This window comes from Dendrobates tinctorius, unplaced genomic scaffold, assembly GCF_039654945.1.
Source record: "Dendrobates tinctorius isolate UK_male_01 unplaced genomic scaffold, ASM3965494v1 ptg000020l, whole genome shotgun sequence".
NCBI classification, from domain to species: domain Eukaryota; kingdom Metazoa; phylum Chordata; class Amphibia; order Anura; family Dendrobatidae; genus Dendrobates; species Dendrobates tinctorius.
In genome coordinates, this window is record NW_027361688.1 from 26,791,322 (window position 1) to 26,935,500 (window position 144,179).

Consider the following 144,179-nt stretch of genomic DNA (forward strand, 5'->3'; position numbering starts at 1 on the left):
TGTTATAAAGGGAAAGATTCTTCTTCTTCAGTCTACAGTAGAAATCATGCAATCAATGCCCCATATAGATGAGTTCCCATCTTTGCCTGTTTCAAGCAAAAAGGGAATTTTGCTTTAAAATGTTAAAACATTTGAAGACATACATATAGGAATGTTTTATCTTCATGTAAAACCTCTAATATATGGGATCATCCATGTCATCTAAAGGAAAATTATGGTTTTCGAAAATCCTTTCATTTTCAATATTATAAATGAGTTCTGTAATAGGGTTTTAATAAATGATATTAGCCAATTTCTATAATGTTTTACTGCATTTATATTGGTTTTAAAGGAAAAATAATTTACACAAATTACAGCTACTTCATTCTTCATGAAGCATTTCATGGGTGCAGAGTGAGCTAAGCTTTTGTAAAATGACCTATAATTATGTCCAAGGTGGACATCAAAGTGAACTCCATTAACGGTAACGAGGGGAGATAAGAGAAATGCATTGTATTAGTAATATTTCACCCATTTGTAAACTTCACAGTATTTTATTAATTCTTCCTCCATAAATATTGCCGTTGACGATGGCGTCAGGTTAATGGTCAGCTTAGAAGCTGGAAGAAAAAGGAATATATTACTGTTTTTCGCCATTGAATGACTAGATGGAATAGCTGTAATTCGGTAAAAATTTCTCTCCAATCAGACATCCGCTTTCAAGAATGCTATTTATCCAAGGATAAGCCATGCCTGAAGTGGCACTAATCCACATATCAGGCTTGCAAACAATGATAGTGATTGAATAAAAGGTGACGGTATTAAATGGATTGTCCAGGTTTGGGGCCCAGGTCTTGACAGACTGTAGACTCGTGAATCCTCGCATCGCGCACTGTGCGCACTTTCAGGATTCTCCGGTGCCAGGGCTGTCTTGTGATTACAAGCATGCGATTTGTAAACTTCTGACTAGATGTGTCCGACCTTGCTCAATTCACTTGTACAAAGCAAGGCTGGTCATGTCTAGTTGGCACGTGACCACATAAATGCAAATCGCTTTCTTGCAGTCATGTGCCTACCTGCCCCCTGACACCGGAGAATCCTGACAGTGCGCACTCACGTAGAGTGACTGCAGACTTGAGCTCCAAGCCTGGACAACCCTTTTAACAAGGACTTAAGGAACTTCAGTTCAATGAAAACCTAGGCAGACAACTCTCTGAAGCATTTTTAATTATGAAGCATTTTATAATTGGTAACTGCCCCACAGATAGCACCTGACCTGGTGCTCTCTTCTAATCCATTCCCCTAGGAATGCTTCCTCCATCTGTAAGGTGCCCAGGACGGCAGCCGTGGATGAGCTGCTGCTTTTCCACACACTGTCACCCCACAAATAAACATTGTCCCTGTCCATCAATGCTGTGCTTTATTCGAAGCAGTATACTCACTTTTAGGCCAGAGACCTATGCTGCATCCACGTTTTTTGGTCTCAGATCAGCCACACACACATCAGGGGACACTCGGTTCATTATAAAAAATTCAACTTTGCTGGACAGTTCAGATACAACAACCTTTAACAAGCACTGTTCATCAATACAGCACATTTAAAGCTTCTGCTTACATTCAGCTTGGACAATCCCTACGCTTGATCCTCCTGTCCATCACAGGGATTTCCTGTAAGACCCCACAGCACTCCTAAGATCTACTACACTTCCCTGTTTTGCTTCCTTTGTATGGAATGCAATAAGGCATATTTCCCAGTGCCTTATTCGTGCCATAGGCCCCGAATGTTACAGGAATGTCCACAGGAAATTCGGTATGACCTTATGCTGCAAGAACGATATGTGATCCAAGACCTGCAGCCCTCTGCAACCTGAACTCGAACTAGAAAAATCATGAGCTTAACTTTATGACAAAGCATCCTTGCTCTACAGTTAGTGTTGATTATCCGGTGTCTTCTCCGGTACTTTGGAGACTTGCCAATTGTTCCAAAAATATGGAAGGTTTCTCCTTTTTCACATTTTCTTGGAAAGATGGCAAGTACAATGTTAGTCAACTCTAATCAGTGATGTCATATCAGTTACAAAACTGTACTTCAATTACTCAGACTGTTAGAGACAGGAATCTCTCCTCACTCAGGTAGATAAGACCGGCCTAGATATCCAAGCTCATAGAAGCACTAAGCAGTTAGACATACACACCAGGGTTGTCTTTCTGGAAGTCTCCTTTATTATGGGATATGTTTATCTTTTCTAGGGTACTTCAATTTTTGCCATGTTTAATGGCTAAAAAAAAAAAAAAAAAACAACAAAAACCATGATGGAAAAATTGCATCAAATGCCTTAAATAATAATATAATACTGGAGCCAGGAATTGTGTGTCAGTAATTAAAGTAATGTCAAAGGTCATTTTTATAAAATGTTTGCTACTAAAAAATGACAGGAAAGACAATAGAACCAGAACATAGTAAATGGTAAAAAGGTCCAAGCTTCTTAAAATCTCTTCGGAGTCATTAATCTATAGTTGCACAAACAATCGTGCACACACTACGTAGCATTACTGTTCCATTCTCAACTTGTGGTGTCATTCTATAATGGATGCATGCTGAGCTTCCCACACACCCGCGTACAGCTATTTTACCTTTCAAGCCATCTCAATACGTTCACTATACAATGCCATTTCCTTAGCTCTGTACAGAGTATACAATTTATTCTTAACCTTCTATATGCTCCATGTGAAGCAGCAGATGCAGACAAACAATAACAACAGCAAAGAGAACAAAAGTGCCCATAGATTTTTAATATAGTAAATAAAAAAAATTAAAAGAATTGTGTGTATTGTAGGTGACTAATGGAAAAACTAAGGAAATCTAGAGCTGAGTGAATCTGCTTCCGCAAAAATGCTAAAATTTGCCCAGGAAATTCGATTTCGCATTGAATGGATTCAATAAGTGCCTTCCCATGCTCTGATATAGCTCCAGATCCTCCGAGCTTATTAAATATACATTCATAAAAGATGAAAAAATGTTTACTCACCTCTCCCTGGCCTTCACCTGGTCCTTTGAGCAGTTCTCTGCCCAGTCCTCTTCTAAGTTCCTCCAGTCCTCTTCCATCTTTACAGTTGTCTTTTGACTAGACCTCGCAACATTGTGATGTCATATGACGCCTAGTCAGTGAGGGACATGTGAAGGATGGGGAGAAGTGCAAACAATATTTTTTTTTTTTTTTCAACCCCCTTCCCTAGTGCCTAAAATCTTACATTTTGCTGGATTTACCTGAATTTTATTGCAAAAGTATTAGATTTGACAGAATCCATTTTTTTTAATTTGATGCAAATGTCATAGAATCATAGAATCATAGAATATCCCAGTCAGATGTCTGTCCAGCCTCTGTTTGAATACTTCCATTGAAGGAGAACTCACCACTTCTTGTGGCAGCTTGTTCCACTCATTGATCACTCTAACTGTCAAAAAGTTTTTTTTAATATCTAATCTGTGTCTCCTCCCATTCAGTTTCATCCCATTGCTTCTAGTCTTTCCTTGTGCAAATGAGAATAAAGTTGATCCTTCTACAATGTGACAGCCCTTTAGATATTTGTAGACAGCTATTAAGTCTCCTCTCAGTCTTCTCTTTTGCAAACTAAACAATCCCAAATCCTGCAACCTTTCCTCATAAGACAGGGTTTGCAGACCGGTCACCATTCTGGTTGCTCTTTTCTGAACTTGCTCCAGTTTGTTGATGTCTTTTTTAAAATGTGGTGCCCAAAACTGGACACAATATTCCAGATGAGGTCTGACCAAAGAGGAGTAGAGGGAAATAATGACTTCACGTGATCTAGACTGTATGCTTCTGTTAATACATCCTAGAATTGCATTTGCCTTTTTTGCTGCTGCATCACACTGTTGACTCATATTCAGTCTGTGATCTATTAGTATACCCAAGTCTTTTTCACATGTGCTGTTGCTTAGGCCTATTCCTCCCATTTTGTAAATGCTTTTTTTCAATTTTATTGCCCAGATGTAGTACTTTGCATTTTTCCCTGTTAATAATGTCATTTGTTTCTAGGATGGTTGTTCGCCCATCATTGGCCTGTGATAAATATGGCATCGATCAGGTAGACTATGTACAGTTGTGTGAAAAGATATTTGTCCCGTTCCTAATTTCCTGTTCTTTTGCATGTTTGTCACACTTTAATGTTTCAGATCACCGAACACATTTAAATATTAGACAAAGATAACACAAGTAAACACAAAATGCATTTTTTTAAAGGACAAAGAAATCCAAACCTACAGGGCTCTGTGTGAAAAATGGATTGCCCCCCTTAAAACAAAAAAATAACTGTGGTTTACCACATATTTGGGAAGATGAGTTCAAGTTCCTTAGGCACATGCAGGCCTGATTACTTCCACACCTGTTCTCAATCAAGAAATAACTTAAATGCCTGACAAAGGGAAGTAGACCAAAAGATCCTCAAAAGCTAAACATCATGCCGCGATCCAAAGAAATTCTGGAAACAATGAGAAACAAAGTAATTGAGATCTATCAGTCTGGAAAAGGCTATACATCCATTTCTAAAGCTTTGGGACTCCATCAAACCACAGTGAGAGCCATTATCCACAAATGGCGAAAACAGGGAGCAGTGGTGAACCTTCCAAGGAGTGGCCGACCGACCAAAGTTACCCCAAGAGTGCAGCAACAACTCATCCAAGAAGTCACAAAAAAGCAACAAAATAACATCCAAAGAACTGCAGGCATCACTTGCCACAGTTAAGATCAGTTTTCATGACTCCACGACTTGGCAAAAATGGCCTGCATGGCCGAGTTCCAATATGAAAACCGCTGCTGAGAAGTAAGAACATAAAGGGTCGTCTCAGTTTTGCCAGAAAACATCTTGATGATCCCCAAGACTTTTGAAAGAATAATCTGTGGACTGATGAGACAAAAGTTGAACTTTTTGCAAGGTATATGTCCCATTACATCTGGCATAGAAATAACACAGCATTTCAGAAAAGGAACATCATACCAACAGTAAAATGTGGTGGTAGTATGATGGTCTGGGACTCTTTTGCTGCTTCAGGACCTGGAAATCTTGCTGTGGTAAATAGAACCATGAATTCGGCTGAAGTTGAATGTCTGGCCATCTATTTGTGACCTCAAGCTGAAGCACACTTGGGTTATGCAGCAGGGCAATAATCCAAAACACCAGCAAGTCCACCGCTGAATGGTTTAAGAAAAACAAAATTAAGACTTTGGAGTGGCCTAGTCAAAGTCCTGACATTAATCCGATAGAGATGCTGTGGCATGACCTTAAAAAGGCGGTTCATGTTCGGAAACCCTCCAGGGAGGATTATAATTTCTGCCTATGCACAGTAAAGTGGGTGGGGTTATACAGCACTCAGCAATCAGAGAACTGGTAAATCTCTAGTAGATAAAACTGTGCTTATTTCAAATCGATAGCTAGCAGCTCAGTAGGTGACACATTGCTGGAATTAGAGTCTCTGCCCCTACATTATGCTTCTCTCAGATGGGGAAGCAAAAACCTGCTGTCAGTTTTCATTTAAATGAGCACCAAACGATTTGATATGTCATTGATCGGTGCTCAATTGCCCATGATTACAATGGTCTATCAGTCTTAAGCAGTGTCAGACTGGGGTGCCAATGGCCCACCAGAAACATCAACTCCAGGACCCCATTTGTCAGCTACATGCAAATATGATTTTATCCACAGTCACAAAATTCTATAGCAATAAATTGGGTTGATTGATAAAATTAATAAGATGTCTGTTTGTCTGTATATGATGAATTAGTGCATATTACTGTGGCCCACCGGAGGATTCTCCTGTTCTCCCGTGGGCCAGTCCAAGCCTGGTCTTGAGTATTGGATAACCCCTGTAAGAAGAAATATCTCTTTTACTACCATGAATAATCCATAGCCTTACTTGTTACATGAAATATTGTAGTAGTCATATTGCTGATAAGCTTGGACATGACACAAATTCTTTCAGAGATTTCATATGCACCGCTGCTCCTCTCAACAAATGCACAAGCCTGCTCATACCGTTCCCCTGCTGCTCACCTCCATGCCTCCCTATTTCACGCTCATCTCTTGCCCTCGGGCTCTGCAGCTGGCTCAAGGTTATTGCACTTGGGAATAACTGGCAGTAGTATCTCTGTAATGAAAACAGCAAGCGCGTCCGACTTAAACACAGCAACCCCGTGTCTTGTTTTATCCCTTATGGCGACAACTAATTAAAGCGCCAGTTTTCGAGACTCCCAAGAAGAGTGCACCTTGTGCTGTTGTGTTAGTGACATACAGCTTCTTCCTTGTACATAGAAGGATGTCCCCCCTTTGGGATCTTAAGGATTTCTCACTGCACTGGCAGCATGAACAAAAAGGAATCTACTTATTCGTTATTATCTGTAGATTAAGCCATCAATGAAGAGTTAATTTTTCAGGTTTTTTTTGTTTTCGTTTTTTTACATCCCTTATTCCAAGAGCCACGTTTATTTTTATTTTTCTGTCCACATGACCATATGACGGGTTGTTATTGTGGAATGAGTGGAACTTTAGAATGACACCATTCATTTTATCATGTGATGCACTAGAAAGAGGGAATAAAAATTCCAAGTGTGGCAAAATAGCAAAAAAAAGCGCAATTCCGCCTTTGGGGTTTTTAGTTACTGCTTTCATTTTACGGTGGCAATATGATTTTATAGGTCAGTAGGACTACGGAGATACCAAGCATGCATAGTATCTGTTTCATTCAAGTGGTAAAGAAAAGAGCTGTAACATTTTAAAGCTATGTGCGCACGTTTTTGCTTGCAGAAATTTCTGCAAGGTTTCTACATCTCTTGGTAGGAAAAACACTGCAGCAAAACCTCACGTTTTTGCCACATTTTTGCATGCATTTTGCTGCATTTTATGTGTTTTTGTATGCATTTTTACCTGCATTTTTGTACAGCAATGAAGGCTTTTTTTGAGCTAAATAAGCTAAATAAAGATGTTTTAAAAAAGTTTTTAGTTGTAATTTATTGGTTCAACACCACCTTTTTCATGCTGATGCAATAGCATCAGAATAATGGGATTAGGGCTTGGTGTCAGCAGCTGTCATTGACACCTAGCTCTAGGCTTAGTAATGAAAAGGTGTCAGCCTGACACCCTCATTACTAAGCTGATAAGTAAACACAAACACACAAACACATACACACATTGTCACCAGCCTATGTAGGAGCGTTAACAGAGCGAACATACATAGGCTGTAACCAGACAGCAACTGTTAATTTTAAAGAAAACAAATAAAAAAAATTGACTAGCCTCTCACCTTATTTTAATAACCAGCAGAGAGAAAGCCGATGGCTGAGGGTAGATGTTTATAGCCTGTGAAGGGGGTAATGCCCATGGAGCTTCCCAGGCTGTTAATATCAGCTCACAGCTGTATACTTAGCCTTTACTGGCTATTAAAATGAGGGACCCCCCAAAAAAATGATGTGGGGTACCCCTATAATTAATAACCAGCAAAGGCAAGGTAGACAGCTGTGGGCTTATATTAATAGCCTAGGAAGGGGCCATTGATATTGGCACCTCCCAGACTAAAAGCACCAGCTCTCAGCCACCCTAGAATGTGTGCGTCTCTAAGATGCACCAAATATGGTGTTTAGCTTCACTTTTCCCACTTGCCCTGTGGCAAGTAGGGTGATAGTTGGGGGGGTGATGTCACCATTGTACTGTCAGGTGACATCAAGCCCTGAAGTTAGTAATGGAGAGACTTCAATAAGACACCCCCATTACTAACCTCATAGTCACATTGTATAAAAACACAGACACCAAGAAAAAAAGTCCTGTAATTGAAAGAAACATACAACCTCCATTAATAATTTTAATTAAACCATACTTATGACCTCACCCATTCCCCTGATGCCCTCATCATATGCAAAAGAGACAAAAAATCAAACAATATCCCTGACCTTTCTGAGATGCTTTTAATCCATTTGTCCCATGCCGAGTCTAGCTCTGCTACGTCTAGATGACAGGCTGCCTGTCATCCAGCAGATACACTCCCCTGCATTTAGTCTTATTTCTAATAAAGGACTTTATTCTGGCTGTGTTTTTATTTATCATACAACCATAGGATTTGCAATGGATAGGTGTCTCATAGATGCGACTCCAGAACTAATCCATGGGCTTGATGACACCAGACAGTACAAAGGTGACATCAACCCCACAAACATAAACCCCACTTACCACTGCTACAAGGCAAGTGGGAAGACTCGGGCAAAGCACCAGAATTGGCACATATAATAGATGCTCCTTTTCTGGGCAGCTGCGGGCTGCTTTTTTTAGGCTGGGGGACCAATATCCATGGCCCCTTACCAGCCTGAGATTACCAGCCCCCAGTTGTCTGATTTAGCAAGGCTAGTTGTCAAAAATGGGGGGGACCTCGTGCTGGTTTTTTAAATTATTTATTTAAATAATTAAAAAATATGGCATGGGGACCCCTCTATTCTTGATAACCAGCCTTGCTGAAGCTGACAGGTGAGGGTTGCAGCTTCCAGCTGTGAGTTTTGCCTGGCTGGTTATCAAAAAAGCAGGGGAACCCATGCAGGTTTTTTTAATTATTTATTTACAGCGCAGGAGTGGCTGATGAATACTACCATCCGCCGTTTCTGCTCTCACTGTTATTAGCGGCAGCAGGTGTCAGCTGATGGGAGCTGTAGTCCGATCAGCTGACACCAGTGACCAGGGGTAACCTCAATGGTGGCACCGCTAGTCACTGATGCTGCGCTCGCAACAGCTCATTCAGCAATGGTTCTCAGCCTGTGTGAAATTACGTTTTGTTTTTTTTTAAAAAAACACTTGGCCTGCTACAGGAGACCACATTTTTATTAAACAAATCTAGTTTCAATTAATCAAGGAAACTTGGTTTCCAGAGACCTTGCAATTAGAAAATGCATAAGGCCTGCTTCACACCTCTGTTTTTCATATCAGTTGTAATCCGCGAAAATGGTGGAAAACGGATCCGTCGGCGGATTGACAGAAACGTGTGGCACTGGACCGTTGTTTTGACGGATCTGGCGAAGGTTGAATTTTAAAGGAACCCGTGCCCAGAAAAACGTAAGAGAGAATTTTACAATCCCTGAACGGCACTACTGGGTTAAAAATGATCCCGGAGCAAAGCTTCCGGGTATGCGCACATGAAAATAGCGGACCGTCAAGAAAAAAAAACGTTGCAGTGTCCGTCTCATCCACCTGGGAGCCAGAAAAATGTTGGCGGATCCGTCAAAAACCGGGGGTGATGGACGACTGTCAGTCAAGATCCGCCAATAATGTAAGTCTATGGGGGAAAAAAACGGATCCGCCTTTTTTTTAGGTGGATCCGTTTTTTTCAAAAATTGTCGGATTATGACTGACGGGAAAAAACTGAAGTGTGAAAGAGGCCTAAGCCGTGCAGTAAGGGACAGGGACGTGGAAGTGCTGATGATGGTGCACGCAGGTGGTGAGGAAGTCGGGTAGGTGCGACTGCGCCTGTTGCTGTAACACAAGCAACATGCCCATCCATGACATAAAGATTCCTGTCCCACTTTGCAAGGAGGCACGGGACACCACTTCTGAAGCCACACCATTGTTAACAGGTGGTTGGCTGGATAGCAGAAAATGCTTCCAGCATGCTTGCCAACACCACCCAGTCATCCACACAGTCCAATCTCACCAGCCAAGAGTCTCAATTACTTAATTCTCACCCTGATCCTCCTTCCTCCCATCATGTTGATTTTCAGGAAACAAGTGATCTCACACTAGGACACTCTGAGGAGCTATTCACATCATCATTTCTTGATTGTGGCCTCTCAGCCTGCATGTTCCTACTGTAGAGGGACAGGAGGACATGCTGTTAGTCATGCTCAAAATTTAGAACAGCCACAGTCAACAAGAACATGATGGTGGTGAACTGAATATTTTGTCTAAGGAAGTGAATGATGATTAGACACAATTAACAATAAGTCAAGTTGTTGTTAAGTCACCAAGTCAGGAGGACCAGGGTGCGACGGTGGAGGATGATGAGGCCCTCCAGTTCTTGCCTTCAAGGATTTATGGATGACCCTCCTTATATTTTTTCTGGCTTTTCACTGTGTGCAGAGCCTTTGCGAGTGCTGAATTACCACAACTACACTTTCTTAATATTTGAAAGAGGCACTCCAGGTGGTGCCTCAAGGCTGTATGGATGACCCTGCTTGTAATTTTTGGCAGCTTTTGCACTTAGTGCATAGCCTTTATAAGTCTAGGGGTACCACTACATGACAATTTGAACATAATGTGTATGATGCCCTCCTTTTCGTCTAATACAAGGTGTATCTGAGTCCCTCTTCCATCTAAATTTTGGCAGTTCTTGCTTCCTTCTTAAATTACACTGAACTTTCCATTTTATTTATAAGAATTTCAATTTTGGTTTGCTTAAATTAATACTAATTCTTTTTAAATGTTGCATTATATACAAGTTATTGTACAGGAAAGAAAGTTTCTTAGCATTGTTTTCCAGTAAACTTAACTTTTTATTAGATTTATACTGTTTTTATTGTCAGCCCTTAAAAGTGGAGTAAAAGTGTGACACCATTGTTCTCAGCAGTACTCAGCGTGCTGCGATTTCACTCCGGAATTGGTAAAGTGTGAGAAAAAAAATCACATGCCATACGAACCGTCAGTGTTCATCACGATTTTTACGGACACATTACAAAGCTGTAGCACAGGAAACTGTTAATGGTTCTGTAAATGATGAATAGCTGCTGAGAAGAAAAAAACGATTGTACAGGGACAGCACACGGGTGGCAAGTGAGAAAAAAATTGAACCACTTTTCTAGATAGGAATGGGATGGTAGGGTTCGCTCAGACTGGCGCGCAAAAAAATCGGTCCCAATCTCATTCAGAAAAGTAGGACGATTTCTTCTCACTTGTCAGGCATTTGATTCAAATATGCAATCATTTTTTTTTTTTACTCAGCAGTTATTAATCTTTTACAGGACCATTTACAGCTTCCTTTGTCACAGAATTGTGAAGTATCGGTAAATATTGGATGCCGCTCTCACGGTCAGCATGCCATGAATTTTTTTTCTCACACCCATCCGATTACAGCTGAGAAAAATCTGCAGATCTGCACTGCCTCATTGAATAACATTGGTTCAAGTACAATACTTTTTTTTTTTTCCACCGCACTCGTCCTTTTTTTTTACGCCAGTGTATTTGAGCCCTTAGGCAATATTCAGCGAACTACTGACAAATGTAAGAATATTATTATGTGAGTGATACAAGTGGCTCTGTGAGCATAATAAAATTGTCAATTTCTAAAATTATAAGATAATTTTACATCGTCTTGGCCAATGCTATTGCAAATATTCCATCTCGCTCAGTGAGAACATAATTACATTTGATGTCCGTTCGGGGAGCCAAAGCAATGAGAGTGGTTGCTGTTGTGGAAAACTGGATGGTTCTCCCCGGATCATTTGCTTAAAACTTCTCTTACCTGAATTGATGATTAACTTTACTTTCTTTGAACACACAAAGTGGCCAATTTATAAAGATCGGACTTTTCATGCTAGTCTTAACGAGAGGGTTGGGTGGAGACAAAGTGCAAGGCACCCGATGCATTAAGTGGCATGTGCCTCTGAGTGTGCGCTGCCACAAATCTTATTGCAGTCAGGGACTTGAATTTCAAGAATTTGACAAGCGGACGGCGCTATGTCCTGTCCCGTCACAGTTGAAAATTGCACGAATAGCTAACAATCACACTGCGCAAAAAAATTGCAACTTCTCAAAGCTTTATGTGCCAGTTATCTGGGGCCAAAGTGACTTTACTGTGACTTTATAAAGAAAACTTGGCCATTTTTGACAGCAAAAAGGACAATGTATTAATTTAATGGGGTCTTTTCCTTTCTATGTATTGTTATTTGATTTTTCAAATACTGATATATTTTTATTACAATAGCTTAAAGGGATTGTCTCATCTTAATAAATTGGTAAATTAGCAACATTTTTGGAAAAATAAGCAACTCTACAATTTACTTCTTATTAAAAATCTTCTCTAGTCTCAAGAATGGAGGGCTTTTTAATTGTACAGATTACAGCTCATTGCCAAGGTTGCTGGCCACCTCTGACCTTGACTGTTTCTCTGGGCAAGGGGCATGCGTCTCCAAGCTATTTGCTATACAGCTTGGAAGCACCACTCTGAAGTGTGAAGCTAACCGGTTTGATGAATCCAGCCTGCTTCAGTACTCTTGATGTCCTCGGAAGCTGAAGTGGCAAAGATGCCTTTGCTAAGCAGCATGGTTTCGGCCAATCTCTCTGCCCGCAGATGACAGCATGTGAACCAGAATCTGTGAATGGCAATAAAAGGTTACCGCCTGGCACAGACATCGGCTGATGAGGGAATTCATCACCCAGCACCTGTGCAAGAAAAAAATAAATAAAGAAATTATGTAGGTTCTCCTCTATTTTTTATAACCAGCAAAGGCAAAGCTGACAGTTGTGGGCTGCAACCGCCCAGCTGTCAGTTTTAGATTGGCTGTTTATCAAAATACAGTATTTTTTAATTGGTTAAATAAATTTTTTAAAAAAATGGCATGTCATATTTTTGACAATCAGCCAAGCTAAAACAGACAGCTAGTATTCTCAGACTGGGAAGGGCTAGGGATATTGGTCCTCCCAAAACTAAAAATTGCAGCTTGCTGTCGTCTCAAAATAAGACGCATCTATTAGATGCACCAATTCTGGCTCTTTGCCTGGTTCTACTCACTTGCCCTGGTGCAATGGCAAGTGGGGTAATAGCTTTGGGGTTAATGTCAGATGTTTTATGGCCTATAACATCAAGTCCAGGGGTTAGTAATAGAGATGCGTCTATAAAACACCCCCATTACTAACTCTATAGTCAGATGGTAAAAAAAAACATCCAGAAGTCATTTATTTGAAATAAAAACTTTCCACCCTCCTTTACCCATTTATTCACAAAAAATAAAAGAGAAAAGTTATATTTACCTTTCCGCCGATAATCCATTGATGCCCATGTCCCACTGTAAAAGCCAAAAAATAATAAAACACTATATTCCTCACCTGTCTAACAATAATCCATTAATATTAATTAATATTTATACTAATTGTATCACCTAATAATAAAAGCTTGGATTTGCTTTTTTTTCATAAGTTTCATACAAGGTTAATACCAAGAAATTAATTCTACTGTGGTACCTAGTTTCCCTTTTATAAGAGTTGAGCACACGTTTAATCATTAATAATGTTAGATCACTAGTATGAGAGGCATACAACAAAAGAAGCCTGGGCAAAGAGAGAAGGTTTGAATAATGTAAATGTAGACCTCAGGGATATGTAAATGTTTAGATTGAAGGGGCTGAAACATCTTCTTTCTATGTCTACATCATAATAATCAGTAATGTGAGGAAGTACTGCAGGTTGTCAGAATTTATGAATAAGGTATGGATATTTTGGCTTAGGTTTCTTTTACACTTGCCGTGTTTTTGCAGGCCATTTTTGCGGCCCCCAATACATTTCTATGGGGCCGCAAAAATTAGTCGGAGCGCCGTATACCGTATGGCCGTGAGTGCTGATATTTTTCACGGCTTATGGACACAGTCCCCAGTGAAATCATTGGTGCCGCAAAAACAACGGACGCTTATTTTTGCGGTACACCGTGAAGACGTATTTGAGGAACGCCGTTTTTTTCACCCATCTTTTCAAAACCTAATCCCAAAAAGAAAAGCGGCAATCCGAAAAAGGCCCGTAAAAACGGGCGGCAAAAAACATGGGAAGTGTAAAAGAAGCCTTATAGTATTTAAACGCAAAGTATAAGGGTTCTAAAATCAAAGATCTATTTTCACAAAATGCTGCAATGGCCCCATCAAAAATTGGGACTCACCATAAAAGAAACGTTATCTAAATGAATACCCTATTGAGATGTTCCTTCTCCTCTGTCTTGGAGGGGGAGATAAATCCTGAATTAATTATTTCTGTTCTTCAGAGAAAAAAATTGACGTCGATTTCTGGATCTGAGGCCACCCATCATGCCTTTGAAAATATAATGTCTTATATGCTTATATATCATTTCTATGTGTGAACTCTAAGCTGGTGTTCAATGATTAACCTGTGCTTAAAATGGGGTTTTTAGGAAAACTAAAGGTTAAAAATAAGCGGATCTTTTGACTTTAATGGATTTTCTCCAAAAAATTTACTTGCCATGATTAAATTTGAGCTAATCTCAATATTGGAAAGCTTGCAATTTCTTGGAAAATACATGTGGGGGAGGGGAAAGGAGAAAGAGGGCCTCGCTGAGCATAAGAGCTTACACTCTACAGGAGAGAGAGAGAGAAGACCCCGCTGACCATAAGAGCTTACACTCAACAGGAGAGAGAGAGAGGACCCCACTGACCATAAGAGCTTACACTCTACAGGAGAGAGAAGACCCCACTGACCATAAGAGCTTACACTCTGCAGGAGAGAGAGAGGATCTCGTTGACCATAGGAGCTCACACTCTACAGGAGAGAGAGAGGACCCCACTGACCATAAGAGCTTACACTCTACAGGAGAGAGAAGACCCCACTGACCATAAGAGCTTACACTCTACAGGAGAGAGAGAGGATCTCGTTGACCATAGGAGCTCACACTCTACAGGAGAGAGAGAGGACCCCACTGACCATAAGAGCTTACACTCTAGAGAAGAAAGAGGACCACACTGACCGTAAGAGTTTACACTCTACAGGAGTGATGACCCTACTGACCATAAGAGCTTACACTCTACAGGAGAGAGAGGACCTCACTGACCATAAGAGTTTACACTCTACAGGAGAGAAAGAGGGCCCTGCTGACCATAAGAGCTTACACTCTACAGAAGAGAGAGAGTGTCATGATCCAGTGTTGGATCTGGCGGTATTAAATGCATTAAGTGAACTTTTTTTCCTTTGGTTCCAAAGTGTGTCGTGATAGCCCCCGGTGGCCATTAGAATTATCACACGTGGTGTCGTTCATTCTAAGATGCCCGGTGGTGGGGAATGGTATCGCACCTTAGGTTTAGGTTAATGTTCACTTAATTATGGATCAGGTGTGACACCCTATAAAGGTGTGCTCAGGGTGTTCACTCACGGCCTGTGATATTGTGAGAGTGTGTTCACTCTGAGTTTGAGAGCCTGGTGGAAGGATGGAGCTTAAGAGGAGTCCTGCGCAGCTCAGCCAGGGGGGAAGAGTGTCAGCGATGGTGTCTGGACGAAGGGCTGGCATGGCGTGGTGGGGTCGCAGTGATGGAGTCAGCGGGAAGTGTCTGCATGGTCTGGTGGAGTGGCTACTATGGAGAGTGGCACTCACCATGTGGGACTTGGCCGCTGAGCTGGACTCAAGCATGCTTGACTTCGTGACAGAAGCTGAACTCATCCTTGGGACTCTGTTGCTGAGCAGCTGCGACTGGTGGTGGTCTCTGCTCCAAGGCTGCACTAAGGTGAAGGATCCTGTTATGGTGATGGATCCGGGTGGAGGAGAAGACGCACGCAGGTGGTGGGCTCTGTTGCTAGGAGCGCACGCAACAGAGCAAAGCTAAGTGGTGTTCCCCCTGTATTGTCTCTTTCCTCATGTGTGTTATTAGTGCAGTGGTGGGATTAGTCTCCGCACCGACCCATTCCCTAGTGAGGGTTTAGGGTCAGGGTGAGCAAGGGCGTTAAGGTACGCGTGCGGCGACAGGTGCGGAGCCTGTTTAGGGAATGTAAGGAGTGCAGGGACACTGGCTCAGGGGAGCTTAGGAGGTCTCCATGTCCCCATTCCCTATCGCAGGGCCCACCATTGTTAAAGTTTCCCAGGTTCCCCCTTTATCATTTGATTTATTGTATAACGTGTAATACCTAAATTCGCCAGGTGGAGGCGGCGTATCCACCTGCACGTTTTATTATTTAAATGCGCCCCACTGGAGGCGGTGTATCCAGGGTCACGTGTGTTATGGGTCCGCCTTGCGGTATCATCTGCGTCCTGACACACGTGATCATGACAGAGAGGACCCCGCTAACAGTAAGAGCTTACACTGTATAAGAGAGAGAAAGAGAGAAGACCTCACTGACCATAAGAACTTACACTCTACAGAAGAGAGAGGACTACACTGACCGTAAGAGCTTACACTCTACAGGAGAGAAAGAGGACCCCGCTGACCATAAGAGCTTACACTCTACAGGAGAGAGGGGACCCCACTAACAGTAAGAGCTTACACTCTACAGGAGAGAGAAGACCCCACTAACAGTAAGAGCTTACACTGTATAAGAGAGAGAAAGAGAGAAGACCTCGCTGACCATAAGAGCTTACACTCTACAGGAGAGAGAGTACCCCACTGACCATAAGAGCTTATACTATACAGGAGAGAGACTTACCTAGTGACTCTAGAGATGGAAAACAACTTTGCCATACAAACTGTGCTCCACTGTGATGCGCTGATCTGTGATGTCCTAGGTACTGACCACCACTGTACAAGGAATGATATTCTGATAGATGCCATAGCTGCAGGGCATTATGGGTAAGCCAGTGCTGCAATTAAAAATGCATTATCCCACTCTCTGATACTTCTGCAGTGTGGGAAATGGCAACGGTTTTTTTCTCATTTCAAAGTGTTGCAATTTCAGGAAATTCGGCTCCAACTCAATCCCCAGCAGATTAAGCTTCTCTTCTCAACTAAACATCGTTAAAAAGGATTTTGTCAGCTGATTTTTTTCTACCTAATCTGAGAGTGCCATGATGTAGGGGCTGAGACTCTGATTCCAGCTATGTATCATTTACTGGGCTGCCTGTTATTGTTTCAAGAAAATCAGTGCTTTATCACCAAGAGATTATCACTGGAGGACTAGTCATCTCGTGACATGTAGTCCTACTGCTCGGTGTAACCAGGCCCCCACCACTGATTATCACCTTTCTGCCTATGCACAGTGTACACAGAAACCGACCAGTCAGGGGTGGGGGTGGAGTCATACAGAGCTCATCATTCAGAGAACTTGTAGATTTACGGCAGAGAAAGCAGTGATTTAATAAAAGTTTCACAAAGCAGCCCAGTAAGTGATACATCATTGGAATCAGGGTGTCTGTCTCTATATCAGTCCCCTCTCAAATTCCATAGCAAATATCTAGTGATATATTTCCTGTAAATAGTTTAAGCAGAAGGTGTTTTTCTTGTAGATATGTCTTGCCCCTATACTTGCGCAGTGGGTCAGATGTGTTCCCTGGCTGCTCCACGTCCACTCTCACATCATGTTATGCACTATGGCAGAAATACTGTTCTAGGAATCCTTCCAAGTAGAAAACTACCAAGTCTACCAACCTCTTAGTCATACCCCTTCCTTCAAAACATGCAGTCTCACAACACACGGAAAAAGTGATGCTGAAGCTGAATGTCCTTCATTCCTGTCTGATATGTATTTTTTATATTAGGTGAATTTGTTGGAAATTTAAGGGATTTCTCCATTTTGCTGCTTCTCCTCCTCCTCCTGCTGGGCCTCCAGTGGGAATGTAAGAAGCAGAAGCCTACAACTATGGAAGAAGGTGGTCTAGTCTGATGATTCACATGTTTTTTACATCATGTGGACGTCTACATGTTTGTGTCACTGTTAAAAGGTACATGGATGCAACGGCGAAGACATTGAGGAGACAACTATTTATTCGAATAGCACAATTAAAGAAGAGCAAACAAGTTATGTCACGAGAAGTATACAGTAATGCAGAAGAGCAGGATGTTGACATACCACTACACAACTATTATCGTCAGTAAGGTTTTAGTCTTAGCACATTAGCTAAAAGGGTGTCACTATCACTACCAGGCCAGTCACCGTTGCCACTTTCTAGGCAGCGCAGAACATCACACAGGTCCTGGGGGGGTTGTTCATAGTTCCCGCTAGACCGCAAGTCTCAGGCTGGTGGGATACTCAGTACACTCAGCACGCTTGTCACCTTCGTGCACTAAAGCGCAGCCCCGGTTCCCACTTTGTACTGTACGTCAAGACTTGAAGTGATGACTCACACGAACATCCCTCCACTGTGGCTTAGTCGTCTATCTCTATCGGCCCTGACTCTGCTCACTTAGCTCAGCTCTCCCAGCTCTGGTCTCTCTCAGGACTTCACTCTGGTCTTGTCTCTCTTGGATCTCCAATAGGGTCTGGTTTCTCTCAGAACTTCCCTCGTGTTGGGTTTATTGGTTCCTTCACTAGGGATTGGTCTCTCTCAGGTCTTCACTAAAGTCTGGTCTCTCTCAGGTCTCCACTAATGTCTGGTTTCTCTCGAAACTTTACTCAGGTCAGGTTTTTTGGTTCCTTTACTCAGCTCAGCTTTCCCAGCTCTGGTCTCTCTCAGGTCTTCACTCGGGTCTGGTCTCTTTTGGGTCTGCACTAGGGTCTGGTTTCTCTCAGAACTTCACTCGGGTCGGGTTTCTTGGTTCTTTCACTAAGGTCTAGTCTCTCTTGGGTCTTTACTCGAGTCTGGTCTCTCAACTCCTTTACTTGGGTTTGTTCTCTCTCGAGTTTCCACTTGAGCCTGGTTTCTCTCGGAACTTCACTTAGGTCTGGTTTCTTGGTTCTCACACTAGGGTCTGATCTTTCTCGGTTCTTCACTTCAATCTGGTCTCTCGATTCCTTTACCTGGGTTGGGTCTCTCTCAGGCCTTCACTGCAGTCTGGTTTCTGAATTCCTTTACTGGGGTCTGGACTCTTTAAAAAAAAAAAAAGTACAATTCCGCAATAATTTTTTTATTTTTTTATTTAACTCGTCGATTTTAAAGGAAAACTCACCTGACAATATGATTCTCCAGGTCAATATGATTATGCAGATACCAAGCATAAATAATTTTTGTTTTTATTTACAGTAAGTGGTGAAGAAAATCAGAAATTTGTAAAAAAAATAAATGCTTGTGTTGCAAAATTCCAAGAGCCATAATGTTTTCAATCTTCAGGATATGGGGCTGTATGTAGGCTTATTTTTTGTGCCATAAGGTGATGTTTTTGTTTATATTATTTTGGGGTGTTTACAATGTTTTCATTACCTGTTTTTAGGTTTTTTTCCGTTGTCATAGTAGCCAAAAAACCCCTGCAATTCTAGTATTTAGATTTTTTTCCTTATTACACCATTTATCAATCAGATAATTTATTTTATATTTTGTTAAATTGGACTGTTACGAACGCAGCGATACCAAATATATGATTTGAACTTTTAAAGATTTTTTTCATTTTTTTTTTTAAACATTATTTTTTTAACTTTTCACTTTATTTGCTAGTTCCCTTAGGGGACTTGATCCTGTGATCAACATTGCTATATATAGCAGTGACCACAATCTCCTATGAACACCTGGCACAGGCTACCTTTCACTAGAGTACAGTGATGATGGACACAGGGGTCTTCAGCAGACCACTGGCTGTCATGGCAACACATCAGCATTCCGTGATTCCGTTATAGAAAGGTACGTAGCCTCATCCACATGCATTAAATGCCGCTGTCACAGATTGACAATGACATTTAAGAGGTTAATAGTTGCGGCCGAGCTCTGCTCAACCCACAGCTGTTAGAAGCAGATGATAGCTGAATATCACAACCATCATTTGCTGGGAAACATGCAGGCCCAGCATGCAACCTCGCATTAAAGGCAAGGAGCCAGCTTATTATGGACATAACCCATCATAAATCATTAAGGGGTAAGGTATTCCTTAAATACAGTAACCTCTTGCAATCAATCAATCTGCTTCTTCTGTCTCGGTGCAAGATGTCACAGGACACCTTCATAGGTTTTGTGGAGTTCATGCGTGATGGTTTTAAACTGTTTAAGGTGGCACAAGAGGGGCCCAATATTCGGCTGGTGGTTATAATGGTATGCCGTGTGTTTGCGTCAATTAGGAAAAAGAAAGCCAGCATCAGGTGTAGGGAAGGTGACCTGATGGACGGACGGACGTGTCAGAATAGAGAAAGATAGGTTTGCACAGTTTAGACAGGTGTCAGTTACTACAGTGGGGAAACAGCTAGGAAAGTGTAGTGGACGTGCAGTACCTTGGGCTGACCATTAGATGGCAGGGAGGAGTGTGAGTAAAGGACTTGACATCAGCTTAGGGCTTTAGAAACCGTTGGTCAAATTACAAATTGGGACGCTGTGGCGGATCTGCGTTGCTGCAGAGGATCCAAGGCAGCAGCTGATTCTGCCCAAGATGGCGGTATTACTCCAATGCAGGAGAGAGGTCCGGGTGTTTGCCATGGTTCTGGATGGACTGGGGCCCCCTCCAACGTACTCCTGGGAGAAACGATATGTGCCAGGAGGCCTCGGGTGTCTGGAGTGGCGATGGCGTCGGGAGATCGAGTCCCGCTGGGAGTCATGGACAGTCTTTCAGATCTCAGGTGGAGAAGAGTGGTTGTGGACCCTACAGGAGCGACCGCCAAAGACATCACCGGGAAGCCTCCCCGCGAACCCCCTGAGCCTGGAGGCCAGCCTCGCCGGATGGCGGGGTGAAGAACAGAGACTGCGGGAGAAGCCGCGGGAAGATGTGACGGAGGCCGCAACGTCAGGAAAGGTGAGAGTTTCCCCGGCTCTGCCAGCGGCTCTGCAAGAAGTCCCCGCTACTCAGCCGCAGAACGCGGCCCCCTGTGTATCCGAAAGTCTGGCCGAGGAGGCCCTTACTGTTTACGCTGAGCTGAGCAGGGCCTCCGTTACCGTTCCTGATTCATCATGCCCAGTGGCGCCACGTCTGGTGTCGCCGGTGCAGAGACTGTCTACAAAAGGCGCTGCTGCGTGTCCCCTGCCAGTAGCGACCTCATTCCCGGAATCGGCAGCTACTCCAGCTCCGTCTGGAACTCCAGGTGCGGCCTATCCCGCAGCCGCGGCTATGCTGGCGTTGGAGCCGGCTGCGGCCTATGTGTCAGGCCCTGTGGCCCAATCTGCGAAAAATCCGGCTGTCCCTGCCCGCCACCCGGCCCCAGCGGCTGCTGGGCCGCTGAAATGATCAGCCGCCTCTGCCCCGCCGTCATCCTCGGTTAAGTCCCGCCCACCGGACTCCAGGGCTCGTACTGGACCCTCTGTTTGGGTCGCAGGAGTTATAAAGAAGAAGAGGGCCAGGGAGCAGGAAGTCTGGAACCTGCTCCATGAGAGGGGAGAGGCTGGCATGGCGGCTGCACGATTCCCGGGACGGCTCGTTTATACTAACTTGCAGAAAGGGACACTTCTTGCATCCTGGGAGCTCCACGGTTGTGGGGTCCCTTGCTACCAGCCACCAGGAGATGGCTTGAACTGTTGGGAATTCGCTATTTGCATAACGGTGTAATTGGGACAGTTTGCGTCCAGGTTAAAAGAAAAATGTTTTCCTTGTTATAAGTGTTGAAATTGGTTTGACTGACATAGCGGGGATGCAAAAGAAAAGTGCCAATGTTAAAGGAAGGGGGAGAAAGCCTGTTATATATTTTTTTTTGTTTGTTTTGCTGGTTAAAAAGAAAAAATTGTAAATGAAAAAAAAATAGAAAAAGGGGTACTATTGCTATTATAAAGTTTGTTTTGTTGTATAATATGCAAAAGTAAATGCAACAGGTCCGGGTAAGGGAAGGTCTGAGGGACCAACGGGAAGTGTGAGATCCGAAGAGGGGTCTATGTGTGAAGAGGGTCTGGGAGACCGAGACGCCGACCATGACATGTAACTGAAAGAAGGGTAAAAGAGTTGGAAGACGTGAGAGAGACAGCCGTCCTAGGTCAGGTCCCCAACACCACGGACACCCCTGAAGGAGGAAGGCGGGCGCTGGTAATGATCTGGTAGGTGTGATACCTCAATCATGGCGTACCGAATAGTGGAAGGTGACAGTAGGGGAGAGTAGGGGAAGGTACACGCCATAGAGAGAATATGGGTGTACCTAGCCCAATTTGAAAGACGTTGTCATGTGGCGTGCGCGCTGGTGAGTAGCAGTTGGCTGCTCAGAGCATAGTGCTCCCAGTATGGTTCGGCCCCCGCAGGTAGTGGGTTTGGCCCAACAGCTAGTCCGACAACAGAGTGTAGGTGAAGCTTCAGAACGACGAAGGCAGGAATGACGATTGTTGAGGACGATGATGGACAAAGGAAGGGGGAGTGTAGGGAAGGTGACCTGACGGACGGACGTGTCTGAATAGAGAAAGAAAGGTTTGCACAGTTTAGACAGGTGTCAGTTACTATAGTGGGGAAACAGCTAGGAAAGTGTAGTGGATGTGCAGTACCTTGGGTTGACCATTAGATGGCAGGGAGGAGTGTGAGTAAAGGACTTGACATCAGCTTAGGGCTTTAGAAACCGTTGGTCATGGGGCGGAGTTACAGTGACAGGGGACCGGTGTGCTATAAATACTGAGGGAGGGTTCCAGAAAGTTCCAGTCCCCAGGGGGAGCTCCAGTGACAGGAGGACTGTGACAGTCTGTGCGCTGTGAAGAGAATCCAAACCAGGGGGACTGAGGAGAGAGAACGTCAGGGGGGTGGTCCTGACAGGAATACCGCAAAATAGACGAGACACAGAGGTTATATCGACGAGGCACAGAGGTTACGGATACCGTGTTAAGAAAGACGTTGTGACCAGTGAAATTACTGTTGGTTGACGGGCCTAAGGCGGCCACAGTGACGGACCTGTCAAAAGCGTCAACAAGAGTAAAGGGACGGTACGTATATATACGTCCCTGGCGAAAGTGCGGTGTTCTGTGGTGTATTGTAACCGGAGAGCCTTGAGGAAAATTGCGGAGTGCTGTGAGGCTGTCAGGTGGACAGCAAGTGAATAAAGCTTGGACCTGTTGCACCCAGAATCTGTCTCCATCTTGTCTCTGTTTCGTCTCTGCGCGGTAAGAAGAGGGACCACCCCCCAGCTCGGCTACTGACCCCTACACAGGATTCACTGAGCGAAGGAGGCACGCTGTAGGAGATAGGTTGATGTTGGAGGAAATAGTATTAAGCTCTAGGCGATGATCTACTGAAGAACAACGTTCTGACTAGAGTTGAGCGACTTTTGGTTTTTTAGGGTCGCGTTTCGTTTCGTGAAACCCGACTTTTCCAAAAGTCGGGTCGAGCAAGATCGTCCGATTATAGGGAAAAGTCGGGGTCGTCCCGAAACACGAAACCCAATGTAAGTCAATGGGGAATAAAAGTCGGCAGTGAGAGGAGGACAGGAAACACACCAACAGTGCCCATTTGAATGCCAAAAGCATCAATTCTTCTTACTTAAGCTTGTCAACCTTAATTAACTTCATAATACAAGTTACGCACTGAAAAATGGGGGTTATTTGGTTACAGTTGTGGGGGGGAGGGCTGGCTCCAGGTTTTCATGTGCCCTGGGTGAAAGAGCGCCCCTTTAACACATACCACAACTCATCATGCTCCGATACGGCAGAGAAATAGCGGTATAGTACAATGAAAAATACTTCACTTTTTACATCTCATGACGAGGCCCATCTATTTCTCCATACAGAATCATTGGTCCCATATAATGTTTGAAACAGTATATGATGAGCTCCACATAATGCTACAGTATATGTTGGTCCCCATGGATGAAGCTCCACTGTCTTATGGGCCCAAATAATGCTCCAAACATAATGGGCCCCATTTCTAATGCTCTAGTGTATAATGGGCCCTGTAAATGCTGCTCCAGTGTCTGATGTCCACCTTTGGAATGTTCCAGTGTATGGTGGGCCCCATCTATCATTCTCCAGAGTATAGTGCTCCCCAAAAATTGCTGTCCCAACATTGAAAACAATCAAATAAGTCTCCTCGCTAGGGAATCCCTGTACTTGTCTGGACTCCTCGTCGTCCCCATCTTCCATCTCACTGCACAGTATTTCAACTTTGCAAGTGCTGTGATCCTGAGCAAGCAGGGGGGGCCCACTCGTTGGCGACGGCACTGGCACAGGGCCCCTGATAGTACGGTGTGTCTGATGGCGGGTGGGCCGAACCTGCACTTTCATCTGCAGCTTCCACTTTGTCACCGTGTAAGATGGAACTGTATATGGGAAGGGTAACCTGAGTTTCATCAGGGTCAGATTCAGGCCGTGTAGCGTGCGAGGGGAATGTAGTGGTCTGGGTCAATGTACCAGCAGATTCATCGAGCAGTGGCTGGGCATCAGTGCACTTGTGTCGCCCCCAGGAGTACAGTCGCCACAGTGGCATTACCTTCTTCCTAGGGAGTGAGATGTCATGCTTGGGAGCAACGAACGATCTCTCTAGCAGGTTAACTGATTGGGCGGCGTTATTCCCACGAGTCATGACCCTCCAAACAGCGTTCATGAAGGCAAAGTGTTTGTTTTACGTGGGCAGTATGGTTGCAAAGCTGAACCTTAAAGGAATGTCCAGAAGGGCACCACCAGGAGTGGAGCCTACAGTTAAATTCGACTCCACCTGGGAAACCTCAACCATGCCAGCTACAGAACAGATGCACACATTGCAAGCTTAATTCCGTTAACGAACGAGACTCCGTCATGCCCCGCGGTCCGAGTCCGGCTTACTAGAGGGACACGTGAGGCTCTGGCACATGAGATTGGCCAATAACTGGTGTGTCATCCCCTTACATGTCCGTGGCTGCATGTGCGCTACACTGAAAAGGCCAGCGTTTGTCGCTTACAGGTGCAGATAACCCGCTCAACAACGTTAGTGATGGGGATCACTGATTACAATTATTACCCGCGAACAATGATTTCCCAGTAAGTGCAGGTCAACCGCAGTTCCGGAATTAGGCCTAACCGTCATTCCTGAAAAAATGAAAAACTTACGTGTGCAAACCACAGGTGCTGTAGCTTGCTTAACAGCTCGCCAGCCGTTCTCACGCCCAGTATGGATTACACATGATTGCACAAAGGTGAGAAAGGGTACCGTATCCCCAGATAACATGTATGGATAGCGTACACATTCAAAATATATGTCTATACATCAGGAGGCAGGCTCAGATGGTGTTAGGCCCAGTATGGATTGCATGTGATTGCACAAAGGTTAGAAAGGGTACCGTATCCCCAGATAACATGTATTGATAGAGTACACATTCAAAATATATATTTCTATACATCAGGAGGCAGGCTCAGACGGTGTTAGGCCCAGTATGGATTGCCCGTGATTGCACAAAGGTTAGAAAGGGTACCGTATCCCCAGATAACATGTATGGATAGCGTACACATTCAAAATATATGTCTATACATCAGAAGGCAGGCTCAGACGGTGTTAGGCCCAGTATGGATTGCACGTGATTGCACAAAGGTTAGAAAGGGTACCGTATCCCCAGATAACATGTATGGATAGCGTACACATTCAAAATATATGTCTATACATCAGGAGGCAGGCTCAGACGGTGTTAGGCCCAGTATGGATTGCACGTGATTGCACAAAGGTTAGAAAGGGTACTGTATCCCCAGATAACATGTATGGATAGCGTACACATTCAAAATATATGTCTATACATCAGGAGGCAGGCTCAGACAGTGTTAGGCCCAGTATGGATTGCACGTGATTGCACAAAGGTTAGAAAGGGTACCGTATCCCCAGATAACATGTATGGATAGCGTACACATTCAAAATATATGTCTATACATCAGGAGGCAGGCTCAGACGGTGTTAGGCCCAGTATGGATTGCACGTGATTGCACAAAGGTTAGAAAGGGTACCGTATCCCCAGATAACATGTATGGATAGCGTACACATTCAAAATATATGTCTATACATCAGGAGGCAGGCTCAGACGGTGTTAGGCCCAGTATGGATTGCACGTGATTGCACAAACGTGAGAAAGGGTACCGTATCCCCAGATAACATGTATGGATAGTGTACACATTCAAAATATATGTCTATACATCAGGAGGCAGGCTCAGACGGTGTTAGGCCCAGTATGGATTGCACGTGATTGCACAAAGGTGAGAAAGGGTACCGTATCCCCAGATAACATGTATGGATAGCGTACACATTCAAAATATATGTCTATACATCAGGAGGCAGGCTCAAACGGTGTCAGGCACAGTATGGATTTGACGGCCCAGACTACACAGCGGAGGAGCAGGGAGAGGTAAAGATTGCAAATGCTGGGGCCCTGCCCAAGCAAGGAGGGCCCACTCGTGGGCGTCAGTACTGGCACTGGGCCCCTCATAGTACGGCGGTGTGTCTGACGGCGGGTGTGCACCACCACCGTCAGAGACACTTGATTGCACTATGAGGGACCCTGTGCCAGTGCCCGTGCCCAAGAGTCGGCCTACCCACCTGTCCAGGGCAACGGCACTCGCACGGTGTCGTGCGCTAGGTGGTGACCCCGGCCATGGGGGGGAGGCAGCACAGTTAGGGAGTTTTAGAAAGTGGCATATGTTGATGTTGGACATTCAGCTGATGCAAAAGGTGAAATAGGTCAAGTCCCAGGAAGAGGTGGACCAAAGCAAGCCATTTTTCTGTCACCCTATGTGTCATCAGGGGAAGGTGGGACAAAATCCTTGGAAACCCATGCGTGGTTCATTTTAATGAAGGTTAGATCATCCACATTTTGGGTTGACAGACGGGTCCTTTTTTCTGTCAGGATTGATCCAGCTGCACTGAAGACTCTTTCCGATAGCACACTTGCAGCTGGGCAAGCGAGCTCCTGTAAGGCATATTGTGCCAATTCAGGCCAGGTGTCCAGTTTAGCGGCCCAATAGTCAAAGGGGAATGACCTGTGTGGGAGAACATCGATATGGGAGGAAAAGTAGTTTGTAACCATAGTTGACAACTGCTGTCTCCTGTCACTTTCCATCGATGCAGTATTTCCAGTTGTGTGAGCGGTACTTGAAAAATCAGTCCACAACATTGTCATGAAACCCCTGTCTCCAACGCCACTTCTGCTGTGTGCACCACGAACACCTCTGCCAAGCTGACCCCGGCCCGTACGGCTCGTGTGAGAACCATCACCGCTGCTGTGTGCTGGGAATGCCTCAAGCAACCGATTTACCAGAGTTGCTTGTTTATTAGCCAATATTAGGTCAAGGTTCTCCTGTGGCATGATGTTTTGTAATTTGCCTTTATAGCGTGGATCCAGGATGCTGGCCAACCAGTAGTCGTCATCGTTCATCATTTTGGCAATGCGGGGGTCCCTTTTTAGGATCTGCAAGGCATAATCTGACATGTGGGCCAATGTTCCCGGTGTCAATGATGCACTGCGAGTGCTGGCTGGAGGAGAACTTTCTGGCAAATCCACATCCCTCCAGTCACGCACAAACCCTGTACCAGACCTTGCCACGCCAACATTTTCACTTGCCCCACGAGATGCATCCTCCTCCCCTAAGTAATCATCCCCATCATCCTCCTCCTCCTCCTCTTCTTCCTCCACCTCGTCCAGGAGAGGTCCCTGAGCAGACAATGGCTGAATGTCATCAAGGATTCCCTCCTCCTCTTCCTCCTCATCAACATTGGCTGCAGAAGCCTGCTCCTTAAGGTGCGTCAAAGTTTGCATGAGCAGACGCATAAGTGGGATGCTCATGCTTAGGATGGCATCGTCTGCGCTTACCAGCCGTGTGCATTCCTCAAAACACTGAAGGACTTTACAGAGGTCTTTCAGCTTCGACCACTGCACACCTGTCAACTCCATGTCTGCTCTCAAAGTGCCTGGCCGTGTATCCTCCCACAAATGCATTATGGCCTGTCTCTGTTCGCACAGCCGCTCAACCATGTGCAGGGTGGAGTTCCACCTTGTTGCAACGTCGATAATGAGGCGGTGGTTGGGAAGGTGGAGCAATCACTGCAGCTTCTGCATACGACAGTCTTCGCACCTTCTGGAGCAGGGTTGTTAACTCCGGATAATTTTTGAGGAAGCACTGCACCACCAGGTTCAAGGTGTGAGCCAAGCAAGGTATGTGGCTGAGTTTTGAAAGGGCTATGGCTGCCACAAAATTACGGCCGTTATCACTAACTACCTTGCCTGCCTCAAGATGTACACTGCCCAGCCATGACTCAGTTTGTCGCTTCAAGTACTCGGCCAGCACCTCGGCGGTGTGTCTGTTGCCCAAACACATCATCTGCAACACAGCCTGCTGACGCTTTCCACTAGCTGCTCGATAGGGGGACACCTCGTGTGCAACAGTGGCAGCTGCAGATGGAGTGCTCGTACGACTGCGCTCTGTGGACGAGCTTTCGCTTCTGGAGGAGGAGGAGGAGGAGGGTCGAACGCCTACAGCCAACTGTTTCCTATACCGTGGGCTAGGCAGCACTGTCCCACCACCGCTGTCCCCTGTGGACCCTGCATCCACCACATTAACCCAGAGCGCAGTGATGGACACGTAACGGCCCTGGCCATGCCGACTGGACCATGCATCAGTTGTGAGGTGCACCTTTCCGCTCACTGACTTCTTGAGTGCATGGACAATGCGGTCTTTCACATGATAGATAATACAGATGGTTAGCACTCGGCCAGAGGGTTCGAGTTCGCGGTGCCAGTGAGAAGGAACGGATAGTCCCAGAATCGCATAAACAATGTATAGTCACTGCACACGCTGATTGTACTTAATGTGAAGTAAATTTATTGCTTGACAGTGAGGAAGCGACATCAAACGACGTTTCGGCCACATCGGCCTTTATCACAAAGTCGCTGTAATAAAATACATACATAAAAATATCAAAAAATTGTAAACTTTATACAAAATATATACACATAGTATCCAGAGAGCATGGAATATAAGCACTAGAATTATTTAGAAAGATTTGGAGACATCAAACACGTGCAACTGAGAGATAACGCGGTAGATAAGAAACATGAAGGAGCGTGGTCATACCCTTTTCAATTGAATGTAGGGTCTGTTTTCACCAAATCGATAGTGTCACTGCTAGGCATAAATGAGTTGATAGCATATTCTGTAAGTAGGGATAGATGAACATATCGTTAGGGTGACATAAATAAAGAAAAAAAGACAAAAATAAAAATAAAAAAATCTTAAGGACAAGCTTGTCCGGGCTGACCTGGGTACCTCCAGTCACATCAATACACATACTCTAACAGGACAAAAGAGAACTGGTACATTCCCTTGCCTAAACTGCATGAGCTGTTCCAATATCATCAAAGGCAGTGAGATAGTCCACCCACGTTCTGGCAAATCCTATCCAATTAGGGATTACTTCACTTGTGAAACTAACTTCGTCGTTTACATCATCAAATGTCCATGTGGTTTATTGTACGTGGGTGAAACCACCCAGGCAATCAGGGACAGAATATCCAGTCACAAGTCTACGATTAGATGCGGGAAAACATGGCTCCCACTTCCTGCCCATTTCAAGGAAGCCCGACACAACGTATCACAACTACGGTTCCAAATTATTGAAAAAGTCCCTAGACCCAAAAGAGGTGGGAACCATGTTCGCCTTTTAAAGCAACGGGAGACATTCTGGATCTACACACTAGACACCTTACATCCGAGGGGTCTCAATCGAGAAATCGATTGGCTAATCTAATAATTTTTATAAAAATTCCTTTTTTTCTCTTCCTCTTTCCCTAGACCCATTGATTGGTTGCCTTCTTGATTCTCCCCTTTTTACATCTAACCCAAGCGGTAAGATAATGAAACATAATGTGTTTTTGTTTTTTCTTTTTTCTTTTTTGTTTTTGTTTGTTTTTTCTTTTTCTTTTTCAAGTTTGCAAAAAAGTTTTCCACAACCCCCCCCCTTTTTTTGTCCCTTCCTCTGTTTGAAGGCATTTTGCCGTACAATTTATTTTCACCTTTTCTTTACAAATTTGGTCTTTTTATTTACTTTTCAAAAAAAAATTTTTTCCCCTTATATTTTGTTCCTTGCAGGCTTTTTTTTCCCCCCCTTTTTTTTCCTTTTTTTCTTCTTTTCTTTTTTTCTTTTTTTCTTTTTTTTCCCCCCTTGTTCCTTTTTCTCTTTATTTTTTATTTTTTTATTTTTTATTTTTTACTTTTTATTTTTTGTTTATTTTTATTTTTTATTTTCTACTATTCTCATTTTATATCTTTATTTTTCCCTTTATTATTTCTCCTTCTTTATTTTTCCTTTTTTCTAATCTTCATAATTCATTTGATTTGAGTTCATAACCTTCTCCATTCTCTCCCCTAGGTCTGACATCACTCTTTTCATTTCTTCTATTTTTTATGTTTGTTTAAGTTTGGACTCCTACGCAATTCAAATGCTGTATATTTACATGTATGATTTGCAATAATACTGTTCGTTTATATTTGTTTCCATATGTTAATTGCCCAGTCTCTTTATATATAGCACACTGCACCTCCCCCCCCGATGCGTGTGTCCCACTCAGAGCTACAGCAGTCTCTGCATGGCCTCATTAGGTTTTCTTTGATTGCACTCTACTGCGCATGTGTGAACAGCCAGCGCCATCTTTTTGGTGGGGATCAATGTGAGACACTACGGCCGTGCTCCAATGCACACGCCCCGGCGTCTGATGTCACTTCCGGTCACATGACCGGACCAGACAGGATAAAAAGCACAGCCTGTGATCCAGCGCTCACTCACTGCTCTGGCACCATTGTGCAGACTTCACACTCCACTGAGCCACCAATAATAGTAAGTACTGTCCCATTGGGACCACTGCTGTACCACCAACCTTACCATGGTCCCTACCCAGGACCACCGCTGCATCACCAACTTTTGTATGGTCCCAATCCAGGACCACCAATCCTGCCACATCTCTAATGTACCCCCTTTTTCTTTGTTTAGCAGTGGCATATTTACCAGTCCACCACCTCTTCAAGGAACAGGATTTAGCAGCAACTTTGGTATATTTCTTTGTTTTCCCTAAATAGAATACAGCTTTTGTCTGGACAGCTAGATACCTGGGCATATTTTTACAGTCCCTCACTGTCTTTTTTGTATACAACTAGCTATGCCACTTATGCTGGTTAATCTGTTTTATCCATCTGTCCTCCAGACACCCAGTTCAGTACTTGATCTATCTTTATTTTTTATTTTTAATTTTTTATTTTTTTTATTTTCATTCTTATTCCTATTTTTTATTTTTCATTTTTTATTTTTGTCTTTTTTTCTTTATTTATGTCACCCTAACGATATGTTCATCTATCCCTACTTACAGAATATGCTATCAACTCATTTATGCCTAGCAGTGACACTATCGATTTGGTGAAAACAGACCCTACATTCAATTGAAAAGGGTATGACCACGCTCCTTCATGTTTCTTATCTACCGCGTTATCTCTCAGTTGCACGTGTTTGATGTCTCCACATCTTTCTAAATAATTCTAGTGCTTATATTCCATGCTCTCTGGATACTATGTGTATATATTTTGTATAAAGTTTACAATTTTTTGATATTTTTATGTATGTATTTTATTACAGCGACTTTGTGATAAAGGCCGATGTGGCCGAAACGTCGTTTGATGTCGCTTCCTCACTGTCAAGCAATAAATTTACTTCACATTAAGTACAATCAGCGTGTGCAGTGACTATACATTGTTTATGTCTTTCACATGATGGTGGAGGGCTGGGATGGCTTTGCGAGAGAAGTGGCGACTGGGTAGGTCATAGCATGGTACTGCATAGGCCATGAGTTCGCGGAAAGCTGCGCTTTCCACCAACCGAAAGGGCATCATCTCAAACGAGATTAGTTTGGCAATGTGGGCGTTCAAACCCAGTGTACGCGGATGAGAGACTGAGTACTTTCTTGACCTACTCATAGTGTCTGGGAGGGTGAGCTGGACTTGAGAACTGCATGTGGTGGAAGTTGCGGTGGACAGGGCGGACTGAGAGAGGGTTGATGATGGTGATGGAGTTGGTGTTCTTTCTGATGGCCTAGAATCAGTCTTTCGTTGATATAACAGTGGGATTCCCTGACTGCTGTGGCCTTGCAACGACACCTCAACATTTGCTGCTGTGCTAACCGGTGGGCTTACAGTGGGGGAAACAATGTAGCGTTGCTGACTACCTTCGTTGTGATCAGTTGCACATGTGGCACTTGAGGTTTGGTGTTGTGTCCATGCTTGCAAGTGCATGGTGTTTAAATGTCTAAGCATGCAACTGGTATTCAAATTTTTCAGATTTTTCCCTCGGCTAAAGGTCTTTGCGCACTTCTTACAGATATCCTTGGCCTGATCATGAGGATTTTGTTCAAAAAAGTGCCACACTGCACTCTTCCTACTTTGGCAGACATTTTGCGGCCTAGCACGCTGTGATCTTTTGACCCTCTGGACAAGCTGTCCAGCAACTCTTTTGATGTTTGGAACCTGTCTTTGGAGTGCTCCGGGCCTGCCAGATAACAGCTGTTGCGATGTCGATGTCTGCTGTGGATGCTCCTCATCTGAGCTATTGGAAGCAGCACCCTCTTCCCCCAATGGATGCCAATCTGGGTCAACAACTGGGTCATCCATCACCTCCTCTTCAATGTCATGTGCACCTTCCTCTGTGTCAGCGTGTAAGGTGGTATAGTGTGCGGGAAGGGGCACCTGAGTCTCATCAGGGTCAGAATCTGGCTCTGTACACTGCGAGGACAATGTAGTGCTCTGAGTGAATGTACCAGCAGAATCATCCATCAGCGGCTGTGCATCAGTGCACTCCATGTCAGATTCATCTTGGCCTGGGTAATTCACCATTTCACTTGATAATCCAGGCATGGTATGTGAAAACAGCTCCATGGAGTAATCAGTAGTATGGCCTGCGTCATCCTTCAATCTTGGTTGGGGTGAAGGACACAAGGAAAGGTGTGGTTCATGAACATGAGCCTCCAATGACGACTCAGTGCTTTTACTTTTTACAACTGAAGAAGAGGAGGCGATAGAGCTGGAGGCTGAGTCAGCAATGTAAGACAAAACTTTTTCCTGATGCTCTGGCTTTAAAAGCGGTTTGCCAACTCCTAGAAAACTAAGCCTTCGAAGCCTTATGGAGCCAGACGATGACGCAGGCTCAACACCTCCTGCATTCGGTCCTATTTTGCTCTTGCCACTACCATCAGATCCAACACCATCATTACCAGCTGCCAACCCCCACCCAATTCCACGGCCTCTTTCACCAGCCTTCCTCATTTTTGGTAGAAATGTAGACAAAATCCAACAAACTATATAGCAATGTAATACAAGGTGTCTATAGGACAGGGGAGATTTTGAATTTCTGCTCACACTAGTGGACACTGGACACTTTTGGATTGTGTGAGGCCCACTGAATATCTGAGCGCTATGTCACAGGCTCGATGACACAGCTGTGACCAAAGTGACTAGAGGATAAGTGAGATTTTGAATTTCTGCACACACTAGTGGACACTGGACACTTTTGGATTGTGTGAGGCCCACTGAATATCACAGCGCTATGTCACAGGCAGAAATTGGCTAGTGTATCACAAACAACAAGGTGTATGTAGAATTGGGCAGAGTAGGAATCTCCCTAGAGTGCAGGTCTGTAAGAACGGAACATGTCCTCGACTTATTCTCACAGAGTGACACAGATAGCTTCACTGTGGCTGTGATAACAGTCGTTACACGGTACTGTGTGAGGAGCGTACACCGCTGTATGGTGTGAAAAAATGCATGCTCAGCAGGAAAAAAAAAAAAAATTTGGGATTGCTTTTAAAAAAGCAGTTTGCAGCTCAGTACCTCAGCAGGACAAAAAAAAAAATTGGGATTGCTTTTAAAAAAGCAGTTTGCAGAGCAGTGGGTAAACAGCAATGCAACTGTCAGGAAGCCTTAGAAGGCAGCCCAACAACCAACACCACTGATACACCACAATATAGCCTCCCCTTGCACTGCACACACAGTGACTGGTGTGTTGTACAAGTAATAGAAAAACTGACGGCACATCTAGAACTAGTCTGAATAGGTGCATACCAAAAGGTAACTTGCATATTAAATAGAAAATGGTAGCACACCAAATATGAAATATGTGAAATACGAATAGCAAAATGGCTTTAGTAATACATTTCATAATGGCTTTTGTAAGGCATATCAAATATGAAATAAGTGAAACATGAATAGCATAATGGCTTTTGTAATCTAGAAAAACATATGAGATACTTAGCACAAAATTTGGCCAAAAGATGTGAGCCCATTCACCAACGACAAGGTGATCTCAGATTGAATGGGTCCCTATACTGACTGCCTAGTGTGAACTGACCTCTGGCTAGTAACATGATAAAGCCTGTATATATAGGACGATAGGAACCAAAACATGTGATTGAATGCGATTAAAATCACCACTTGATGAAGGGCGGAGTGCTCAGTCAGAAAAACAGTATACAAGTAATAGAAAAACTGACGGCACATCTAGAACTAGTCTGAATAGGTGCATACCAAAAGGTAACTTACATATTAAATAGAAAATGGTAGCACACCAAATATGAAATATGTGAAATACGAATAGCAAAATGGTGTGTTGTACAGGCACAATCGCTAGCAGCAGAAGCAGTTTTTTTTTTTTTCTTCTTCCCTGCCTAACGCTCTCCCTACAGAATCAGCAGCAACCTCTCCCTATGCTAAGATCGGCAGAAGTAAGATGGCGGTCGGCGTGCACGCCCTTTTATACCCCCTGTGATGCCCACCAAAGCAAGCCAATCACTTGCATGCCCTTCTGAAAGATGGTGGTGACCCGTGCCTATGTCATCACGTTGCCCACAGTGTCCGTGGATCCTGATTGGCTGAAAAAGAGTGCAAAACAAACTTTTGAAACGCGACTTTGGCGCGTAAGTCGCCGACCTCGTGGCCGACCTCATCCTAGGGTCGGGTTTCGTTTCATGAAACCCGACTTTGCCAAAAGTCGGCGACTTTTGAAATTTTTCGACCCGTTTCGCTCAACTCTAGTTCTGACACTTAAGTGGATAGTATAAGTGCCACCTACATATTTTTTTGTAGATCAAGTACCCACTTATGGTATTCTTTGACTAAAGTGGCCTCTTTAAATAGATTGACACTGGCACACTTCAAAAAAATTTTCAAGAGTTGTCCAAGGAACGTGATAAAGATGTTGATTCTTCCTCCAGATTCCAAAGGTCTCAATCTAATTGATCATTTGTGTGATGAGCTGGAAAATCAAGTCCAATCCTTCCTTAAAAGATACAGTTCTTTTATTATTGATCTTCTGCTGCCATCAAATTGGCAAATACCCCATCTTTGGTGGCCTGAAACTGTTTTCTTGGTGGAAAGTGACAGAGAGCAGAAGCCGTGAACGAGCTGCTGCTCCAAAATGCCCTAGCACTGTACAGGAAAATTGTGTCCCAGTCCCAATGTGCTACATGGTGTGGAATGCTTATACGTTCTTGTAGGCACTGGCTGCTTCGGGACCAGGGGACAAGATTCAGGCAATGACCATTCCGGAACAGGGAGCAAGGTTCAGGCATTGATCTCTCTTGGACAAGGTTCAGGGACTGGCCGCTCCAGAACCAGAGGACAAGTTTTAGGTCCTGGCTGCTAAGGGACCAGGGGATGAGGTTCAGACACTGGCTGCTCCTGGACCAGGGCATGAGGTTCAGGAACTAACCGCTCCAAGACCAGGGGATAAAGTTCAGGTACTGGTAGCTCTAGGACCAGAGGACAAGTTTCAGGCCCTGACTGCTCATGGACCAGGAGACAAGGTTCAGGCACTGGCCGCTCCAAGACCAGGGGATGAAGATACAGGACTGTACACATCGGGACCAAGGGATAAGATTCAAGCTCTGACCTCACCGGGACAGCTCATGAATGGTATATCTTACTAACTAATGATTCACTATGTTGCTTGGTGACTCCCTTGTGTAGAGGGAGACTCTTACACAAGATTCCTCCCAGCTATCGGCAGGGAGGCATCTTGCAGGTGTATTGTTTATGCTAAATGCCTCTCAGCAATAGTCAGAGAGTGTTAAGCATAATGCATGTGCTGCCCCTTTAAGAATGGGAAAGTGCCAGACTGTGGCGCTCACACATTGATAGCAGGAAATACAAGGAAGCAGGAAGACACCGGTAAACACACTGCGGGGCTGGGGTGATGCGTAAGCCTGCGTCCCTGCATGAAAGTGGAAGGAGGCACCATGCAGGTGAGCCGGCTGGAGCATTACAACCTCCCTATCTGATCTGCTATCAGGAAGCAGTCCCTTTTTACAGAGGCTTGCTTCTCCCTCTATGGGCTAATCCCGAACCGTTAACTATGTCTGTCCCTATGTCTTTATCTGACATATATACCTTTACAAATACTGTGCATTGCATATGCATACATTAAATATATTACATTTATACTGCTTCCCAAATCTATCTTATCTTATGGTCACTTATATTTTGAAACCTATCCTATGCATGGTATCACTTATTTTATACTTTACACTTTGTGTATTCCTACTGCACCCCATGTCTATTATACTAACAATACTTGATCCCTTGATCCCAATATATTAAGCAGGTTACACCTATAAAGCTTATCACACTCTATACATTACAACATATATCTAAAGTAGCATGACTCTATTCACATTATAATATACAGCACAGTGCGATCTTCAGGGGTAGGAACACAATAATACAGTCTTACAGTGGCAAGAGGTATGTGGTCTCAATGGTGCAGATGATCGTGTGCACGTTCTTGGTATGACCCGTAGAAGCGCTACTGCAGTGCGAAACAGCCCTCGTTTTCTCCACTCCTGCTCCCATCCTTCCGACACCGATGTTTTAAAATACTGGAATAAAGAGTGACTTTTACCGGTGAGTGCCATCCGTTTTCTTCTTTATTGGCATCACATTATTGAATACAACCTTTCTTATATCTGGAATTCTAGTAAATTATGGATTCAAATGGAAATATAATAATGAAAACACAATAATGGAGCAATTACTATAGAAATCTATTTAAAAGTTGACACAAACAAATAAAAGGTGGGGTACAACTTGCTTGAAAAGTCAAGATCATCTATGAAATTAAAAAATTCTGTGTTTTTGCAATTAGCTACCATTTTGTAAGAACCACTCATATTTCAAACGATAGCAAAGTGTTTAGATAAACTGGTCATAAAGAAGAATTCGTTTTCGTTGTCAATTTCTCGTCCCATAGTTAGCTGCTGTCATTATGGAAAGAGAAGCTGGGAACAACTGCAGTAATGATGATCTGCATTCTTCATGTGCTGAGCCAAACAACTCATCGCAACACTTTTGGCATAGAAATGGGCTACATCTAATTTTATCTCTCTCAGTTAAGCTAAATATATTTCCCTTTTTCCCTAAGCTGTTAACTTGCGAATGCCTGGAGCATTCACTGTTGGTTAAAGGGATGGAAAATGATTAACGCTGATTTGTCATGTTGTACCGGATTATTGAAAAACTTTGGAGAACTACAATAAACCCTTAATGTCCAATGACGTAATTGGTGGAAGGTGACTCCCGTAAGATACCGTACATGTATGTCATACAAAGAGTAGAGATCACCACCAAAAGGATATCTGATTGACAGCCTCGTTGCCCTAGAATAGCCAAGATTAGTGAATACACTGGCCACAATTCAACAGTGTTTTTGCCATAAACACTTTGATAAGGCACAAAAGTTTTGTAGAGCTCAACATTTTTGCCATTTTCACTCCAATATTGCCCAACTGTGCCAAAATGGACTGGGATGGGGTAGAACGAGAGCTTGATGTCACAGCTTGTCTAATTTATGATGAACTGTGGCATACCTTATGGAGAAATCTTACTCCAGTCCCTGATGGGGCACTAAGAGCAACACCCCACTTGTATGTGGTATTATTCAGTCACTATGTGGTGGTAATATGTGGTCCGGCCATGGTGTGACACTATTTGTCAATTAAATGGTGTATTATTTGGTCACTATGTGGTGGTAATATGTGGTCCAGCCATGGTGTGACAATATTTGTCAATTAAATGGTGTATTATTTGGTCACTATGTGGTGCTATGGTGTGACGGTATTTGTCAATTGTATGGTGTATTATTCGGTCACTATGTGGTGGTAATGTGTGGTCGGGCCATGGTGTGACGGTTTTTGCCCATTGTTTGTGGTGTTATTGGTCATTTTAAAAAATGCATGTGACACATTTCCTTAAAGAAATATATGCCTAAAAAGAGTATTGGATAATTTCAGAAATGTTTAGCTAATAGGATAGAGTAGAGTAGGGCCCGGCCAAAAGAGTCAACCTTGTCGCCGTGGCGGCTTAAAAAAAAAAAAAGCTGATGGCTATGCACTGTATGTAATATGATGTTCGATGGGAACTGTTAATGTGTGGTTGGTGAGGTCTGGTTGCAGAAGTGGAGTTTTTCCACGGGTGGGTGGTGCGACTGTGGAAGGTTCGAGGGGTGGAGCTGGAGTGAAGCCTGGGCAGAGTCTCAAGGGGGCCCAAAAATGTTGCCAGTATGGGGCCCTGAAATACCTAGTTACAGCCATGCCCTCACTATCCAAATTCACCACAACACCAAATAAATGGCTGCTACATTCTCTACCTTTGCTTTTATACAGGCTATTATATAGTACCTCCTGATTGTGCTCTACCATGTGACGTGATAGCTGGAAGGCATCATAGGGAAGCCTCCCTAGCTGTAAACTAAGTCACGTAAGCCTTCCCTCACTGATTAAGTCTTTTGCACTAAATAAAATGAAGGTGACGATTTTAGGCAGTCAAATTGCAAATTGTTTCAATTCACCAAGTTTGATGGATTCTTTCAAATTCAACACAATTTGCCACATTCGCTTAGGTCTTAAGGGCCCTCCCTGTGCAGTCTAATACGTGAATATGGACAGATGTTGAATTACTTTAAAGGACAATGCTCTTCACCGAGGAGCATTGCGGCTTTAAGTCTCCTCATCTCGGCATGCTTAGCATGTCATTCTCCGCAAGAAGAAACAATACTTCTTGGATATTCACCGAGTAAGAAAATAACTTCACTTCATTCACATAGAACATAAGAAAAATAGACTAGAGTCATTGACAGAGTACACAGAAAAAGGGTATTCTATATGCAGTTGGAAGGCCGAAAATGTGACAAGAATTGACAGATATTTCTAAAAAAAGATATATTTGCTCCTTATCACAAGTCTGGTGTCCTCAGTGTTGTAATTATCTAACTATATCCTCTACTTGTGGGAGAAATAAATCCCACACTCATGTTCATGGCTTGCTTTTTTTCACATTTATATTGCATATTTCCTAATCTCCTTTTCTACATTTTGAATTTTAAATTCACTAATCTTCCGGTATAGAATGATGGTAAAATTCACATAATCCAACTGTATAAAAATGTGCATTTTAATTTCCTTAAGATATTAAAGAAAAAAACTTCCAAAACTTTTTTAACGATTAAAGTCTTGTCTGATATTTCAGTAGCTCCCTGAAATATATTTTTCTGCTCCCACAATCTATCACTAATATTATGAACCGGGCTACCAACTCCTAGTCAGTGTATAGCACTGTGCGTCACTTAAAATAGTTCATAAAATAACCATTTTTTTAGAGATCACATCACATTTGAAGTGACTTTAAGGGGCATATATGACAGAAGATGCCAAAAAAGTGACACCATTCTAAGAACTGCACCCCTCAAAATCCTCAAAACCATATTTCAGGGCGCTTAATATGAATTAATGTAATGTGGAAGGGGAAAAAAAAGGAATATTTTACTTTTAATCACAAAAATTTTATTTTAGACCCCAACTTTTTTTATTTTTACAAGGTTAACCGGCTGAAAAAGACCATTAACTTTTTGAGCAATTTCTCATGAGTATGCCGATACTCCCATATGTGGGGGAAAAACTACTGTTTGGGTGCACGGCAGAGCTTGGAAGGGAAGGAGCACTGTTTGACTTTTTTTTAAAGCAAAATTGGTTGGAATTGAGAGCGGACGCCATGTTGCATTTAGAGAGTCCCTGATGTGCCTAAACAGTGGAAATCACCACAAGTGACCCCATTTTAGAAACTATACCCTTCAAGGAATTTATTTAGCTGTGTGGTGAGCACCTTGAACCCCAAGGTGCTTCACAGAAATTTATAACATTGAGCCATGAAAATGAAAAATCAAATTTTCTCCACAAAAATGTTCTTTTAGCCTTATTTTTTTTTATTTTCACAAGAGTAACAGGAGAAAATGGACAAAACAATTGTGAAATTTCTCCTGAGTACGACAATACTCAATATATGTGAAACAAAAGATATCATACCTGCCAAAGATCATTAATCATAGCAACACCAAAATTAATGAGCAACTCTCCGTGAAATTGAACCTGTAGAGAATATTAGAGTCATAATACCCCAAAGGGAGACTAAATTGTGCAAGAAAGTGTCACTTGTTTGATCATATAAAAACTATTATTTTATTGAAAATTTACACAAATATGCAATACAAGACACAACATGTCAGAATGAGTGTATCTCCAAGGTGGAAACACATGGGGAGAGCTATAGCAGGGCCAGATTTATGCATGAATAGCACACACAAATATAAAGCAGTCTTTATGCAGTTATTTGGATATATGCAAAAAATATAAAAAGTATCAGGTTGGGGTGGTTTTTCGGCAAAATTTCCTCAATTAGGGAAAACATTCCTCATGCCCAAATAAAGTGCCGTTTATAGTGTCATAAAGTGCATGAGGATGTGCATGTGGTGACCAAAAAGCCCCCCCGAGGAAGCCCTGCTGGGCGAAACGTGTCCGGAAAAGGAGAGGTGTACCGGGACCACACATGGGTGAGGTTATGCACGTTATGGCACTATAAACGGCGCTTTATTTGGTTTTGGATGGCAGAGATCTAGCACTTGCGTATGGAAACCTGGGTATATCCTATTCATATTGAATTTTCTTCTCCTCTTTGGCCATTGCGGGATTTCTCTGGATGTTCACTTACAGACAGTCTCTAATTTAGCATTATTGCATGGCTTATCCTATGTAATCTCTAGCATGGGCATGAGGAGTGGCTTCCCTAATTGAGGAAATTTTCCCCCCAAAACCACCCCAACCTGATACTTTTTATATTTTTTGCATATATCCAAATAACTGCGTAAAGACTGCTTTATATTTGTGGGTGCTATTCATGCATAAATCTGGCCCTGCTATAGCTCTCCCCATGTGTTTCCACCTTGGAGATACACTCATTCTGACATGTTGCGTCTTGTATTGTATATTTGAGCAAATTTTCAATAAAATAATAGTTTTTATATGATCAAACAAGTGAGACTTTCTTGTTCAATTTAGTCTCCCTTTGGGGCATTATGACTCTAATATTCGCTATAGGTTCAATGCTCAATATATGCAGGAAGTCCTAACGAAGGACTCAGTTCCAAAACGCGCGTTGGGGAGTGTGCTGTACTTGGATCGGCAGATCAAATAGATATGAGCCATTCTTATCTGTCTTTAGCTGCTGTTACTGCTCCATTGCACCTTGCACTTTACAATCTTATATTGCTGCTTACCAACCCATATTGCTACTAGCTTTGTGCTCCGTGCATCCACTTGTATGCATTGTGTCTTCTACTGCTTTTTTCTATGTACTGCTACAGGGCAATCTCTTGCATAACTCTGTCCTCTTAATTCCCCATATACACATATTGATTTTTTTCATGAACTTCATTTTTTAGTGTAGATATGTACATATATATATATATAGAGAGAGTATATTTATATCCTGTGCTATCACTTAGATTCTTCCCCTCTCTTTGCACAGACAGTAGGGATCATTTATTTTCTCTCTTGGCATATGAATTTATCTGGCTCTTCCATTATTTCTGATTCCCTTATTAGTATTTTTTGTGCTTATTCCTACATGACTATAGTTTCTATACATTTATTAGCATTATGATCTTTGGTCCGTTGTTTTCTTTTGATTATGTATGTTTTTATCTTTCTATTTATTATTAACTTTATATTCCAAGTACAGGCACATTTTTGTTGTAGTGCTACCATTTACCAATTTTTTTTGTTCAATAAAGATATATTTTTTATATGAAATATCAATTGATCCATATGATTCCCTATAAGACCATAAGCTCGAGGTTCTCTTTGTTCGGTTACATTGATGGAATGGTCTGCATGTACCATGTCGCGTTTGGAGAGCCCCTGATTTGCCTACACAGTTGAAATCCCCAAGTGACCCCATTTTGGAAACTACACCCCTCAAGGAATTTATCTAGAGGCATAATTTTGGTAATAAGTAGAGTTGAGCGAAACGGGTCGGTCAATTTCATAAGTTGCCGACTTTCGCTGAAGTCGGGTTTCATTAAACGAAACCCAACCATAGCGTGACGTCGGCCATGAGGTCGGCGACCAGAGCGCCAAATTATGCTTCCAGCGCCCTTTTTCAGCCAATGATGGAGGACGCACACTGTGGGCAATGCGATGACATGGGCAGCGGTCACCACCATCTTTGAGAAGGGCATGCAAGTGATTGGCTTGCTTTGTGTGGCGTCACAGGAGCTATAAAAGGGCGTGCACGCCGACCGCCATCTTACTTCTGCCGATATTAGCATTAGGGAGAGGTTGCAGCTGCTGATTCTGAATAAGGGAAAGCATTAGGCAGGGAAGAAGAACAAAAAAAACTGCTTCTGCTGTTAGCGATTTCTACTGTACAACTGTCATGGTCCAGGTTGGATCTGACAGATTAAATGCACAAAGTAACCTTTTTTTCCCTTGGCTGTGTGCCAAAGGTGGTTTTGCCCCCGGTGGCCATTAGGGTCATTGCACTGTGGTGATTTCAGGTAGTTTTCCCCCCAGTGGTCATTAGGGTCATTGCACTCTGGTTACCTTAGTTTGTGCACGTGATTATGTAACAGGTGTGATTGCTGTATAAAAGAGTATCAGGTGTGTTAATCACTGTTGGTGATAGTTCCTCATTTGCAAGCAAGCCTGGGTGAAGAAGGGAGCTGAAGGAGAGTCACGGACAGCTCAGTGAGAGTCCTGGAGTGGCAGCTATGGTGTCTGTAAGGAGGGCTGGCATGGCTCGGTGGAGTTGTAGCTATGGTGTCGGCAAGGAGTTCTTGCATGGCTTGGTGGAGTGGCAGCTATGGTGTCAGTGAAGAATTCTTGCAAAGCTTGGTGGAGTGGCAGCTATGGTGTAGAGCTGCACTCAGTTGCTGGACTCTTTTGCTGAAGCTGCACTCTGGTGCGGGACCCCGTTGCTGGATAGCTGCACTCAGGTGCTGGACTCCATTGCTGGACAGTGCACCCAGATGTTGGACACGGTGGAGGAAAAGATGCACGCAGGTGGTGGGCTCTGCTGCTGGGAGCTTAAGCAACAGAGCAAAGCTAAGTGTTCCCTTGTTTTGTCACTTTTCCTTATGTGTGTTTAGTGCAGTGGTGGGATTAGTTTCCTCACCGACCAAATTCCCTAGTGAGGATTTAGGTGCAGGGCGAGTCAGGGTTTTTAGGTTCCTCATCGACGCCCGGTGCGGAACCGGCCAAGGGAACTTTAGGAGTGTAGAGACACTGACTCAGGGGAGTGGAGGACGTCTCCACTTCCCCGTTCCCTATCGCAGGGCCACCATTGTTATTGTTACCCAGGCTTTCCCTATTCACTTGTCTTATTGTATTAGTTACCGGCCTGCGGGCCGCGTCACATAGGACAATTACATGTGCCGCGTCCTGTTGTATCAGTTACCGGCCTTCTACCCATGTCACTCAGGACGGGGCACGTGACAACAACACAACAGTTTGTGTGCAGTGACAGGGGAGGGTATATTTTTTGTGCATCAGCTCTGTTGGTTATTAGGCTGCCTTATAAGGCTCCCTGATAGCTGCATTGCTGTTTGCACACTGCTGTGCAAACTGCTTTTTTAAAAGCAAAAATACTTTTCTTCCTCTTTTCTGCACAGTTACCAAACGTTCATTTTTCCACACTTTTGTGTGCAGCAGTCCTGCTTAGGCTACTTTCACACATCAGGTTTTCGGCGTCAGGCGCGATCCGGCGTCGTGCCGGAACGCCGGATCCGGCAAATGTTTCGTAAAACCGGATGTGACGGATCCGGTTTTCTGCCGGATCCGTCTTTTTCTTGACAGACAAAACCGGATCCGTCTCATCCGGTTCATCCGTTTTTCTATCCGTTTTTCGACGGATTATGCCGGATCCGGTTTTTAAAATTGACCCTTGTGGCCTTCCGAACGGGATTGGCTACTGGAAAACTATATATAGCATGTTCCTACAGCCCTTCTTTGACAGGTTGTAGAGGAGAAAGTGCAGGTTGGAGAGAAGAGCAAGTTACTGGCGAAGATGGATGTTGTCATTGGAAATATTTTGAAGAATTTGGCGGATTTTACAGCGGAGGCGAATCGTTTGAGGGTGATTGTTCTGGAGAAGGAGAGAGCGAGACAGCAGCGCATCAGGCATCGTAGACGACGTTTGTGGATCCACCCCATCACAGCCAAGAGAATGACGCATGGGGTCTATTCTACACTATGCATGGACCTTCGACGAAACCCGGATAAATTTTTTGGATATGTTAGGATGAAAATGGAGAATTTTGATTACTTGGTGGAGCGCATTGCACACCTCATAAGAAAAGCGGACACCTATTGCCGCTTCTCTGTTTCACCCGCAGAGCGTCTGATGGTGACTTTAAGGTAAGCCACATTTATTGGATATGATCGCATCAGAGCACACTTTCACTGCAATCTTGTTGGTGGTAGTTTGTATCTCCAAGTGTTATAGGTCAGTTTTGGTAATGCTGTGATTTAAAACTAATTTATTGTTTTTTAATTCCCCACAGATTTCTTGCAACTGGAGAATCCCTTTCGTCACTGCATTTCCAGTACAGACTCGGGATTTCCACCATATCTGGAATTGTGAAGTACACATGCTGTGCACTGTGGGACTCCTTAGCTGAAGAGTTTTTACCAGAGCCCACAACAGAGAGGTGGATTGAAATTGCTGACAAGTTTCAACAGATATGTCAGTTTCCAAACTGCTTGGGCGCTGTGGACGGGAAACATATCCGCATTGTAAAGCCAGCTGGATCGGGATCGGAATATTTCAATTACAAGAAATATTTTTCAATTGTCCTCATGGCCATCGCTGACGCGGAATACAAATTTATTGCGGTTGATATTGGGGCCTATGGCCGCTCCAATGACTCTCAAGTTTTCAAACTGTCTGCCATGGGGCGTAAACTGTATGGAAACACCTTCCAGTTCCCACCACCTAGACCGCTGCCGCAAACATCTGGTCCACCTATGCCATTTGTCTGTGTAGGGGATGAAGCCTTCCAGCTGTCAGAACACCTTTTGAAACCGTACTCTAGCAGAGGATTGACAAGACCAAAACGCATTTTTAATTACCGCCTCACAAGAGCAAGAAGAATGGTTGAATGTACCTTTGGTATTCTGACAGCCAAATGGCGGGTCCTATTGACTGCGATCAACCTCAAGACAGAAACTGTGGACGAGGTGATCAAAGCGTGCGTGGTACTCCACAATTTTGTTATCTGCAAGGAACCCATTTCCATTGAGGACACCTCTGAAGAAACCACCTTGCAAGATTACCATGACATTACCACTAGAAGTTCTGTGACGGTTTCAGTAATGAAGGACAATTTTGCACTATACTTTATGTCACCTCAAGGCAGAGTACACTGGCAGGATGACAGAGTGTGAAAGATTTGTGCCCAACCAAACTTGTGTACCTTCTGTACCAACAGTATATACCTTTGCCAACCAAAGTTGGCTATCTTGTCATGGTCTCTATTTTTAGCTTTAGGCCACAGGTGTGTACCTGGTTGTGTTTTATGCAAAGTATTTCACCTTTTAACAAAAGTTGTGTACATTGTTAGGAAATCACCAACAATAAACACAACTTTTTATTTGAAATACTTTGCTTCAAACACAACCAGGAACACAACTGTGGCAAAAAGCTAAAATTTACCCACAGTTATATACCTAGTTTTGAATACCATTTCACCTTTTAAATACCCTGTATTTAACCTTTTTCGCCGCAGAAAGAAATGACAGACAACCAGTGTAAAATAATTTAACTTTTATTGAAAAATGTTTTTTTTAGTAAACTTTTTTAAAATTTTAATAAACTTGTTTAATAAAACTTTGAAACTATAAAACTGAAACCATAAAACTGGTCATTTTTATTTAAATACACACATTATAAATCTGTGTAGTGTGTGGTGGAAATACTGCTGTAGGGGCTGCGGGACACTTCGACACTGGGAGTGTGGAGAGAGGACTGGGATCGTGGTGGGGAAGGAACAGTTAGAGGTGAAGGTGTGGAAAAAACTACAGAATGGGTGGACATGTGGGAAGCAGAAGAGGTGGTGGGTGGTGGAGTGGAGGGTTGGGCAGGGACTGTAGGAGCAGATGATGTTGATGGCAAGTTGTATGGGGAAGGAGTTTGGTACGGGGCAGGTTGCTGGAAGTGGGGAGATGTCTGGTACGGGGCAGGTTGCTGGAAGTGGGGAGTTTGCAGGTACTGTGGAGTTTGCAGGTACTGTGGAGTTTGCAGGTACTGTGGAGGTTGCTGGTACTGTGGAGGTTGCTGGTACTGTGGAGGTTGCTGGTACTGTGGAGGTTGCTGGTACTGTGGAGGTTGCTGGTGCTGGGGAGGTTGCTGGTGCTGGGGAGGTGGATGGTGCTGGGGAGGTGGATGGTGCTGGGGAGGTGGATGGTGCTGGGGAGGTGGATGGTATGTAATAGGAGGGGGAGGATGGAAAGTGGCTGGAGGGGGTGTAGATGTAATAGGAGGGGGAGGATGGAAAGTGGCTGGAGGGGGTGTAGATGTAATAGGAGGGGGAGGATGGAAAGTGGCTGGAGGGGGTGCAGGTGGAGGAACTACTGTGGTGGGAGGAGGATGTTGGGAGGTAACTTGCTGGAGAGCAGCGTGGCATGAATGCATTACATGCATCTGCTGGGCAGGAGAGAGCGTTTCCATGCGCTCCACAACAAACCTGAAAAAGGTGTGGTTTGGCGAAGATCTTGCTTCTGAATGCATGGTTTGCAGAAGTGTCTTCACCTCCAGAATGCTGGAGTTGATCTGCTGATAGCCTGCAGAGATTTGCTCTGACAAGACTTTTAGACAGTTCTGGAAAGATGCATTCAGATGCAAGAACTCTGGCGCATAAGTCTTTTCCTGACCCCTCTGCCGCTGCCGCCCAGTACCCGCAGGTGTACTAGAGGTGGCAGGGGCAGAAGGGTGGGGTAAAGGGAAAGCGATCTCCTCACCAGCAGCTTCATGTAATGTAGACGGCCACGATGCTCCTGTGCTGGTGGATGGGACAGATGGGTCGAATGTGTGGGAAGGCTGGGAAGGTGCAGATGTACCGGGGCGGTCGAAGTGTCCCTCGGTGCCGGTCTCCTCAGGGATCGCCTCAAAAGGGTCCAATCGTGCAGGCTCCCGAGTGCTGCTCACCGTGCTGTGGAATAAAGAGAAAAAAAAACAATTAAAATACTGACATGGTATGGCCCTGGCTGAAAAAAAAATTTACATCTAACATTTTTTTTCACATGTGGTGTGTAATATTTACCTTCTGGTGACCATTGTTTCCCGGAGGAACGACAGGGCTTCTGCGTACTTGTACTTGCTCCTGCGTCCTCCAGATCCACTCGGGGCCCGCATCTCTTTATTGAACTCCTTCTTGAAACGATCCCTCACAGACCGCCACCGATTCACAATTCTGTTCCCTGAAACGAGAAAGGAGTGGTTAGTATACAACATCAGTGTTTCCCAAACTCCAGTCCTCATGGTCCCCAGGGGTCATGTTTTCAGGATTTCCATAGTAAATAGAAATCCTGAAAACATGATCCGTGGGGACCACGAGGACTGGAGTTCGGGAAACACTGGTTTACATCAAGCAACCGGTACTGTATATACTTACGCTCTGTAATCTGGGCCCGAACATCGAGGTCCTCCCAGCGGCCCACAAGGAGCGAACAGATTTCCTCCCAGAGTCGTCGGGTAACGATAAGGTCAGCGTGGCGGCGGTCAGCCATATTCCAGAGCGGCTCCCTTTCTCTGACGAGATCGATGAGGTGGTCCACATCGAGTCCTCCATCCTCACCGTCAGAGTCGGGAGCACGCTGTGAAGGCTGTTAAAGAAAAAGACAAAAATAACATAATTAGCCTCCACATAAGAAATGAAATAAAAAGTGCAAAAAAACAAAGCAAAAATATTTATACTTACACGCTGGTGACCGCCGCGTTGCTGTCGCCGACGACCCTGGGAGGCACTGCGAGGACCTCTTGGCCGAGCACCAGATTGGGAAGACTAGAGAAGAAAACAAAAAATGTTATGTCTTTGGATGTAGGCATTTGTTTGCTGTGTGTGGTCTGCAGAACATTGTTTTCTATGTGTTGTGTGTAGTGTGATGTTGTGTTTCTGCGTTTGATGCAAAAAACTTACCAATTGTGAGCCCACTCCAGGTGTCTGTCCACCCCTTCCTTCTTCTTCTGGGAGCTCCTCTTCATCTTGTGATTCCTGTTTTGAAATAAAAGACAATGAATAGACATATATTACAGAGAAGATGGATTTTGGAAATAAAAACTTACCGTCAAACGCTGACGATGCGAGGGAGGGCTCCCAGAAGATGATGTGCTGTCTTCCTGGTGGCCACACTCCATGCCTGTGGGTGGTGTTCCAGCTGCTGCCATTGCTGCTGCTGCATCTATTGGGCGGCTGTTGAATAAAGAGAAACAAAGGGCCAATGAATATCTTGATATTCAATAGCCCTAGTTTGGAGGAATGGGGGATTTGATAATTACCGTCTCTCATCTGCTGCTGGCCTCCCCTCCTCAGCATGTTCTATTTGCTGCTCCATTTGGGGTGGTGGTGGTGCTGATGGTGCTGCAGTGGTCTCCTGCCTTCTCCTGCTTCGCTTGGTTGCTTTCTTGGGTGGCATGTTGGGTGTGGCTGTGGGTCCCACTGTCTTGCTTTTATATATGTCTTGTGGGCAGAGCTACTGAGCATGCTCAGACCAAAAAACCGGATCCGGCCGCCGGATCCGGCGCATTGCGGCGCTCATAGGCTTTCATTGTGTGAAAAAGCCGGACGCGCCGGATCCGGCGTGTCCGGCTTTTTCGCCGGAGACAAAAAAACGTTACAGTAGCCGTTTTTTCCAGACGCCGGATCGCGACACATTGCCGTATCCGGCGAAAACCGGATGAAACGCATGGCCATCCGGCGCGATCTGGCGCAAATGCAAGTCAATGGGGGGGAAACCGGATCCGGCATTGCATTTCGCCGGATCCGGTTTCTGTCAAAAGCGCCGGATCGCGCCTGACGCCGAAAACCCGATGTGTGAAAGAGGCCTTATTAGGCTGCCTGCTGCCATACTTGGACTGAGAGCATCATTGTCAGCCTCCTAAAATCTCTAGGGAGCTACCAATTCTCCCCAATACTATATACACCTTGTACCTTGTCATACACCAGCCAATTTCAGCCTGTTAAATTGAGGTGTAATCTATAGTGGGCCTGAGATAATAGTTCAGCCTGCTAAAATCTCTAGGTAGCTTCCAATTCTCCCAAATACTATATACACACCTTGTACTTTGTCATACACCAGCCAATTTCAGCCTGTCAAATTGAGGTGTAATCTATAGTGGGCCTGAGATAATCGTTCAGCCTCCTAAAATCTCTAGGGAGATTCAAATTCTCCCCAATACTATATACACAGCTTGTGCATGTTGTCGCCCTCCCAGGGCTGTGGGGTACTCGGTTCCGGGCCGGTCTCTCAGAGGGGATTGTCACAGCAGCGGTGACCCGGTCCATGGCCCTAGGTGCCCATGTAAAGGGGTTGGGTTGGGAATAAAGTTTATAAGTGATTCGTGACGCCACCTGTGGTGTTCGGCAAGGAAGGTGTTAAGCCGACGCTGCAGACAGATCCTCTTGGACAGATGGTGTAGTGCAGCAATGATGTTGTAGCCCTCCACAGGTAGGGCTGTTGGTCCCAGGGCAGTGTATCAGAATGTTTAGGAAGAGGGTGCAGTGTTTGGCACAGAGATGTAGCAGTGCTGAGGATGTTGCAGGAAGGAGGCAAGGACACAACAGGGTGCAGTTTCTTTACCTTTACTTGGCAAATGCAGTCCAGGGTCCTGGTTACAGATGGCACAGGAGCAGGCTAGCCTGGAAGCAACTCAGGGATCTCTCTATCAGATGGGTTGTGTAGTCTCCTTCCTAGCGCTGGCTTGAGGTACATCCAGTACTGTGTTACACTGAAGTTCCTCCTTCTTATCTTCTCTTAGAACTACCTCGTATGGCAGACAGCTGTAGCCCACTATTTCTCTTGGCTCACCCGTCGCTGTTGTGCCTCCGAGTCTTAGGTGGGAATAGAGCATTTACAGCTTCCTATTCCTCTGATTTCTGTTGCAGGACCTTCAGTATCCATACAACCGTGGAAACCAGGCTCCAGATCATGCTGTTATGAATGAGTCACCGAAGGAGGAAAAAACAAAAATACATGCTAAGTCCAGAAAACCGGAGAGGTTGGTAGCTATCGGATTGCAGACCCCTGATCCTATCCACAACAAATAACAGTAACCGTGGCGGGTTCTTATGATGCCCTAGACCCCTCGATCACAGCCAGAGAACTAAATAGGCCTAAAGAAAGAAAGGGGAAATCTAAACTGCCCCAGAGCAGACCCCAAAGCAATAGGCAGCCCCCAACATATAATGACGGTGAAGCAAGATGAAAACACTAACACAGATAGAAAGATAGGTTGAGCAAACGATGGGGCCCAAGCTAACTAAAAAGGACAGGATAGAAAAGCTGCTGTCTGCAATCCGTAAAAAACCCTACCAAAAAATGGCCCAACCGTCTGATAGGAAAAACAGGCCCTGAAGTCGCTAGGACTTCAAAATGACTATATCAGCACAGGTAAATTCTGAAGACAGAGCAAAGAGACAAACTGATCAGAGACAAAAATGGAACTCAGCACACCCCCGACCGGGGATGGCTGAACTCCATAAAACAAGGTAAACAAAACAAAACTAATAAGTTCAATAGCAGAGCAAAAACTTATCTTTGGGAAGCAGGAATCAGACTGGTCTCCAAGAATCCAGCAGAGAAATCACCAGCGACTCAGAAGGGCGTCGGCTGCCTTATATCCAGTCAGAAGTTCCTGTTACCCAGTCATCATCTACAAGATCAGGTGATTAGTAATCAGCCTCACTACCTTCCTTCACCAGAAGAGGGAGTTCATCAGACATCGACGGTGAAGGGGAAAATGAACTCACAACATCATGCGCTATCACAGGGAGGGAGCTCTCTATCCTCAGCTTAACCTCCAGCTTCTCTCCACACGTCTACACTCTTTGCCCTCCTCACACTAACTCCTCATTTCCCTTCCTGGCCCTCACAGACTCCTCCCCCAATCCTGGTTCAGAGCTCCCTCTGCTGGCCTGGACTGGGAACTGTGTTGCATGACATGGTTAACTGTTAGAGAGACCCTTCATTGCCTCCAAGCCTGACATCACCCTCCCTGGAGGAAGGCAATGCCACTGTGGCGACCATACTCCTGGGGGGCGCCACACATGGTCATACACCTGCCTATTTCAGCCTTTTAAATTGAGGTGTAATCTATAGTGGGCCTGAGATAATAGTTCAGCCTCCTAAAATCTCTAGGGAGATTCAAATTCTCCACAATACTATATACACCTTGTACCTTGTTTTACAGTACCATATAGCTGGTGGTATTTTGGGTACATTTTTGCAAAAATGAGGAAGTATGGTGGAAGAGGCCGTGGAAGTGGACGGGGGTTGCCAGTTGTTACTGATGGTGGTGGTGGTGCATCTGCTGGTAGCGGCAAAAGCACAATAGCACCTAAGGCAGGACGTGTTGAGCCTGTGTCATCGTCTGGCTCCACAAGGCCTCGAAGGCTCCCTTTTCTGGGAGTAGGTAAACCGCTTTTAAAGCCGGAGCTTCAGGAACAAGTTTTGGCTTACATTGCTGACACAGCCTCTAGCTCTATCGCCTCCTCTTCTGAAATTTCAAAAAATAAAAGCACTGAGTCGTCAGTGGAGGCTCCTGGTCAGGAACAACACCTTTCCTTGTGTCCTTCACCCCTACCAAAAGTGAAGGATGCGGCAGGCCACACTACAGCTCACCCTACCAGAGACTCTCAGTAGGACAAGAAAGTACTCATCCTCTCATCCGCGTACACAGTGTTTGAACGCCCACATTGCCAAACTAATCTCGTTAGAGATGATGTCCTACTGGTTGGTTGAAAGTGATGCATTCCGCACTATGACCTACCCAGTCGGCACTTCTTTTCTCGAAAAGCCATCCCAGCCCTCAACCTGCATGTGAAAGACCACATTGTCCATGCACTCAAGCAATCAGTGAGTGGAAAGGTGCACCTCACAACAGATGCATGGCCAGGACCATTACGTGTCCATCACTGCACACTGGGTTAATGTGGTGGATGCAGGGTCCATAGGGGACCGCGGCGGTGGGACAGTGCTGCCTAGTCCACGGTATAGGAAACAGTTGGCTGTAGGCATTCGACCCTCCTCCTCCTCCAGAAGCGAAAGCTCGTCCACAGAGCGCAGTCGCATGAGCACTCCATCCGCAGCTGCCAGTGTTGCACACAAGGTGTCCCACTATCGAACAGCTAGTGGAAAGCGTCAGCAGGCTGTGTTGAAGGTGATGTGTTTGGGCGACAACAGACACACCGTGGAGGTACTGGCCGACTACTTGCAGCGACAAACTGAGTCATGGCTGGGCAGTCTACATCTTGAGGCAGGCAAGGTAGTTAGTGATAATGCCCGGACTTTTGCAACAGTCATAGCCCTTTCAAAACTCAGACACATACCTTGCCTGGCTCACACCTTGAACCTGGTGGTGCAGTGCTTCCTCAATAATTATCCAGAGTTAACAGGCCTGCTCCATAAGGTGCGAAGACTGTGCTCGCACATCCGCCGGTCGCCTGTACACTCCAGTCGTTTGCAGAAGCTGCAGCGATTGCTCCACCTTCCCAAGCACCGCCTAATTATCGATGCTGCAACAAGGTGGAACTCCACCCTGCACATGGTTCAGAGGCTGTGCGAACAGAGGCAGGCTGTAATGCATTTGTGGGAGGATACACGGGCAGGCAGTTTGAGGGCAGACATGGAGTTGTCGTGTGTGCAGTGGTCGAAGCTGAGAGACCTCTGTAAAGTCCTTCAGTGTTTTGAGGAATGTACACGGCTGGTAAGCGCAGACGACGCCATCATAAGCATGAGCATCCCACTTATGTGTCTGCTCATGCAAACTTTGACGCACATTAAGGAGCAGGCGTCTGCAGCCGAGGGGGAAAAGGAGGAGGGAAGCCATGATGTCAGTCAGCCATTGTCTGCTCAGGGAACTCTCCTGGACGATGTGGAGGAAGAAGAGGAAGAGGAGGAGGAGGAGGAGGATGATGGGGATGATTATTTAGGGGAGGAGGATGCTTCTCAAGAGGCAAGAGAAAATGTTGGAGTGGCAAGGTCAGGTACAGGGTTTGTGCGTGACTGGAGGGATGTTGATTTGCCAGAAAGTGCTCCTCCACCCAGCACTCGCAGTGCATCATTGACACCTGGAACATTGGCCCACATGTGTGATTATGCCTTGCAGATCCTAAAAAGGGACCCCCGCATTGCCAAAATGATGAATGATGATGACTAGAGATGAGCGACTTTTGGTTTTTTAAGGTCGAGTTTCGTTTTGTGAAACCCGACTTTTCCAAAAGTCGGATCGAGCAAGATCGTCCGATTATAGGGAAAAGTCGGGGTCGTCCCGAAACACGAAACCCAATGTAAGTCAATGGGGAATAAAAGTCGGCAGTGAGAGGAGGACAGGAAACACACCTACAGTGCCCATTTGAATGCCAAAAGCATCAATTCTTCTTACTTAAGCTTGTCAACCTTAATTAACTTCATAATACAAGTTACGCACTGAAAAATGGGGGTTATTTGGCTAAAGTTGTGGGGGGGAGGGTTGGCTGCAGGTTTTCATATGCCCTGGGCGAAAGAGCGCCCCTTTAACACATACCACAACTCATCATGCTCCGATACGGCAGAGAAATAGCAGTATAGTACAATGAAAAATACTTCACTTTTTACATCTCATGACGAGGCCCATCTATTTCTCCATACAGAATCATTGGTCCCATATAATGTTTGAAACAGTATATGATGAGCTCCACATAATGCTACAGTATATGTTGGTCCCCATGGATGAAGCTCCACTGTCTTATGGGCCCAAATAATGCTCCAAACATAATGGGCCCCATTTCTAATGCTCTAGTGTATAATGGGCCCTGTAAATGCTGCTCCAGTGTCTGATGTCCACCTTTGGAATGTTCCAGTGTATGGTGGGCCCCATCTATCATTCTCCAGAGTATAGTGCTCCCCAAAAATTGCTGTCCCAACATTGAAAACAATCAAGTAAGTCTCCTCGCTAGGGAATCCCTGTACTTGTCTGGACTCCTCGTCGTCCCCATCTTCCATCTCACTGCACAGTATTTCAACTTTGCAAGTGCTGTGATCCTGAGCAAGCAGGGGGGGCCCACTCGTTGGCGACGGCACTGGCACAGGGCCCCTGATAGTACGGTGGTGTGTCTGATGGCGGGTGGGCCGAACCTGCACTTTCATCTGCAGCTTCCTCTTTGTCACCGTGTAAGATGGAACTGTATATGGGAAGGGTAACCTGAGTTTCATCAGGGTCAGATTCAGGTCATGTAGCGTGCGAGGGGAATGTAGTGGTCTGGGTCAATGTACCAGCAGATTCATCGAGCAGTGGCTGGGCATCAGTGCACTTGTGTCGCCCCCAGGAGTACGGTCGCCACAGTGGCATTACCTTCTTCCTAGGGAGTGTGATGTCATGCTTGGGAGCAACGAACGATCTCTCTAGCAGGTTAACTGATTGGGCGGCGTTATTCCCACGAGTCATGACCCTCCAAACAGCGTTCATGAAGGCAAAGTGTTTGTTTTACGTGGGCAGTATGGTTGCAAAGCTGAACCTTAAAGGAATGTCCAGAAGGGCACCACCAGGAGTGGAGCCTACGGTTAAATTCGACTCCACCTGGGAAACCTCAACCATGCCAGCTACAGAACAGATGCACACATTGCAAGCTTAATTCCGTTAACGAACGAGACTCCGTCATGCCCCGCGGTCCGAGTCCGGCTTACTAGAGGGACTTACTAGAGGGACGGCTTACTGGCACATGAGATTGGCCAATAACTGGTGTGTCATGCCCTTACATGTCCGTGGCTGCATGTGCGCTACACTGAAAAGGCCAAACGTTTGTCGCTTACAGGTGCAGATAACCCGCTGAACAACGTTAGTGATGGGGATCACTGATTACAATTATTACCCGCGAACAATGATTTCCCAGTAAGTGCAGGTCAACCGCAGTTCCGGAATTAGGCCTAACCGTCATTCCTGAAAAAATGAAAAACTTACGTGTGCAAACCACAGGTGCTGTAGCTTGCTTAACAGCTCGCCAGCCGTTCTCACGCCCAGTATGGATTACACGTGATTGCACAAAGGTGAGAAAGGGTACCGTATCCCCAGATAACATGTATGGATAGCGTACACATTCAAAATACATGTCTATACATCAGGAGGCAGGCTCAGACGGTGTTAGGCCCAGTATGGATTGCACGTGATTGCACAAAGGTTAGAAAGGGTACCGTATCCCCAGATAACATGTATGGATAGCGTACACATTCAAAATATATGTCTATACATCAGGAGGCAGGCTCAGACGGTGTCAGGCCCAGTATGGCTTGCACGTGATTGCACAAAGGTTAGAAAGGGTACCGTATCCCCAGATAACATGTATGGATAGCGTACACATTCAAAATATATGTCTATGCATCAGGAGGCAGGCTCAGACGGTGTTAGGCCCAGTATGGATTGCACGTGATTGCACAAAGGTTAGAAAGGGTACCGTATCCCCAGATAACATGTATGGATAGCGTACACATTCAAAATATATGTCTATACATCAGGAGGCAGGCTCAGACGGTGTTAGGCCCAGTATGGATTGCACGTGATTGCACAAAGGTTAGAAAGGGTACCGTATCCCCAGATAACATGTATGGATAGCGTACACATTCAAAATATATGTCTATACATCAGGAGGCAGGCTCAGACGGTGTCAGGCACAGTATGGATTTGACGGCCCAGACTACACAGCGGAGGAGCAGGGAGAGGTAAAGATTGCAAATGCTGGGGCCCTGCCCAAGCAAGGGGGGCCCACTCGTGGGCGTCGGTACTGGCACTGGGCCCCTCATAGTACGGCGGTGTGTCTGACGGCGGGTGTGCACCACCACCGTCAGAGACACTTGATTGCACTATGAGGGACCCTGTGCCAGTGCCCGCGCCCAAGAGTCGGCCTACCCACCTGTCCAGGGCAACGGCACTCGCACGGTGTCGTGCGCTAGGTGGTGACCCCGGCCATGGGGGGGGCAGGCAGCACAGTTAGGGAGTTTTAGAAAGTGGCATATGTTGATGTTGGACATTCAGCTGATGCAAAAGGTGAAATAGGTCAAGTCCCAGGAAGAGGTGGACCAAAGCAAGCCATTTTTCTGTCACCCTATGTGTCATCAGGGGAAGGTGGGACAAAATCCTTGGAAACCCATGCGTGGTTCATTTTAATGAAGGTTAGATCATCCACATTTTGGGTTGACAGACGGGTCCTTTTTTCTGTCAGGATTGATCCAGCTGCACTGAAGACTCTTTCCAATAGCACACTTGCAGCTGGGCAAGCGAGCTCCTGTAAGACATATTGTGCCAATTCAGGCCAGGTGTCCAGTTTAGCGGCCCAATAGTCAAAGGGGAATGACCTGTGTGGGAGAACATCGATATGGGAGGAAAAGTAGTTTGTAACCATAGTTGACAACTGCTGTCTCCTGTCACTTTCCATCGATGCAGTATTTCCAGTTGTGTGAGCGGTACTTGAAAAATCAGTCCACAACATTGTCATGAAACCCCTGTCTCCAACGCCACTTCTGCTGTGTGCCCCACGAACACCTCTGCCAAGCTGCCCCCGGCCCGTACGGCTCGTGTGAGAACCATCACCGCTGCTGTGTGCTGGGAATGCCTCAAGCAACCGATTTACCAGAGTTGCTTGTTTATTAGCCAATATTAGGTCAAAGTTCTCCTGTGGCATGATGTTTTGTAATTTGCCTTTATAGCGTGGATCCAGGATGCTGGCCAACCAGTAGTCGTCATCGTTCATCATTTTGGCAATGCGGGGGTCCCTTTTTAGGATCTGCAAGGCATAATCTGACATGTGGGCCAATGTTCCCGGTGTCAATGATACACTGCGAGTGCTGGTTGGAGGAGCACTTTCTGGCAAATCCACATCCCTCCAGTCACGCACAAACCCTGTACCAGACCTTGCCACGCCAACATTTTTACTTGCCCCACGAGATGCATCCTCCTCCCCTAAGTAATCATCCCCATCATCCTCCTCCTCCTCCTCCTCTTCTTCCTCCACCTCGTCCAGGAGAGGTCCATGAGCAGACAATGGCTGAATGTCATCAAGGATTCCCTCCTCCTCTTCCTCCTCATCAACATTGGCTGCAGAAGCCTGCTCCTTAAGGTGCGTCAAAGTTTGCATGAGCAGACGCATAAGTGGGATGCTCATGCTTAGGATGGCGTCGTCTGCACTTACCAGCCGTGTGCATTCCTCAAAACACTGAAGGACTTTACAGAGGTCTTTCAGCTTCGACCACTGCACACCGGTCAACTCCATGTCTGCTCTCAAAGTGCCTGGCCGTGTATCCTCCCACAAATGCATTATGGCCTGCCTCTGCTCGCACAGCTGCTCCACCATGTGCAGGGTGGAGTTCCACCTTGTTGCAATGTCGATAATGAGGCGGTGGTTGGGAAGGTGGAGCAATCGCTGCAGCTTCTGCATACGAACGGAGTGTACAGGCGACCGGCGGATGTGCGCGCACAGTCTTCGCACCTTCTGGAGCAGGGCTGTTAACTCCGGATAATTTTTGAGGAAGCACTGCACCACCAGGTTCAAGGTGTGAGCCAAGCAAGGTATGTGGCTGAGTTTTGAAAGGGCTATGGCTGCCACAAAATTACGCCCGTTATCACTAACTACCTTGCCTGCCTCAAGATGTACACTGCCCAGCCATGACTCAGTTTGTCGCTGAAAGTACTCGGCCAGCACCTCGGCGGTGTGTCTGTCGCCCAAACACATCATCTGCAACACTGCCTGCTGACGCTTTCCACTAGCTGCTCGATAGGGGGACACCTCGTGTGCAACAGTGGCAGCTGCAGATGGAGTGCTCGTACGACTGCGCTCTGTGGACGAGCTTTCGCTTCTGGAGGAGGAGGAGGAGGAGGAGGGTCGAACGCCTACAGTCAACTGTTTCCTATACCGTGGGCTAGGCAGCACTGTCCCACCACCGCTGTCCCCTGTGGACCCTGCATCCACCACATTAACCCAGTGCACAGTGATGGACACGTAACGGCCCTGGCCATGCCGACTGGACCATGCATCAGTTGTGAGGTGCACCTTTCCGCTCACTGACTGCTTGAGTGCATGGACAATGCGGTCTTTCACATGATGGTGGAGGGCTGGGATGGCTTTGCGAGAGAAGAAGTGGCGACTGGGTAGGTCATAGCGTGGTACTGCATAGGCCATGAGTTCGCGGAAAGCTGCGCTTTCCACCAACCGAAAGGGCATCATCTCAAACGAGATTAGTTTGGCAATGTGGGCGTTCAAACCCAGTGTACGCGGATGAGAGACTGAGTACTTTCTTGACCTACTCATAGTGTCTGGGAGGGTGAGCTGGGCTTGAGAGCTGCATATGGTGGAAGTAGCGGTGGACAGGGCGGACTGAGAGAGGGTTGATGATGGTGATGGAGTTGGTGTTCTTTCTGATGGCCTAGAATCAGTCTTTCGTTGATATAACAGTGGGATTCCCTGACTGCTGTGGCCTTGCAACGACACCTCAACATTTGCTGCTGTGCTAACCGGTGGGCTTACAGTGGAGGAAACAATGTAGCGTTGCTGACTACCTTCGTTGTGATCAGTTGCACATGTGGCACTTGAGGTTTGGTGTTGTGTCCACGCTTGCAAGTGCATGCTGGTTAAATGTCTAAGCATGCAACTGGTATTCAAATTTTTCAGATTTTTCCCTCGGCTAAAGGTCTTTGCGCACTTCTTACAGGTAACCTTGGCCTGATCATGAGGATTTTGTTCAAAAAAGTGCCACACTGCACTCTTCCTACTTTGGCAGACATTTTGCGGCCTAGCACACTGTGATCTTTTGACCCTCTGGACAAGCTGTCCAGCAACTCTTTTGATGTTTGGAACCTGTCTTTGGAGTGCTCCGGGCCTGCCAGATAACAGTTGTTGCGATGTCGATGTCTGCTGTGGATGCTCCTCATCTGAGCTATTGGAAGCAGCACCCTCTTCCCCCAATGGATGCCAATCTGGGTCAACAACTGGGTCATCCATCACCTCCTCTTCTATGTCATGTGCACCTTCCTCTGTGTCACCGTGTATGGTGGTATAGTGTGCGGGAAGGGGCACCTGAGTCTCATCAGGGTCAGAATCTGGCTCTGTACACTGTGAGGACAATGTAGTGCTCTGAGTGAATGTACCAGCAGAATCATCCATCAGCGGCTGTGCATCAGTGCACTCCATGTCAGATTCATCTTGGCCTGGGTAATTCACCATTTCACTTGATAATCCAGGCATGGTATGTGAAAACAGCTCCATGGAGTAATCAGTAGTATGGCCTGCGTCATCCTTCAATCTTGGTTGGGGTGAAGGACACAAGGAAAGGTGTGGTTCATGAACATGAGCCTCCAATGACGACTCAGTGCTTTTACTTTTTACAACTGAAGAAGAGGAGGCGATAGAGCTGGAGGCTGAGTCAGCAATGTAAGACAAAACTTTTTTCTGATGCTCTGGCTTTAAAAGCGGTTTGCCAACTCCTAGAAAACTAAGCGTTCGAGGCCTTATGTAGCCAGACGATGACGCAGGCTCAACACCTCCTGCATTCGGTCCTATTTTGCTCTTGCCACTACCATCAGATCCACCACCAACACCATCATTACCAGCTGCCAACCCCCGCCCAATTCCACGGCCTCTTCCACCAGCCTTCCTTATTTTTGGTAGAAATGTAGACAAAATCCAACAAACTATATAGTAATGTAAAACAAGGTACAAGGTGTCTATAGGACAGGGGAGATTTTGAATTTCTGCAGACATTTGTGGACACTGGACACTTTTGGATTGTGTGAGGCCCACTGATATCTCAGCGCTATGTGACCGGCTCGATGGCACAGCTGTGACTAAAGTGACTAGAGGATAAGGGAGATTTTGAATTTCTGCACACACTTGTGGACACTGGACACTTTTGGATTGTGTGAGGCCCAATGAATATCTGAGCGCTATGTGACAGGCTCAATGTCACAGCTGTGACCAAAGTGACTAGAGGATAAGTGAGATTTTGAATTTCTGCACACACTTGTGGACACTGGACACTTTTGGATTGTGTGAGGCCCAATGAATATCTGAGCGCTATGTGACAGGCTCGATGGAACAGCTGTGACTAGAGGATAAGGGAGATTTTGAATTTCTGCACACACTTGTGGACACTGGACACTTTTGGATTGTGTGAGGCCCACTGAAATCTGAGCGCTATGTGACAGGCTCGATGGCACAGCTGTGACCAAAGTGACTAGAGGATAAGTGAGATTTTGAATTTCTGCAGACACTTGTGGACACTGGACACTTTTGGATTGTGTGAGGCCCAATGAATATCTGAGCGCTATGTGACAGGCTCGATGGCACAGCTGTGACCAAAGTGACTAGAGGATAAGGGAGATTTTGAATTTCTGCACACACTTGTGGACACTGGACACTTTTGGATTGTGTGAGGCCCACTGATATCTGAGCGCCATGTGACAGGCTCGATGGCACAGCTGTGACCAAAGTGACTAGAGGATAAGTGAGATTTTGAATTTCTGCACACACTTGTGGACACTGGACACTTTTGGATTGTGTGAGGCCCAATGAATATCTGAGCGCTATGTGACAGGCTCGATGGCACAGCTGTGACCAAAGTGACTAGAGGATAAGTGAGATTTTGAATTTCTGCACACACTTGTGGACACTGGACACTTTTGGATTGTGTGAGGCCCAATGAATATCTGAGCGCTATGTGACAGGCTCGATGGCACAGCTGTGACCAAAGTGACTAGAGGATAAGGGAGATTTTGATTTTCTGCACAAACTTGTGGACACTGGACACTTTTGGATTGTGTGAGGCCCAATGAATATCTGAGCGCTATGTGACAGGCTCGATGGCACAGCTGTGACCAAAGTGACTAGAGGATAAGTGAGATTTTGAATTTCAGCAGACACTTGTGGACACTGGACACTTTTGGATTGTGTGAGGCCCAATGAATATCTGAGCGCTATGTGACAGGCTCGATGGCACAGCTGTGACAAAAGTGACGAGAGGATAAGGGAGATTTTGAATTTCTGCAGACACTTGTGGACACTGGACACTTTTGGATTGTGTGAGGCCCAATGAATATCACAGCGCTATGTCACAGGCAGAAATTGGCTAGTGTATCACAAACTACAAGGTGTATGTAGAATTGGGCAGAATAGGAATCTCCCTAGAGTGCAGGTCTGTAAGAACGGAACATGTCCTCGTTTTATTCTCACAGAGTGACACACTGATAGCTTCACTGTGGCTGTGATAACAGCCGTTACACGGTACTGTGTGAGGAGCGTACACCGCTGTATGGTGTGAAAAAATGCACGCTCAGTACCTCAGCAGGACAAAAAAATTGGGATTGCTTTTAAAAAAGCAGATTGCGGAGCAGTGGGTAAACAGCAATGCAGGAATGTCAGGAAGCCTTAGAAGGCAGCCCAACAACCAACACCACTGATACACCACTATATAGCCTCCCCTTGCACTGCACACACAGTGACTGGTGTGTTGTACAGGCAAAATCGCTAGCAGCAGAAGCAGTTTTTTTTTCTTCTCAGCAGGACAAAAAAAAAATTGGGATTGCTTTTAAAAAAGCAGTTTGCGGAGCAGTGGGTAAACAGCAATGCAGGAATGTCAGGAAGCCTTAGAAGGCAGCCCAACAACCAACACCACTGATACACCACTATATAGCCTCCCCTTGCACTGCACACACAGTGACTGGTGTGTTGTACAGGCAAAATCGCTAGCAGCAGAAGCAGTTTTTATTTCTTCTCAGCAGGACAAAAAAAAAAATTGGGATTGCTTTTAAAAAAGCAGTTTGCGGAGCAGTGGGTAAACAGCAATGCAGGAATGTCAGGAAGCCTTAGAAGGCAGCCCAACAACCAACACCACTGATACACCACTATATAGCCTCCCCTTGCACTGCACACACAGTGACTGATGTGTTGTACAGGCAAAATCGCTAGCAGCAGAAGCAGTTTTTGGTGTCTTCTTCCCTGCCTAACGCTCTCCCTACAAAATCAGCAGCAGCTCTCCCTATTCTGAGATCAGCATGAGTAACATGGCGGTCGGCGTGCACGCCCTTTTATACCCCCTGTGACGCCCCCCAAAGCAAGCCAATCACTTGCATGCCCTTCTGAAAGATGGTGGTGACCCGTGCCTATGTCATCACGTTGCCCTCAGTGTCCGTGGATCCTGATTGGCTGAAAAAGAGCGCAAAACAAACTTTTGAAACGCGACTTTGTCGCGTAAGTCGCCGACCTCGTGGCCGACCTCATCCTAGGGTCGGGTTTCGTTTCATGAAACCCGACTTTGCCAAAAGTCGGCGACTTTTGAAATTTTTCGACCCGTTTCGCTCAACTCTAATGATGACTACTGGTTAGCCAGCATCCTGGATCCACGCTATAAAGGCAAATTCCAAAACATCATGCCACAGGAGAACCTAGAGCTAATATTGGTAACAAACAAGCAACTCTGGTAAACCGTTTGTTTGAGGCATTCCCAGCACACAGTGGCAGTGATGGTTCTCCCACGAGCCGTAGGGGGCAACATGGAAAAGGTGTTCGTGGTGCACACAGCCGAAGTGGCGTTGGACACAGGGGTTTCATGACCATGTTGTGGACTGATTTTTCAAGTATCGCTCACACGTCTGGTAATACTGCATCGATTGAATGTGACAGGAGATAGCAGTTGTCAACTATGGTTACAAACTACTTCTCCTCCCATATCGATGTTCTCCCTCACAGGTCATTCCCCTTTGACTATTGGACCTGTAAACTGGACACCTGGCCTGAATTGGCACAATATGCCTTACAGGAGCTCGCTTGCCCTGCTGCTAGTGTGCTATCCGATAGAGTGTTCAGTGCAGCTGGTTCATTCCTGACAGAAAAAAGGACCCGTCTGTCGACCCAAAATGTTGATGATCTAACCTTCTTTAAAATGAACTATGCATGGGTTTCAAAGGATTTTGTCCCACCTTCCCCTGCTGACACGTAGGTTGCCAGAAAAATGGCTTGCTTTGGTCCTCCTCTTCCGGTATATGATCACGTTCGATTTCAGAATTTTTTTTTTTTTGGTTTGTATTTTACATTTTTATTCCAGTCTTTCTTGACTTCATAAGGGCATGACAAGCCTATATCTGTGTCTCCTGCACCTCCTCCTTTTACTCCTCCACCTCTTTTCTAAATGTAGCTGCCCTTTTCCATATGTTATTTTTGTCTTCTGAGCATTTTGTCTGCTTTGGGACACCTTTAAAGGTGTTTTGTAATTGTTTTCTATGTGTTTGTATGTGTTTGTGTTTGCCTGCCATTGTTTTCAATGGGGTTCGACGGTGTTCTTCGAACGTTCGACGAACATTCGACGAACTTGCCTCCTGTGCGACGAACCAAAACACTAGCGGGGTGGCTCAACACTACTCCTGATATATAGAAGTACATTGTTAATGTTTAAACTATGCTATATATACCTGGTATCTGGTGATACTGTACCCTTTCTGCCAGGAAGTCCTCCTCCAACCAACACTCTAAGTGTATCATTGACACCTGGAACATTGTTCCACATGTGTGATTATTTCTTGAGGATCTTCTTGTTATATTGTGGTGTGATCCATCCTGAGCGTCTGAGTGTCTATGGGTTACTCCTGCAATTTAGATGTACATTTAAAAATTACCCCAACACTGTATACAGCTCTACACTTGTGATACATTACCCATTTACTACTTGTTATATTCTGGTCTAATCCAAACTGACCAAGTGAGTTATTTTCTGACTGTGGAAATAAATACTGAAATTGACAACAATGACACCTACACTGTGTACAGCTGTACTCTTGAGATCCATTACCATTTTACAGCTTTTTAGATTGTGTTGTAATCCAATACTGAGCCTGAGAGTGTCGGTGTCTGCCTCCTCAAATATCTACGGAGATTTAGAATGTTTAAACTATACTATATATACCGGCTATCTGATGATACTGTACACTTTGTCTAAATTTTAGATTCTTGTCTAATCCATACTGAGCCTGTGAGCATCTCTGTGTGACTGATGGAATATATAGGGAGATTGACAATTATCCTTTGACTGAATAGAGCTGTATGCTTCTGATACAGCGCCATATATCTGACATTATTTTGGGTCTATTTTCTGCAAAATTTTGAAGTTTGGTGGAAGAGGTCGCGGACGTGGTCATGGGGGGGCCAGCTGGTGCTGATGGTGGTGGTGCATCTGCTGGTAGAAGCACAATAGCAGCTAAGGCAGGAAGTGTTGAGCCTGCGTCATGGTCTGGCTCCAGAACGCCTGGAAGGCTACCTTTTCTGGGAGTAGGTTAACCGCTTTTAAAGGCGGAGCATGAGGAACTGGTTTTGGCTTACATTGCCGAAACAGACTCCAGCAAATATGCCCTCTTCTGAAGTTTCAAAAAATGCAAGCACTGAGTCGTCAAGTGCTGGCTCCTGGTCAGGAAGAACCCCTTTCCTTGTGTCCTTCACCCCCACCAAAAGTGAATGATGCAGCAGGCCACACTTCACATTAGTCCATGTAGCTCTTTCTATCATACCATGCCTTGGTTATCAAGTCAAATCGTGAATTCCCAAGTCCAAGATGAATCAGACATGGAGTGTGGGTGGCCAGCCAGGGCAGTGGGGTTAATCGGTACTGGGCCGGTGTCTCACAGGGATGTGTCACGTTGGTGGTGACATGTTCCGTGGCCCTGGGCGTCCATGCAAAGGGATGAATTACGTTTATAGGTGAATGATACGTGAGGCCACCTGTGGTTTCTGATTAGATTGACCAGCGCTGCAGTGTCGCTTCTCTGGGACAGATGTTGTGGTGCAGCTAAGATGTAGAAGCCCTGCACAGGTAGGGCCGTAGTCGCAGGGCAGATGAAAGAGTTGGTAGATGGTGTGCAGTGCAGGATGTAGCAGAGCCGTGCGCCAGGCGCAGGAAAAAATTGACAGACACAGTTGTGCAGTTCCTTTACCTGTACTTGGTAAGTGCAATCCAGGACCCAGAGTACAGATGGAGAATGAGTTGGTCAGCCTGGAAGCCAATTTCGAATTCTCTCTCTGCAGATAGGTAGTGTGGCCTCCGTTCTAGCGCTTATCTGAGGTACTCGCAGTGCTGAGTTCAATGAAGTTCCTCCTGTTGACTCTCTTTTGGAACTTTCACGTATGGCAGGCAGCCGTAGCCTTTTCCTTCTGGCTCCCACACATCAATGCTGGGGCCTCCGAGCCTTAGTTGGGTACAGAGCATTTACAGCAGCTACTTCCTCCGGTTTCTGCTGCAGGAACGTCAGTGTCCCTACAAACTCGGAGACCAGAATCCGGACCATGCGCTCCAGCTAGGAGTGAGCCTTAACTCTGCTCATCCTCAAGCTCCCCTTGCCACGTCCACACACTTCCCTTTCCCTGCACAGAGTGCCCTAACTTACCTCCTCCCTACCAAAGAGAGCAGCTCCTCAGCAGTCAGGTTCAGAGGTCTCCCTGCTGGCCTGGAGTGGAAAATGTGTTGTGTGTTGGTTGAACTGCTAGAGAGATCCTTCGTTGCTCCCAAGCATGACATGACACTCCCTAGGAGGAAGGTAATGCAACTGTGGCGACAGTAGTCCTGGGGACGCCACAAGTGCACTGATGCCCAGCTGCTGCTAGATGATTCTGCTGGTACATTGACCCAGACCACTACATTCCCCTCACACTCTACACAACCAGAATCTGACCCTGAGGAAACTCAGGTTCCCCTTCCCGCATACTATACCACCTTGCAAGGTGACAAAGTGGAAGGTGCAGATGAAAGTGCAGGTTCCTTGAGCAGGTGGGGGGCATACTCATGGGTGACGGCACTGGCACAGGGCCCCTCATAGTATGCAAAAGTGTCTCTGCTGGAGGAAGGGCCCACTCGCCATCAGACACACCGCCACTCACCGCCATACTACGAGGGGCCCTGTGCCAGTGCCGTCGCCAACGAGTGGGCCCCCCCGCTTAATCCAGATCACAGCACTTGCAAAGTTGAAATACTTACCTCTCCCTGCTCCACCGCCATGACGTCTTCCGCTTGTCCTGACAGTGATATTCTGATCAGAGAGCGCATTGACATCACGTCTGTACGCCCTCTGCCTAAAGAGCCAAGTGCAGAGAGATGGAAGATGGGGACGACGAAGAGTCCAGACTAGTACAGGGATTCCCTATCGAGGAGACATATTTAATTGTTTTCAATGTTGGGACAGCAATTTTTGGGGAGCACTATACTCTGGAGAATGATATATGGGGCCCACCATACACTGGAGCATTCCAAAGGTGGACATCAGACACTGGAGCAGCATTTACAGGGCCCATTATACATTGGAGCATAAGAAATGGGGCCCATAATATATGGAGCATTATTTGGGCCCATAAGACAGTGGAGCTTCATCCATGGGGACCAACATATACTGTAGCATTATGTGGAGCTCATCATATACTGTATGGAACATTATATGGAACCAATGATTCTGTATGGAGAAATATATGGGCCTCATTACTCTGTATGGCACACTATGCGATGGCCATAATACTGTATGGAGTAATATACTGTCCGTTTTTGGAGCTATTGGAGAATTTAAAATGGATATCAGTCATGTGATGTAAGAAGTGAAGTATTTTTCATTGTACTATACCGCTATTTCTCTGCCGTATCAGAGGATCATGAATTGTGGCATGTGTTAAAGGAGCCCATTGACACTCTTTGGCCCTGGGCCCACGAAAATCTGGAGCCAGCCCTACCCCCCCTCACAACTTTAGCCAAATAACCCCCAGTTTTCAATGCCTAACATGTTTCAGTCGGCCTTCGACTTTTCACGATAATCGGACGATTTCGTTCGACCCAACTTTTGCGAAAGTCGGGTTTCATGAAACCCGACTCGACCCGAAAAAAGGCAAAGTCGCTCATCTCTAGTAATAAGTATAATGCTTTTGGTTTTGCTTTTGTATGAATTTATAATGTGGTGGTTAGTGTTGAGCTTTCCGATACCGCAAGTATCGGGTATTGGCCGATATTTGCCGTATCGGAATTCCGATACCGAGTACCGATACTTTTTTCGTATCGGATACCGGAATCGGAAGTCCAAAATGCAATGAGCCACTTTTGTGGCTCTGATTGGCGCCGTCAGTTCGGGCCTTCGGGGGGGCTGTGCCGACTGTCCGGGGGTCTGTACCGGCCTGCCGGTGGTCTGTGCAGGCTCCGGGGGTCTGTGCCGGCCTGCCGGGGGGCTGTGCCGGCCTGCCGGGGGGATGTGCCGGCCTGCCGGTGGTCTGTGCCGGCCTGCCGGTGGTCTGTGCAGGCTCCGGTGGTCTGTGCCGGCCTGCCGGTGGTCTGTGCAGGCTCCGGTGGTCTGTGCCGGCCTGCCGGGGGGCTGTGCCGGCCTTCCGGTGGTCTGTGCAGGCTCCGGGGGTCTGTGCCGGCCTGCCGGTGGTCTGTGCAGGCTCCGGTGGTCTGTGCCGGCCTGCCGGGGGGCTGTGCCGGCCTGCCGGAGGGCTGTGCAGGCTCCGGGGGTCTGTGCAGGCATCGTCCGATGGGACTACAAGTCTCATCGGGCGATGCCTGCTACCATGACAGTGATTGACACATTAGCCAATGATGGGACAGTAGTAGTCCCATCATCCGGCTAATGTGTTGAATGTAAAAAAAAAAAAAAAAAAAATTTACATGCTACATACATACAACATGCATACTACATATATACTACATGCAACATGCATACTACATACATGCTACATACTACATGCATGCTACATACATGCTACATACTACATGCATGCAACATACATACTACATATATACTACATGTAACATACATACTACATATATACTACATGTAACATACATACTACATACATGCTACATACTACATGCATGCTACATACTACATACATGCTACATACATACTACATACATAATACATATATACTACATGCATGCAACATGCATACTACATATATACTATATATACTACATGTAACATACATACTACATATATACTACATGTAACATGCATACTACATACATGCTACATACATACTACATACATAATACATATATATACTACATGCATGCAACATACATACAACATATATACTACATGCATGCAATATGCATACTACATATATACTACATGTAACATACATACTACATATATACTACATGCTACATACATACAACATACACACTACATGCTACATACATGCAACATACATACTACATACATGCTACATACATGCAACATACATACTACATACACACTACATACATGCTACATACATGCAACATACATGCAACATACATGCAACATACATGCAACATACATGCAACATACATGCAACATACATACTACATACATGCTACATACATGCTACATACATGCTACATACATACCACATGCATGCAAAATGCATACTACATATATACTGCATATATACTACATGCATGCAACATACATATATACTACATACAATACATACATATAGACATACAGTACATATAACATAGAGTACATACTCACCGTCACTTGTCACTTTGATCCCCGAAGCCATTGTCACCTGAGGGATAAATATCAAAATAAAAAAACACCAATATACTTACCCCGATCCGCAGAAGTCCACGAGGGTCCCACGTCCATCTTGCGTGGAGAACAGCAGCATCAGCTGATGCTACCATTCTCTACCAGCTCCAGGAATACAATGACGGAAGGTAGGTATCCTTCCGCACTGTATTCCTCCACCACTGTAAAAAAAAAGTCCCTAGTCTCACTTTATGCCATTTATGCCATTGCTGCGTGGGACTTGTAGTCCCATCGGACGATGCCTGCACAGACCCCCGGAGCCTGCACAGACCACCGACAAGCCGGCACAGACCACCGGCAGGCCGGCACAGCCCCCCGGCAGGCCGGCACAGACCACCGGAGCCTGCACAGCCCCCCGGCAGGCCGGCACAGCCCCCCGGCAGGCCGGCACAGACCACCGGCAGGCCGGCACAGCCCCCCGGCAGGCCGGCACAGACCACCGGAGCCTGCACAGACCCCCCGGCAGGCCGGCACAGCCCCCCGAAAGGCCCGTACAGACCCCAGAGAGGCTGTACAAGGCAAAAATAGGGTTTTTCTTATTCCGATACCGGAAGTCCCATAGACTTGAATGGGACTTCCGGTATCGGAATCGGCGATACCCGATATTTTTTTTAGATCGGCCGATACCATCCGATACGATACTTTTAAGTATCGGACGGTATCGCTCAACACTAGTGGTGGTATGTGTAAGTTGTGCGAAGTACATCTGATTATAAAAGTGTGGTGTGCCAGCAAGGTAAAACTAAATGTTTTTATTATTAATTTATGGACGTGGGGTATGCTTTGAAGCAATCCTTGATGCAAAGGCCAGGTTTCTCAGGCAGGTTTCACAATGGTATATTCTGTCAATTTGTATTCCCCTCTTGAGGCATACGCTGCACCTTTTTTGTGATCTTCCCTTGTTAGCTGTTTGGGGAACCTCTCAGGAAAAATTTTACCCTAGTACAATACAGACAACATCAGTTTCAGAATTCCTGGGACCTTCGCCTTCCTTAGGGTCTTGATGACTTCCTCTTGAAACTGAAGGAAGGTCCCCGTATTGCCTACAGATCAAAACAGCACAAAAGCATTGTACAGTGCCATATGCTCAATGTGCACGGACATTTTTTCATACCATACCTTAGCTTTCACATTGGCACTGTATGGTTTGAGGGCCTGAGCTGAGAGAACTACACCCCCAGGAACTTATTATAACATAGGATACAATCTGATTTTGGGACTTCTGTTGTGGTACCTCGGACAATGACAAAGGACTGGGAGTTTCTGTCACGGTGTATGGTGGTCAAGATGAGGATATCCCTTGTTAGGGCTAGCGGAACGCACCAAATAATAAAATCATAGTAAGGTGCGTTCGCAGCACGGGGTCCACCGTGCAGGGGTGGAAAACTGCTGCTTAGAAATGGCGGAAGTATAAAGTGATGTACAAAAGGTCCCACATAGGATAACGTCACCCAGTGTGAACAGAGGTGAACTCTGTTAACTCACAGAGCCGCGCTACCGCAGAACATAAATGCAGGTGCCTGCTTAGCTCACACAGCCCGGCCATGTAGCGTACAGAAAGCGATCACAGAACTCTGCCCCAAGGACACGGGGTCAGAGTCCCTCTACACCTTCTGAGTGCGCGGCGTCGCACCTGCAGACGCCACTGTAGACGCTGACTATGGAGTGTCGAGCACGTGCACCGTGGACACTGATGCCTGTCTCAGACTCTGTCCTACCTACACCCAAGCCTGGGCGCTTAACAGGCTAGGCTGCACAACACATGCGTACCAAGGGTAGGGGTATCTTAATGAGTCATTCACCAGAGACATTCATATATGCATACGACACTCATTCCTCATAGTCTGATAATGCAGTCTATACTAGCGCATGGCCGAGCGGCCATGCAAACCTTTTATAGGCGCGTCCTTCCGGGACCTTCCTGACCTTTCTGATGGTCAAATCCGAGCTGGAGAAGGACCTGAGCATGTGATCTCCGATATCCAATGAGAGATCATCCCACGTGCATGCTCAGTGGACCGAAAGGAGGACTTATTCCCTGGAGTAGCTTGCTGTTGACACGCATGCGTTGCTATAGCTGGTGCAGCATGTTGTCGCTGCATTGGGCTCTGCTGTTGCTCTTTCTCAGCTGTTGCCAAATTATCAACTTAGGGAGGCCTCTCTGATTTTTTCACAAGGTGCCGCATGCAACATTACCTCTGCGAGAGAGGGTCTTGATGATCAGCTGCTGATGGTAAAGTCGTCTATGTAGAGGTGGTAACTAGTGATGCGCAAACCCATGTATGTCCAGGTTCGTCAAGTTTGGCCGAACTAGAGTTAAAAGCTCAATTTGGGTATGAACTTGATTCCAAACCGAAACCCAATAAAAGCCAATGGGGACCTGAACTTTGGTGCTTTACAATGGCCATAAAATGGTCATAGTAAGGGTTAGGGGGCTGCAAAAGGAAGGTAAATAGGGCTAAGAGCAGGGCAGTTCCCCTGCAAGAAAATGTGGATAGGGAAATTACTTAAATTAACAGAGAACAAAAAAAAAGAAAAAATTATAATCAAGAATCAGGAGGTGGAGGTCCAATTGGAGCAGGAGGTGGAGGTGGCAGAGTAGGTGGAAGAGGCGAATGAAGAAGAGATAGGCAACACTATTTGTGTGTTTTTTCGAGGACAACAATGGATAAAGGAAAGGAGAGTGTAGGGAAGGTGGACTGATGTACGGACCTGTCTGCAGTAGGACGGCAAAGGTGTAGTGTATTGTAGGTGGGCTGTTATAGTGAAAGATGGGAAACAGCTGGAGATAAAGAGAAAGAGTGTAATATTGGAGTTTAACCACAAGAGGGCAGTGGAGAGTTGTGAGGATAGGACCTAAACAGCAGCCATTGGCTAAAGAAACTGTCTAGCCATGGGGGGTGGGGTTACCAGAACAAGAAGGATATAAAAGAGGGAGAGAAGGTTCTGGAAGGGTCAGTCAGCAAGAGGAGCACAGGAGACAGGAAGATCTGCTGAGGAGAAAAGACAGGAGAAAAGCTCCAGAGGGGACTGACAGCTGAGACGGTCACGGGGATGGCCCAAACGACAGAAGCCGCAGACGGAGACAGCCTGGGGGTACCACAAGGTGGATGGACTCAGACTGGCGAAGCGCTGCAGTAGATGGGCCTAGGGTGGCTGCAGTGAAAGATCCGCGGGGGTCGTCACACGGAAGTCAGAAAGAAGTGAAGGTACCCGGGTCTGTTTGCGGAGAGTGTGAACTGCTGTCGGGTATTGCTGTGGTCGTCGCGACGATGGCTAATAAAGAAGACCTGTTGAACACGACCCTGTCTCTGTCTCGAGTCTGTCTGCCGCAAGAAGTGGGCCACCCCCCCTGTCAGTTACCCTACCTTCATTGCTCCAGGTGCACAGACAAAGAAACAGCAGGGTGTAAAAGAGCAGATGCCTGTCCCTAGCTGTTAAGTTGGCTGCTACAGTGCACCACGGCCGCCCCCTGTCCATGTTGCCTTCTCCTCCTACTCCTCTTCCTCCACCATCTCCTCAACTGGTCAGAGAGTGCGGGCCATCTGTGCGTGCTTTTGGCATTCTTACCCAGCTGCTGCTTGCCTGTTTGTGGTGCAGCATCATTTCTGATTTCCTTGTCCCCACCTCATGTGCAAAGTTGTATGGGGTTACAAGGACTGTTGTGTTCCCCAAATGCGTCCCGATTAAGTATTAGTGCTGTACATATTAGTGTACATATTCTCGTGATTTGTATATATTCTTGTCTTTATGTTTAAGGTTGCTTTGTAATGCTGCTATGCATACAGTCTTCTAAATTGTGTGCTGATATGTGAATGTTTTTGTAATATAATGCTGTATTTCCGTAGTTGTCTAGGGACAGTGTAGTTCCTTAATTTGGCCACTTGATGGGGCACATGACACCTTTGTACAGTATAATGAGTAGTGTATATAGTTAACTGTAGGAAGGGTTACTGTGGGTAAGGCAGGGACAGTTTCCTGGTTAGAGATAGTTAGGGCGGGGGCCCCCAAAGAGCTCGGGTGGGCTTAAGACCCGGCTAGCACAGCAACCCCCTCAACGTTTGGAAGCAAAGTGCCCAGCCATTCAGAGTCCGCAGAGAAGGACAGAGGTACAGCTGAAGTGGCAGTGTGACTGCAGTGTGGAGTTGAGGACATAGGAAAGTACAAAGGACAAAGGTCGCTCATAATATGGCAGGTCATTGTGTGGGCCAATGCCCTTAGATCCGGGGTGAAATGGACAGGGGAACCCCCAATCATAGAGACTCTGGACAGAGAGGATGCTGTGTTACTACAGGAGGCGGTAAGACCCAATAATGTACTAACGGACGTAGAGCAGAAGGCAGAGGGAGGAAGCAATGTGAACTGTGTGGAAACTAACGCTGATGGTGTCACTGATCAGGATGTGTTGCAAAACGCAACACGTAAAGTTCTACGTTGTAAGTTTGAATCGGACTCTGTCTCTTACTGTGCAACAACGTTAGCTGCAGAACTTCAGCAAGCCCGATGGTACTCCGACGGTACAGAAGGTGTAGCAGAAGGTATGCTGATGATAGGACAGTATTTTCATGTGACAGGAGACCAGGGCACGATGAAACACATAGTCTCAGCCACGGCTACGGCCCTGGCCCTCTCTCACAAAGTACTCACATGGTGGAATTCCACCTTGCATATGCTGGAGAGACTGTGCGAGCAGCTAGACAAAATAGTAGAGTTTCAGTTGCAGCATGCATGAGTGAGGCAATCTCTGGAATAATACCACTTTAAGACCAACGAGTGGGCCTCCATGCGTGACATGGGTGCCATGTTACGCTGCTTCAAGTACTACATGTACACAGGCAGCTCTGATGAAGCCATCATCAGCATTACTATCCCACTTCTATGCTTTCTAGTAAAACAAAGCTTCAATGATGGATGAGGTGGTGGCCCAACAGAGAGAGGAGGAAAAGTGTCCATTCACATCATTATCAGGCACCATTAAACGCTGCACTGCAGCCTTTCAACAATCTTAATTAGGCTAGTGAACCCGAATAGGAAACCGGACATACAGTATTAAAATTGTATTCCAGGTTCGATACCGGACACTCGGTGTCCTATACGGATCCCAAGCTTTCCCGTTCAGTTTCGCTCATCCCTATTGATGTTCCTTGTCCAACAGCAGGTGCAACAATTCCCATACAATTTTCTCACTCAACTTCAGGACAGGGAGACATTCAGGGGGATCATTCTGGGTGTCCTTCCCTTCGTAGACCCTAATTCTGTGGGTGTACCCTGAGGTACTCTCGCACAGCTTGCACAGTTTAGTTCTGCACCTTGCCCTCTTACTGAGCAGTTATTGTTGGAATGTTAGTCTCTCTTTGAAATGAATCAGACATTCATCTCTACAGAGGTTCCTTTGGGTGTTGTACATCTCAGCAAATTTACTTTTGAAGTGTTTAACTACTTGCTATTTTATAAAGACGCTCAAAGTTAGAATCATCTAGCTAAAAATTTACTCGGTGCTAACAATTCTTTTTTTTTTGCAAAAGAAAAGTGCTACCTCCCTACCTATAAAGCTACTCCGTACTAACTACTATTATTTTTTTTTCTAAAAGAAGATTGGATGTCACTTATACTGTGACTTGCACTACTCTAAATACATCTAAAAAACGAAAAAGTCTCTTGGTGCAGACGCTGATCAATAGCGATACTGATCAAAGCACTGTGGTCATGGGAAGAGCATGAATGCTCAGCAATGGACGCTGCGCATATGGAAAAGGAGCAAAAAAGTGCCCCAAAAGTACAAGTGAGAGTGGGGGGATTGCAGGTGGGGTGATGATGGGGGTAACTGGAACAGGGATTTAAGAACTGCAGCCGCTGCTGTGATCACAGATCGGTCACACAGCAGCCAGCACATAGCGCAGCACTGGATCGCAGAAAGGTCGCACTGGTTACTAACGATTATTTTCTCTCTCTCAGGTAACACAAAGGGGTATGCAACCACTCTGCACGCCAACTCTGAGGAAAAGATGGCGTGCAGAGTTGTTATCGCTATTTTATCTTAACCCTTTTGGTGCTGATTAGGGAGTAACTATTGTTCTGGGTTAATCAGTCGAGGTGACATCACAGTCACCCAATCTATTGTGACTGCTGTCATTGATGCTGAATTGATCAGCCAGTCACAGCAATCAATGAAGTTGGCGTGGTACAGCGATGTGCATGGATGGCCTGCTGTTAGAGACAGTGTGAGCAGGTTGCCGGATGTAGTAATGGACAGGAGGCAGAGCAAGGGTTAACTTTAGTTTTACTTGAACAGGTGGGTACTCCACGCAGGGAGGAGAAGGGAGAAACAGTGGTGTAGCAGATGATATTAGCACAAAGGGTGTGCAGGGTGAGGTAACAATTGTAGTAAGTAAAGCAACTGTTCATTAAGGGTTAACTTATCAGTCCAATGGCTTCCTGACTGCATAGTCCTAGATTCAAACGGTAGTGCCAATGCAGTTAGTGCGTGATGAGTCCGGTGCCGTCCTGAAGGCGTCGATGATCCTGTTCCCGACGGTGACGGTGAGTCCTTGACGTCTTGTACAGGGTCCTGGGTCCAGGATTCATCGTGTGGAGTGAAGAACAGTCTCCAATACTACCGGAGCTTAACGTAGATTGACAGATGTTTGCGGGTGAGAAAGGGCACAATTCATGATGAGTCACCCGGTCCTTCTTAAATGGCACGTGCTGTATTTACAGGCCCGGAGCGTTTGGCACCTTCAATTACGGGGGGGAAATGGGCATACGGCACGTCTCTGGTCACAGTCTTTGTACGTGGTTGCAGGGACTCTATAGAGCGGGCCTTCACTGTCACGGTGCTCAGAGGATGGAGCACAAACTTCCTCTGCTGCACGCTGCGTGTTCCCGCCATGTATCCCCGCTCTTTTGCGCGCTCAGGCTTTTTTTAGTTTAGCCACGCCCACCACCTGCTGTCGAGTGCAAAGGTCGGTCCGGGTTTCTAAGCTGTCCTCCGGACAATGAAGGTTACTGCCCTGACAGTTCCAGACCCTGTGCAAGAGGGGTACCCCTGGTCCGGTTCTTCTTCTTACTTCTTAACAGCAGCAACCATTTTAACTCAGTCATTGCATGATGCAGCATGGTGACTGGAAAAAGAGGTGCTTCACTTTGCGGGAAAGCACCTCCGATATCGATGCATGTTGTGAAGGGGTTAAGGAAGAGAGTATTAGATGTGCCCTGGGCACTAGCTGGCACAGTGGCATAACTACAGTTCAATAGTACCCAGTGCAAAATTTGGATCTGATACCCCAACTGAAAGTTTTTCAGATGCATGAGTCCTTCTAGCGTTCTAAATTCTATAAAGATACTGTATATGTGTGTTCACTCCCCCATATAATGATGTCCCCCATCCTGGGCACCATTCTAGTACATTATTCTACATCTTGAGCCCCTTACTATAATAATGTCCCTTATCCTGGCCCTTTTTATAATGCTGTCCCCCATCCTGGCCACTTCCTATAATAACGTCCCCTATCCTGTGACCCTTCCAGGTATAATGTCCCCCATCCTTACCCCTACTTGGTATTATGTTACTCATCCTGAGCCCATTCTTATAATAATATCCCCCATCTTGGCCCCTTGCTATAATGATGTTCCCCAATCTGGCCACTTCCTATAATAACGTTCCCCATACTGGGTTCCTTCCTGGTATAACGTATTCTGGGGCCCATCCTATAATGTCTGCTATCCTGGGTCAGTTCCTGATATAAGGTCCTCCATTAAGAAATAAAGTTACCTGTTCTTCTCCAACACATTTAAAAAAAATACAAGTGAGTAGAGATGAGCGACTTTGCCTCCGGGAAGGGTCGAGTCGGGTTTCAGACCACACCACTTTACCAAAAGTCGAGTCGAACGAAATCGGCCGACTATCGGCAAAAGTCGGAGTTCCGACCGAGACCCGACCCCAATGCAAGTCAATGGGGAATAAAAGTCGGCAGTGAGTGGAGGACAGTAAACAAACCTACAGTGCCCATTTCAATGGCAACGACATCAATTCTTATTACTTAAGCTTGTCAAACTTAATTTACTTTATAATAATAGTAACGCATTGAAAACTGGGGGTTATTTGGATAAAGTTGTGGGGGGTGGTACAGCCCAGTTAGGGAGGTGGAAAAACTGGCATATGTTGAGGTGTAGGCTGGACGTTCAGCAGCTGCAAATGGTGGAATTGGAGAAGTCGGAGGAAGAGGAGGACAAAGCTAGCCATTTTGCTGGCAACCTATGTGTCATCAGGGGAAGGTGGAACAAAATCCTTTGAAACCCAGGCATGGTTCATTTTAATGAAGGTGAGATCACCTACATTTTGGGTAGACAGACGGGTCCTTTTTTCTGTCAGGATTGATCCAGCAGCATTGAAGACTCTTTCTGATAGCACACTACCAGCAGGGCAAGCGAGCTCCTGTAAGGCATATTATGCCAATTCAGGCCAGGTGTCCAGTTTACAGGCCCAGTATTCAAAGGGGAATGAACTGTGAGGTAGAACATCGATATGGGAGGAGAGGTAATTTTGAACCATAGTTGACAACTGCTGTCTTCTGTCTGTTGCAATCGATTCAGTATTACCAGTCGTGTGAGCGGCACTCGAGAAATCAGTCCACAACATGGTCATGAAACCCCTGTCTCCAATGCCACTTCAGCTGTGTGCACCACGAACACCTCTTCCACGTTGCCCAGTACGGCTCGTGGTACAACCAGCACCGCGGCTGTGTGCTGGGAATGCCTCTAACAAACGGTTTATCAGAGTTGCTTGTTTGTTCGCCAATATTAACTCTAGGCTCTCCTGTGGCATGATGTTCTGTAATTTGCCTTTATAGCGTGGATCGAGGATGCTGGCCAACCAGTAGTCGTCATTAGAGTTGAGCGATACCGTCCGATACTTCAAAGTATCGGATCGGAATGGATCGGCCGATCTTAAAAAAAAAGTATTGGTATCGCCGATTCCGATACCGGAAGTCCCATTCAAGTCTATGGGACTTCCGGTATCGGAATAAGAAAAACCCTGTTTTTGCCTTGTACAGCCTCTCTGGGGTCTGTACGGGCCTTTCGGGGGGCTGTGCCGGCCTGCCAGGGGGTCTGTGCAGGCTCCGGTGGTCTGTGCCGGCCTGCCGGGGGGCTGTGCCGGCCTGCCGGTGGTCTGTGCAGGCTCCGGTGGGCTGTGCCGGCCTGCCGGGGGGGCTGTGCCGACCTGCCGGGGGGCTGTGCAGGCTCCGGGGGGCTGTGCCGGCCTGCCGGGGGGGCTGTGCCGGCCTGCCGGTGGTCTGTGCAGGCTCCGGGGGGCTGTGCCGGCCTGCCGGTGGTCTGTGCAGGCTTCGGGGGTCTGTGCAGGCATCGTCCGATGGGACTACAAGTCCCATCGGGCGATGCCTGCTACCATAACAGTGATTGACACATTAGCCAATGATGGGACAGTAGTAGTCCCATCATCCGGCTAATGTGTTGAATGTAAAAAAAAAAAAAATTACATGCTACATACATGCTACATACATACAACATGCATACTACATGTAACATACATACTACATGCAACATGCATACTACATACATGCTACATTCATACTACATACTACATACATGCTACATTCATACTACATATATACTACATGCAACATACATACTACATATATACTACATGCATGCAACATACATACAACATATATACTACATGCATGCAAAATGCATACTACATATATACTACATGTAACATACATACTACATTTATACTACATGCATACTACATACATGCTACATACTACATGCATGCTACATACATACTACATGCATGCTACATACATACTACATATATACTACATACATACTACATGCATGCTACATACATACTACATGCATGCTACATACATACTACATGCATGCTACATACATACTACATGCATGCTACATACATACTACATGCTACATACATACTACATACATACTACATGCATGCTACATACAATACATTAATACAATACATACATAGACATACAGTACATATAACATAGAGTAACATACTTACCAATACTTGTCACATTGTTCCCTGAAGCCATTGTCTTTTACGGAATAAATATTAACATAACAAACCACAAAAATACTCACCCACGATCCGAAGCAGTCCACGAGTGTGTCCCACGACGATCTTGGGTAGAGAACTGCAGCATCAGCTGATGCTGCCGTTCTCTACGGGCTGCAGGAATCCAATGACGGAAGGTAGGTATCCTTCCGCACTGTATTCCTCCGCCACTTAAAAAAAAAAAGTCCCTAGTCTCACTTTATGCCATTGCTGTGTGGGAATTTCCCACGCAGCAATGGCATAAAGTGAGACTAGGGACTTTTTTTTTTTAAGTGGCGGAGGAATACAGTGCGGAAGGATACCTACCTTCCGTCATTGGATTCCTGCAGCCCGTAGAGAACGGCAGCATCTGCTGATGCTGCAGTTCTCTACCCAAGATCGTCGTGGGACACACTCGTGGACTGCTTCGGATCGTGGGTGAGTATTTTTGTGGTTTGTTATGTTAATATTTATTCCGTAAAAGACAATGGCTTCGGGGAACAATGTGACAAGTATTGGTAAGTATGTTACTCTATGTTATATGTACTGTATGTCTATGTACTGTATGTATTGTATGTAGCATGCATGTAGTTTGTATGTAGTATATATGTGGTATGTATGTAGCATGTAGTATATATGTAGCATGCATGTAGTATGTATGTAGTATATATGTGGTATGTATGTAGCATGTAGCATGCATGTAGCATGCATGTAGCATGCATGTAGCATGCATGTAGTATGTATGTAGCATGCATGTAGTATGTATGTAGTATGTATGTAGCATGCATGTAGTATGTATGTAGTATGTATGTGGTATGTATGTATGTAGCATGCATGTAGTATGTATGTAGTATGTATGTGGTATGTATGTAGCATGTAGTATGTATGTAGTATGTATGTAGTATGTATGTAGTATGTATGTGGTATGTATGTAGCATGTAGTATGTATGTAGCATGTAGTATGTATGTAGCATGCATGTAGTATGTATGTAGCATGCAGTATGTATGTAGCATGCATGTAGTATATATGTAGTATGTATGTAGCATGCATGTAGTATATATGTAGTATGTATGTAGCATGTAGTATGTATGTAGCATGCATGTAGTATATATGTAGTATGTATGTAGCATGCATGTAGTATATACAGTGGGGAAAAAAAGTATTTAGTCAGTCAGCAATAGTGCAAGTTCCACCACTTAAAAAGATGAGAGGCGTCTGTAATTTACATCATAGGTAGACCTCAACTATGGGAGACAAACTGAGAAAAAAAAAATCCAGAAAATCACATTGTCTGTTTTTTTTTTTTCATTTTATTTGCATATTATGGTGGAAAATAAGTATTTGGTCAGAAACAAAATTTCATCTCAATACTTTGTGATATATCCTTTGTTGGCAATGACAGAGGTCAAACGTTTTCTGTAAGTCTTCACAAGGTTGCCACACACTGTTGTTGGTTTGTTGGCCCATTCCTCCATGCAGATCTCCTCTAGAGCAGTGATGTTTTTGGCTTTTCGCTTGGCAACATGGACTTTCAACTCCCTCCAAAGGTTTTCTATAGGGTTGAGATCTGGAGACTGGCTAGGCCACTCCAGGACCTTGAAATGCTTCTTACGAAGCCACTCCTTCGTTGCCCTGGCGGTGTGCTTTGGATCATTGTCATGTTGAAAGACCCAGCCACGTTTCATCTTCAATGCCCTTGCTGATGGAAGGAGGTTTGCACTCAAAATCTCACGATACATGGCCCCATTCATTCTTTCATGTACCCGGATCAGTCGTCCTGGCCCCTTTGCAGAGAAACAGCCCCAAAGCATGATGTTTCCACCACCATGCTTTACAGTAGGTATGGTGTTTGATGGATGCAACTCAGTATTCTTTTTCCTCCAAACACGACAAGTTGTGTTTCTACCAAACAGTTCCAGTTTGGTTTCATCAGACCATAGGACATTCTCCCAAAACTCCTCTGGATCATCCAAATGCTCTCTAGCAAACTTCAGATGGGCCCAGACATGTACAGGCTTAAGCAGTGGGACACGTCTGGCACTGCAGGATCTGAGTCCATGGTGGCGTAGTGTGTTACTTATGGTAGGCCTTGTTACATTGGTCCCAGCTCTCTGCAGTTCATTCACTAGGTCCCCCCGCGTGGTTCTGGGATTTTTGCTCACCGTTCTTGTGATCATTCTGACCCCACGGGGTGGGATTTTGCGTGGAGCACCAGATCGAGGGAGATTATCAGTGGTCTTGTATGTCTTCCATTTTCTAATTATTGCTCCCACAGTTGATTTCTTCACTCCAAGCTGGTTGGCTATTGCAGATTCAGTCTTCCCAGCCTGGTGCAGGGCTACAATTTTGTTTCTGGTGTCCTTTGACAGCTCTTTGGTCTTCACCATAGTGGAGTTTGGAGTCAGACTGTTTGAGGGTGTGCACAGGTGTCTTTTTATACTGATAACAAGTTTAAACAGGTGCCATTACTACAGGTAATGAGTGGAGGAAAGAGGAGACTCTTAAAGAAGAAGTTACAGGTCTGTGAGAGCCAGAAATCTTGATTGCTTGTTTCTGACCAAATACTTATTTTCCACCATAATATGCAAATAAAATGAAAAAAAAACAGACAATGTGATTTTCTGGATTTTTTTTCTCAGTTTGTCTCCCATAGTTGAGGTCTACCTATGATGTAAATTACAGACGCCTCTCATCTTTTTAAGTGGTGGAACTTGCACTATTGCTGACTGACTAAATACTTTTTTTCCCCACTGTATGTGGTATGTATGTAGCATGTAGTATGTATGTAGCATGCATGTAGTATGTATGTAGTATGTATGTAGTATATATATTTTTTTTCTTTTAACATTTAACACATTAGCCGGATGATGGGACTACTACTGTCCCATCATTGGCTAATGTGTCAATCACTGTCATGGTAGCAGGCATCGCCAGATGGGACTTGTAGTCCCATCGGACGATGCTTGCACAGACCCCCGGACATCAGCACAGCCCCCCGGCAGGCCGGCACAGCCCCCTGGCAGGCCGGCACAGACCCCCACAGGGTGCACAGACCACCGGCAGGCCGGCACAGCCCCCCGGCAGGCCGGTACAGACCCCGGGCAGTCCACACAGCCCCCCGGCAGGCCGGCACAGCCCCCCGGCAGGCCAGCAGAGACCCCCGGAAGGCCCGAAATGACGGCGCATCATGATGCGCACACACCGCGCATCATGATGACGTCATTTCGGCTGTCAATCAACTTTGAACTTCCGATTCTGATGCCGACTTCCGATATTGAAAAAATATCGGAAGTCGGTATCGGAATTCCGATACAGCAAGTATCGGCCGATACCCGATACTTGCGGTATCGGAATGCTCAACACTAGTCGTCATCCTTCATAATTTTGGCAATGCGGGGGTCCCTTTTTAGGATCTGCAAGAGATAATCACACATGTGGGCCAATGTTCCAGGTGTCAATGATGCACTGCCAGTGGTGGGTGGAGGAGCACTTTCTGCCAAATCCACATCCCTCCAGTCATGCACAAACCCTGTACCTGACCTTGGCAAGCCAACATTTTCTCTTGCCCCCTGAGAAGCATCCTCCTCCTCAAAGTAATCATCCCCCTCATCCTTCTCCTCTTCCTGTTCTTCCTCCACCTCGTCCAGGACAGTTCCCTGAGCGACAATGCCTGACTGTCATCAAGGCTTCCCTCCTCCTCAGGCAGACGAGTGATTCTTAATGTGCGTCAAAGTTTGCATGAGCTGACTCATAAGTGGGATGCTCATGCTTATGATGGCGTCGTCTGTGCTTACCAGCCGTGTGTATTCGTCAAAACACTGAAGGACTTTGCAGAGGTCTTTCAGCTTTGACCACTGTACACCCGACAACTCGATGTCTGCCCTCAAACTGCCTGCCCGTGTATCCTCCCACAAATGCATTACAGCCTGCCTCTGTTCGCACAGCCTCTCAACCATGTGCATGATGGAGTTCCACCTTGTTGCAACGTCTATGATTAGGCGGTGCTTGGGTGTTATGATTGAGTCACCGTAGGAGGCAGACACAAAAATAGAAGCTACGTCCAGAAAACCAGAGAAGTTGGCAACTATCAGATTGCAGACCCCTGAACCTATCAACACAACTAGCAGTAGCCGTGGGGGGTTCCTACGATGCCCTAGACCCCTTGATCACAGCCGGAGAGCTAAATAGCCTAAAGACAGAAAAGGAAATCTAAACTGCCCCAGAGCAGACCCCAAAGTAAAAGGCAGTCCCCAACATATAATGACGGTGAAGCAAGATGAAAAAACACTCACACAGATAGAAAGATAGCTTGGGCCCCATCATTTGCTCAGCCTAACTAAACAGAACAGGAAAGGAAGGTTGCTGTCTGCAATCTGCCAAAACCCTATCAAATTGCAAAGGAGAAAGTTTATGGATTAAACGTGCGCTGCTTGACAGATCACTCCTTCCAGATTATGTTAATTGTACTTTTATTTTCCAACGCGTTTCGAAGTTTACACTTCTTCCTCAGGGGATGACATGTACAGACAGGCAAGGCTATCACCGGTTTTATACATAGACAATTCAAAATTTGGCGCCAAAGGTCACATGTTACAGAGAAAAAAATGTCAAAGTTCATCAGCATGTGAATGTAAAAAATGTATAAAAATGTATTGCTTAAAAGACAATTAATTCTTTTTATTCTTTTCAGACAATTTAAAAACAGAAAAAACATGAATTCCAAGAAAAAAGAAAAAAAGAAAAAAATGGAAAAAAGGACCTGTATCGAACCGAAAAAAGAGGGGGGAGGTAGAGCAGGAAACCAGAGCCCAAACCACCACACCAAACGAGCAGGCTGTAAGAAAAAAAGAAAGAAAAAGAAGAAAACAAAAAAGGCACGAAGGCTTCCTTATACAGAGATTCAAATAAAAAACTATTTATAAAACTTTTTATAAATATATATACTTTTGGTAAAATATGAAACGTTATAAAATGTGTTGAATAAAAATGTATAAAAATTGATGTAAAAATAATTGAGAATATGTCATCGATACTTGGGAACGAAATAAAATATATGAACATGTGAAAAAATATATATATATGTGCATATATGAAACATATGAAAATATAGATCTAAAAATGCAGGTAGTATATATTAAAAATATATATATATATATACACACATGCTTGGAAAATGTACATGATAAAAGGGTAAGACAAAAAGGCACTCCCCAGGGATGGAGGAGCCTGATCAGAAAGCAAAAACGATCGGTGGCTCTCAAGGGAAGAAAGCTTGTCCCGAAGGAAAAAAGGAGCGTCCAAGACACACAAGGACTGGATAACATCCAAAGAGCAAGGAAGAGTACGGTGGAACCACACGTGTCCACATCGTGAGACAAGAATAAGATCAAAGAGGTGTAGGGAAATCCACATATCAGCATAACAAATAAAGTTTTTAGAGTAATGGACATTGCAACAATTAGAATACATGAGAAACGGAGGTATATAAAACAAAACATGCAACGACCAGAATTAATAGATCGCATCAGTGAAAACACAATAGGAATTAATAATTAATAGAAACTCATCTTATTAGAAGGGATAAAAGTCCACAAAAATTATTATAAACGAAAAATGCGACCTTAATATGTTTTTACAGAAAAACTTCCGTTATTTCGTTAAGACCATTTGGTCTTAGGGTATTTAACCTGTAAATCCAGAAGACTTCCTTCCTATTCAATAACTCTATTCTATCAGGGGTATTATCCGGTATATGTTCAATAGGGCTGATTTTTAGACCATTTCTAGAACATAATTGAAATCCAAATGGTCTAAAAATCAATGGAATTCATGTTTTTTCTGCTTTTAAATTGTCTGAAAAGAATAAAAAGAATTAATTGTCTTTTAAGCAATACATTTTTATACATTTTTTACATTCACATGCTGATGAACTTTGACATTTTTTTCTCTGTAACATGTGACCTTTGGCGCCAAATTTTGAATTGTCTATGTATAAAACCGGTGATAGCCTTGCCTGTCTGTACATGTCATCCCCTGAGGAAGAAGTGTAAACTTCGAAACGCGTTAGGAAATAAAAGTACAATTAACATAATCTGGAAGGAGTGATCTGTCAATCAGCGCACGTTTAATCCATAAACTTTCTCCTTTGCAATCTGATGATTTGTGGTCACGGAGTGGCCCTTTGGATGTGCAGCAGCCTGACTTTCCGTTCCTACATGTCTGAAACTCTCCTGCATAAGGTGAGTACAATGATTTGATTTCACATCAATCTCTACTCGGGTAAGACCCTATTGCGCTTTTTTCTTTCAGCTGTCTGACTAATCTAAAACCCTATCAAAGACAAAAGCCAACAAGCTGATATGGAAAAAGACCCTGAAGCAGCTAGGCTTCAAAAACTAAATCAGCACTCAGGTATTTTCAGAAGACAGAGCTAAAGGAATTCAGCACACCCCAGCAGGGAATGGCAGAAATCCAGAAAAACAAAGCAAAACAAAGTCAAAGCACAAATGCAAAAAGCCGAGCAGAAAACTTAGTTTTAGAAGAGCAGGAATTCAGACTGGTCTCCAAGGATCCCACAGAGAAATCACCCGCAGGGCAGAAGGGCGTCGGCAGCCTTATATCCAGTCAGTAACTCCACTCAGCCAGTCATCATAATCAGGCTCAGGTGTTTGATAATCAGGCTCATTACCTTTCTTTACCAGAAGAGGGAGTTCCTCGGGCCTCAGTAGTGAAGGGGAAAATGAACTCACAACAGTACCTCCCCCTTGAGGAGGGGTCACCGAACCCTCAACCACACCACCAGGGCGATCAGGGTGAGCCCGATGAAAGGCACGCACCAATCTTTTGGCATGAATATCAGAGGCAGAGACCCAGGAATTATCCTCCTGACCATAACCCTTCCACTTAACCAAATACTGGAGTCTCCGTCTAGCCAGACGGGAATCCAGTACTTTCTCTACCTCATATTCCATGTTACCTTCCACCAATACAGGGTCTGGAGGTGCCACCCCCGGAACAACAGGTTCAACAAACCTCTTCAACAAAGATTTATGGAACACATTATGGATTTTAAATGTGATAGGAAGAGCCAAACGAAAAGAGACCGGATTAATAATCTCCAAAATCTTGTAAGGTCCAATAAATATAGGCTTAAACTTAGAAGCCACCTTCATAGCAATATTTTTAGATGATAACCACACCATATCACCAACCTTAAACTGGGGACCAATGGTCCTATGTCGGTTGGAAAACCGCTGGGCCTTTTCCTGGGAGAGAGATAACTTATCCACCACTTGGTCCCAGATCTGGTGCATTCTCTCCACCACAGTGTCAACACCTGGGCAGGCAGAGGGCTCCACCTGCCCTGAAGAAAATCGAGGATGAAACCCAAAGTTACAAAAAAAAGGTGACATCAAAGTGGCAGAACTAGCTCTATTATTTAAAGCAAATTCGGCCAAGGGCAAAAATGAAACCCAATCATCCTGATCAGCAGAAATAAAACATCTCAAATATGACTCCAAGGTCTGGTTTGTTCTCTCTGTCTGCCCATTGGTCTGAGGGTGAAAAGCAGAGGAGAAGGACAACTGAATTCCCAGCTTGGAACAGAAAGTTCTCCAAAATCTAGACACAAACTGGACTCCTCTGTCAGATACAATGTTCTCAGGAATCCCATGCAAGCGAACCACCTGTTGTAAAAACAGGGGCACCAACTCAGAGGAAGACGGCAACTTAGGGAGTGGTACAAGATGAACCATCTTAGAGAACCTATCACAAATCACCCAAATAACAGTCATCCTTTGAGAGACAGGCATATCAGAGATGAAATCCATTGAAATATGGGTCCATGGCCTCTTGGGGAGAGCAGAGGCATCAACGACCCACTAGAGCGAGAACACGATTTAGACCGGGAGCACGTCCCACAGGACTGCACAAAATTCCTGACATCACGAGACAAGGAGGGCCACCAAAAAGACCGACTCACCAGATCTCTAGTACCAAAAATACCTGGATGACCAGCCAAAGCAGAGCAATGAACTTCAGACATCACTCTCTTCTTCCACTGGTCAGGAACATACAACTTTCCACTGGGACAACGCTCAGGTTTGTCCTCCTGGAACTCTTCCAGAGCACGTCTCAAATCGGGCGAGATGGCAGAAAGAACTATCCCTTCGCCTAAGATGGTAGCAGGCTTGGTCACCACAGGAGAATCAGCAAAGAAGCTCCTAGAGAGGGCGTCTGCCTTGACATTCTTAGTTCCAGGAAGAAAAAAAACCACAAAATCAAAACGTGTAAAAAACAAGGCCCACCTGGCCTGTCTAGGGTTCAAGCGCTTAGCCGACTCTAGGTAAATCAAATTCTTGTGGTCAGTGAGGACCACGACTTGATGCTTAGCTCCCTCCAACCAATGTCTCCACTCCTCAAATGCCCATTTCATGGCCAACAGTTCCCGATTCCCCACATCATAGTTACGTTCAGATGGAGAGAACTTTCGGGAAAAGAAAGCACATGGATTCATTTTAGATGTTACAGGATCCTTTTGGGACAAAACAGCTCCTGCACCAATCTCAGAAGCAGCCACCTCTACCTGGAACGGAAGTGAGACATCAGGTTGCCGCAAAACCGGGGCGGAGGTGAATCTTCGCTTCAGCTCCTGAAAGGAAGAAACAGCCTCCGGAGACCAATTTAACACATCAGCAGCCTTCTTAGTCAAATCAATCAATGGCTTGGCAATACTAGAAAATTTTGCTATAAATTTCCGATAAAAATTAGCAAAACCCAAAAACTTCTGGAGGGCCTTCAAAGAAGTGGGCTGAACCCAATCGTAAATGGCCTGTAACTTGGCCGGGTCCATTTCAATAGTTGACGGGGATAAAATAAATCCCAAAAAAGAAATCCTCTGTACTCCAAAAAGGCATTTAGATCCTTTGACATACAGGGAATTCTCCCTCAAGATCCGGAACACAGTCCGAATATGTTCCACATGAGAATCCCAATCCTTGGAGAAGATCAAAATATCATCCAGATAGATAATCAAAAATTTATCGACAAAATCTCGGAAAATATCGTTCATGAAGCACTGGAAGACAGAAGGGGCATTAGTGAGCCCAAAAGGCATCACCAGGTACTCAAAATGTCCCTCCGGAAAATTAAACGCCGTATTCCATTCATCCCAATGCTTGATGCGAATAAGATTATACGCCCCCCTGAGGTCAAGCTTGGTAAACCAGCAAGCACCTTTAACTCTGGAGAATAGATCAGAAATCAGGGGTAACGGATACTGATATTTAACAGTAATTTTGTTGAGGGCACGATAATCAATACAAGGTCTTAATGATCCATCCTTTTTGGCTACAAAAAAAAACCCGGCACCTAAGGGTGACGAGGATGGTCTAATATGACCCTTCTCCAACGCCTCCTTAATATAGGATCGCATAGCCTCGTGCTCGGGTACAGATAAATTGAAGAGCCGACCCTTGGGAAATTTACACCCCGGGCTCAGTTCAATTGCACAGTCATAACTCCTATGAGGAGACAGAGACGCAGACTCATTCTCACTAAATACATCATAAAAGTCCGCCAAATAATCAGGAACATCATGTGACTGAGGAGAGGTGGAAAACACCGGAGCCTCACTAAAGGCACACCGACAACCCCAACTCACCACAGACACAGATTTCCAATCCAAAACTGGATTATGAATTTGTAACCAGGGAAACCCCAGAACAATAGTATCATGCAGATTATGCAACACCCAAAATCTGCAATTTTCTTGATGGTCTGGGGCGACCCGCATTACCACCTGGGTCCAAAGCTGAGGTTTATTTTTAGCCAAAGGAATAGCATCAATCCCCCTCAAAGGGATAGGCGTCTGCAGAGGTGTCATCGGAAATCCACAACGTTTAGCAAAATCCAAGTCCATTAGGTTTAGTGCTGCTCCCGAATCCACAAAAGCCTTGGCGGAAAATGTGGACAGGAAGCAGATCAGAGTAATAGCCAGAAGAAACTTAGGTTGAACACCACCAACAGAAAATGTGTGTGCAAAGCGTTTCTCTCGTTTAGGACAGACAGAAATAATATGCGAGGCATCTCCACAGAAAAAACACAACTTATTACGCCTTCTGAACTCCTGACGCTGCTCTCTGGAAAAAACTCTATCACATTGCATAGGTTCAGACATTTGTTCAACATGTGGCAACACCTCTCGTGCAGCTTTGCGTTCGCGCAAACGCCGATCAACATGAATGGCTAATGACATAGAATCGTCAAGACCAGAGGGAACAGTAAATCCCACCATAGTATCTTTTACGGCTTCTGACAACCCCTTCCAAAAGAGAGCAGCCAAGGCATTATCATTCCAGGTAGTAAGTACTGCCCACTTTCGGAATTTTTGACAGTACAATTCTGCAGAATCACGACCCTAGTTCAATGCCAGCAGGGTCTTTTCAGCCTGATCAATGGCATTAGGTTCATCATACAACAACCCCAAGGCCTGAAAAAATGCATTCACATTAGTCAGAATAGGATCATCTGGTTTCAAAGAAAACGCCCAATCCTGGGGATCGCCACGCAGCAAAGAGATGACAATTTTAACCTGCTGCGCGGAGCTCCCTGACGAGTTAGGCTTCAAGGCAAAAAATAATTTACAATTATTTTTGAAATTCAAAAATTTAGACCGATCCCCAAAAAATACATCAGGTGTAGGAATCTTTGGTTCAGCAGCATGTGAATGAGCAAGGTAGGCGGAAATTCCCCGCACTTCCGCAGCGAGCTGCTCCACATGATCGGACAATTGCTTTATCTCCATTGAGAGAAAAAAAAATTCCCCCTACGGCCTCAGAGATATGGAGGAAAAAATATACACACTTTTTTTTTAAACACAATTCTTTCCTGCTATTGAGTACCCTAGGATCTGCGGTATGGCGGGTGATTCTGTTATGACTGAGTCACCGTAGGAGGCAGACACAAAAATAGAAGCTACATCCAGAAAACCAGAGAAGTTGGCAACTATCAGACTGCAGACCCCTGAACCTATCAACACAACGAGCAGTAGCCGTGGGGGTTCCTACGATGCCCTAGACCCCTCGATCACAGCCGGAGAGCTAAATAGCCTAAAGACAGAAAAGGAAATCTAAACTGCCCCAGAGCAGACCCCAAAGTAAAAGGCAGCCCCCAACATATAATGACGGTGAAGCAAGATGAAAAAACACTCACACAGATAGAAAGATAGGCTGAGCAAACGATGGGGCCCAAGCTAACTAAACAGAACAGGAAAGGAAGGTTGCTGTCTGCAATCTGCCAAAACCCTATCAAAGACATAAGCCAACAAGCTGATATGGAAAAAGACCCTGAAGCAGCTAGGCTTCAAAAACTAAATCAGCACTCAGGTATTTTCCCCCAAGGATCGGTTCTAGGTCCCCTCCTCTTCTCCTTGTACACTGCCCCTATTGGTCAAACAATCAGTAGATTTGGTTTCCAGTACCATCTCTATGCTGATGACACCCAATTATACGCTTCTTCTCCTGACATCACGCCAGCCTTTCTAGAAAACACCGGCGATTGTCTAAACGCTGTGTCTAATATCATGTCCTTACTATATCTGAAACTGAACCTGTCAAAGACTGAACTCCTGGTGTTTCCTCCCTCTACTAATGTACCTATACCCGACATTGCCATTTCTGTGTGTGGTTCCACTATTACTCCCCAGCAACAGGCCCGCTGTCTTGGGGTCATACTTGATTCCGAGCTTTCCTTTGCCCCCCACATTCGATCACTGGCTCGCTCTTGTCATCTGCACCTCAAAAACATTTCTAGAATTTGAACTTTTCTTACCTTTGACTCTGCAAAAACTCTTACTGTTTCTCTTATTCATTCTCGTCTTGACTATTGTAACTCTCTTCTAATCGGTCTCCCTCTTACCAAACTCTCCCCCCTCCAATCTGTCTTGAATGCTGCAGCCAGGATCATATTCCTCACCAATCGTTACACTGATGCCTCTGCCTTGTGCCAGTCATTACACTGGCTACCCATCCACTCCAGAATTCAGTATAAACTTATTACCCTCACTCACAAAGCCCTCCATGGCTCAGCACCACCCTACATCTCCTCCCTTGTTTCAGTATACCACCCTACCCGCGCCCTCCGTTCTGCTGATGACCTGAGATTAGCATCCTCAATAGTCAGAACCTCCCACTCCCGTCTCCAAGACTTTACACGTGCCGCACCAATTCTTTGGAATGCACTTCCCAGGTCAATACGATTAGTCCCCAATCCCCACAATTTTAAGCGTGTCCTGAAAACGCATTTATTCAGACTGGCCTACCACCCCAACACATTAACCTAATCTATCCCTGTGTGGCAGAGCCAAAAGTTTTACCATAACCAGGTTCCCCGCATCATGTTCCCACATGCTTTATGCCTCCATTAGCCCTCTGTGTCTGTACTGTTACACACTTAACATTATGACTGGTCCATACAATTCAGGGTAACTGTTACCACCCACCTTTCGTGTCTCCCTCTTTCCTCATAGACTGTAAGCTTGCGAGCAGGGCCCTCTTTCCTCTTGGTATGTGTTATAATCTACTGTATGTGATTATTGTTATGCTGTAATGTCTATTGTCTGTACAAATCCCCTCTGAAATGTAAAGTGCTGCGGAATATGTCGGCACTATAAAAATAAAATTTATTATTATTTATTATTATTATTTTCAGAAGACAGAGCTAAAGGAATTCAGCACACCCCAGCAGGGAATGGCAGAAATCCAGAAAAACAAAGCAAAACAAAGTCAAAGCACAAATGCAAAAAGCCGAGCAGAAAACTTAGCTTTAGAAGAGCAGGAATTCAGACTGGTCTCCAAGGATCCCACAGAGAAATCACCCGTAGGGCAGAAGGGCGTCGGCAGCCTTATATCCAGTCAGTAACTCCACTCAGCCAGTCATCATAATCAGGCTCAGGTGTTTGATAATCAGGCTCACTACCTTTCTTTACCAGAAGAGGGAGTTCCTCGGACCTCAGTAGTGAAGGGGAAAATGAACTCACAACGCTTGGGGAGATGGAGTGATCGCTGCAGCCTCTGCATACGACTGGAGTCTACGGGCGAGCGACGGATGTGCGAGCACAGTCTTCACACCTTATGGAGCAGGGCTGGTATCTCCGGATAATTATTTATGAAGCACTACACCTCCAGGTTCAAGGTGTGAGCCAGGCAAGGTATGTGCCTGAGTTTTGCCAGGGCTATGGCTGCCACAAAATTACGTCCATTTTCACTGACTACCTTGCCTGGCTCAAGATATAGCCATGACTCAGTTTCTCGCTGCAAGTAGTCGGCCAGTACCTCCGCGGTGTGTCTGTTGTCGCCCAAAGACATCATCTTTAAAACAGCCTGCTGATGCTTACTACTAGCTGTTTGACAGTGGGACACCTCGTGTGCAACACTGGCAGCTGCGGATGGTGTGCTCGTGCGACTGCGCTCTGTCAACGAGCTTTTGCTTCTGAAGGAGGAGGAGGCGAAGGGTCGATCGCCTACAGCCAACTGTTGCCTATACCGTGGGCTAGGCAGCACTGTCCCACTGCCGCTGACCCCTGTGGACCCTGCATCCACCACATTCACCCAGTGTGCAGTGATGGACACGTAATGGCCCTGGCCATGCCTACTGGCCCATGCATCTGTTGTGAGGTGCACCTTTCCACTCACTGATTGTTTGAGTACACGGACAATGCGGTCTTTCACATGCAGGTGGAGGGCAGGGATGGCTTTTCTAGAAAAGAAGTGCGGACTGGGTAGGTCATAGCTTGGGACATGTAGGCCATGAGCTCTCGGAACGCTGCGCTTTCAACCAAACGGAAGGGCATCATCTATAATGAGATCAGTTTGGCAATGTAGGCGTTCAAAGCCAGTATACGCGGATGAGAGGATGAGTACTTTCTTGTACTACTCAGAGTCTCTGATAGGGTGAGCTGGACTTGACAGCTGCATATGGTGGAACTAGCGGTGCACATGGCGGACTGAGAGGGGGTTGGTGATGGTGATGGTGGTGGTGGTGGTGATGGCCTAGATGCAGTCTTTCGTTGGAAAAACATTGTGATTCCCTGACTGCTTTGGCCTTGTGACGACACCTCAACATTTCTTGCTGGTGGTGTGCTAACCTGTGGGCTTACAGTGGGGGAAGAGATGGAGCGTTGCTGGCTACCTTTAGTCGGAGCAGGTGCACGTGTGCTACCTGAGGTTTTGTAGTCCGTCCACGCTTGCAAGTGCATGGTGTTTACATGTCTAAGCATGCAACTGGTATTCAAATTTCGGAGATTTTTCCCTCGGCTAAAGGTCCTTCCGCACTTCTTACAGACAACCTTTGCCTCATCAATAGAATTTTGGTCAAAAAAGTGCCACACTGCACTCTTCCTACTATGGGAAAAATTTTCAGGGCTTGCACGCTGTGCTAATTTGACCATCTGGCCAAGCTGTCCTGCAACTCTTTTTGTTTTTTTAACATGGTTTTGGACTGCTACGGGCCTGCCAGATATCCGCTGCTGTGATGTCGATGCCTGCTGCGGATCCTCCTCCTCTTCTGAGCTATTGCCAGCGGCACCCTCTTCCCCAAATGGTTGCCAATCCTGGTCAACAAATGGGTCATCCATCACCTCCTCTTCAATTTCATCTCCACCTTCATCTGTGTCACTGTGTAAGGTGGTATAGTATGGGGGAAGGGGCACCTGAGTTTCATCAGGGTCAGAATCTGGCTCTGTACACTGCGAGGGCAATGCAGTGCTCTGGGTGAATGTACCAGCAGAATCATCTAGCAGTGGCTGTGCATCAGTGGACTCCATGTCATATTCATCTTGGACTGGGGAATTCAGGATTTCACTTGATAACTTAGGCATGGTATGTGAAAAGAGCTCCAGGGAGTAATCTGAAGTGTGGTCTTCCACATCCTTCACTTTTGGTGGGGGTGAGGACACAAGGAAAGGTGTTGTTCCTGACCAGGAGCCTGAACTGACAACTCAGTGCTTGCAGTTTTTGAAACTTCAGAAGAGGAGGCGATAGAGCTGGAGGCTGTTTCGGCAATGTAAGCCAAAACCTGTTCTTGATGCTCTGGCTTTAAAAGCTGCTTACCTACTCCCAGAAAAGGGAGCCTTCCAGGCCTTCTGGAGCCAGACGATGACGCAGGCTCAACAGCAGATATAAGGTACTGTATGAGGAGCGTACAGCTGTATATGTTGTAAGGGAAAATTTTAATCTCCGTATTTATTTCCGGAGTCACACACAGAGGCTCTCTCAGTATGGATTTCACCATAATACAAACAGCAGATATACGGTACTGCATCAGAAGCATACAGCTGTATACGGTGTAGGGAAAAATTTAAATCTCCGTATATATTTCCAGAGTCACACACAGACGCTCACTCAGTATGTATTTGACCGTAATACAAACCGCAGATATACAGTACTGTATGAGGAGCGTACAGCTGTATACGGTGAGGGGAAAATTTAAATCTCCGTATTTATTTCCGGAGTCACACACAGATAGTCAGCATGTATTTGTCAGTGATACCAGCCGGTACACGGTAGTGTGTGAGGAGCGTATGTGGGAAAAAATGAATGGTCAGTAACTGTGCAGAAAAAAAGAATAAAAGTATTAGTGCTGTGCAAAAAGCAGTCTGCACAGCAGTGTACACACAGCAATACAGCTATCAGGCAGCCTAATAACCAGCGCTGCTGCATACAAGAAAATCCTCCCCAGTCACTGCACACTAATTGTACAGCACAATTGCTATCAGCACAAGCACATAAGAACTTTTATATCTTTACAGGCTTAACTCTCTCCCTACTGATAAACAGCAACCTTTCCCTACTGTTAAGATCGGCAGAAGTAAAATGGAGGTCGGCGGTCAGGGCTTTTATGGACACTATGACGCCCCCAAAGCAAGCCAATCACTGCAATGCCCTTCTCTACGATGGTGATGGACGCTGCACATATCATCTCGATGCCCACAGTGTACGTCCTTGGCTGAAAAAAATCTTAATATAAACTTGGCACACACACGTGGAATCCAATGCAAATGGTGGTTTAATAAGGTACAGTACATACAGTGACGTTTCGGTCTATATGACCTTCATCAATGTACTAAAAATAAAGCATGGATATAAGTATCAAATAAATCAAGTATATACAAAAGTTGTACAACACATGTTCGAAACATTTGTGGTATTTGAATGCAGAGTTGGTGGGATTATCGTTTTTTGATTCCACCATTACAGACAATGAAAAGATGTTAATGGCTAATAAATTGCTCAGTAGCACAGATGAACCATCAGAGCACGCTAACCTACATGAGTTGATAATTTTACATAGTTATCTAATCTATTCTAGAGCTTTTGTTAAAGTAGTTTTTGAAACGTCAGAATATAATGCTCGGCATTTGCTTACAACTTGCAGGACATATTGCTTTTGTTCTTCATCTTTTGTCAGAAGGTCGTTAAAGTCGGTTACTTCCTACCTCTTAATTTTTCTTTCCTAACTTTTGGATTTACAACCCTAGCGTGCTCTGATGGTTCATCTGTGCTACTGAGCAATTTATTAGCCATTAACAACTTTTCATTGTCTGTAATGGTGGGATCAAAAAATGATAATCCCACCAACTCTGCATTCAAATACCACAAATGGTTCGAAAATTTGGTCAGGGCTATTTCTGCAATGTTGTTGTCACATTCTTTATAGTCTAACAGACTATGCAAAATACCTAAATCTTAAAATACCTCAATTTGGATTTTTTCAAACTTTGAGCGACGAGCGGCACGGGTTAACGTCGTTTGATCGAGCTCAAATTTTGGCTATCTCAATATCTGGAAAGGGGAATCGTTTTGTGGGGTCCAGACGGACAAAATTCCGACATCGATTTTTTGCGGTCACCCTAGTGGACATCATATTCTCTGTTTAACCCCTCCGGTGCCAATGTGTTAAGTTCGTGGATCCAATATGCCTCTCTCCTTTTTAGGAGATTAATACGATTGCCCCCGCTACGTGGAAGTTGGACTTGCTCGATGACTTGATATTTTAATTGAGCAATCGAATGGCCTGTAGTGACCAAATGGAAAGGGATCGGCAGAAGTAAATTTTTACACCTGACGGTGGACTTGTGTTTCGAAATTCGATCCCGTATAGGTTGTGTAGTCTCTCCCACGTATAGTAAACCACATGAGCATTTAACTAGATACACGACAAAAGATGTGTTGCATGTGTAGTATTCTTTTATGTTATATTGCTTGCCTGTGTGGGGATGGTGAAAAGAGCTACCCTTCCGGACATTATTACATTGTGTACACTGTAGGCAGGGGAAGGTACTGTATTTGGGGTTCATGAGAAAACGTTGTTGATTAGACGGGCGAGAAGGACCCACATCTGCTCTGTTCAGAAGATCCCATAGATTACGTGGTCTCCTGAAACAGGGGAGGAATGGTTCGCTGAATTCCCTAATATTAGGATGAGCTGTCCTGAGGATATGCCAGTGTCGGCGTATGCTGGTATGGAGTCGATTAGCAAAGGGATGGAAATCGTGGACAAAAGGGATGCGATTGCCCATTTTTGGTCGTGGGGGAGTAGACAGATCCATGGTGTTCAATACGTTTGGGTAGAGTTGAGCGAAATGGGTCGAAAAATTTCAAAAGTCGCCGACTTTTGGCAAAGTCGAGTTTCATGAAACGAAACCCGACCCTAGGATGACGTCAGCCACGAGGTCGGCGACTTAAGCGCCAAAGTCGCGTTTCAAAAGTTTGTTTTGCGCTCTTTTTCAGCCAATCAGGATCCTCAGACACTGTGGGCAACGTGATGACATAGGCAGGGGTCACCACCATCTTTCAGAAGGGCATGCAAGTGATTGGCTTGCTTTGGTGGGCGTCACAGGGGGTATAAAAGGGTGTGCACGCCGACCGCCATGTTACTCATGCTGATCTCAGAATAGGGAGAGCTGCTGCTGCTGATGATTTTGTAGGGAGAGCATTAGGCAGGGAAGAAGACACCAAAAACTGCTTGTGCTGCTAGCGATTTTGCCTGTACAACACACCAGTCACTGTGTGTGCAGTGCAAGCGGAGGCTATATTTTGCTGGATCAGCGGTGTTGGTTGTTAGGCTGCCTTCTAAGGCTTCCTGACAGCTGCATTGCTGTTTCCCCACTGCTCTGCAAACTGCTTTTTTAAAAGCAATCCCAATTTTTTTTTTGTCCTGGTGAGGTACTGAGCGTGCATTTTGTCACACCATACAGCGGTGCACACTCCTCACACAGTACCGTGTAACGGCTGTTATCACAGCCACAGTGAAGCTACCTGTGTGTCACTCTGTAAGAATAAGTCGAGGACATGTTCCGTTCTTACAGACCTGCACCTTCTAGTTTTGTCTAGCTTTCAAACAGTTAAATATATTTGCTGTTTGATCACATTCAAAACTATAGAGAGACAGCATGTGTCAGTCCGTATACTTAAAAAACACGGAGCTTGACAATTTTACGTACACCGGACAGCCGTGTACGTGCACGCTCCTCTCTCAGTACCGTGTAACGGCTGTTATCACGGCCACAGTGAAGCCATCTGTGTGTCGCTCTGTAAGGATAAGTCAAGGACATGTTCCGTTCTTACAGACCTGCACCTTCTAGTTTTGTCTAGTTTTCAAACAGTTAAATATATTTGCTGTTTGATCACATTCAAAACTATAGAGAGACAGCGTGTGTCAGTCTGTATACTTAAAAAACACGGAGCTTGACAATTTTACATACACCGGACAGCCATGTACGTGCACGCTCCTCTCTCAGTACCGTGTAACGGCTGTTATCACGGCCACAGTGAAGCTGTGTGTCGCTCTGTAAGGATAAGTCGAGGACTTGTTCCGTTCTTACAGACCTACACTCTAGGGAGATTCCTATACTGCCCAATTCTATATACACCTTGTAGTTTGTCATACACTAGCCAATTTCTGCCTGTGACATAGCGCTGTGTTATTCAGTGGGCCTCACACAATCCAAAAGTGTCCAGTGTCCACAAGTGTGTGCAGAAATTCAAAATCTCCGTTATCCTCTAGTGACATTTTTCACACCTGCGACATCGAGCCTGTGACATAGCGCTGTGATATTCAGTGGGCCTCACACAATCCAAAAGTGTCCAGTGTCCACAAGTGTGTGCAGAAATTCAAAATCTCCCTTATCCTGTAGTCACTTTTTTCACACCTGCGACATCGAGCCTGTGACATAGCGCTGTGATATTCAGTGGGCCTCACACAATCCAAAAGTGTCCAGTGTCCACAAGTGTGTGCAGAAATTCAAAATCTCCGTTATCCTCTAGTGACATTTTTCACACCTGCGACATCGAGCCTGTGACATAGCGCTGTGATATTCAGTGGGCCCCACACAATCCAAAAGTGTCCAGTGTCCACAAGTGTGTGCAGAAATTCAAAATCTCCGTTATCCTCTAAGTGACATTTTTCACACCTGCGACATCGAGCCTGTGACATAGCGCTATGATATTCAGTGGGCCTCACACAATCCAAAAGTGTCCACTGTCCACAAGTGTGTGCAGAAATTCAAAATCTCCGTTATCCTCTAGTGACATTTTTCACACCTGCGACATTGAGCCTGTGACATAGCGCTGTGATATTCAGTGGGCCTCACACATCCAAAAGTCTCCAGTGTCCACAAGTGTGTGCAGAAATTCAAAATCTCCATCATCCTCAAGTGACATTTTTCACACCTGCGACATCGAGCCTGTGACATAGCGCTGTGATATTCAGTGGGCCTCACACAATCCAAAAGTGTCCAGTGTCCACAAGTGTGTGCAGAAATTCAAAATCTCCGTTATCCTCTAGTGACATTTTTCACACCTGCGACATCGAGCCTGTGACATAGCGCTGTGATATTCAGTGGGCCTCACACAATCCAAAAGTGTCCAGTGTCCACAAGTATGTGCAGAAATTCAAAATCTCCGTTATCCTCTAGTGACATTTTTCACACCTGCGACATCGAGCCTGTGACATAGCGCTGTGATATTCAGTGGGCCTCACACAATCCAAAAGTGTCCAGTGTCCACAAGTGTGTGCAGAAATTCAAAATCTCCGTTATCCTCTAGTGACATTTTTCACACCTGCGACATCGAGCCTGTGACATAGCGCTATGATATTCAGTGGGCCTCACACAATCCAAAAGTGTCCACTGTCCACAAGTGTGTGCAGAAATTCAAAATCTCCGTTATCCTCTAGTGACATTTTTCACACCTGCGACATTGAGCCTGTGACATAGCGCTGTGATATTCAGTGGGCCTCACACATCCAAAAGTCTCCAGTGTCCACAAGTGTGTGCAGAAATTCAAAATCTCCATCATCCTCAAGTGACATTTTTCACACCTGCGACATCGAGCCTGTGACATAGCGCTGTGATATTCAGTGGGCCTCACACAATCCAAAAGTGTCCAGTGTCCACAAGTGTGTGCAGAAATTCAAAATCTCCGTTATCCTCTAGTGACATTTTTCACACCTGCGACATCGAGCCTGTGACATAGCGCTGTGATATTCAGTGGGCCTCACACAATCCAAAAGTGTCCAGTGTCCACAAGTATGTGCAGAAATTCAAAATCTCCGTTATCCTCTAGTGACATTTTTCACACCTGCGACATCGAGCCTGTGACATAGCGCTGTGATATTCAGTGGGCCTCACACAATCCAAAAGTGTCCAGTGTCCACAAGTGTGTGCAGAAATTCAAAATCTCCGTTATCCTCTAGTGACATTTTTCACACCTGCGACATCGAGCCTGTGACATAGCGTTGTGATATTCAGTGGGCCTCACACAATCCAAAAGTGTCCAGTGTCCACAAGTGTGTGCAGAAATTCAAAATCTCCCCTGTCCCATAGACACCTTGTACTGTTGTGAGTTCATTTTCCCCTTCGTCACTGGATTCTGGTGAACTCCCTATTCTGGTGAAGGAAGGTAATGAGCCTGATTATCAGGCACCTGAGTCTAATGAGGATGACTGGCTGAGTGGAGTCACAGACTGGATATAAGGCTGCCGATGCCCTTCTGCCCTGCGGGTGATTTCTCTGTGGACTCCTAGGACACCAGTCTGATTCCTGCTCCTAAAGCTAAGTTTTCTGTTTTGGCTGTTAGCCTTTTTGTTTTGTTTTTTGTTTTCCTTGCTTTTCAGTATTCTGCCATCCCCTGCTGGGGTGAGCTGAATCTCCTTTTGCCTGTAGCTCTGTCTTCAGTATATTCCTGAGTGCTGACATAGTTTTTTGAAGCCTAGCGTCTTCAGGGCCTTTTTCACTGTCAGTTTGTTGGCTCTTATTTTCATAGGGTTTTTCACGGATTGCAGACTGCAGCCTTCATGTCCTTTCCTATGTAGTTAGCTTGGGCCCCTCTTTGCTCTGTCTATCTTTCTGTCTGTGTTAGTATTTTCATCTTGCTTCACCGTCATTATATGTTGGGGGCTTCCTATTGCTTTGGGGTCTGCTCTGGGGCAGTTTAGATTTCCCCTTTCTTTCTTTAGGCCTATTTATTTCTCCGGCTGTGATCGAGGGGTCTAGGGTATCGTAGGAACCCCCCACGGCTACTGCTAGTTGTGTTGATAGGTTCAGGGGACTGCAATCCGATAGCTGCCAACTTCTCTGGTTTTCTGGACTTAGCTAGCATTTCTGTTTTTGCCTCCTACGGTGACTCAATCATAACAGAATCACCCGCCATACCGCAGATCCTAGGGAACTCAATAGCAGGAAAGAATTGTGTTTAAAAAAAAAAAAAAAAAAGTGGTGTATATTCTTTCCTCTATATCTCTGAGGCCGTGGGGGGAATTTTTTTTTTCTCTCAATGGAGATAAAGCAATTGTCTGATCATGTGGAGCAGCTCGCTGCGGAAGTGCGGGGAATTTCTGCCTACCTTGCTCGTTCGCATGCTGTTGAACCAAAGATCCCTACACCTGATGTATTTTTTGGGGATCGATCTAAATTTTTGAGTTTCAAAAATAATTGTAAATTATTTTTTGCCTTGAAGCCTAACTCGTCAGGGAGCTCCGCGCAGCAGGTTAAAATTGTCATCTCTTTGCTGCGTGGCGATCCCCAGGATTGGGCGTTTTCTTTGAAACCAGATGATCCTATTCTGACTAATGTGAACGCATTCTTTCAAGCTTTGGGGTTGTTGTATGACGAACCTAATGCCATTGATCAGGCTGAAAAGACCCTGTTGGCATTGAACCAGGGTCGAGATTCTGCAGAGTTGTACTGTCAAAAGTTCTGAAAGTGGGCGGTCCTTACTACCTGGAATGATAATGCCTTGGCTGCTCTCCTTCGGAAGGGTTTGTCAGAAGCCGTAAAAGATACTATGGTGGGATTTCCTGTTCCCTCTGGTCTGGACGATTCTATGTCATTAGCCATTCAGGTTGATCGGCGTTTACGTGAACGCAGGATTGCACGAGAGGTGTTGCCACCGGTTGAACAGACGTCTGAACCTATGCAATGTGATAGAGTATTGTCTAAGGCGCAACGTCAGGAGTTGAGAAGGCGTAATAAGCTGTGTTTTTTCTGTGGAGATGCCTCGCATATTATTTCTGTTTGTCCTAAACGAGAGAAACGCTTTGCACACACGTTTTCTGTTGGTGGTGTTCAGCCTAAGTTTCTTCTGGCAATTACTCTGATCTGCTCCCTGTCCACATTTTCCGCCAAGGCTTTTGTGGATTCGGGAGCAGCACTAAACCTAATGGACTTGGATTTTGCTAAACGTTGTGGATTTCCGATGACACCTCTGCAGACGCCTATCCCTTTGAGGGGGATTGATGCTACTCCTTTGGCTAAAAATAAACCTCAGTTTTGGACCCAGGTGGTCATGCGGGTCGCCCCAGACCATCAAGAAAATTGCAGATTTTTGGTATTGCATGGTCTGCATGATGCCGTTGTTCTGGGGTTTCCCTGGTTGCAAATTCATAATCCAGTTTTGGATTGGAAATCTGTGTCTGTGGTGAGTTGGGGTTGTCGGTGTGCCTTTAGTGAGGCTCCGTTTTTTTCCACCTCTCCTCAGTCGCATGATGTTCCTGACTATTTGGCGGACTTTTATGATGTATTTAGTGAGAATGAGTCTGCGTCCTTGCCTCCTCATAGGAGTTATGACTGTGCAATTGAACTAAGCCCGGGGTGTAAATTTCCCAAGGGTCGGCTCTTCAATTTATCTGTACCCGAGCACGAGGCTATGCGGTCCTATATTAAGGAGACGTTGGAGAAGGGTCATATTAGACCATCCTCTTCACCCTTAGGTGCCGGTTTTTTTTTTTGTGGCCAAAAAGGATGGTTCTTTAAGGCCTTGTATTGATTATCGTGCCCTCAATAAAATTACTATTAAATATCAGTATCCGTTACCTCTGATTTCGGATCTATTCTCTAGAGTTAGAGGTGCTTGCTGGTTTACCAAGCTTGACCTCAGGGGGCGTATAATCTTATCCGCATTAAGCAGGGAGATGAATGGAAGACGGCGTTTAATACTCCGGATGGACATTTTGAGTACCTGGTGATGCCTTTTGGGCTCACTAATGCCCCTTCTGTCTTCCAGTGTTTCATGAACGATATTTTCCGAGACTTTGTCGATAAATTTTTGATTATTTACCTGGATGATATTTTGATCTTTTCCAAGGATTGGGATTCTCATGTGGAACATATTCGGACTGTGTTCCGGATCTTGAGGGAGAATTCCCTGTATGTCAAAGGATCGAAATGCCTTTTTGGAGTACAGAGGATTTCATTTTTGGGATTTATTTTGTCTCCGTCAACTATTGAAATGGACCCGGCCAAGGTACAGGCCATTTATGATTGGGTTCAGCCCACTTCTTTGAAGGCCCTCCAGAAGTTTTTGGGTTTTGCTAATTTTTATCGGAAATTTATAGCAAAATTTTCTAGTATTGCCAAGCCATTGACTGATCTGACTAAGAAGGGTGCTGATGTTTTGAATTGGTCTCCTGAGGCTGTTGCTTCCTTTCAGGAGCTGAAGCGAAGATTTACCTCCGCCCCAGTTTTGCGGCAACCTGATGTCTCACTCCCGTTCCAGGTAGAGGTGGATGCTTCTGAGATTGGTGCAGGAGCTGTTTTGTCCCAAAAGGATCCTGTAACATCTAAAATGAATCCCTGTGCTTTCTTTTCCCGAAAGTTCTCTCCATCTGAACGTAACTATGATGTGGGGAATCGGGAACTGTTGGCCATGAAATGGGCATTTGAGGAGTGGAGACATTGGTTGGAGGGCGCTAAACATCAAGTTGTGGTCCTCACTGACCACAAGAATTTGATTTACCTAGAGTCGGCTAAACGCTTGAACCCTAGACAGGCTAGGTGGGCCTTGTTTTTTACACGTTTTGATTTTGTGGTCTCTTTTCTTCCAGGAACTAAGAATGTAAAGGCAGACGCCCTCTCTAGGAGTTTCTTTGCTGATTCTCCTGTGGTAACCAAGCCTGCTACCATCTTAGACGAAGGGGTAGTTCTTTCTGCCATCTCACCCGATTTGAGACTTGCTCTGCAAGAGTTCCAGGAGGACAAACCTGAGCGTTGTCCCAGTGGAGAGTTGTATGTTCCTGACCAGTGGAAGAAGAGAGTGATGTCTGAAGTTCATTGCTCTGCATTGGCTGGTCATCCAGGTATTTTTGGTACTAGAGATCTGGTGAGTCGCTCTTTTTGGTGGCCCACCTTGTCTCGTGATGTCAGGAATTTTGTGCAGTCCTGTGGGACTTGCTCCCGGTCTAAATCTTGTTCTCGTTCTAGTGGGTTGTTGATGCCTTTGCCGGTCCCCAGGAGGCCATGGACCCATATTTCAATGGATTTCATCTCTGATATGCCGGTCTCTCAAAGAATGACTGTTATTTGGGTGATTTGTGATAGGTTCTCTAAGATGGTTCATCTTGTACCACTCCCTAAGTTGCCATCTTCCTCTGAGTTGGTGCCCCTGTTTTTGCAACAGGTGGTTCGCTTGCACGGGATTCCTGAGAACATTGTATCTGACAGAGGAGTTCAGTTTGTGTCTAAATTTTGGAGGACTTTCTGTTCCAAGCTGGGAATTCAGTTGTCCTTCTCCTCTGCTTTTCACCCTCAGACCAATGGGCAGACAGAGAGAACAAACCAGACCTTGGAGTCGTATTTGAGATGTTTTATTTCCGCTGATCAGGATGATTGGGTTTCATTTTTGCCCTTGGCCGAATTTGCTTTAAATAATAGAGCTAGTTCTGCCACTTTGATGTCACCTTTTTTTTGTAACTTTGGGTTTCATCCTCGATTTTCTTCAGGGCAGGTGGAGCCTTCTGCCTGCCCAGGTGTTGACACTGTGGTGGAGAGAATGCACCAGATCTGGGACCAAGTGGTGGATAAGTTATCTCTCTCCCAGGAAAAGGCCCAGCGGTTTTCCAATCGACATAGGACCATTGGTCCCCAGTTTAAGATTGGTGATATGGTGTGGTTATCATCAAAAAATATTGCTATGAAGGTGGCTTTTCCTAAGTTTAAGCCTAGATTTATTGGACCTTACAAGATTTTGGAGATTATTAATCCGGTATCTTTTCGTTTGGCTTTTCCTGTCACATTTAAAATCCATAATGTGTTCCATAAGTCCTTGTTGAAGAGGTTTGTTGAACCAATTGTTCCTGGGGTGGCACCTCCAGACCCTGTATTGGTTGAAGGTAACATGGAATATGAGGTAGAGAAAATACTGGATTCCCGTCTGGCTAGACGGAGACTCCAGTATTTGGTTAAGTGGAAGGGTTATGGTCAGGAGGATAATTCCTGGGTCTCTGCCTCTGACATTCATGCCAAAAGATTGGTGCTTGCATTTCATCGGGCTCACCCTGATCGCCCTGGTGGTGTGGTTGAGGGTTCGGTGACCTCTCCTCAGGTGGGGGGTACTGTTGTGAGTTCATTTTCCCCTTCGTCACTGGATTCTGGTGAACTCCCTATTCTGGTGAAGGAAGGTAATGAGCCTGATTATCAGGCACCTGAGTCTAATGAGGATGACTGGCTGAGTGGAGTCACAGACTGGATATAAGGCTGCCGATGCCCTTCTGCCCTGCGGGTGATTTCTCTGTGGACTCCTAGGACACCAGTCTGATTCCTGCTCCTAAAGCTAAGTTTTCTGTTTTGGCTGTTAGCCTTTTTGTTTTGTTTTTTGTTTTCCTTGCTTTTCAGTATTCTGCCATCCCCTGCTGGGGTGAGCTGAATCTCCTTTTGCCTGTAGCTCTGTCTTCAGTATATTCCTGAGTGCTGTTTTTTGAAGCCTAGCGTCTTCAGGACCTTTTTCACTGTCAGTTTGTTGGCTCTTATTTTCATAGGGTTTTTCACGGATTGCAGACTGCAGCCTTCCTGTCCTTTCCTATGTAGTTAGCTTGGGCCCCTCTTTGCTCTGTCTATCTTTCTGTCTGTGTTAGTATTTTCATCTTGCTTCACCGTCATTATATGTTGGGGGCTGCCTATTGCTTTGGGGTCTGCTCTGGGGCAGTTTAGTTTTCCCCTTTCTTTCTTTAGGCCTATTTATTTCTCCGGCTGTGATCGAGGGGTCTAGGGCATCGTAGGAACCCCCCACGGCTACTGCTAGTTGTGTTGATAGATTCAGGGGTCTGCAATCCGATAGCTGCCAACTTCTCTAGTTTTCTGGACTTAGCTAGCATTTCTGTTTTTGCCTCCTACGGTGACTCAATCATAACATTGTACCTTGTTTTACATTACTATATAGTTTGTTGGATTTTGTCTATATTTCTGCCAAAAATGAGGAAGGCTGGTGGAAGAGGCCATGGAATTGGGCGGGGGTTGGCAGCTGGTAATGATGGTGTTGATGGTGGATCTGATGGTAGTGGCAAAAGCAAAATAGGACCGAATGCAGGAGGTGTTGAGCCTGCGTCATCGTCTGGCTCCACAAGGCCTCAAAGGCTTAGTTTTCTAGGAGTTGGCAAACCGCTTTTAAAGTCAGGGCTTCAGGAAAAAGTTTTGTCTTACATTGCTGACTCAGCCTCCAACTCTATCACCTCCTCTTCTGAAGTTGTAAAAAATAAAAGCACTGAGTCGCCATTGGAGGCTCATGTTCATGAACCACACCTTTCCTTGTGTCCTTCACCCCAACCAAGATTGAAGGATGACGCAGGCCATACTACTGATTACTCCATGTAGCTATTTTCACATACCATGCCTGGATTATCAAGTGAAATGGTGAATTACTCAGGCCAAGAGGGTGCTGCTTCCAATAGCTCAGATGAGGAGGAGGAGCATCCACAGCAGACATCGACATCGCAACAGCTGTTATCAGGCAGGCCCGGAGCACTCCAAAGACAGGTTCCAAAAATCAAAACAGTTGCTGGACAGCTTGTCCAGAGGGTCAAAATATCACAGCGTGCTAGGCCGCAAAATGTCTGCCAAAGTAGGAAGAGTGCAGTGTGGAACTTTTTTGAACAAAATCCTCATGATCAGGCCAAGGTTATCTGTAAGAAGTGCGCAAAGACCTTTAGCCGAGGGAAAAATCTGAAAAATTTGAATACCAGTTGCATGCTTAGACATTTAACCAGCATGCACTTGCAAGCGTGGACACAACACCAAACCTCAAGTACCACATGTGCAACTGATCACAAAGAAGGTAGTCAGCAACGCTACATTGTTTCCCCCACTGTAAGCCCACCGGTTAGCACAGCAGCAAATGTTGAGGTGTCGTTGCAAGGCCACATCAGTCAGGGAATCCCACTGTTATATCAACGAAAGACTGAATCTAGGCCATCAGAAAGAACACCAACTCCATCACCATCATCAACCCTCTCTCAGTCCGCCCTGTCCACCGCTACTTCCACCAGATGCAGCTCTCAAGTCCAGCTCACCCTCGCAGACACTATGAGTAGGTCAAGAAAGTACTCAGTCTCTCATCCGCGTACACTGGGTTTGAACGCCCACATTGCCAAACTAATCTCGTTAGAGATGATGCCCTATCGGTTGGTGGAAAGCGCAGCTTTCCGCGAACTCATGGCCTATGCAGTACCACGCTATGACCTACCCAGTCGCCACTTCTTCTCTCGCAAAGCCATCCCAGCCCTCCACCATCATGTGAAAGACCGCATTGTCCATGCACTCAAGCAGTCAGTGAGTGGAAAGGTGCACCTCACAACTGATGCATGGTCCAGTCGGCATGGCCAGGGCCGTTACGTGTCCATCACTGCGCACTGGGTTAATGTGGTGGATGCAGGGTCCACAGGGGACAGCGGTGGTGGGACAGTGCTGCCTAGCCCACGGTATAGGAAACAGTTGACTGTAGGCGTTCGACCCTCCTCCTCCTCCTCCTCCTCCAGAAGCGAAAGCTCGTCCACAGAGCGCAGTCGTACGAGCACTCCATCTGCAGCTGCCACTGTTGCACACGATGTGTCCCCCTATCGAGCAGCTAGTGGAAAGCGTCAGCAGGCTGTGTTGCAGATGATGTGTTTGGGCGACAGACACACCGCCGAGGTGCTGGCCGAGTACTTGAAGCGACAAACTCAGCCACATACCTTGCTTGGCTCACACCTTGAACCTGGTGGTGCAGTGCTTCCTCAATAATTATCCGGAGTTAACAGCCCTGCTCCAGAAGGTGCGAAGACTGTGCGCGCACATCCGCCGGTCGCCTGTACACTCCATTCGTATGCAGAAGCTGCAGCGATTGCTCCACCTTCCCAACCACCGCCTCATTATCGACATTGCAACAAGGTGGAACTCCACCCTGCACATGGTTGAGCGGCTGTGCGAGCAGAGGCAGGCCATAATGCATTTGTGGGAGGATACACGGCCAGGCACTTTAAGAGCAGACATGGAGTTGACAGGTGTGCAATGGTCGAAGCTGAAAGACCTCTGTAAAGTCCTTCAGTGTTTTGAGGAATGCACACGGCTGGTAAGCGCAGACGACGCCATCCTAAGCATGAGCATCCCACTTATGCGTCTGCTCATGCAAACTTTGACGCACCTTAAGGAGCAGGCGTCTGCAGCCAATGTTGACGAGGAGGAAGAGGTGGAGGGAATCCTTGATGACATTCAGCCATTGTCTGCTCAGGGACGTCTCCTGGATGAGGTGGAGGAAGAAGAGGAGGAGGAGGATGATGATGGGGATGATTACTTAGGGGAGGAGGATGCATCTCGTGGGGCAAGTGAAAATGTTGGCGTGGCAAGGTCTGGTACAGGGTTTGTGCATGACTGGAGGGATGTGGATTTGCCAGAAAGTGCTCCTCCACCCAGGAGAACCTTGACCTAATATTGGCTACTAAAAGAAGCAAATCTGGTTAACCGATTGGTTGAGGCATTCCCAGCACACAGCAGCGGTGATGGTTCTCACACGAGCCGTACGGGCTGGGGGCAGCTTGGCAGAGGTGTTCGTGGTGCACACAGCATAAGTGGCGTTGGAGACAGGGGTTTCATGACAATGTTGTGGACTGATTTTTCACGGACCGCTCACACAACCGTTAATACAGCATCGATGGAAAGTGATAGGAGACAGCAGTTGTCAATTATGGTTAACAACTACTTTTCCTCCCATATCGATGTTCTCCCGCACAGGTCATTCCCCTTTGACTATTGGGCCGCTAAACTGGACACCTGGTCTGAATTGGCACAATATGCCTTACAGGAGCTCGCTTGCCCAGCTGCAAGTGTGCTAGCGGAAAGTCTTCAGTGCAGCTGGATCAATCCTGACAGAAAAAAGGACCCGTCTGTCAACCCAAAATGTGGATGATCTAACCTTCATTAAAATGAACCATGCATGGGTTTCCAAGGATTTTGTCCCACCTTCCCTTGATGACACATAGGTTGCCAGAAAAATGGCTTGCTTTGGTCCTCCTCCTATTCCGCGAACTTGACCTATTTCGCCTTTTGCAGCAGCTGAATGACCCACATCTACATTTGCCACTTTCTAAACCTCCCTAAGTGGGCGCCCCCCCCCATGGCCTGGGTCACCACCTAGCGCACAAAACCGTGCGAGTGCCGTTGCCCTGGACAGGTGGGTAGGCCGACTCTTGGGCGCGGGCACTGGCATAGGGTCCCTCATAGTGCAATCAAGTGTCTCTGACAGTGGTGGTGCACACCCGCCGTCAGACACACCGCCGTACTATGAGGGGCCCAGTGCCAGTACCGACGCCCACGAGTGTGCCCCCCTTGCTTGGGCAGTGCCCCAGCATTTGCAATGTTTACCTCTCCCTGCTCCTCCGCTGTGTAGTCTGGGCTGTCAAATCCTTCAGTGGGACTGCCACTACAAATTGATTGAACTGAAAGATGATGGTTAAGATGTAGCTATGCCCTGTCCTGCTGGCCGGGCTCTAGCTCCAGATGATCAGTGGCTTCCATTTCTTATGGACGTCGACTCACAATTACATGAAGTGGTGGTTTATCATCAGCTTTCACAGTTTTCCTACTCACAAACGTGTGACATTCCGGCGCACATTTCAAAATGTGCCCTCTCATGCCAATCAAATAGAATCACCTACGGCCTGTGGCTTCTGTCTTTTGCACTCCAAAGTTACGTGACAGATCATGATAGCCAGTGAGCACCATGTTTACATCGCTTCCTGTGATAAAAATTGGTTTGAGATGAGTAACAGTGATGGAATCAATGGAAGTGCGATACAGCAAGACTTTATTCACAAAAAAATGTTTTCACTGTCTCAACACACAAATTAATTGAGGGTCAGCATCGCCTATGAGAATTGAGACGGAAGTTTTTCCCGTGAATAATAATTCCTAGATTTCTGCAATCAATAGCCTTTATGTCACTAATTGTATGCATCTCATTTCCTATTGCGGAGAGGCTGGACTGTATTACTGAGACAGAAATATATATGAAGATTTAAAAATAACACCAAAAGTATATAGTTGTGTACGTCTCAAATGCATTTCCTTTTTTCCACTTTTTAGATTGTTGTGTAATCCATACTGAGAACACGGAGATTTTACATGTTTAAACTATGCTATATATACCTGCTATCCAGTGATAAAGTACCCTTTCTCAACTTTGTACAATCTGGTCAAATCCATACTGGGCCTGAGAACATCTGAGTCTGCCTCCTCATCTATAGACATATATTTTTAATGTGTAAACTAGGCTACATATATATGTGTTATCTGGTGAAACTGTACCCTTTATTAACTTTCTACAATGTTGTTGAATCCATACTGGGCCTGAGAACGGCTGCCGAGCTGTTAAGCAAGCTACAGCACCTGTGGTTTGGACACGTAATTTTTTCAGGAATGACGGTTAGGCCTAAATCCGGAATTGCGGTTGACCTGAACTTACTGGGAAATCATCGTTCGCGGGGAATAATCTGAATCCCAGATCCCCATCACTAACGGAGTTCAGCAGGTTATCTTCACCTGTAAGCGACAAAAGCTGGTCCTTTCAGTGTAGCGTGCATGCAGCCCCGGACATGTACTGGAATTCTAGACCTGTTATTGCTCGATCCCACGTGCCACAGCCTCACGTATCCCTCTAGTAAGCTTGACGCGTACCGCGGGGCCATGCCGGAGTCTCGGTCGTTAACGGAATAAAGCTGAGAAATCGCTAGCACAACTACAAACGGACATACCACACCACACACAGAATCGACAAAACTTGCAATCTGTCCATCTTTTCTGTAGCTTGTATGGTAGTGGTTTCCCGGGTGCAGTCCAATTAAGCCACAGGCTCCACTCCTGGTGGTGCCCTTTTGGACATTCCTTTAAGGTTCAGCTTTGCAATCATACAGCCCCCGGAAACCAAAAACTTTGCCTTCAGGGACGCTGTTTGGAGGTTCGTGGGAATAACGCCGCCCGATCAGCAGTCGGCATATGGGTCGCCCTCCCAGGGCTGTGGGGTACTCGGTACCGGGCCGGTGTCAGTGGGATGTGTCACAGCAGCGGTGACCCAGATGGTGGCCCTGGGCGCCCATGTAAATGGCGTGGTATAATGATAAAGAGTTTATATAGATAGTTTGACGCCACCTGTGGTGTTCGGCAACATAGATGTTAGGCCGACGCTGCATGCAGATCCTCTGGGACTGATGGTGTTGTGCAGCAAAGATGGTGAAGCTCCCCACAGGTGGAGCTGGAGTCCCAGGGAAGTGTAGATGTAGTGATGGGGGAAAGGCACAGGCGGTGTAGGTGCTGGTAACCAGATGTAGCGGTGCTGGAATAACTGTAGGACACCAGAGCGTGCAGTTCCAAAGCTTTACTCACAGTCTGCAGGTTATACAGATGCCTGCCTCCGTGCTGTGTTCTCCGGGTCAGGACCTCTGCCAACCTCCGGGACCAGAATGGAAAGCTCCCTTCCAACAATCCGCCAACATGTACCTTCCTGAACGTCTCCTTTCTAGCGCTTGTGGGGGAAGCACTCACAGGACCGTGGTTCACTGAAACGCCTCCTGTCTAACAGATGTTCCTCAGACTTTACTTGTATGGCAGACAGCTGTAGCCTTTTCCTTCTGCCTCGCACACGTCGATGCTGGGGCCTCCGAGCCTTAGTTGGGTACAGAGCATTTATAGCTGCTACTTCCCCCGGTTTCTGCTGCAGGAACGTCAGTGTCCCTACGAACTTGGAGACCGGAATCCGGACCATGCGCTCCAGCTAGGAGTGAGCCTTAACTCTGCTCATCCTCCAGCTCCCCTTCTCACGTCCACACACTTCCCCTTCCCTGCACAGAGTGCCCTAACTTATCTCCTCCTGACTACAGAGAGCAGCTCCTCAGCAGTCAGGTTCAGAGGTCTCCCTGCTGGCCTGGAGTGGGAAATGTGTTGTGTGTTGGTTTCACTGCTAGAGAGATCCTTCGTTGCTCCCAAGCTTGACAACACACTCCCTAGGAGGAAGGCAATGCCACAGTGGTGACCGTACTCTTGGGGACGCCACAAGTGCACTGAGGCCCAGCCACTGCTGGATGATGCTGCTGGTACATTGATCCAGACCACTACATCCCCCTTGCACTCTACACAGCCAGAATCTGACCCAGTGGAAACTCAGGTTCCCCTTCCCGCATACTATACCACCTTACACGGTGACAAAGAGGAAGGTGCAGATGAAAGTGCAGGTTCCTTGAGCAGGTGGGGGGGCATACTCATGGGCGATGGCACTGGCACAGGGCACCGCATAGTACGCAAAAGTGTCTCTGCCGGTAGGAGGGCCTAAACAGCCAAATGCAGTGAGATGGAAGATGGGGACGACAAGGAGTTCAGAGTAGTGCAGGGATTCCCTAGCAAGGAGACTTATGTAATTGTTTTCAATATTGGGACAGCAATTTTTGGGGAGCACTATACTCTGGTGAATGATATATGGGGCCCACCATACACTGGAGCATTCCAAAGGTGGACATCAGACACTGGAGCAGCATTTACAGGGCCCATTATACACTAGAGCAGTAGAAATGGGGCCCATTATATATGGAGCATTATTTGGGCCCATAAGACAGTGGAGCTTCATCCATTGGGACCAACATATACTGTAGCATTATGTGGAGCTCATCATATACGGTTTGAAACATTATATGGGAATAATGATTCCGTATGGAGAAATATATGGGCCTCATTACTCTGTATAGCGCACTAAGCACTGGCCATAATACTGTATGGAGTAATATACTGTCCGTTTTTGGAGGTATTGGAGAATTTAAAATGGATATCAGTCATGAGATGTAAGAAGTGAAGTATCTTTCATTGTACTATACTGCTATTTCTCTGCCGTATCGGAGCATCATGAGTTGTATGTGTTAAAGGGGCGCTCTTTGGCCCTGGGCCCACGAAAACCTGGAGCCAGCCCTCCCCCCCACAACTGTAGCCAAATGACCCCCATTTTTCAGTGCGTAACTAGTATTATGAAGTTAATTAAGGTTGACAAGCTTCAGTAACAAGAATTTATGCTTTTGGCATTCAAATGGGCACTGTTGGTGTGTTTCCTGTCCTCCTCTCACTGCCGACTTTAATTCTCCATTGACTTACATTGGGTTTCGTGTTTCGGGACGACCCCGACTTTTCCCTATAGTCGGCCGATTTTGCTCGACCCGACTTTTGGAAAAGTCGGGTTTCATGAAACGAAACTCGACCCTAAAAAACCAAAAGTCACTCAACACTACGTTTGGGGGATACCCCCTTTCTGAGAATTTTGACCGCATCTCTGTCATGCGTTTCTCTTGAGTCACAGTATTAGACACTATTCTTTGTACCCTTTTCATTTGTGATTTTGGTATGGGGTTTTTCATTCTAGTAGGATGAAAACTCGCATAATGGAGTAGACTGTTGCGATCGGTTGGCTTTGTATACAAGTCAGTAGAGAGGTGACCAGAGTCATCTTTGATGACTAGCGTGTCCAGAAAATTAATCTGTCTCAAGTCATGTGTCATCGTGAAGGAAAGTCAAGGCCATGATGATTGTAGAAAGGAAAAGAATGAATCTAACACATCTGGTGGGCCCCCCCCAGATGCAGAAAATATCGTCGATGTACCTCTTCCACACCAGAGCATGTGTGCGGAAGAGGTCATCCGTATAGATTACACTTTATGTTTACGCTGTTAATGGCGACTATGTTGTAATAACTGCAAACCGGCCACAAGCCGTTCCCTTATATTAAATACAGTATGTCGGCATTGCATATATTTTTTCCTCACCACCCATATACAGCTCCTTACCTATCATGACGTCACCATCTCTTTCTTTTCCATAGAATTCTCCTTTTTTTGCATTGACAATAGGAACCACAGTGTTTTCTTAGGGGTATGTGCCTCTCTCATTAACCGTTTCTTGCACTTTGGATTGTTGTGACTCTGTGTTTAATATAGTATGCTACTAGCCATAATGCTGCACATGTTTTTTGCATATATATCATGGAAACCATATCTGATACCCAGACTTAATTATGTCTTGTACAACCTTTGTATATATTTGATTTATTTCATACATTAAGCGAATAGCCATAATGGTTTCTTTATATGAATCATGTTAATCACACTCTGTATTCTGGCTTAACCATGTGTTGTACAACTTTTGTATATACTTGATTTATTTGATACTTATATCCACGCTTTATTTTTAGTACATTGATGAAGGTCATATAGACCGAAACGTCACTGTATGTACTGTACCTTATTAAACCACCATTTGCATTGGATTCCAAGTGTGTGTCCCAAGTTTATATTAAGATTTGTCACGGATTGGGGATCCTACCTGTGCACCACAATTAGAGAGTTGTGCCATTGGTCTGCTCTCACTTGGCTGAAAAAAAGTCACCTGCAAGCATTCTGGGAAATCCGACTTTGGCGCTCGATTTGCCGACCGCATGGCCGACTTCACGCTAGGGTCGGGTTTCGGTCGGCGAAACCCAACTTTGGCATAAGTCAGTGACTTATGAATCTGGCCGACCTGTTTCGCTCAACTCTACAAGTGAGTTCTCTTGCCTTCCTTTGCTTCCACGACGCTCGGCGACCTCTTCTGTACCAGTTTCAAAAGCCACCAGCTGACTTTGGCTTGCCCAGTACGTTGCATGTTGCTATTGCTCTGCGCCGCCCTTGACGGCACGCCAATGTGAACTGCCTCAGATTGATGGCGGTGTGTATTGCAGCACCGCGATCCAGCTGACAAACGTCCAGCTGAATTAGGCACTGATGCCAACAGGCCACCCTCCCGCAAGGCCCCGGTCTCACCCTCTGAGAGCGCATACATTATGCCCCTGCTGATGAATCACATTGTCCTGTAGATACATGGTTAGGGCAATGAAATAAACTGGTTTTCCTGGTTAGTAAAACCTCATTTAAATATTTTTTATAACCTGAAGCTGAAATAGACTTAATATTTCTAACAGCTGCAATATTTCCACCGAGTCTAGACAATACTAGCCTGGTCTGAAAGCTAAAGATTAGCTAATTGAATTCATGTAGAATCTTATGAAATTCCCTGGTCCTGGCAAATTCAAACTATTTGTTAATCAATTTGCGCAAAACTTTGAAAAAATGCCCACTTCCATTTTGCTGGGTTTTTTTGGTTGTGTGCTTACCTAGGATATCTTACATCATTTTTGGGAAATGTTTTAATTTTTAAAGAAAATTTAAAAGAAAATAAAGGAAAAAATATATCAATTAATTGTGCAATTAATTGTACATGTCTGTTTTTTACTAGTTCAATTTGACAACCACATAAACCACACTTAGGCCGGTTTCAGACGTCCACATGTTTCCGGTACCGGAAAAACATGAATCGGAGATATCCGTGTCCATGTGTACTACGTGTGGCACACGGGTGTGGCAACTGTGTGCCGCATCAGGACCACACGGACACACGGATGGCCGCCGGGGAAGAAGTCGCTACTGTAAGCGCTGTTCCCTGGTGGATGTTGCTGAAGCCGGCTGTCAGTCGAGCAGAGGCGAACGATGAGCGGTATATTAAAGTCCGAATGACAGCAGGTGTCGGATGATGGGGTAACAATCCCAAAACCCCCCACCTGCTGTCGTTCGGACTTTAATATACCGCTCATCATTCTCCTCTGCTCGATTGACAGACACACGGTCTGTGGAAACACACTGACATGTGCATAGACCCATTCGTGTGAAACCGGCCTTACATGGTAGCTTGCTATCACAGTTACCTACCTAGCACTTTTTGATACATTCTTTTTGTTAAGGGTTGAAAAATTGGGGTTGGAAAAAATGTCAAAAGAAGCTGTTTTATTCCACACTGTGTTTCCACATTGAGATGGCGTCTTTCTCAAGTGTCAAAAAGCAACTGATACAGTCGGTTTTTACACTTGAGAAAGAAAACTGTTTGGCGTAGAAATGAGTTGTGGAATAAAAACGGCTTCTTTTTATTATTGGATCTTTATTTTGGTTAGCGAAGCCTAAGGGCGGTTTCACACGTCCAGATAATTCCGGTACCGGAAAAACCGGTACCGGAGCTATCCATGTCCGTGTGTCCATGTGGATACATAGGCCATCCGTGTGTGAGCCGTGTGCTATCCGTATGTCCGTGTGTGCCATCCGTGTGTGATCCGTATGCTGTCCGTGTGTCTGTGTCCGTGTAGTGAAAAAATTGGTTTCAATGTTAACCCTATGACTCCTAAAAACGCACATGGATGGCACACGGATGGCACACGGATGGCACACGGACGCCATCCGTGTGCGGTACGTGTTTACATGGACCCATTGACTTGTATGGGTCCGTGTGATCCGTGCTGTTGCACAAAAACGGACATGTCAGCATATTTTGCACACGGACACACGGTCTGTGAAAACATGCTGACATCTGCATAGACACATTCATTAGAATGTATCTACGTGTGTCAGTGTCTCCGGTACGTGAGAAAACTGTCACTACACATACCGAAGCCACTGACATGTGAAACTGGCCTAAAACTGTGAATTTTCTTTTCCCGCTGGAAGGCTAATATGGGGCTTATAGAAGTAGGTTGCAAGTGTGCAGGACTGAACACGGTATCCACCACCGTTTGGAAGCCACGTTCGGCCCTGCCCACTTGCAACCTACTTCTATAAGCCCCATATTAGCCTTAGGCTGCCGGTCTCACCTGCACACCTGCAAGCTACTATTATATGCTCCATACGGGCCTTTTGCTAACGGTCTCAGTACAGACATTTTCTACAGGCAAATTGCTTCAGCAATCCAGCGGGAACCTCTCATCATTTCCTTATGGAATATATTGCATCTAATTGAATTACCAGACTGACGAAGACCAAGTGTAGGCCGAAACGTCTTTTTGAAGGACTGCACATAAATAAAAACTTCACTTAAAAAGGACAATTCAGTTGAGTGCCAAGTTACTTTATTATTATTCACATGTGAGAAACTTGGCTGAGTCTCGCATGTTAATACCTGGCATTCGGGAACATAGCAATACATGCAGCCTCACGCTCCGATCCGAGTGCCAGCGGCAGTGCCAGGTATTAAGATGAGAGATTCGGCCGAGTCATTTGTCAAACCTTCCAAATTTGAAGAGGAATGTTTAGCATAGACACAATGTCTATGTCTATATGTTTTCTTGCTTTGGGTGTTCACATTCACTAACAAGAAGCAGATAGATAAGATTTAAATGTATTTCTTGGATTAAAAGTCAATTAGAAGAAACTGTTTAGATTATTAGGTACTTCTTACATTTTGCAAATAATCTTAAAGTTGAAGTGAAGTTGATCTTTCTAGAGAATCCCAGCCATTCTCCTGAGATAAGTCAATATCCCTTTACTCGACCATGTAGTTTTATAGGTAATCATTTCCATATTTCCTGCTTTTACTTCCTCCTGCCAAGTGGATATGTGCACACCAAGTTTTTTTTGCTCAGTTTTAGGAGCGCAAATTCCAATTTTTCGAGAAGTTTTGAGTTTTTGAGGAGGATTTGGAAAGTGTCTGCTACAAAAACTTCTTTAAATAAAAACTCCAAGGCTATGTTCACACTGAGTTTTGTTTTCCAGTGGTCAAAAGCATCAAGTTTTCTAGAAACTACTGAAGCGTTTCCTGAATAAATTTTTTAAGGATTTTTCAAGTGATTTCAAGAAGCATTTTTCTGCAGTCTTTTGACTGGAGAGTAACTAGTTTGGAGTGTTTTCTAACAGGCTTCATAGAATTGATATTAACTAGTGATGAGCAAGTATACTCGTTGCTCGGATTTTCCCGAGCATGCTCGGGAAAACCTGAGCAATGAGTACACTTGCTCATCACTAATAATAACTACTTTCTTTTCTCCTTTTCTCCAACCAGGCATTTTTGAACTGCTGAACTAAAGGATGCTGAAAAGCTTGAACGTATGAACAGCAAATTGTTTTTTTTCAGACACATAGGACGATTCTTTTGAGCATTTTGTGACCTTTTCAGTAAAGGAGCTTCTGAAATAATTCCCAAAAAAAGATGAATTCTTTAAATATAATAAAGCTAGAGCTGCCAAATCCGCTCTTGAAACTATTTTTAATTTTTCTTTTCAGATTACCTACTTAAACTTAAAAAAAGATATATTTTTTGAACTTTTTTCTTTCCATTTTTGCAGTAAATAATTATGGCGGTTTGATAACAGTGAAGAGAGGGAACTCTGAAGCTAATTGCACCTTACTTAGGAATACATTTTATTTAATTACCTTTTCTAACAGAATGCTTGGTTTCAAGCTGTGCTTTGCCGTCTTTTCCTTTAACACCCCCCTCCCTCTGCACTGATCATTACATAAGGTTCTGTATGTCATTATTAAACTTAAATTATTCATTGTGTTGGGTAAAGAGAGTGTGTGCGGATCTCATTCCAACCTTCTGGCAGCCGGGTGAAATGTTTCGAAAAAGTAACACATATTTGTTCTGAGATATAAGAGAATCTGGCACAGCTGATCAGCAGGGGAAAGAAGCCGCCACCAAGCTGTCAGATTTTTTTGGCAAGCGATATGAGGCATCCTGATATATAAGTCTCATTTAGTGAACTCCACACTGCCGTATGCTCCCGTGGCTGAACTTGAACTTGATGTAACCCACAACAATAGTAGATATTACTGGGAAGACGAGATGTCCTCTTGCGGTAGAAAGCCAATAGCTACAAAAAAATGTTATATATTAATGCTTTTTTTTTTGTATTAATTTATTTTTTCAGTTGCTGCTTAAAGTTCACAGGTGGAGTGTCACCGCTGTCAGCAAAGTAATTGTAATATAGCGCAAACAATCTAAAGCAGTAGACAGGCTTGGACTGGCCCACAGGATAGCAGGAGAATCCTCTGGTGGGCTGCTGTGCAAGAGTGGGCCACCTTTCTATTATATGTGCACTTCTTGGCACAATATACTTGAATCACTATGTACAGACAATGTCAAGTTCACAGGTGGAGTGTCACTGCTGTCAGCAAAGTAACTGCAATATAACACAGACAATCTAAAGCAGTAGACAGGCTTGGACTGGCCCACAGGATAACAGGAGAATCTTCTGGTGGGCTGCTATGCAAGAGTGGGCTACCACCCTCTAATATGAGCAGTTCTTGGAACAATGTACTTGAATCACTACGCACAATGTAAAGTTCACAGGTGGATTGTCACAGCTATCAGCAAAGTAACGGTAATATAACAAGAACAATGTAAAGCAGTAGACAGTCTTCGACTGGCCCACAGGATATCAGGAGAATCCTTAGGTGGGCTGCTGTGCAAAAGTGAGCTACCACCCTCTTATATGAGCAGTTCTTGCCGCAATATACTAGAATCACTATGTACAGACAATGTAACGTACACAGATGAATATAATATAATGCGAACAATCTAGTAGACAGGCTTGGACTGGCCCACAGGATAGCAGAAGAATCCTCTGGTGGGACGCTGTGGAAAAATGAGTTACCACCCTCTTATATGAGCAGTACTTGGCACAAAAAACTTAAATCACTATGTACAGACAAAGGCGACATCTTAATCCTTTAACAATCTACCCAGATCATTGTTATTTAAATTTGCGATGAAAAACCCAGAGGGCACAAACCGACGCGTTTCGACTAGATAGTCTTATCCATGAGACCGCGAGTAAGACTACCTAGTGGAAAACGCGTCGGTTTGTGCTCTCTGGGTTTTGTTACTGCAAGTCTATGGGTCCTTGAAAAAAAAATCAAACCACACTGGGATGACATCCGAGTGCGGTCCAATTTTCAAGGACAGATGGAATTTTTTTTTCTCTCCTTGATGCCAAACTCTGATCATAGGCATATCGGAGTAATCAGACCGCTTTACTCGATTGTGGAGAAAACAGTCATGGGACCCTATCTTTAGAGGGTCACTTAAAATGATAAAAGTGTAATTTGTTAATTGAGGCGAATCATGGGCGCCAGTGCTTAGCTTCCTGGATGCAGACTCACAATAAAAGTCAGTGATTTTGGAAGCAGGTTGCTACATAATTCAGTTTTTCTCTATTACTTTTTTTCTGTTGTCTGATCTCCATCTGCTACTCGGAGCTGTCTGGCCAGGCCATGTCTCAGAGGTGATGTAACCGCAAATATAGAGCAGTCAGAGATCATATCAGCTTCCAATCCCAGAGGCGGCAGCTTATACCCATCTAATTATTTATTTTACGGACCCCGCCAAGAGAGTACAACTCTGAGCCACACAGTTAATATGAAAAGGGACGGAGGACAGCGATAGCATCAGATCTATCACAGAACCATTGCTTTCTACAGATAAGATGATAGAATGGTCGGCCCTCTGGATTGGTTTGATTAAATGCAACAGAGGATGGGCAAAAAGAACATAAAGAGCGGCACCTTCAACACCTAAGAACTCTAAAGGAATCTTTTACTAATCCTTCATGCAAAACATGTCCAAAAAATGGATATAGCATTGACTCAAAAAGAACAAGAAGCTGTAGTAAAGGTTTGGTAAGGTCATCATATCCTTCTAGCCCACATCCATAATAAATGATAGCGTGATGCCAAGAAAGGATTAAAGGTCGAGCAAATGCTGGTATACAGATAGATCACTCTGAAAATATTTCGTGATTGGCTATCAAAGATCATATAAAGTGAGAAGGTTCCTGTATGAGATAGTGCTGTGCGCAGTCTCTGTTGTCTGTGCAGAGTTCACTCTGCAGAGAGGGGTAGAGATGTGCCTCCTCCTATGACTATGAACTATTGTGAATTCTATTATTATTATGCATTTATATAGCGCCATTTATTCCATGGAGCTTTACATGTGAAAAGGGGAAATATAGACAAGTATAATAAACATGTGTAAGACAAGGGACACACAAGTACATAAGGAGAGGGGGCCCTGCCCGCGAGGGCTCACAGTCTACAGGGAATGGGTGAGGATACACTAGGAGAGGGTAGAGTTGGTCGTGCGGCGGTTCAGTAGACTGAGGATCACTGCAGGTTGTAGGCTTGTCGGAAGAGGTGGGTCTTCAGGTTCTTCTTGATGGTTTCCGTTGTTGGTGAGAGTCTGATGAGTTGGGGTAGAGAGTTCCAGAGTATGGGGGAAGCACGGGAGAAGTGTTTATGCAGTTGTGGGAAGAAGAGATAAGAGGGAAGTAGAGAAGGAGATCTTGAGATGATTGAAGGTTGCGTGCGGGTAGGTACCTAGTGATAGGAACTGAAGGAGTTAAATTGAGTTCTGTCTATGTTGCATTCTCTTGTTTAAAACCTTATCTTTTCTTCGAGGAGATGTCTCAGACATCTCCCTTGTGAACCAAGGTCAAATACCTCTGCTTTTTCGCCTAAATGACTTTCTTTGTCGAAAACAAGTTGTAAAATCATTTGTACTGCGCATGTCTGTAAAATGTTTAAATTCTTTACTATAAAAGACGGAAGCCTAACTGATAAGCCAGAGGCGTCTTGAGAGGCATCCCGAGTGGTATTATACAGCTGGTGTCTGTGTAGTTCTTCTCGACGGAGCTGATTTAATTAGAGACATATGATGCTTCACACCTAAGAACATCGGTCCTTCAGATGAAAGAGTAATCTGAGGGATCCCGACAGTTTCCTGGCGCCCGAAACAGGGACCTGATATAGGCACCTCTCCAAGACTACCCGATCTACAGACCACTCCAGTTACTGATGAAATTGTGAACAGCAGACCTAAACACCTGGCCAGGTAAGAGATCAATTTTTCTCTTCTCTGCTCTTCATAATCTATCATTATAACTAAGGTCCGTATAAAGGGGAATCTAGTAGAGGAGGGGGCCGTAAAATCAGGTCCATATAAGAACTCTGAGGAAATCGGGTGTGACACGCATATGTAATTTCTGCTCGAATGAGAGGTTACTGTAGGTTCTGTGTGTGCACAGCTATTTTTAGAAAAAGAGCTGATGCAAATCAAAATGGGAGAGGTCTGACATTATGGAATATAAGGCTTGGTGAACAGTTCATACTGCGCCGCCCGGACGGACAAGTTTTTCACAATAGACGGTTCCGCACTAGGAATAGAGGAGGTTGTTGAATGGCTACTTTGATTTGAAAGGTTGTGGAAAGTAGAAAAATAAGCTGCACAGTAGGTATTCGTTCAAAGAGTGGTGATATTGCCTAACTGGGTCATGTGACAGCGTCCTTTCGGGGAGGTCACCGCCTACGCTTAAATCAACACCCTTTACGAATAAACCTTGTGACAGATAAGAGTGTGACCGAATGAGCACAGGACCGTGAAATGAGCCTGTGACAGGATATGACTGAAGAACCCCAGTAGATGGACACTTTATTTACAATCCTGTGTGTTGTGGGAGTATTTCTGTTCGGATGCTACATAGCATATAAGTACACGAAACACGTAGTACACCGAGGAACAGACACTCCATTTAGCCTGTTAGCACCTTAGGAAGAAGGTAACGAGGTATAGTAGAGCCTAGTCTTGAGCTTACCCAATACACCACCTAAGGCAGGGGACTAACAGGAAGACAACAAGAGAGACAGGATAAGAATAAAAGATAAAATGGGGAACAGTCAGGGAAAGACACCTGAAGAAGGAAATCGGTTATGTGATATAATTGAGGATAGATATGGAAGTAGTGCAGCAAAGAACCTGGAAAAAGTATTAATCAAATCCAAAGTGCAAGATAGGCAGGCTGTGTGAATCCTTGTATATATGTCTATGAGAACCTCTGAATAAGATGAGAGATGAGTAATTGAGTAAAAAAAAAAAAAATCAGTGAGTGAGCACTTATGAATGAATCATCACACATCATTTTTGTGTCAAGAGATTTGTGACCTTTCTAGTTGTGGTGGAATCCCGGACAGATGCGTTATAGATATTTCAAATCTACATCTGAGACTGAATGAATTGAGTAATGATATAGTTCGTGTTATATGTGGCATTACATTGTAAAGTTTCCTGAATGCATTTGGCCAGAAAAAGGGCAAGGCATGGTTAATCTCATTATACAGTTATCTGCCCTTACAGTGAAATCCCGTGATTTTGAGTTTCTTTGTAGAAATTGATTTTGATAAGTCTAAAGAACTACAGAATTCTGTGAAGGACGACGCTGCATTCTGATGGGAGGGGGGAATGATACCGCTGCGTAGTTTTTCTTCTCCCTTCGCTCTTATCTCTGCTGAGTGTGAGCTGTGCTCAAAATTCTCTGTAATTCTATCCGTAAGGTACACGCTGAAAGATTTGTGCATTTTAAAGCAACAGTACTTAATTGAAGATTGGAAGTTAAAAGTAAGATATGGTGCCTAATTTAGAAGGGAATTGTAAGTGATTGCTTGGTCATTAATGTGTTTGAACCTGCTTCTAGTTGTGTGATTGATTTGTATAGCAAATTGTGTCAAATTACAAGAGACAGAGAAGGAAGGAAGCAGTAAAACAAGTGGGACAAATATTGAAAAAGGCAAAAATACCAGAGTGTGAATGTTTGGATGTACAAAAAGGCACAGACAAGGGAAGAAAATAGCAAGTGAATAAATGATGCTTGAGAATGTGCAGCAGTATGGAAGGTGTATTATGAATGTTTGATTGACAAAGTGTAACCAGAGACCCAGACAAAACAGATGGACTTGTAAACACTGTGGTCAGACTCAGACAAACCCAGACTGAATAGCTACTTGTGTGACCTGTGCTACTGACCTAAGAGAATTGCACTAAATCCTATCCAGACAAGATCATAAGAAGCTGACATAATAGTGTGGATAGTGGGTAGTGGGGACATTGGCCCTTGAGGAGTAAGCTGACAGTAGACATCAGACGGCCAACCCCATCAGGACCTAGAAGTGTGACTAGAATAAGAAAGATACAGGTGTATTATCCCTGGAGCCCCTCTGACCAGCTAGCTTTGCTGAAGCAGCTGCCTGCCCCTGAAGACCAACCATTCCCGTTTTACAGACACATAAAGGAAGTACAGCAGACATATAAGTGTACCTGGGCAGACCTAGAGAGGTTGATGAGTTTAAAGGCAGGTGACGCACTAGATCATATAATTAAGACACACAGATGTGACAAAGAATCAGGCTTGGGGCATGGATGATAAATCTGCACGATCTGGGGAGACGTACTGTGAGTCACTAAGACAATGGGCTGCAGTGGAACAATCAGAGCAGTCTGTACTCCTGACTAATGTGACACAGCAAAGAGGAGAGAGAGTAGAGATGTACCTTGGACGGTTACAGCTGAAATGGGCAGACATGGGGTACATTTGCATAAACCCACTTGATGTTAGAATACTGGTGGATGCATTCATTGACGGTATGAACAAAGACTTACGAGACGCAGTACAGACAGCCAGACCTGAATGGAGACATGTAGATCCGAAAGACCTCCTTAAGGTAGCTAAAGAAATTGAGCAAACAAGGACAATAAAACGACCTGTCATGTATGCTGGAGCACAAGGAAAAAAGTGGAGACGTAATAGGGAAGGCATGTGAGATGACACTGACGTTTCTTTTGACAATCTATTCCACACATGACATCCATGCCATACTCCTACAAGTTCAACCAAAACATCTGTCTATGGCCAGACAGCTCTGACTTGAGTGTGCTCTACTAATTCCTGAGTATGTCACTCCTCAAAAGATGTAACGTTCTGAATCCAGCCACCCTCCTGCCTGTGGATTCAGAAAAGGGGGAATTGGTGACCGTATTGGCAAGTGAGGAAGGATACTTTGACATGACGCATGAACATGTCTGCATAGAACTGATGAGTCAGGAGACAGTTGGGTTTGCACACATTCATGAAAAACCTGTTCCTAATGCAGACTTTGAGTTTCTTTTTTGTAGATGGCCCCAGATACCACCAGGATGGACGATTCTACACTGGATATGCAGTAGTATCCTCACATGAGGTAATCCGAGCGGAACCACTCTCTCCTCACATGTCGGCGCAGGAGGCAGAGTTGAAGGCACTCACTGAGGCGTGTAGAGCCGCTGCAAGTAAAGTCGCTAATATTTTCACAGATTCGAAGCCCATTAAAAATGCAGAGCTGGTGAAACACTTGATGGAGGCATTGATGTTACCAGTCCAGGTTGGCATTGTCAAGGTAAAAGCACACACAAAGGTGACTCCGTGGAGGTAGAGGGCAATAGAAGGGCGAACGAGGCTGCTAAAATAGCACAAGGCGGCCTAGAGAGAGCAGTGGACGGTGGCGGGGAGTCAGCGTATTCCAGCCACATTGGGTCTAGATGTCCTGAAATCCCTCCAGCAAAAGGCTGCCCAAACAGAGAAGGTACACCGAGGGAGACTGGGAGCTGAGCTGAACTCAAATGGAGTATGGGAGAATAAGGATAAAATGTGCCCACCAAAGTCCCTGTTCCCAATCATGGCGCAAGCAGCACATGGCCCCAATCACACCTCAAAAAGTCACATGTGTGCCATGGTAGATGCCTTCTGGATCGCTCCTGGCTTCAGTTGCGCAGCCGCGAAACTTGTACAATCATGCCTCATCTGTGCACAGCACAACCCAGGTAAAACAGTAAATGTCCCTAAGAAAGCGACATCTAGGCCTCTCTACCCGTTTCAGAGACGGCAGATTGACGACATACAGCTACCAAGGTAGGAGTGTATGCAAATATCCTAGTATGTGTAGATCTCTTCTCTGGATGGCCAGAGGCCTACCCGGTGAAAACGGCTACAGCTCGAGCCACTGCAAAGAAACTGGTGATGGAACTAATACCACGATTCGGTGTCCCTGAAACAATTGAATCAGACAGAGGTACACACTTTACTGCTGAGGTAATGCAAAATGTAATGCAAATGATAGGTGTAGAACAAGCATTTCATACACCCTACCACCCACAGAGTTCAGGGAAGGTAGAAAGAATGAACGGGACACTGAAATTGAAAATACAGAAAACCATGGAACAAACCCATAAACCATGGCCAGAGTGTCTCCCATTAGCATTATTCTCAGTAAGGTACACACCCACGGGGAAAGCTAAACTGTCACCCTTCGAGATACTGTTTGGAAGACCACCGAACACAGGGTTGTACTACCCACAGGTCTTAACACTTAATGTGGATAATTTGACAAGTTATGTAATCCAGTTGCAAAAGCATTTAACTCAAATGCATTCTCTAGTTTTCTCTTCCATTCCAGATCCAGATAGTGTGGAAGGAACTCATTGTCTACAACCTGGTGATTAAGTATATGTCAAGAAACACTCCAGAAAGACCCTTGAACCCCGATATCAAGGACCTTACCAAGTACTCCTAACGACGCCTACTTCTGTTAAGTTGGAAGGACGACCAACCTGGATCCACGCATCGCATTGCAAACTAGCCACAGGAATTAACAAAGCATAAGAGTGCATAATGTTTTGGTTTGGTTTTGTTGCATTATCTGTAATAATGGTAGCTGCGTGGGACAATCTAAATTCTCCAATGTCCTTGAATAATAAGTTTATACAACATCATGAAAAATTACTGAATGATTGGTCAAATCATTTGCTGGATCTGCACACATTCACCAGTATCAGCCACTAGTATTCCGTTCCTTGTTATTCCTGTGCCACCCGAGGAATTATTTGCCTGGACCAGTTGTTCTGATACACTTGCTAATAATGCCACAAATAATGTGAAGTTATGGAACACAACTGTTGGTATACCTATTGTGGGATGGGTAGGATACCCTTGGTGGCAGGGTAATCTTTCAGGAAGTAACACATACCTTCAATATCTGGCATATAAAGGGGGGCTTGGGTACCCAGGAATAGAACTCGATTAACCTACCTGGGGCAAATTCCAATGTATGGCCTACAAGTTAGTTTTAATGTAACTTCCCACTCTACTGATGCCTTCAAACCAATACTGCTAGAAAGAAGGTTGCATAATACGTCCTGGGAGTATTCCAATTTATTTCCCCAGGGCAATAATGAAACTTGTTTTAATATTTCAGGTAATATACCTTGCAACGAGTCATCTGGATATGAGAAAGGAACTCCCACCTGTAGAAATCCCGATGTAGGGTATTGTAGCCCTTTAGGACAACTTCCAAATTGGTGTATGCTTCAGAATGTATCTGCGTTCATAGATTTAGTTCATAGACTGGTATTACAACATTCAGCCCTATGGGACCTACCTAGTGACATGTACTGGATATGTGGAGACAATGCATATAAATGGTTGCCAGTAGGGGTAAAAGGTGCTTGTACTCTGGGTCGTTTGACTCCAGCTACCTTTGTTATTCCGAATGACCAGTTGAATACTCAGAGCATACCTAAACACACGTTGTACAAAAGAGCTGCTGACAATACACCTCGCCTCTCTGGGAGACCACATATAGTGCAGATGAGTGTGGCCAATAAAATTGTCAGCTCTATTTTTATTTATCCTATGATCACTTAAATGTGGGATAAATTAGTCAGGGCTACAGATTACTTAGATGACCAAATATGGGATATATTGGATATATTGAACACCACTGTTGCTGTCCAAAATCAGCTCATCATAGCCACTAATCAGCATACCATAGTATTAGATTATTTAACTGTAGCGCAAGGAGGTATGTGTCAAGTCATCGGACCAGCTTGCTGTCATTATATAGATCCCAACAGTAGTTTAAAGTTAAGATCAAAAATAGAGGATGTTCAAAGACTTAGAGATCAGTACGATAAAGACAATGATCGTACTAAGGATAGTTGGTGGTCAGATACATTCTCCTTTCTTAATCCAGCTAATTGGTTTAAGGGTATTGGAGGCTGGATAACTGGGATTATACTAAGTCTATTACGTATTGTTGTTTGTATCTTCGTAATATATGTGCTATTGAAACTTGTTTTTTGGTGTATCTCTGTATGCAAGAAAAGATGTAGAAATAGATAAGGAAGTTTGACTGTAAACAACAAGAATTTAACTATTATTCCTTTGAGTCCTAGATTGACATCTCATTTCTGGCATGAAGGAGCGTACTCTTGCAATGATGGACGTGGCTTCAGTATCTGGGGGATGGAGAAGGTAGAAGACCTGTCTCCCTTGGGCAACCCGTCGGCCTGGGATAGTACCTGGTGAACGAGCCACTATCCGCTGTTGTTGCAGGATCCAGTGTTCCAGATTGTGGAAAATGAAGATGTCAAAGGGGGGAATGATAGGAACTGAAGGAGTTAAATTGAGTTCTGTCTATGTTGCATTCTCTTGTTTAAAACCTTATCTTTTCTTCGAGGAGATGTCTCAGACATCTCCCTTGTGAACCAAGGTCAAATACCTCTGCTTTTTCGCCTAAATGACTTTCTTTGTCGAAAACAAGTTGTAAAATCATTTGTACTGCGCATGTCTGTAAAATGTTTAAATTCTTTACTATAAAAGACGGAAGCCTAACTGATAAGCCAGAGGCGTCTTGAGAGGCATCCCGAGTGGTATTATACAGCTGGTGTCTGTGTAGTTCTTCTCGACGGAGCTGATTTAATTAGAGACATATGATGCTTCACACCTAAGAACATCGGTCCTTCAGATGAAAGAGTAATCTGAGGGATCCCGACACTAGAGACCATGTCACAGATGTATGGAGGAGACAGGTTGTCGATGGCTTTGTATATCATGGTTAGGATTTTGAATTGGAGCCTCTGGGCAATAGGAAGCCAGTGAAGGGCCTGGCATAGGGGGGAGGCTGGGGAATAGCGGGGGACAGGTGAATTAGTCGGGCAGCAGAGTGTAGGATGGACTGGAGTGGTGCCAGAGTGCTAGAGGGAAGGCCAGAGTGTAGGAGGTTGCAGTAGTCGAGGCGGTAGTGTTTTTGTGGTTTCATGGTTGAGGAATGCGCGGATCCGGGAAATATTTTTAAGTTATCATGAGTAATATACATATATTATCACAAACTTTGCCTAATTCTTCCCAAAAATGTGATAAGCCATGAATCGAAAATACTGTAAAGGCTCTAATTGTCCTGAAAAGATGTGTAACACTCTGAGGTCTCCTAGGACTGTATCCCAAAACTTTTCAATCTTAGAAATGCAAACACAGCCTTATGTTACAGTGACCTCACCATATAAATGGATAGTAGACCGTAGTAACCACCAGCCTGTTTAATACCACACCGTATTGACTTTTTGTACACTCTGAAATTAAAAAAGAAAAAAATTATAACTTTTAGGGGTCAATTCACCAAAGATTTTACAGGTGTAAAAGCTTTAAAATCTCTCATAATTGAACAGCAATGCATTGCTGAAACATGGAGTGAATTTGTGGGTTTTCACAGCAGAATGAATAAGCTCTCCTGAAATAAGCGAAACTGGGGAGGAGTCAGGGTGCCCACTTCCACTCACCAATTCATTAAAAGTACAAGCGTTTTATATGCCAGAAATGCTACTCCAGTCTTGGACCGGAGTAGCATTTTTGTTGTGGCGCACGGAGGCGTACACCATTAAGAAGTTGAGCGAAATTCAGAATTGACTAAATTCAGCGCCTTGTACTCCAACAAGACTGGCGTAGCACGAGCTTGTGATATGCTAGTCTTAGTGAATACTGTTTTGTCACTGCCTGTAGGGCCAAGAAAATTACTGGAGTTTCTTGAACAGAGATCTGTCTATTAAGAACTCACATGCCTAGGCCAGTGGTCCACGCCAATCCTGGTTTGACCAAGCAGTTTATAAACAATTCATGCTGAAGTCAGAACTTGAGGCAACCATCCACTGTTTGTTCTATCAACTTAGTTTGTTGTTTCTTTCGCCTAAAATGGAGTCCAGACCATGGGAAGCATAAACTCAGGGTCAGATCCTGGCCTGAATACCCTCTCCAACCACTTGAGTTGAAGATAACAAATAACTCTAAAACAAACTTTTATATTCTCAGTTCAATCTTCTGTAGGGGCTACTGAGGGACTTAACTAAACCCGAATACTCAATTTTATAAAGAATGAGAAGAAAACCCAAGAAAAAAACTCAAAATGAACATATAACCCGTAGTAAGTATATAAGTAAATAGTTATAGTACAGGGTTGGCCATGTATATGGATAGACCTAAATAAAATGGGAATGGTTGGTGATATCAACTTCCTGTTTGTGGCACATTAGTATATGGGAGGGGGAAAACTTTACAAGATGGGTGGTGACCATGGAGGGCATTTTGAAGTTGGCCATTTTGAATCAAACTTTATAAATGGCCAACCCAGGTGTATCCATATAAATGGCCCACCATGTACATGAAAATAACATAGGGTACTTGATTTACACTATTTGGATCAAAAACCATCAAATCCATCCCACCGTGACAGGTGTTATCAATTGATTTGTCTGTGAAATGACTCCTACGCACTGCACTTTTACCAACTGATGTTCCGGCTCATTTCTTTGGTTTTGCTGTAGTTTCTTGTGCTCTAATCTAGGCATTTCATTTTAAAATTCAAGATGTACCACCTATTTTCTTTTTTTTTTTTTTTTTTTACTAATAAACAGTTGTTAATGAATTATATTATTTCCAATCCGTTTCCATTTTCTGTTTACATATTTTAAAAATGTTAATGCTCTATTCCTGATTTTCAGGGCCATCCTACCTCACTCATCCACTTTAACAACTTGAAATCTGGACACAACTCTTTGACTTCAATGAGAAAGTGTGTAAGCATGGACAGGGGTCACTGTGCAGGGAGGTGGAGGAGGAAAGCTGTGACCATCATCTATTGGAAATGGTATCCGCTGTGTTACTTATATAGCAAATCCTTCATAATAATGAGACGACTATTGAAGTGACCTCTACAGAAAAAAAATTCTCAGTCTATTATGAGACTGTAAAAACTGCATTTTATATATTTTTTATATAGACATGAAAAATTCATGAAAATAAAATTACCAAAAATAATTATAAAAATATTTAATATTAAACTCATGATCTAAACAGTGGAGACATTTTCTGATCACACATTCCCTTTAAGTAATACAACATCTTCTGACAATACATGTCTTAAATTTCTTTTACAGAAACGATATCATGTCACAATGTTCTCCTCTACTATTACATTAACATCTACGAGGTCCATGTGAAAAATACAAATAAAGTAATGGAGAGTACTCACGCTGTGACTCACACATATAAATACAAAAACTGATTTAGAGCAATAGATACCTGTCGTGGTGTAGTAAATATTCACATGTAGATCGATGAGTCAGACGTAGAGTTAATATGGTAGTATAGTAGATATTCACATATAAAGTGCCAGTTGGTAGATTAGAGAGGAAGTCGGTACTAGATTAAAAAGAAATATATATATATATATATATATATATATATAAAATGCTAGAAATGAAGCGTTAGCAAGCCTCCCATGGTGCAGAAAAATAAAATTTAGATAAAATGCAATATGCCAATAAGTATCGACCACCGGCTGCGTGGTTCAAACTCTTGTGCAAGTAAGCAGGTAATAGCTTAGAGTGCCTGTGTGCTCGTTTTACACTGAATCCTGTGTATTCAGAAACAGCGCTATTGTACTAGAAGTGCCATCATACGTTGCGTCACATAGAATATTATATCAACAAGAAAAAAATATGAGGTGTTAATGGCTATAAAGCTGAAGTGCTAATAGTGCTGGTAGGGCCGGAGAAGTAAGCAAACAGTGGTGACAGTCCACCCTAACCAAGTCCTATACCATCAGTTATTATAGAGAAAGGGTCCGTGATGGTAAGATACTAGTACTTATCTTACAGTCCTTTGGTTGATCCGAGGAGGAGAGAAGTCCTAGAGCGCCGCCCCGGCCGGTGGCGAGCGCTCGGTTAGCCAGATGCTGAAGCGCCGATGTCGGCGGTGAACGCTGGCAGGACCTGCGTGACGTATTCGGGTCACGTGACTTGCGCGGTCATGTGGTGCCCAGATCAGCTAAGGTGTGCAAAAGGAGCCAAGAATCCAACGCGTTTCCGAATTACTATGGATTCCTTCATCAGGGATGGCTCCTCTTGCGTTGTTTAGCTTTAAATACCCTTTGACTCAGTATGCAATAATTGGTTAATCTGTCAAAAGTGAATAATTCAACCTCATTATTCAATCCTTTAGGCTTTAAGGTGTCTAATTCAAATATCCACCGTGTTTCCTCCCTCCTGCTTTATAAAGTCCCCTTTTCTCTAATCTTTTTTAACCACTTTGATGCCCATTATTTTTACATTTTTCGTGGATCCCTTATGGAATAATTTAAAATGTCTGGATAAGGGATGATTGTCCACGTTGTTCCTTATGTTCCTCAGGTGTTCACCGATCCTTTTACTAAGAGGGCGTATAGTTCGCCCCACATATAATTTATGACACGGGCATTCTATAGTATAAATAACCCCTGTTGTGCTGCAAGTTATGAAATCATTTATCTGAAATTGAGTTCCATTTGAGGAAACCACTAATTTCTCTTTAGTAAGGTGTAGTGTTTTGCACATTTTGCACCTTTGGCAACGGTAGAATCCTTTTGTTTGAATTTTAAAAAGGCCAGTGGAGTTGTTGATATGTCCAGGATTCCGTATTGTGGGGGCAATAATATGGCCCAAGTTTTTTGCCTTCCTAAAGATGAATTTTGGATGTTCAGTTATTTTGTCCCCAATTATTTTATCCTCCTTCAGACGTTCCTAGTGTTTTCCACCAATTTCTTTAGGAGGTGGATATTGGAGTTATACTGTGTGATAATGGGGACTGATATAGGGGTTGAAGGTCCGGATTGATTTTCCTCCCTTGATTTATTGGTGTAAAGGAGTTTTTCTCTAGGCATATTATTAACATTTTCTTTAATTGTTAATAAATACTCCCATTCATATCCCTTATTCAAAATTTTCTTAATGAGTGTATTGGATTCCGCATCACAATAGGATAGGTCTGAGCAATTACGGTGGAGCCTCAATAACTGAGTTTGTGGCACATTTATTTGCCATCTGGGTAGATGGCAACTATTTAAGGAGATATAACTATTAGAATTGGTCGGTTTCATATAAGTGCATGTTTGAATCTTATCCTGACTGATAAATATGTCCAAATCCAAAAAATGTATTCTGTCCTTACTAGTGGTAGCAGTGAACTTCAAATAAAAAACATTTTTATTTATATCATCCAAAAATTGTTCCAAGGATTCCCCCCCTTTCCATATAAAAATCACATCATCAATAAAACGCAGCCATAAGGCCAGATCCGCGCGCAGCACGCCTCCTGGAATATGTGGAGGTCTACCCACCTACCTACATAGAGGTTTGCGTAACTGGGCATGAATCTGGTACCCATGGCTGTACCCCACTGCTGGGTGTAGTAGTGCTTCTCGTGTTTAAAAGAATTATGTGTTAAAATGAAGAGAGCACATTTTTTAATAAAATCCACCATGGTTGGAGAGAGAGTTTGTGCTTGATTTAAGAAAAAGTAAGTGCTTCAGTGCCTTTATCATGTTGGATAATTGTATATAATGATGTTATGTCCAACATGCCCAGAATAAAATTATTATCCCATTGTAATTTGTTTAAAACCTGTAGAACATGTTGACTGTCATTCAAATAAGCTGGTAAACTTGGTACTATTTTTTGTAAATGACAGTCAACAAAATGTGATAGATTTGAGGTTAGATTTCCAATCCCCGAAATGATAGGGCGGCCTGGCGGATTTTTTAGATCCTTATGGATCTTGGGTATGTGATAGAACATAGCAGTTCTAGGATGTGGGGTATCTATAGAGTCAAAAAGACTCATTTAAACCAAAATTTGTTTAGGAAAATGCAATCATGTAGTGAGCATATATTTCCCTTAAAAACTATTTTTTAATTTTTCTTTGTAAAAAGCACCTAACCCAATGTGGAGGGTAATGAAAAAACCACAAAAAATGCTAAAAAAATATTAAAAACCTGCCTACCAAAACCCTACAAAATGCCTCAACTGACTCCTTCCTTGCCGTGGAGGTTGGCACCCTAAGAAACAATTTTTTGTCGCCCCCACTCAACGTGGACTGTCCCTCTCTCCCCTGATATAACCCTATAAATATAGGTGGGAAAACAATATAGCAAAGAAAAGAAATGAAAGGAATAGATCCTTATATAATATACAACATTTCACAAAGTAGGCTCACTACCTAGGACTGGCAGACAAAAGCAAAAAACAAAAGCCAAAACACACAAAAAAGAAACCAATTGCATCAATGGCAAATATCTGATAAAATAGTCTTAAAGACACAGCAACACACTCATATCCATGGGTAACAGTATCCCCCAATAATCAATAAACTTTCATCACGTTTGAGGGTATCAAACAGGTAACTCCTCAGCCATAGAAACACCAAAGCTTTTAAATAGAGCAAAATACATGAGTATAGATAATCAGGACTTAGCGTATGTCAAGGCCACCCTGACGTGTTTCCCCGTTCACACGGTTCATCACGAGAAATGGATGATACAGATCCCGGATGCTATCATGATGCTAGGCATAGCCAGCGGTCATATAAGGGGGATTTAAATAACCCCCGTTTGATCAATCGCCTTAATAAGCTCCGCCCACCTACGGTCGGCGTTATCACATCCAGGTCATACAGTTACTACATGCCCCACTTCCCTTTCACCTGCGGTCCATGCTGGCGTGCGTTCCACAACTCAGCCCAAAGCACTCCAGGAACTCGCAGGGTACGCTCCGATCATGTGACTAGCGTCACTTCCGGCTTCGGGAACTCAAAGCTCCGATCACGTGACTGTCGTCACCTCTATTTTTAATAGCCTACAGCTTCATAAAATTAGTGATCATACACAATAGAGTCTCTCACCCACTCAGGCTCACCAGTGGACCCCAGATTTACAATATACCGTTAGCAAAAAATATATAATAGTAGATGCAGGCAGGCGCATGTGGATAAGCGGTAACCATGGTAATACATAACCACATCAGAATACCCATGTACAATAGACATTGTCACGGCCCCTATACCTCCTGTCACGGTCCCCAGGCCTCCTGCCGCGCGCCTCACCGTCCCCCCATCGCACGCGCTCATACTTACCTCGCGCTGCAGCCTCGCTCCCTCCAGCCCCGGCCTCGACGTCCTCCTCTGACTGGCACGCGGCCGGTGATGTCTTTGCAGGCCCTGCGCATGCGCCGTGGGCCACGGCCGACTCACTATTCTTGATCCTATCTCCAGCGGTGCCCTGACCCGGTAGCACCGCCGGACCCATGGGGGCACAGCTGCATCTATATCAGGCCGCCCTCCCTTAGCGGAGGCATCTGATCATTGTTGTGATGCAGCCTTCTAGGTTCTGTGGTCACCTTACATTAGGCTGCCTCCTACTGATCACTTTGTGCTTCCTTGCAGCCCTGCTGTCCTGCCTTCTGTGCCCGTGCCCACTGTCTGACTCCAGTCCTGCCTTCCGTGTCCGTGCCCGCTGTCTGACTCCAGTCCTGCCTTCCGTGTCCGTACCTGCTGTCTGACTCCAGTCCTGTCTTCCGTGTCCGTACCTGCTGGCTGACTCCAGTCCTGTCTTCCGGTGTCCGTACCTGCTGTCTGACTCCAGTCCTGTCTTCCGGTGTCCGTACCTCCTGTCTGACTCCAGTCCTGTCTTCTGGTGTCCGCACCCGCTGTCTGACTCCAGTCCTGTCTTCCGGTGTCCGTACCTGCAGTTCTACTCCGGTCCTGCCAATCTGTGTCCTGCTCCATCCCTGCCTGTCCGTGTCTGCTCCGGCAGTCCTACTCCAGTCCTGTTTACTCGTGTTAGTCCCTGCAGTCCATTCCGAGCCGTCCCTCTTGGTTCCGGCTGTCGTGGCATTCGAACCCCTTGACCTGCTCCAAACGATCCCTGTATAGGGGTCGGTTCCACCTGGTTGCTCGTCCGGGGTCCCCTCGGTGCCACGGTCCAGAGGGTCCACTCCGGGAAGCCCACCCTGCCTAGCTGCGCGCTAACAGACATCTCTTTTTAGAGTTCGTAAGTGAAGTCCAGACCATATAGAAAACAGTATCCATAAGGACCAAACACATAAAGGATATCTATATATTGATGTATACATTTCAACCAGGAAGGATTAACCTTCAGGGAATAGGGCATGCCTAGTTTTTTCCAAAAGGATATATATAAAGAGAACCATCAATCATTAAGATACAAAATCCCACAATCAGGAGCATGTTCAAGCAATCATAATACATGCATAGTATGTAGCTTCTCGGCATAAATCCATAACAAACAGAGGGAAATAGCCAAAACAAGAATTCAAAAAACCAGCACAGTCAGATATTTAAATAAAACAAGCATATGATAGACACTCATTCAAACCCCTCGGGGTGAGGGACTGAAGCCTGAAAATCCAATCAGTCTCTCGTCTTTGTATGATCGTATCCAAATCCCCCCCCCCTTATTTTGGGTTTGACCAGTTCTATCATAATAAATGTAATTTCATTCAAGCGTCCACCATGTACTTCGTTCATATGACGGGCCACCGGTGTATCACGTTTATTCTTGATGTCACATATATGCTCACCTACCCTAACCCTCAATTCCCTTATAGTCTTCCCAATGTAATCCATGGGACAGGTATAGGTAGCTTTATAAACGAGGCCCGTAGGTCTACAATTACCAAACTCCCTGACAGTGAAAACTCTGCCATTTGCCGAGCTACTGAACGTTTTCCCTTGACACATCTTGTCACATCTTGAACAATTCCCACATCTAAAGGAACCCAAAGGTTTTCTATCTAACCAGGTCCCTGATTTTTTAGGTCTCTGGTATAGACTATGGACAAGCTGGTCTCTAATCGACCTTCCCCTTCTATATGTCACACTTGGTTTGGGGGACACAAATTTTTTAAGATTCGGATCTGCCAGAAGAACCCCCAGTGCTCTTTGAGGACTCGTTAAACCCTCTCAGACTGACCATCATATGTTCCAATCAGCCTAACTAAATTGGATCCCTGATCCCCAATATCTCTTTTTCTCAAAAGGCATTGCCTATCAGCAAAGAGGGCCTCATTATAAGGGCCATCCAAGATCTCACAAGGATAATCTTGAACTCTAAATCTGTCGTATAAGTCATCCGCCTGCCTTCTAAAGGTACCAAAGTCAGTGCAGTTCCTCCTTATACGCATAAATTGCCGCTTTGGTATTCCCTTTTTAAGGGGAACTGGATGATGGCTTGTCCATCTCAAAAGATTATTAGTAGATGTGGGCTTACGATATGTACAGGTCCTGATCCTCCCATCAGAAATGGGAACGAAACTCAAAAAATCTTTAACCTAAGCAGTTATCAACTTAAAACTAGTGAGGAGTCATTACTAAAGAAGGGATTGAAATTTGCTCCAGCAACCAAATTTAATAAATTCCAAGCTTTCATTGGTGTTAAACAATTTATGAGCAAGTTAGCGCTAAAGAAGTATTTTTTCAAACAGACCTCATTGGACACTAGAACGCCCACACAACAAAATGAAGAAACATTATCTAATTGTACAAACCTGAGAGATAAATCAAAATTCAATCCACTAAATGAATATTCTGAAGCCTTTGAGTCATTCCAGAGGAATGTAATCCATGATCTGAAGAAAATCAGAGATAAAAAATGTTCTCAATTTAAGTATAACCTTACAAAGAAGGAGCATAGAGCTATTCGAGAACAACAACAGAAAAAGGACATTGTGATTCGTCCAGCAGATAAAGGGGGGGGGGATTATAATCATGGACTACTCTCAGTACGAGAGAGAGCCACAACGCATTCTGGGCAACTCAGTAACATATAAGAAGTTGGACAGTGACCCTATGGACATATCTGTATCTGAATTGAGGAATTTGTTAACTAGGGGACCTAATAGTGGACTACTAAGCAAGCAAGAGTTTGACTATATAGATACATGTAGTGAACATATATTAACCTTAAAAACAATTTTTTAATTTTTCTTTGTAAAAAACACCTAACCCAATGTGGAGGGTAATGAAAAAAACCCCAAAAAATGCAAAAATATATTAAAAACCTGCCTGCCAAAACCCTACAATATGCCTCAACTGACTCCTTTGCCGTGGAGGTTGGCACCCTAAGAAACGATTTTTTTGGCGCCCCCACTCAACGTGGACTGTCCCTCTCTCCCCTGATATAATAAAATATAAATATAGGTGGGAAAACAATATAGCAAAGAAAAGAAATGTTAATAATATCCCTAGAGAAAAATTCCTTTGCACCAATAAATCAAGGGAGGAAAATCAATCCGGAACTTCAACCCCTATATTAGTCCCCATTATCACACAGTATAACTCCAATATCCACCTCCTAAAGAAAATTGTGGAAAAACACTGAAGGAGGATAAAATAATTGGGGACAAAATAACTGAACATCCAAAATTCATCTTTAGGAAGGCAAAAAACTTGGGCCATATTATTGCCCCCACAATATGGAATCCTGGACACATCAACAACTCCACTGGCCTTTTTAAAATTCAAACAAAAGGATTCTACCGTTGCCAAAGGTGCAAAATGTGCAAAACACTACACCTTACTAAAGAGAAATTAGTGGTTTCCTCAAATGGAACTCAATTTCAGATAAATGATTTCATAACTTGCAGCACAACAGGGGTTATTTATACTATAGAATGCCCGTGTCATAAATTACTGTATATGTGGGACGAACTATACGCCCTTTTAGTAAAAGGATCGGTGAACACCTGAGGAACATAAGGAACAACGTGGACAATCATCCCTTATCCAGACATTTTAAATTATTCCGTAAGGGATCCACGAAAAATGTAAAAATAATGGGCATCAAAGTGGTTAAAAAAGATTGGAGAAAAGGAGACTTTATAAAGCAGATGTCAAGGGAGGAAACACGGTGGATATTTGAATTAGAAACCTTAAAGCCTAAAGGATTGAATAATGATGTTGAATTATTCGCTTTTGACTGCTTAACCAATTATTGCATACTGAGTCAAAGGGTATTTAAAGCTAAACAACGCAAGAGGAGCCATCCCTGACGAAGGAATCCGTAGTAATTCGGAAACGCATTGGATTCTTGGCTCCTTTTGCACACCGTAGCTGATCTGGGCACCACGAGACCGCGCAAGTCACGTGACCCGAATACATCACGTAGGTCCTGCCAGCGTTCACCGCCGACATCGGCGCTTCAGTGTCTGGCTAACCGAGCACTCGCCACTGGCCGGGGCGGCGCTCTAGGACTTCTCTCCTCCTCGGATCAACCAAAGGACTGTAAAATAAGTACTAGTATCTTACCATCACGGACCCTTTCTCTATAATGACTGAAGGTATTGGACTTGGTTAGGGTGGACTGTCACCACTGTTTGCTTACTTCTCCGGCCCTACCAGCACTATTAGCACTTCAGCTTTATAGCCATTAACACCTCATATTTTTATCTTGTTGATATAAAATTCTATGTGACGCAACGTATGATGGCACTTCTAGTACAATAGCGCTGTTTCTGAATACACAGGATTCAGTGTAAAACGAGCACACAGGCACTTTAAGCTATTTCCTGCTTACTTGCACAAGAGTTTGAACCACGCAGCCGGTGGTCGATACTTATTGGCATATTGCATTTTATCTAAATTTTATTTTTCTCCACCATGGGAGGCTTGCTAACGCTTCATTTCTAGCATTTTATATATATATATATATATATTTCTTTTTAATCTAGTACCAACTTCTCTAATCTACCAACTGGCACTTTATATGTGAATATCTACTATACTACCATATTAACTCTACGTCTGACTCATCGATCTACATGTGAATATTTACTACACCACGACAGGTATCAGTTGTTCTAAATAAGTTTTTGCACTTTATATGTGTGAGTCACAGCGCGAGTACTCTCCATTACTTTATTTGTAATCCTCCCTTTTTTTCCCCTTTGTGGTGGGGATTTTCTTGTACTTGCAGCTCATTCAACATACATACATATTCTAGCGCTGCTGTACTGTTATCTATTTCCATGTGAAAAATAGCCCACATGAATGAGCACATAAGCTAACACTGGGTAAGCATGTGTCACGGATGTGTCAGAGGCTGCAGACCATTGCACTTTATCTGTCTGCAGGTCTCAGCAGTTTGCTTTACAGACTTCTGCCTGGTCCTTCTGACGCTAGGATCCAGTGGCCACCTCCCCCCAGCTCTAATGGTTACACCTGGATCTGGATGTTTTTAACTCCCAACTTCCTGTTGGGAGTTGCAGGTGTTTTTTTCTATTTGCACTGTTGAGGCCTGAAGCTGCAGCAGTCAGTTAGTGTCCTCTTTGGAGTTTCAAGGACAACGGTGTTTCTCTCTGAGTCTACTCAAGCTAAGTTTCCCTTGCTTTTTGAATTCTAGCTGTCTTTAGTGTTAGTGGGATTAGACCAGCATCACCCCTTCCTTCCCTAAGCAGGGCATGCTGATAGGGTCTGACAGGGACTAGGTATCCTGCTCGGCGATGCGGAACCTATTTAGGGTCACTTAAGGCAGACTGGGTAATGTTAGATCTGTCTAGGGGTATCCACTCCCCCCTTCCCTAACATTGGGCCCCTTTCCCCTAATCCCTTTGTGTTGCACTTAGCCTTTCCTTAACGTTGCGTGACAGTATGATGCCCATTCTTCACACAGAGAGCATGCGGACCGTAAGCATGTTTTTTGTGAACATTCCCTTTTAGATCTGCATCATGTTTACACTTGTAGACAGTTGGCCTCAAATATTGAAACTGTCATTTTAAACTAGTTATCCCTGGGCCATTTTTCATTTTTGTTTTTTCTTCATTTTCTTCCAAGAGCCATAACTTTTTTTATATTTCTGTCTACATAGCCATGAGGGCTTGTTTTTTTTTGCAGGACAATTTGTATTTTTGAATGATTTTTACCATATAGTGTACTGGAAAACAGGAGAAAAAAATCCAAGGGAAATTGCAAAAAAAGTGCAATTCCAGAATATTTTTTATTTACCTTGTTCACCATATTGTAAAACTGACCTGCCAATATGATTCTCCTGGTCAGTACAATTACAAAGGTACCAAACATGTGTAGTTTATTTGTTATTTACGTAAGTGGTGAAAAAAAATCCAAAATTTATATAAAAAAAGTTTTCAACTTTGTCGCCATATTCCGAGGCAAGTAGCATTTTCATTTTTTGGGATCTGGGGCTCGTTGACGGCTCATATTTTTCTGTCATTTTAGTGATACCATTTTGGGGTAGATATGTATTTTATTGCATTTTATTGCAATGTTGCGGGAACCAATAAAAATGTAATTTTTGCATTTCAATTTCTTTATTGCTTCGCTGTTTACCAATTGTATTATTTTATTTTACATTGAGCACAGCGATACCAAATATGTGTATTTTTTTACATTTTTTAAATTGTTTTATTTTCAATGGGACAAAAGGAGGGTGATTTGAACTTTGAACTTCACACTAGACCTTGGAAATGAAGGTCCCAGAATTGAGGAAGAGTGGAGAGGCCACAATCCAAGCTGCTGGAGGTCAAGTGTGAAGTTTCCACAATCAGTGATGGTTTGGGGAGTCATTTCATCTGCTGGTGTAGGTCCACTGTGTTTTATCAAGACCAAAGTCACCGCAGCCATCTACCAGGAAATTTTAGAGCTCTTCATGCTTCCCTCTGCCGACAAGCTTTTTGGAGATGGAAATTTTATTCTCCAGCAGGACTTGGCCCCTGTTCACACTGCCAAAAGTACCAATACCTGGTGTAAAAATAATAGTATCACTGTGCTTGATTGGCAGCAAACTCGCCTGACCTTGACCGGTATTGTCAAGAGGAAGATGAGAGACACCAGACCCAACAATGCAGACGAGCTGAAGGCTGCTATCAAAGCAACCTGGGCTTCCATAACCCCTCAGCAGTGCCACAGGCTGATTGCCTCTATGCCACGCCGCATGGATGCAGTAATTGATGCTAAAGGAGCCCCGACCAAGTATTGAGTGCAATTACTGAATATACATTTCAATAGGCCAACATTTCGGATTTTAAAATCATTTTTTCAAGCTGGTGTTATAAAGTATTCTAATTTACTGAGATAATGACTTTTGGGTTGTCATTGGCTGTAAGCCATAATCATCAACATTAACATAAATAAACACGTGAAATAGATCACTCTGTGTGTAATGACTCTATATAATATATGAGTTTCACTTTTTATATTGAAGAATTGAAATAAATTAACTTTTTCATGATATTCTAATTTTGTGAGATGCACCTGTATTTAAGGAAATGGGAATATTGTAGGTCTTTGTCTTTCTGCTCCTGCTCTCCTGTCTGTCACACTGCATGCAGGCATTGGACAATGTCAGACACATTGCATTTTGGGAAGTTAGAAAGATGGCAGAATGCTGTAATGTTAAACTAGGAGGTGCAGCAATTTCAGTTTTGTATTGTTGAGGGAGATGATAGAATCAAGACCATGCTTTTTTTAGAGATTTTGCATGAAAGGACATGTATGTATGCTTTAATGTAGCAGGTAGTATTATTGTAGTATAATATAACTTTTAACAAGTTATAGTTCTGCCAAGTCCTATATTATTATTGATTTGGAAATTGTTTTCTTAGAATTCTTGAATCTGCATATAGCAATTATTTCTGTGCTGTGGGGCTGGAGGAAACAACTTGTAAACTAGGCGGTAAACTAACATTTCCTTGAAGAATATTGAGTTAGACTGCTTGAAAACATGATTATGCCATTAATCCCCGTTGGGACAAGAGACTCAAATGAATGAGATGGATGGTATGAATAATTCAGGGGATATTGATTGTTATGGTAGCGCTGACGAAAATGGAGAGATGAAAGGGTACAAGTTGTAGTGCAAAGAAGAGACATGACTTAAATTCTCCATTCTTTTGTCGAACACGAAGTGACGTTTTATATTACTTTTTTATGTGCTGAATTTAAAGAGTTTATTCTACTACAATGTATAATGACATCAATCAGCTGATACAGAACCAAATGATCAGAATCAGCTGCTTCCTGCTGCTCAGACCATGGGCAGCCTTAATCAGACACCATTCGAAGTGACACAGCGGCACAGTTGTATTTCAGGGAGTAACATTGTTGAAACTGAGAGTTGGGACCAGGCGACTAGCCCAAAGAGGCAGATCCGAGTAATATTGTTGAAACTGAGAGTTGGGACCAGGTGACAAGCCCAAAGAGGCAGGTCAGAGTAACATTCTTGAAACTGAGAGTTGGAGCCAGGTGACTAGCCCAAAGAGGCAGATCCGCATTATCTTCTACCTGCCCACTCAGCTAGACTGTCAGACCATGGACAGCATCAATCAGACAACATTTGAAGTGACACAGCGGCACAGTGGTATTTCAGGGAGTAACATTATTGAAACTGAGAGTTGGGACCAGGTGACTAGCCCAAAGAGGCAGATCTGCATTATCTTCTACCTGCCCACTCAGCTAGACAGACAGACCATGGGCAGCATCAATCAGACACCATTCAAAGTGACACAGGGGCATTTCAGGGAGTAACATTGTTGAAACCATGGGGTTGGGACCAGGTGACTAGCCCAAAGAGGCAAGTCCGCTTAACTTCTCCCCACCCTTTCAGCTAGACTGACAGACCATGGGCAGCATCCGACACCATTCAAAGTGACACAGCAGCCCAGCGGTATTTCAGGGAGTAATAGTGTTGAAACTGCGGGGTTGCGACCAGGTGACTAGTCCAAAGAGGCAGGTCCCCATTGGCTTCTCCCTGCCCAACTCAGCTAGACTGACAGATCTCTGTCTACGTGTGTATATAAGGAGAAATCTGTCTGCGTGGATGAAGGGGTAGGAAGAAGCCAGAGGGGATCTGCCTCTTGGACTAGTCCCCTCAGTTTTGCTCTCAACTATGTTTTTCTGTGAAATAATACAACATATCAAAGTGAAACATAAAAGTTCAAAATGCAGAAGCTACCTTTAGTTTTTGGAGCAGAATCTGGCTATGTGCTCACAATGTCTTTTTTAAGGGGCTTCTGCATTGGAAACCACTTGAAAAATCTATCAAAAGGATGAACATAAGCATTTCTACATAAAAACAACTTGCCGTGCACATGTTCACTTTTCTGAATGTCTTTTAACCACCTCAGATTTCGACAAACGCAAAACGGAGAAAATAAATGACCTCCATTCTTTTTGAGTTTTCTGCTTGAAAGATGCTCTGTGCGTTACAGTATAAGCCAATGCGAAGTGATGTAATAGACTTCATGATGATACAACATGCCATGACCTTCAAGACCTGGTCACGGTCAGAAGTCATGTTCTAGTGTGAAGACACCAGCAAGTGATTGTAGAAAGAAGAAGCCTCGAGGAACGGAAGGCATTCGGCAGGCAGCAAGCACCAGAGTCTGGGACAGATGAGCAGTGAGGTGCATATTAGTTATTTTTGTATGACAATCCCTTAGACTCCGCCCTCTTATTTAACTCTAAGCCAAATCCATTGGTGACCTGATGGGGTTGCACCACTGACTTGGTGCCATATAGAGATGAGCGACTTTTCCTTTTTTTGGGGTCGAGTCGGGTTTCATGAATCCCCACTTTCGCAAAAGTCGGGTGGAACGCAATCGGCCCATTATCTTGAAAAGTCGTAGGCCGCCTGAAAC

General features: G+C 44.7%; 1 long non-coding RNA gene across 2 annotated transcripts; it reads left to right on the forward strand.

Moving 5' to 3' along the window:
• Positions 1-28,876: 28,876 nt before the first annotated feature.
• On the forward strand, positions 28,877-83,963 carry LOC141083568 (uncharacterized). 2 transcript variants are annotated; one of them, XR_012230748.1, is made up of 3 exons: positions 28,877-29,479; positions 30,994-31,072; positions 83,582-83,963. It is a non-coding gene; the product is annotated as an uncharacterized lncRNA (long non-coding RNA). The 2 variants fall into 2 exon arrangements; XR_012230750.1 differs by lacking the exon at positions 83,582-83,963 and adding an exon at positions 31,257-31,347.
• Positions 83,964-144,179: the final 60,216 nt, after the last annotated feature.